At 42.2% G+C, this 121,896-nt stretch overlaps 3 protein-coding genes and 1 long non-coding RNA gene across 35 annotated transcripts; 3 read left to right on the top strand and 1 right to left on the bottom strand.

Moving 5' to 3' along the window:
- The first annotated feature begins 1,807 nt into the window (after positions 1 to 1,807).
- On the top strand, positions 1,808 to 69,748 carry BPTF (bromodomain PHD finger transcription factor). 29 transcript variants are annotated; one of them, XM_083489754.1, is made up of 32 exons: positions 1,809 to 2,698; positions 15,899 to 16,721; positions 22,815 to 23,038; positions 25,077 to 25,286; positions 25,564 to 25,752; positions 27,923 to 28,096; positions 28,343 to 28,545; positions 28,958 to 29,313; positions 30,223 to 30,354; positions 30,672 to 30,801; positions 31,608 to 31,743; positions 32,102 to 32,353; positions 32,678 to 35,054; positions 37,327 to 37,451; positions 39,032 to 39,160; positions 39,269 to 39,419; positions 41,006 to 41,048; positions 43,024 to 43,276; positions 44,175 to 44,336; positions 46,282 to 46,433; positions 47,421 to 47,529; positions 48,435 to 48,655; positions 49,942 to 50,167; positions 50,370 to 51,292; positions 52,227 to 52,309; positions 53,245 to 53,470; positions 54,949 to 55,310; positions 60,455 to 60,628; positions 61,854 to 62,046; positions 62,612 to 62,696; positions 65,625 to 65,811; positions 67,393 to 69,748. In XM_083489754.1, the coding sequence occupies exons 1-32, from the start codon at positions 2,032 to 2,034 to the stop codon at positions 67,427 to 67,429; spliced, it is 9,714 nt and encodes a 3,237-aa protein (XP_083345880.1). In that variant the 5' UTR covers positions 1,809 to 2,031; the 3' UTR covers positions 67,430 to 69,748. The 29 variants fall into 29 exon arrangements, with proteins under 29 accessions (XP_083345865.1, XP_083345869.1, XP_083345858.1 ...); XM_083489757.1 differs by having other exon boundaries at positions 66,737 to 69,748; XM_083489753.1 differs by having other exon boundaries at positions 47,421 to 47,544.
- A 1,202-nt stretch (positions 69,749 to 70,950) lies between these two features.
- On the bottom strand, positions 70,951 to 86,927 carry LOC310700516 (UPF0450 protein C17orf58 homolog). Of its 3 annotated transcripts, none has more exons than XM_083490304.1 (6): positions 86,776 to 86,927; positions 80,362 to 80,970; positions 76,277 to 76,357; positions 75,142 to 75,333; positions 74,115 to 74,301; positions 70,951 to 72,007 (listed from the first exon to the last, which is right to left on the bottom strand). In XM_083490304.1, the coding sequence occupies exons 1-6, from the start codon at positions 86,837 to 86,839 to the stop codon at positions 71,950 to 71,952; spliced, it is 1,191 nt and encodes a 396-aa protein (XP_083346430.1). In that variant the 5' UTR covers positions 86,840 to 86,927; the 3' UTR covers positions 70,951 to 71,949. The 3 variants fall into 3 exon arrangements, with proteins under 3 accessions (XP_083346430.1, XP_083346432.1, XP_083346431.1); XM_083490305.1 differs by lacking the exon at positions 70,951 to 72,007 and adding an exon at positions 72,041 to 73,122 and having other exon boundaries at positions 86,776 to 86,908; XM_083490306.1 differs by lacking the exon at positions 86,776 to 86,927 and having other exon boundaries at positions 80,362 to 81,452.
- LOC310700763 lies at positions 76,444 to 88,377 on the top strand. The gene is made up of 2 exons (XR_014522800.1): positions 76,444 to 77,154; positions 87,378 to 88,377. It is a non-coding gene; the product is annotated as an uncharacterized lncRNA (long non-coding RNA).
- Positions 88,378 to 93,007: 4,630 nt separating this feature from the next.
- KPNA2 (karyopherin subunit alpha 2) lies at positions 93,008 to 105,320 on the top strand. Of its 2 annotated transcripts, none has more exons than XM_083490153.1 (11): positions 93,008 to 93,242; positions 95,642 to 95,734; positions 95,824 to 95,964; positions 96,726 to 96,814; positions 97,770 to 98,038; positions 99,338 to 99,432; positions 99,530 to 99,793; positions 100,991 to 101,224; positions 102,815 to 102,997; positions 103,804 to 103,953; positions 104,718 to 105,320. In XM_083490153.1, exons 2-11 carry the CDS (start codon positions 95,672 to 95,674, stop codon positions 104,805 to 104,807), a joined length of 1,578 nt encoding a protein of 525 aa, XP_083346279.1. In that variant the 5' UTR covers positions 93,008 to 93,242; positions 95,642 to 95,671; the 3' UTR covers positions 104,808 to 105,320. The 2 variants fall into 2 exon arrangements, with proteins under 2 accessions (XP_083346279.1, XP_083346280.1); XM_083490154.1 differs by lacking the exon at positions 93,008 to 93,242 and adding an exon at positions 94,674 to 94,759.
- The last annotated feature ends 16,576 nt before the right edge of the window (positions 105,321 to 121,896 follow it).

The following is a 121,896-nucleotide window of genomic DNA, read 5'->3' as shown; positions in this document are numbered from 1 at the left end:
TCTGATGTCAGTGTGCCAGACCGAGACTTTGATCTCTGGCATCCTCCCAGAGTGGTGTAGTGGATAAGAGCGGTAGATTCGTAATCTGGGGAACCGGGTTTGCGTCTCCGCTCCTCCACATGCAGCTGCTGGGTGACCTTGGGCCAGTCACACTTCTTTGAAGTCTCTCAGCCCCACTCACCTCACAGAGTTGTTTGTTGTGGGGGAGGAAGGGAAAGGAGAATGTTAGCCGCTTTGAGACTCATTCGGGTAGTGATAAAGCGGGATATCAAATCCAAACTCCTCCTCCTCTTCTTCTCCCAGACCAGGGGTGGAATTTAGACACATTTCTGAGTGTATCTAAACCTCTCCTTTCCCTTTCCTTCCCATTGTTTCCAACATCCTTTGCCAACACGGTCAGGGGCAATAGACGCCGAATTCCACAATATCTGGAGGGCCCCACTTTGGCCCACCAACATCTAGAGAGCCACGGGTTCCTCGTTCCTGGACTGTGAGGCTATAGGACGGGAATGAGGAGCCTGTGGCTCTCTAGATGTTGGTGGGCCAAAGTGGTGCCCTCCAGCTCCCATCTGCCCCAATCAGCATGGCCAGGGATGACAGGCGTTGGAATAGAAGAACTTCTGGAGGGCTACAGGTTCCCCATAAGGGCAATAGTTGGAAAGAAAATGGGACACACCATACCATACCTGGACTTAAGAGAGTCACTTCTAAAGCTCAATATAGTTTCTTAGATGAACTAAGAAAGAGATGCCCACTGAGGAGCAGATCAGGCTCAACAAGGGTGGAATCTACACACATGTACAAACCATTCTGAAAATGCTTTTTTGTTTTGTTTTTAAAAATACATGTACAGTACATTAAATTTTCCATAAGGTTTGCCATCGCCATCAAGTGTCACATTGCATATTGCACTTAAAACACGCTTCAAATGTTTTATTTGCAGCCCTATGGCTGAGTCCAAGGATGTAGGAAAGCTCTGCCATGTACAAGATGAATATTATAGGGCAGCCATGCGTCCGGGAATTTTCCCGGACATCAACGGGATTTCAAAGGTGGAATTGATGTCCGGGGGTGGGGATTTCCGAAAGGGTGGCGCTTTGTTCTGGCTCTGAGTCAAGTCAATTGAAAACTTGCAGGATTTTTGGGTGCTCAAAAAAATAAAAACAAAAAGCTGAACAACTTGGGTGGGGCGTTGTCTAAAAAAATTGCTCAAGAATGTTCTTTTCAAAAAAAATAGCTCAATAATTTTGGCATCTTCCTTAAAAAAAAAGTCAAGTCAATCGAAAAATCATGGGATTCTTTTGACTTGGGGGGTTGCCTTTTAAAAAAAGCTTGCGTAGCAAGGTATTGAACTTGGTGTTTTTTTTAAAAAAAGCTCAGCAATTTCCTTTAACAATAACTTTCGGGGTGCCCTGGTGAAACAATCTGGCAACCCCGGTAACCATCTGTCTGTTTCAGACACACGCGGCCTTTTTCGGACACACAAGCGAAGGGGACCGTTTGCAATGCGTGCTGCATTTAAATCGCGTGTACAAATGAGCAACCGCGGCTTAGCTCTTATCTGTGAAAGCGATCGCGCCCCGTGTGTTTTCTGGACGCGGCTTTTCGCGGGTGCAAAGAAGATCTAGCTCAGGCGGCAGCATCCGCAGCATCAGCATCATCCCCGAACGAGCTCCCTTCTCGCGCGCCCCCTTCCGCCTCTCCCGGAGAAGCGCAGGCAAAGCCCGGCCACGTGACCCGCTCCGGCCCTGCCGCCGCTTCCCTCCCTCCCTCCCCCCTGTCGGAGCGGAGCGATCCGAGGCAAGCAGGCGAAGAAACAAGATGGCGGCCGGCGGCGATCCCGAGCGGGACGCCGGCCCTTCGCATTGAAGCCCCTCGGCCCGAGCGGCTCGCCGGAGGCCCTCCTTCCCCGGCGAGGGAGGGGGGGGCGGGGGAGAAAGAGCGCAACCGCCCGCTCGGAAAAGCCACCCGAAGGCCCTCGCGCGCGCACACACCACCTCCCCCCTCAGCGCTCTCGGCCAGCGCCCAGCGATGCGGGGCCGGCGAGGCAGGCCGCCCAAGCACCAGCAGCCTGCGGCGGCCCCGGCTCGGGCGAGCACCCCGGCTCCAGCAGCCCCGCCGCCGGGCCCTATCGGGGGACTCCGCTCCCGCCTGAGGGGCAGCAGCCGGGGCAGGTGGGCGGCCTCGGCCCAGGCTGCCGGGGCTGCAGGGCCCAAGCCGAGGGGCGCCGCTGCCCAGGCCTCCCCCTCAGTCAGGGGAGGCGGCAGGAGGAAGGGCGGCAGCAGCAGCACCCCTGGCGGGGGAGGCAATAGCGGCCGGGGCAGGGGCAGGTCTGCTACTGCTGGAGCGGCGGCGGCGGGAGGAGGAGGAGGAGGCAGCCAAAGCAGGGCGCCCGCCGCCGCCTCAGGTGGTGGTGCTTCTTCCTCCGCTCCCAAGAGGAGCGGCCGCAGCAGCCAAGTGGTTTACGACGACCATGAGAGCGACGAGGACGAGAGCGCCGTGTCCGACGACGAGGAAGGCGAGTCCGGGGAGAAGCCCGACTCCGGGGAAGACGAGGCCGTGGCGGAAGAAGAGGAGGAGGAGAACGACGACGACGACTCGGATTACCCCGAAGAGATGGAGGAGGACGAGGACGACGACGCCAGCTACTGCACGGAGAGCAGCTTCAAGAGCCACAGCACCTACAGCAGCACCCCGGGTACGGCGAGCGGGGGGGGGGTGTCTAGGGCCCGGGGTGGGGGGTCGCCCCCACTTGTTCCACCCCGGAGCCCATCGCCTTAGGGAAGGGGTGGTGGACGGGTTTTTGTTTTAGGGGGGTGGGGGTTAATGGGGTGGTGCTGAACCCCCCCCCCTCCGTCACGGGGATGCGCGCGGCAAGGGGGGCAGATGTGGGGAGAAGGGAAGCGAGGGGCTCCTGCAAGAAGAGGGCAAGGTGAGGGAAGCCACAGTGGCAGAACTTGAGAGAGAGAGAAAATAAATAGCAATCCTGGGCTACTTGTTCGCAGGAAGAGATGGCAAACATGGTCTGAGAACAGGGGTTCCCAGTTAGGGGCCCCATTCGTTGCCTCCCTTGTCTCTAATTTTTTTGGTCATTTTTGTGCATGGTAATATCACACATTTTATGGCCTGCTGTTGTTGTTTGTTGCTGTTTTTAGTGCATACCAAAACTCCTTTGCTTCTTAGGGACTACCCTACATTTTGTGCAGGGAATTGTTTTGCAGAGGCAGCCACCATGGAGTTATCAACATGTTCCAAAGCGGGGAGGGGGGGTGTCCGTGGCTCTTGAAAAATAGACGGTCATTACAATGGGGGTCCACGGGATCCACCGCCCCATCCTTTGCCCTACCCCCCAACTATTTTTTTGTCTTTTTTGCATGGTAATATCACATATTTTACGGCCTGTTGTCCTTTTCTTAGTATACCTAAACTCTTTTGCTTATTAGGGGCTGCCCCACATTTTGTGCACGGAATTGCTTTGCAAAGCATCAACATGTTGCAAAGCGAGGGTGGGCTGGGGTGTCCGTGGCTCTTGAAAAATAGGGGGTCCTCAGTAATCAGCTAATTGGGAACCACTGTCTTGGAAGAATCAATTGGGGCTGAGCGAAATAGCAGGGGAAAGGGAGCATGCATGTGATGCTTGGGGAAGGTGGGGGAGTATCTTGCAGACTCTTGACTTTGTGCAAAACTAGGGGGTGGTGTTTTTGTTTACAAAGGAAAGCAGTGCGTTGGGAATAGAGATCAAATTATTGGCGGAAGCGCAGTATGGTTTAAATCATCGCGTGCAAGCCCATCACATGTATTTGTAGTAATTGAAAACATTCAAATGGATATCTCTTTCTTTCTTTCTTTATTCATTTTCATTTACCAATTTTTGTTATGCAGCAGTGTTTGCTTCCAGCTTGTTTTAAAGAGAGCTTGTGGTTTTTAATTTTACGGTGACCTTGCCAGTTCAACCATTGGAAGAAATTATATTCAACTTTTTAAAACTTGTTATAAGAGTTTGATTGTAGTATGGATCATGCTGAACTTCTGGCATTTTAAGAATGTTTTGGGGGTTTTATTTAAAAAGGTATATTTAATCCAGCAAAATATTATTGCATAAAATCTTACACACTTAACTTTCCTTATTTGGTGGCAACTATTTTTATATACTTGCATGTGTTTTATCAAGTATGTAAACAATCAGGATTGGGACATATATTGGTAGATGTGATTGATATGACAGTTCTGTGCTTTTACAGTTTGACAAGGACAACCCCAGTGTGGAATATTGAAATAGCTTATATTTTACTAAATATGCCTGTATAGTACAGTGGCTGTGTGAAAGTTATGGGGGAAAATTGGACCCATTTTTCATCTGTATCACAACATCAAAAGACGCAGTTCTCTATATTAAAATGGATTTTGAGTTTTCCAAGAGGCAGTTAATTTTGTTTCTTGTTAAGGTGCTTTTATAAAGGCAAGCTTTCCTAATTCACAATATGAGAGTGAACACTGCATGAACAAGTTTAAAGTTTTGTTGTAATGGTTCCTAGCTGTGGTTTTTCCCTTCACTGTTGCTTTTCAATGGCAAGGGATTATTTCATAGTACTAATAATATTTTTCTATATCGATAACATAGGAACTGAATTTTGATCCAAGGAGACCTTAATAATTGTTCACCTGTAGGAAAGCAAATGTTAGTGCTGTTTAGTGTGCTTCTAATGTGTATATTTTAATTTGGATATGATTCAGTTTCTGAATGGATTTGAATAAACTCTTAACACAGTTCTAAAATGTTAAGTGTTAATGTTAATCAGATCAGTTCAGAAACTGAATCATACCCAAATTAAAATATGTACTGTTTTGTATCTAATTTGTGTTGTATGCTAACATTGTGCCATTGATAGATATTTGATGTCTTGCAGTGGAGATGACTTTTTCACACACATACAGTGATTATTCTAACTTTTTTAAAAAGAGTTAAGAGTTGGTGTTAAGGGTCATTCCATATCAGGTGATCCAATCACATTTACCTTACCATTTTATATTGCTTCCACTTTCAGTTTCCTAAAAGTAGTATAAGAGAGGGTCCCAGATTTCAGTTTTAAATTTTTTATCCCATCCTGTTTTTGAGTTATGAGGGTTTGAAATTTCAAAAAATTGGCAGTTTTGGTCTACACAAAAACCTTACAGTCTCAACCTAGAACTGAGATATGTCAAGACTAAAAATACCAATCTCTTCAGAACATCATTGGCTTTAATATGATATGTCACATGATCACCTTACTTTACATTTTAAAGTTAAGTTGCAAAATTTTAAAAAGTGATTAAAAATATGTTTACAAAATCCAAAAAATGTATTGATTATTTAATATTTCTAAGCGCTACCTGCAAAATTTCATCTTGGGATCTCAATGAGATCAATATATATATATAGAGAGAGAGAGTACATACATGTCTGCCTTACTGGGTTCTACTTAGGATAAATGGGTCTTCTTGGAGTAAGATATAAAAGAATAAACTAGGCTTAAAAATATAATATCAGTTATTTTTCAGGCATCTGAAAAGCTAGTCAGGCTTTTCATTTAAAAATGTGTTCTAAAAGCAGAGTGATAGCTTGCTATTGCTTGATAGAATTAATGCTTTGAAAGAATTATTGTTTGTACTTCATTTCATGAGTTATCTCAGTTCTGAGCTGAGTTCTTAGTTTTTTGCCCGGCAAGACCAAAATTTTCAATTTATTATTATTTTTAATTTCCAACCCTCATAACTCAAAAACGGGATGAGATAAAATATTAAAATTTTAGATTTAAAGTTAGTTTTGATCATTCAACAAGTACAAAATATTAAGGAAATTGGATGACATAAGGTTATATATATATATATATATATATATATATACCGTATTTTTGCACCATAACACTCACTTTTTTCCTCCTAAAAAGTAAGGGGAAATGTCTGTGAGTGTTATGGAGGGAATGCCTACGGGTGGCATGCCTACGGATTTTCCTCCTCTAAAAACTACGTGCGTGTTATGGTCGGGTGCGTGTTATAGAGCGAAAATACGGTATATATGTGTGTATATATATATATATATATATATATATATATATATATATGCTTTCTTAGATTTTCATATATAATCACTTCACACGGAATGACCCTTAAAACAAAACAGCCAGATTTACTTTACAGGTATTTCTTGCGGCTGCTGCTTCTTTCTGACAGTTGGTGTCAGGCTTTCCTTGTTTTTACAATGGCCAATGATGGTCCATCAATCGGGTGCAGTAGCTACTTATGTTTTTGTTGTCCTGGTTCATCAGCAGCGAGGTGGTATACACTTGTCAAATCATGCCTGCCCTGCTGCTCCCCTCTTTGCTGAACAAGGAGGAACCAAACCAGAGCACTGGCCTAGAGATAACAAGAAGCAACATAATGCTAATCTACTGCTGTAGTTTGTTTCCTCCTCATGGGGAACAACTGAAGAGTAGGGTAGGTGAACTTGAACAGTGTGCACCTGCAATCTGCTGGCTTCTGGTATGACATGGTTTGTTTGGCCCTACCATAATCTTTTGGTTGTGATGGTGTACTGGATGGCAAGTATTGCATCTACCTGTTGACTACTTGGTTCACACACACCCACATACAGTGGTGCCTCGCAAGACAAAATTAATCCATTCCGCGAGTCTCTTCGTCTTGTGGTTTTTTTCGTCTTGCGAAGCACGGCTATTAGCGGCTTAGCGGCTATTAACGGCTTAGCGGCTTTAAGAAAAAGGAAACAAACTCGCAAGAACTCGCAAGACGTTTCGTCTTGCGAAGCAAGCCCATAGGGAAATTCGTCTTGCGGAACGACTCAAAAAACGGAAAACTCTTTTGTCTATCGAGTTTTTCGTCTTGCGAGTTTTTCGTCTTGCGGGGCACTACTGTACACAAACACACCCTAGAATGTGTGTTGATGCTATAGATATTAGTGTTAGAAACTTAGGTGTATAAGCTAGGCGCCAAATGGCTCCTTAAACCAAGGTTGCAGTTGCTAAAATGGAATTTCTAGTTGCCATTTTGGGGCAAGACAGCTCTAAAGTCTTGTTTTTCAAATGATGGACTGACTGATTGATTCTCAGTTAAACACATGGCTAGTTCAAGAGACAACCTTGAGCTAGGTTAAGAGCTTTGAGACCTTAAAGAAGAAAAGACTGTCAGAGACAGTCCATGTATATTTTGGCCTATTCTGATGTCTTAATGGTGACCGCTCCGGCTCAGGCTGCACAGAAAAGGCAATTTGGTTCCAGAAATGCATTCCAGTTGTTCAGATAAAATATAATGGATAGAGTTCTACAGGATGGGGTATTAGTGTGTGAAAACAGTCCAGATCCAGTAATCCTCAGATGGTGGAGATGGCAGGCACCATCCCAGGCATCTTCACTTGGTCACAAGTGGTCGAAAGCTAATTTCGAACACTACTGAGAATGTGAAGGGACGCGGGTGGCACTGTGGTCTAAACCACAGAGCCTAGGGCTTGCCGATCAGAAGGTTGGCAGTTTGAATCCCTGCGACAGGGTGAGCTCCCGTTGCTCGGTCCCTGCTTCTGCCAACCTAGCAATTCGAAAGCACGTCAAAGTGCAAGTAGATAAATAGGTACTGCTCTGGCGGGAAGGTAAATGGCGTTTCCTTGTGCTGCTCTGGTTCGCCAGAAGCAGCTTAGTCATGCTGGCCACATGACCTGGAAGCTGTACGCCGGCTCCCTCAGGCAGTAAAGCGAGATGAGCACCGCAACCCCAGAGTCGTTCACAACTGGACCTAACAGTCAGTGGTTCCTTTACCTTTACTGAGAATTTGATGTTTCTGGAAAATAATTCTGAGTAAATGTAAAATTTACAACAGGCATAGGCAAACTCCGGCCCTCCAGATGTTTGGGACTACAATTCCCACCATCCCTGACCTGTCTTGTTAGCTAGGGATGATGGGAGTTGTAGTCCCAAACATCTGGAAGGCCGGAGTTTGCCTATGCCTGATTTACATTATGCCAGTGAGCACTGTACAACAGTGGCCCAGTGTTGTGGTAATATGTGCCTTATAGACTTACAAGCTCTTTCCTTCCCCGCTTTGCATACAAGTTCTCCCTCCGTTTGCTTTTCACAGGCAGTGTTAAGACTCCTTCAAACTAGAGTTTGTTAGAAGGCAGCTTTTCAAAGTGCTATTCAAGCTAACCATGGTAAGTGTAAATGTCAATGGAGAAATAGCACATCTTGGTAAGCAGAGCAGGGGATTAATGTGCAAGCTTGTATTTTTGCAACATTACAAAGCTTTAGTAATCCATTCCGTGGCCTCAACAATGCACTCCTTGGAAAATGGTGTAAAGGCTGGGGGTGGAAGAAGAGAGCTGTTTAAAAGTTACACTTTATCAACTGGTGCTCTGTTCACACTGATATGTCGCAGTTGTCATTCAGGATCACAGTGGGCATGGTTATGCCTATTGTTGATTAAACTTCACTCACTTTGACTGAAAAACTCCACAAACGGTTGCACGTCCTATGGTCACATCACACAGAATTAGTAGGGCTTCTGCCAGAAGTGGGCAGGGATGCCTTCCAGTATTTGATTACCTTTTGCACAAGTGGCATGTCAGTTGCAATATATATCACTCTGCGCTGAGCTAAGGTTAGGGGTGCTGCTCTGTTACGTTGTATGCACTCTTCTGAGGTCCATTGAACCTCCCCGAGAATTTTCATTGCGGAAGTGAAAACGCTCTTCACAATCCATGAGAACACCCAACTTAACTGTCACATGACATAAATCGGTAGGCATGTAATTAAAGCTTTCATTCAAAAAAGGCTTGGATTAAATAACAGTTTATTTGAATAGGACGCCAGCCCATTTTGGCCTTGATTGCACTCCCCTTACAAAATCAAATTCATAGTTTCGAAGTACTCCTGTACTTGGCCTTGTTTTAAGATGCCACCAAAAGTGCTTTTACCCAGCTTTGGCTGGTGCATCAGCTTTTCCATTCCTCTTACAGTCACTGTCACACCTGGCCACATCCCTTTCTGCATTAGTTATATGCTTATTCGGGCATTCTCTGTGACAGTACCTTAGATGTGGAACTCCCTCCTCTAAGAGGTTAGCTTATCTTCCTCCCTCTTCGTACTTTGCCAGGAATTGAGGATGTTTCTTTTTAAACAAGCCTTTGTGTCTGCTGTTGCTTTATGTAAGTTGTTTGTTGCAAGCTCCAGCTCTTCCTCCTTTTTGTTCTTCGATGTTGCTTTTAGTAATGGTTTGTGCAATGGTTAGGTTTTTTAAAAGGTGGATTATTATTTTATTTTTGTGCTTTTTAAATACTTTTGTCAGCTGCTTTGAGCAACTTCTTTTGGAAAGGAAAAACAGAGTATAAATTTTAGTATTTTGGTATGAATGAATTAAAATAAACTGCACCTCAGATGGTGGCAGGAGATGAAGCAAGGCCTCATTCGGTAGTTACATTAATGCAGGAGAAGGCAGCCCATAAGGTACCCTTGATCCATGCAAATCTTGCATGGCTTGTGGTTTGTAAATACCTTAAGAGTTTCTTCACAAGAGCACTAGAAAGTTTATTTTTAAATGTAGGTTGGCTATCTAAGAATACTTGTAACGTGGGTAACTTGTGAAAGGCGACTGAAAAGACGGTACGGATCAGAATATCAGCACCTTCTCTGAACGTGTGGGGGGAGGGGTGCATAATCAATGTCTTAAACTAACAGTAGTTAATGTTACTCACAGTTCGTTGTTCTAGACATCTTGACAAACCACATTTTTCCACACTGAAAGCTTCACAATTTCTTAATGACAACCCAGGAGGGGGATGTGCGTTTGTAAACCTTAGGTTCACTGTGGCTTGTTCATGTCATGCTAAACTAGGCATAGGCAAACTCTGGCCCTCCAGATGTTTGGGACTACAATTCCCACCATCCCTAGGTAACAGGACCAGTGGTCAGGCGTGATGCGAATTGTAGTCCTAAACATCTGGAGGGCCAGAGTTTGCCTATGCCTGTGCTAAACCATGGTTTAGCATGTTTTCTTTGCAAAGAATGCATGTATATTTTTAGCATTTGTGAGCTTTCATTCCTTGTGTGTGTTCCGTTAAAGAGATTTTAAGATTACCTTTCTTTGTTGATGACCAGAAATCTTAGTCTGCTAATCATTCTAGGACTGATCCTCAAACTATGAGTGGCTTGGTATTCTGATGTGCACATGAGGCTTTGAAATAACATGTCTTCAGTGTATATTAAGATAACATTTTTTAAAAACCTGCTGCTAATCCTATCCAAAGACTGAAAGTGGATAACTGGTAGTGTACCAAAAGTAAATAAAAGCATGTAAAACAAGCTGAAGTGCACAAAATGAAATCTCATTCATTCATTGCAGACTTAGCCCTAGCTGTCAAAATGCAGAAGTTTTAAACTTCTTGCAGAATTTCTGAAAGATGTCTAAAATGCAGATTTGATGATTCGCCAGGAAAGAGGAGTGCAGAGTTATGGGAAAACCAATAGGCATTCCCCTTTGTATATATATTGCACTTGATGTGCTGTTTGTGATGATAAAGATTACAGAAGGTCACACAAGAGGAGGCAGAACTTAAAAGTGCAAGAAGCAAATACATATTTATATAAGTTCACATCTATATTGCCTAAACTTGGCATTAGATCTGAAGTTTAATTGCTCAAATCCTAAAAGGAAATTTTGCATACAGTACTCATGCAGGTGTGTGCCTGGGTACACATTTCCCTTTGAACATCTTCATCTTGTTAAACTGGCTGGGTATATCTCTGTATATCAGGGAATGTGCATTCTCATTCAGGACTTTCGTGTAACTAAAGCCTCATCAAAATAAGTATCCCGGTTAATTGAAAGATTTTTACAGTCTTTAGCCTCCCATCAAATTTAAGAGATTGGCCATGATTATATTGTTTTTATTAAGCTTTATATGGCAGACAACCCTGTTGCTAATAGTTCTCAAATCTGGAACCCTGATAACCCTGTCATGTCCTGAAGTCTATTACACTAAAGACCCACAACCAAACTAGCCTCATAACGTGAATTAAATAATAACTTGGAGTGCTTTTTTTCAGAGCTTTGTTTTGTGAACCAGTAGGGCAGCTGTTGGCTCTGCCCTAATTTCTATAGTCAGCTGTAGCAGAATTTAAAGTGCAGAGTCATAGCTATGTTGAGTGTACGTTATGCTAAGTATCTGTGCTCCCCCCCCCCACAAGATATATTATCAGGTTTAAATCAGGATGCATCCTGTTTCCAGGTTAACTGTAGAATTCTCTCTGCACAGAATTGCATCTGGCAGCTTCACTGTATAGCTTTTGGCAAATGCTGAAGATGCACCTCTTTATCCTGGTCTAAGATGTGTGTTTTCAGGATCCACCCTATTCTTGTGACTGACGTTTGTTTTAATGGTTAGTTATGAATTTTAAATTGTTGTAACCTGTCCAGGGACCTGCTAGCAAAGGGCATGTGATAGTACTAGCAACAATAATAACAGTGATAAAAATACTTGTTGGTTTTTTTGCTTATAAATTGTTAAATCTGTTCTGTTCTGTTACCATGTATGTGTAGTATAAAGCACATGGTATGTGAACTCTCAAAAGACCTGGTTCACACACTTAGCTGTTGATGATTTTTTAAATTATTGAATATTTCATGGCTGACAGCTGAATGTATGAACTGAGTTGAGTCTATTAAAAATCATTGTGTCTGAGGCAATGAGACACAAAATATAAACTCTGTAGGGTTGTTTTTGCTGGGCCACTCACACTTGTAAACTTGGCAGTTGCTAAGTTCTGAACAGGCACCAGCTCTAAGTTTGACCTCTTGATTTCTAACTGTGCAAACGTTCCAGTACTACAGAACGTGCACATGTGAATAGGACATCACTGACCACTTAAGAGCTATTATAGCTTTCTCACGTGATAGTCCTCACGTGATAAGCCCAGGGAGCTTTATTTTTGTGTGGGATTGATAAAATTGAAACACAAGATTCCCCACTGTAGTCTGTCCCAAATTTTGCAGTAATTTATTGACAAATCAATACCTTGAATAACTCACAGGCACATTACAAGTGCAAAATGAATGTAGTTGCCTCCTCATGAAAAAGTTCATTATCACTTCAAGAAAGTGGTGGTTTTTAAAGAATTATTGTGTTGGAGTTATTTGGAATCGTCTTCCCCCACCGACCAAAAGCTAAGAAGGTCAGAATATTAACTTTGGAAAAGTATATGGCGCCATAGACGTGGGGTGTCCTCCTAAACAAGGGCTGTGATGGATACTAAAGTTTAGGAAAATGGTGAAAGCCACCAGGCTTATTATGTCTCTTCGGCCAGCATTTGATATCTTAACCAGACTTTATTTAAAATGGAAAACTACTAAATATCATTTGAGGCAGTTGAACTGGATGATGATGATTTGCTTTTCTCACAAAAGTGAACTAAAGCAACTTACAAACACATCATAAACACTAAAATCAAATTTAAAAAGCACAACCAATGAAAACCTAAACAACGCATCTCTACAAATAAAGGACTGGTCTTACAGATCCTGCTGCACTAAAATAGGCCACAATTACTTGAAGCCCTTCAAATTAAAGACCAAAAGCCCTGGTAAAAAAAAAAATTTTTTTTTTTACTTGGCTCCAGTGTTTGAAATTCCCCAGGTGCCAGGCACGTTTTGCTACTGGTGCGGGTCCGGTTGAGACTATGGAGATTTTTGGGTGCCAGGTTGGCAACCACTGTTTAAAAAACCTCTGCCTTAGTTCATAGTTAATACTATTTCCGTTTCCCCTGTGTGTTACTTCCTCTTGCATACTGGGGACCAGTGGATTGTTGTAAGAGCAAGCTACAGTGGTGCCCCGCAAGACGAATGCCTCGCAAGACGGAAAACTCGCTAGACGAAAGAGTTTTCCGTTTTGGAGGTGCTTCGCAAAACAAATCTCCTATGGGCTTGCTTCGCAAGACGAAAATGTCTTGCGAGTTCTTGCGGGTTTTCCCCCCTTCCCCCCTTATCTAAGCCGCTAAGCCGCTTATCAGCTGATCCGATAAGCCGCTAATAGCGCTAATCCACTAATCCGTCAATGGGCTTGCTTCGCAAGACGAAAAAACCGCTAGACGAAGAGAATCACAGAACGGATTCTTTTCGTCTTGCGAGGCACCACTGTACAATCAAGCAATGTAGCTGAGATCATAGAATCATATAATTGTAGTGTTGGAAGGGATGCTGAGGGCCATCTAGTCAAACCTTCTGGCGAATAGATACTCCGTTGTGGCAACCGTAACCTCGAGCCCAGGTGCCATTTGGCACCTAACTTATATATCTGAGTTTCTAACACTGCTTGGCTCCTAAGGATCATTAAAAATGGCACCAGGGGAGCCTCCTTGGGGAGAGCATTCCACAGCCAGGAAGCCACCACTGAAACAGCCCATTTTTGTGTTGCCCCCTCATGGGAAGCATGGACTATGCCTGATGCTCCAGAATAAGCTTTGAATAATCTGAAGTAATTGTTGAGTGAACCTTGAACCATCTAAATAAATAATATGGGTAGTTTCATAACAGCACCGCCAATGGCATTTCCCCCTTCCTCTGCACTTTTAATAGACACATACATTATATGGATTTCAAGAGTTCTTTAAGAAATCAGTAGCCTTTTTTACCAGTTAAATTTTGTCCTCGTAGGGACCTTGACATGACAACCATTTGTTATTGACAGGAGTCCAGTGAAAGATTGGAAATAAATCTGGGCCAAGTGATTCACTCAGCAAGTCATTCATTCATTTTATTTGTATGCTGCTTTCCCACATAAAATTCATTCTCAAAGTGGTTTACAACAAAGGAAACAGGAAAACATTTCAAAACCAAACAGTGCAAAAATAATTTCACAATAGCCCAGCAAAACGACACAGTAGCAAATATAACTACATACAAAAAAATAACATTTTGGTACTATAAATATAACAAAATTACATAAACAACGACCAGCATCCAATAGCAAAAATAAAAAGGGAGCCTCTCAGGTTTATTGTGTCACGATGTGCTTGCTTTATATAAAGACATTTTGTAGCGTAAATCTGATGCTTAAGTGCTTCTATCTAGTGATAACAGGTTGCAACTAGAGGAGAGGAAGAGTCTGTGGGAATTGGTCATGAGAGATTTTAAAAGGAAAAAATAACTTCTGTACCTAGAAAACTTGGTTTGTGTCAAATTGTCCAAAACTTTTGAGTTTAAAAACAAAGAAAAATAAATAAATAAATAAATAAATAAATAAATAAGGTTTCTATTCACTTTTAATTTTCTTTAGAAAGGCTTTGGATCCCACAGCATTTGCAACTAGGTAAAAGTAAAGGACCCCCGGACGGTTAAGTCCAGTCAAAGGCGTCTATGAGTTGTGGCACTCATCTTGCTTTCAGACCAAGGGAGCTGTCCGCAGACAGCTTTTCCAGGTCATGTGGCCAGCATGACTAAATGGCTTCTGGCACAACAGAACACCATGGCAAGTACCAGAGCACACGGAAACTCTGTTTACATTACCTTTTTACCTTTACCTATTTACCACTACAGTACCTTGAATATGTTTAAGTGTTTCGCATCTCTAGTTGTTACGCTACTGCTGTGAAGTCTAAAGAATTCAGAACCACTCTGAATTAGACAGCTTATTGCTTTTTTTGTGATCAGAGAAACATTGTATAAAATATGGATGAGTAGCTTCAGCAAAAGAGAGATATAATTTAAATGGAAACCATAATCCAGGGTAAACTGTTTTCTAGATTTGAGTGTATCAGAATGCAAACTGCTGCAATTATTATTTAGGAAAGTGTTCCTAGAGTGCTGTGATTTCTCCCATTTGCAGTTAGTAATATGTTTTTGTTCATCACTGAAGAGAAAACGGAACATTTCCAGCTTTTGCAACTGAATTACAGAGTTAGGAAGAAAGAAGTGTTTTGAATTTGTAGACAAATAAAGGGAAATTCATTTCAGATTTTACTGCAGCTGTTCACATTGCCTCTTCACTTTAAAGAGCAGGTTGATTTGTAGGCAGTGAGGAATGTGCAGTGAAAACCAGAAAGTACAGCTCAAGCTGCCATGCAGTCATGGCATATATGCATGTCATACCTCCTGGACTGAAACCCTACAACATCTGGGAAAGCAATATATTTATGTAATGTTTTCGTAGAACTGTTGAAAGCCCACGGATTCAGCAAACTTAAACGGGCGGCACAATGGCTCTGTAGAGCTCTTTCACTCGTACCAATATCTTAAACAAGAAAAATGAACTTGTCTCTCACGTAATTGAAATTTAGGAGAGGAAACAAGATTTTGGCTTGGATTGTGCTCAGCTAAATTCTGCTTGAGGTAGAGAAAAGGAGGTGGAAAGGCACTTTTGGCTGGTTCCTCTTTTCCCCTGAAAAGTTGAGGATTAGTGGTGTTGGAGACTACATGGGGAAGAGAGAATCAGATAAAATGGTTACCTTGTGGTGGTGATGGTTCTTAATTAAATATCTATATTGCCCTTCATCTGAGGATCACAGGGCAGTTTACAATATAAAATGGTTCCTTTGAGAAATGGAAAGAGCCCTTCCATTTGCGGAGGGGAAAGTTTTGTTCTAACCCTTGTGAATGTCAGGTGTTTTCATCAAAGGAAAGTCATTGGTAAAAGTGCAACACGCATGGTATGTTAGTTTCAATTTAACGTAGAAGAATAACTTCCTATGTTGAAGTGCAAGTTCAAGACTTTAAGGGGAGAATTTTAAAATACAACTGTGTAAGACCATTGGAGTATGCGAGAAACTTCTAACATGGTTCTTTTTCACATCACATTCATTGTATGATAAGTGAACTTATATCTACTTCTGTTTCCTGTTAATCTTTTATTGTTCCTTTCTACTTACAGGTAGGAGGAGACAAAGAGTACATCGTCCACGTTCTCCAATACTGGAAGAAAAAGATGTCCCTTCTCTTGACTTGCCTAAATCCTCAGAGGACTTAATGGTGCCTAATGAGCATATAATGAATGTTATTGCCATCTATGAGGTACTGCGGAACTTTGGCACTGTCTTGCGACTGTCCCCCTTTCGTTTTGAGGACTTCTGTGCTGCTCTGGTAAGCCAGGAGCAGTGTACACTTATGGCAGAGATGCATATAGTGCTTTTAAAGGCTGTTTTACGTGAAGAAGACACTTCAAATACTACCTTTGGACCTGCTGACCTCAAAGATAGCGTTAATTCCACATTGTATTTCATAGACGGGATGACGTGGCCCGAGGTTCTGCGGGTTTATTGTGAGAGTGACAAGGAATATCATCATGTTCTTCCTTTCCAAGAGGCAGATGACTACCCGTATGGACCCGTTGAGAATAAAATTGAAGTCCTGCAGTTTTTAGTGGATCAGTTTCTTACAACAAACATTGCACGCGAGGAATTAATGTCGGAAGGTGTGATACAATACGATGACCATTGTAGAGTTTGTCACAAACTGGGGGATTTGCTTTGCTGTGAAACTTGCTCAGCTGTGTACCACTTGGAGTGTGTGAAACCACCTCTTGAAGAGGTACCTGAGGATGAATGGCAGTGTGAAGTTTGTGTAGCACATAAGGTGCCTGGTGTAACGGACTGTATTGCTGAAATCCAAAAAAATAAACCATACATTCGACATGAACCTATTGGATACGACAGAAACAGGCGGAAATACTGGTTCCTGAACAGGAGGCTTGTTATGTAAGTAAATGTTCTAAGCACAGTAACAATATTGGTGCATGGTGGATTTTCAAGAAGATGGGATTTTCTTTTATATTGGGCCAAAAATGTGTTTTATATCTCCATGCAATATTAAAGAAATTGCACTGCGGGGGGTGAGGGGCCAATGGCGAATTGAAGTGGCCGTCACTGAAAAATACCAGGCTCCTGGTATCAAAACAAAAGTTAGGGTTTAGAAACATAAGATCTGGTCTGGTAACAGAAAACTTGTGTTATTTTGTTAGTGTTTGTATTTAATGTTTTTTGAATGAACAAGCTTAACAGCAGTATTACTTTCTTTTTCTCCAAAGTGACCATTTTTCTAACCCTGAGAGAACTGCTGAATTTTTAGTGTTTTGTGAATCCATTCTTTCCTTCTTATCTTGCTCATAACTTACAAATTCAAGCCTAGGCAGTGACTTCATTTAAATCCATATGCAACATAGCCGCTATGTTGTGATGACCCAAGTACCGGTAGTAGACCTTAGTGTGCAAAGTCATTTTTTGTAGAGGCATGATTGCAGAACCCTGAGATTCAGAAGGCATCAGAAAAGATTACAAATTGCCCAAGGGCCAGATCACTGATTCTTCTAAGAATAAAATTTTAAATACCGTTTATTTTAAGAATCTCAGTTGGAAAAAGAAATTGCAGCTCTGCTGACACCATTATCAGGCAACTAAGCAGCTTTTGGAGCAATGCAATTCTCACACCTCACACCTGATCTCATAAAACAGCAATTTGAAGTACATAGAAGTCAAATAAAAGGAGTAAGAAACCCTGCCTGCCACCTGGGTTTCTTTCTGCAAATGGTGTCAGGCTACCATGGGTGGTGATTCCATCCTGTCTGTAGAGTCATTAATATATTTTTCTGAGGTGATGGTAGGCACTTCAAGGCATTGTAAAAATGCTTTGTTGAGTGCGGGTTTTTTTCCTCATTGCCACATGAACTGACCCATGAACTGGAGGTCCCCATCCCTGTGCTAAATCACAGTTATTGTAATGTGAATGAACCCAGGCTCTGGGGCTCTCTTGCTCCTCTTCCTCTTTCCCTATGAGGAAATGTTTTTGCTTCCTAATATAGCAGTAAGTTTTATGTACTCCATGGCTGCACAAAACTAAATTCTGTGCAGGCCATCCAAATTATTCTCCAAGAAAAGCTAGATTCTGTAAAATGTCTATATTATGCAAATGGACTGAGTTTGTATGATTTCCTTTTAGGTTAAATTAATTTATACTTCATTGGCTTGCTATTTTATAAAATCTATGCTGATTTTGCCAGTTGGGGATGGGTAAGGACTCTGAAATCCCCGTCCCCCCCGCAATCTTTGCAAATCTTACTCTGCCTTTTCTGGCTTCTGCAATTTCAGCACCATTGCTTTTATACTTTCAAGAAAGTCTTATACATGTGGAAACAGCACTTTAAAAAAGAAAGAAAGCAGAAGCTTCCTTCTCAGGAAGGTGAATTTTGTGCCCACTATCAAATTCAGTATTTCTTCAGTGGAATGTAGTCCTGAATTTAACTGACTGGTATTTATAATTTTCCAAAACACAAAAAGTTATTTTAGTTTATTATATAAATTGTATTTAATGCAGTAGTAAATTCTCTTCATTTTAAAATGACACTCTGTACTAGATGGCAGCTTTCTCAATGCATCTTCATGTAGTAAAAACTCATATATGAGATCATCAGGCATGAAATCTCAGGCTGTATGAGGATTTCATACTACAGTGGTACCTTGGTTCTTGAACTTAATCCATTCCAGGAGTCCATTCGACTCCCAAAACGGTTTGAAAACCAAGGCACGGCTTTCGATTGGCTGCAGGAGCTTCCTGCACTCAATTGGAAGCCATGTTGGACATTCAGCTTCTGAAAAGCGTTTGCAAACCGGAACACTCACTTCCCGGTTTGCGGCATCCGGGTGCCAATTTGTTCAGGAGCCAAGCCATTCGACAACCAAGGTACCACTGTACTTCATATTTTGAAGAGTCTTGTATGAATCAACCGTTGGACCTTTTTTCAGTGCAAAGTTGCTGTCTTTCTCTGTAAACCCACATCCATTTGTAGGCATGTGATCTTACCACTAATGAGTACAGTAAATATCTGTAGAAAGAAAAGATGGCACTCTGGATAAAGCCCTTGTATTTTGATCATTTGAGAGGACGTATCTGCTTCTCAAGGAGTTTCCTTTACCGTGAAGATAAAAAACTCCCATTGATTCCTACCAGATTCATTGTTGGCTTGCAAACAACCAGTGTTCTATTCACCTATGATGAGCAAAAATTGCTTCTAGGCAACAGGGCAGAGAATTTTTTATGAAACTGAAAAACTTTTCTTTTTTTTTATTCAAACATCTTACACTGGTACTTGAGAAAAGGCACACCAATAAAAAAATTGTAAGCAGCATAGCAGAATGGGCTGGTCTTCGATATGGCTCATTATTGCTTGTTTATAAGTCTGCTATAGCAGTATTTGGGACGCGGGTGGTGCTGTGGGTAAAACCTCAACTACTAGGACTTGCTGATCGCATGGTCGGCGGTTCGAATCCCCGCGGCGGGGTGCGCTCCCGTTGCTCGGTCCCAGCGCCTGCCAACCTAGCAGTTCGAAAGCACCCCCGGGTGCAAGTAGATAAATAGGGACCGCTTACTAGCGGGAAGGTAAACGGCGTTTCCGTGTGCTGTGCTGGCTCACCAGAGCAGCTTCGTCACCCTGGCCACGTGACCCGGAAGTGTCTTTGGACAGTGCTGGCTCCCGGCCTCTAGAGTGAGATGAGCGCACAACCCTAGAGTCTGTCAAGACTGGCCCGTACTGACAGGGGTACCTTTACCTTTATAGCAGTATAGTGTTGAATGTAGATAATAAAATTTTAGAGAACAACTCTTTACTTTGTTTCCTACAAGCATATGGCTATCATTGATGTCCAAACACAAACTGCATTTAGTCTTCAGAATATGATAGCAAGTAAATTTCAATCCCTGATTTACAAAGCTGGCTTATTTTCAATTACTATAGTTAAAGATGAAGTGCAGTTTAGAGTTCACGTGTAATGCTGAACACTGGCTAATCAAGAATGGAAAAGAAAGCTTCTGATTGCCTCCTCACATCTGTGCCAGTGGAGAATCATACGAATCTGAGGTAGACCCAGGGTGGATCTAAACACGGGGGCTATAAATAAGTCAGAAATTAGATCATTTTAGCAAAAGAAAAAAATCACTATGGAAAACTATGTTTTAAAATTTCCTGCTATCTGACGCCATCTGGCATTGCATGTTTGTAGCGCATTCAATTCGCTGCATCTTTAGTAATGTAGCTGAGTCCCCTTTCTATGTAAAGCCTCAATATCTAAAGATACTGCCTTAAGCCATGTAAGAGGGGCTTGTTGAAAAAATTGTTGTTGTTGTTTACTGAAACATAGTAACAGTTCAGTAACCCAGTGGTAAAACTCAAGTGCCTCATCTTCAAATTTAGGCCAGACTCTTCGGGTGCTCCTGATACTTCTCTTGTTAGAATTCTTTGATATTTTGATTAAGACTGCAGTATAAATCTTTAAAGAGATAATTACACATAATAAATTTGCAGTGCACGCTAGGGAAATGAACTGGGGGGGTCTCCCATATCAAAGTATGAATGGAAAATGCATGTCATCAAACTATTTACTTACTACTGTATATTTTTCTATATGTACTGTATTCCACTTTTCAGACAAGTGCCCCCCCCCCAAGCTGCTCACATCAGTTAAAAGGGATGGCATTGCCATCAGGCTTGCAGGAACACACAAGGAAAGGGAAATGGGAAAGGTAGGAGAGGGAGGTCAGTTGTCTAATACCAGAACACAGTGGTGAGCTATAAGTGGGTGTAAGAGGGGGGAGCGCAGGCTGAGTTTCCTTTGCTGGTATTCTTTATTGAGTACTAATGGGTATTTCTTTTTCCTTTGTCTGATAGATAGGGCCAGAGTGTTCTTTTCCTTTACTTCTGCAGTCCCTGGGCAACTGGCAGTTGTTGCTGTGTTTCTCTGGCAGGTAGTGTGTGGGGAGTAAGCTTCTGAAGCCGCTTCTTTTCTGGCCAATGAATGAGGTCAGCCTGGTCTTTACCATGCCGTGATGTAGATGAAGCAACCTCTCAGGAGCCTTGGTCCCTTGTGCTGGTTTCAGCTCTCCAGTCCCTGGGTTGACTCCATACTTGCTACAGGGATGCAGGTGGCGCTGTGGTCTAAACCACTGGGCCTCTTGGGCTTGCCGATCCGAAGGTCGGCAGTTCGAATCTGCATGACAGGGTGAGCTCCTGTTGATCTGTCCCAGCTCCTGACAACCTTGCAGTTTGAAAGCACACCAGTGCAAGTAGATAAATAGGTACCACTGTGGCGGGAAGGTAAATGGCGTTTCTGTGCACTCTGGCTTCCCATCACGGTGTTCCGTTGTGCCAGAAGCGATGTAGTCATGCTGACCACATGACCCGGGAAGCTGTCTGTAGACAAACACCTGCTCCCTCGACCTGAAAAGCGAGATGAGTGCAGTACCCCATAGTTGACTTAACCGTCCAGGGGTCCTTTGTCTTTACCTTTACCTTTACCATACAACTGATTCAGCAAAAACTACTTCTTTGTGTAGAACATATGCTGCCACCTTGCACCAAATCAGAGCATTAGTCCATCTTGTCCCCAGCATTGTCTGTTTTGAGGGGCAGTGGGTCTCCAGAGTCTCAGGCAGATGGCTTTCCCATCTAAGCCTGCTGCCTGATCATTTTTAACATTCAGTTGAGCCTGAGACCCTCTGCATGTGAAGCATGCACTCTGCCACTGAACCCCTGGGCTCCATACCAATTGCACCAGGCAGTCATGCAGACATCTAGATACATGACAAAGAAGTAGACACTTTAATTCATATGACTTCATTGTTTGCAGTAAGACATATTGTAGACTGAGGTGTGCAAGAACTTAAACACTATTTTGTATGCAACATTAGGATTAAGGCCATTGCATATGGTATTTCACAGCTTGTTCTTCCAAGTTTCAGACAGGGTGGAGCAAAGCAGGAGTGATTGAGCCATGTGCAGTAACATATTGGTCATTCATAGTAAAGTGGGGTTTGTTGCTTATCATGATGTGTGAACATAGCCTATGTGCAGCCACATTGGATGTGGTATATTTTCTCCTGGGCCTTCTCCATCCACTTTCCCACCTTAAGGGCTTTTAAAAATATTCTTTCATCTTTACTCTCATTTCGTTGTACATACATTTGTTACTTGCTTCTTGGATTTATAAAAAGAAGCAAAGGTCATATAATACTTTTAAATTTTAAAAGTGAATTATTTCCGCAATGTATAGTGTGGATTTGTTAAAGTGGCAGAGCATTATTTTTTCAGGCCATATCTTTTAATTCTTGCTTTGGAGCACCCCCAAAGCTCAGCATGATATCGAAAATAATAGAATGGGCGGGGTCAGTCATGACAGCAGATTTCTTCTGGCTACCAAGATTGGCTAAATGTGATGTAAAGTAATCGTACCTGTACCCAGAGTGCTTGCCCTCCACTTAATGATTCTGATTTGTGTAAAATAGACAGTCACCATATTTTTGCTATACAGTTTCAAGTCATCAATAATTGGACCAGATTAACTGGTTGTACAGACCTTCATGGTGAATAAGACCTATGTTGAGATTTTTCTTAGATGAGAAGCCACAGAACATCCTGGAAGAAATAATCATTTCTTCGAATGATTCAGTGTCTAATTTTTGAAATTATCATTGAAAATTCCTTTTGTAATGTCATAATACTTTATAGTATTGTATTGTACGGTATGGTAAAGAAGCATATTATTTGTGTATTGGAAAGGTTTGTGTTTTGTGATAATACAATTTTTAAATGTGACAACTCATATTATGCAGTTGAATTATGGAAGAACTGAATTATGTTATAACATTTTTTAGAGTTTGGTAATAGCTGTTTGTGGTAAATACATGCTCAACAGTGAACTTATGATATGAACTCAGTTATTCTTTTCATTCCTGTTTCTTTCCCAGTATATACATATGTTTCATTGCCATTTGTCTCATAAACAATTATTCTAATACTGTCACAGAGAGGAAGATTCAGAGTGTGAGAAAGATAAGAAAATCTGGTACTATAGCACAAAAGTCCAGCTGGCAGAATTAATTGAATGCCTTGACAAAGATTACTGGGAAGCTGATATCTGCAAAACTCTGGAAGAAATGCGTGAAGAAATACATCGGCATATGGATATAACAGAGGACCTTACCAATAAAGCACGGGGTAGCAACAAATCTTTTCTTGCTGCAGCAAATGGTAAGAATCTACAAAACTAATCCTCAATTGCTAACAGCACACAATGGATTATCGAGCGCATTTTGAATTTCTACCTCAATGACGTGTATTCTAGTGAAGAAAGGTTTATGAGGAAAAGGGCATGTCTGTTAAAATTGGGAAGGCCAAGTTCCATGGACTGCATTTACAGTGGTGCCTCGCAAGACGAAATTAATTCGTTCCGCGAGTCTTTTCGTCTTGCGATGTTTTTTGTCTTGCGAAGCACGGTCCGTCGCAACTGCGCCTCTTCAAGCGGCTTTAAGAAAAAAGCGAACAAACTCGCAAGACGTTTTCGTCTTGCGAAGCAAGCCCATAGGGAAATTCGTCTAGCAAAGCAACGCAAAAAACGAAAAACCCTTTCGTCTAGCGAGTTTTTCGTCTTGCGAGGCATTCGTCTTGTGGGGCACCACTGTATAGTGCCACCGGAATACATATAGCCTTTAGGTACATTTGAGAAGGTTCGATTAAACCTGTTAGGCCTTATAGATTTTTTCAGGGAAATAGGCAAGCATTGGTCCAGGGCTACCCTTGTTGCTGCCCCAGAAAAAAGTGCTAACCAATGCAGACTTTGTTTAATAGTGCAAAAAACCTGAGAAACTGCAGGGGATCTATATACAGGAGGATGTGAGCGGAAGGTGACTTCTCTGCTCTTTTCAGGAGGAAACAAATTGAATGGTGTTGGCTGTGGAACTCTGTGGGGCGGGTGTATTTAAAGATAAAATGGTATATTTTTGCTCTTAAGCCAAAGATAAAATGTGATTCTTCCTCTAACACCTGTAGTCTACAGAACTCTTCCTGATGACTTTAAGCTTGTCTTTTCACTCCTAAATAGTCACCATTATAGTGTTTGTCTGTTATCAGTTTCCTTAGTTGATCATAATACCTAGTGGCATTTACAAAACCTCCATTGGTTTATAGAAGAAATAATACTTCAGTCTTAAGTGGGTCAGTATGGGTAAGACCACCTGCTCCATACTTTTTATTCACAACCATCCCTTCTTGGCAGTGTTCTGTTTTGTAACAGCCGTAGCAAATTTTTGTTTCTTTGCAAACGGTTGGATTACTGGCTACATCTAGGCTGGGTGCCTTAAAACAGGGCAACAACTGGAGACGTAAACTGAGGACCCTGTTTTGCAGTGAGCATCCTTTTGCTTTTGGAGAAACCTGCCTTTTGGAAGAGCGCAGCTTTCTTCTCAAGTCTGCACTTGTTTCAAACCAAATGGATTTCTTGGTGGCACTAGGATCCGAGTCTAGTTCTAGAGCACTGAAAATATTGCAGCGGATAAATAAATGAGGGCAGGAGCAGGTCAGATTGATTATCATCCTTGTTGGAAGAGTCGCTAACTTGAGGTTTCCATAATCCCACAGCTCAGCCTTATTTTTCAGTCTTTGCATGTTTGGAGCCAGATTAATGTCCAGGAGCCACAGATTTGTAGATCTGTTAGGTTACTATATATGCATGTTATCAAAACTTCAATTAATCTGCAGAATCAATAGCAATTAATGCATGTTCTCTGACATCGCTTGTAGAGTTGTAGATTATCCATATTGACTGAGTGATGTATACAAAATTCCATGTTTATGTTGTCAATCTGCAATCCCTGCCATTTTTGAGACTATGTATACAGGTAACTTGCAATTTACGTGCATTTAACTTGTGCGTATTCAACTTTACACACTTGGCAAAAAAAATAAAAGGGGTCTGAGGGTCCAGGGAAGAAAAACTTTGGCAATCCCGTCCGCTATTGCACCCAGTGTGTTTTGACTGTACAAGATTTTGGTGTTCCATATTATCCCTGGAACATAACCCTGATGTAAATTGAGAGTCGCCTGTATCAACTTGTAATCCACCTGTTAAATGACTTTTTAAAAATTACATGTGCAAACAGTACTTCACAAATGTCAATTGCACTGTGGACCATGTATCCAATTGTTAGATGGGTCTGTCAGGGGTTAAAATGGATACTTCTGGAGCCCCTAGTCTTTGAACTAGGTGTCTATTGTCCATTTTTTGCTTTAGAAGAGATTCTGGAAGCAATCAGAGCCAGAAAGGGGGAAATACCAGAAGATAAAAGCTCAATAGCTGATGAAACGGAAAAGGAAAAGGCTAGTGTTGAGAATAAAGACAGTACAGATACTGATAATGGCAAAGAGGAACTTTCGAACCAACTGCTGGATGTAAACAAAGAAACGCCACCAGATGAAAGTTCTGAAAAAGGAAGAAAGGAAGGTAAAGACGATACTTACGAAATTAACATATTTTCTGCAGTAGTGTTTACTCCCGTGTATTTCTTTTTAATAGCATTTATTATTGTATCTTTTGGTCTGTCAACAATTTCAGATTTAGACAGACATTCTTCTCATCACAGAATCAGCTCTCATTCCCCAGTGACATAGTCCAAGCAGTTTTCACAAACTTTCATTTCAGTGTAGGTAAAACTTGGCATCTTTGTATAACCAAGTTTTTAAAACACCTGTTGCACTTTGTTACTCATTTGTTACTGTAGAGCAAACAGATGGTATAGATAAAAGCAACTCCGTGACATCAGCTGTTGGAGGCAACAGTGTAGATCCTCCTGCTGGAGAGTCTAGTACTTCTGAAGGAAAAAGTGCAGTCGGAAATGAGTCAGAAATCCTGGATGATAATGAGGTGAACAAGAAGCTGGTGACATCAGAGGCCCTCAAGAATGTCTCAGGTATAGAAAATACCTCTGTAATTTAGAGGAGCATAACAGTTATGTAAATGGAAATTGCCTAAAACCACTTACAGTATGCTATTTGTGCTGCTTGTTTTCACTGCCATCCCTGACACTCTGTTTGTCTTCGACTGAATTAATAGTATCCCAGATTTAATGCGGATAGACTTGTGTTGCTGCATCCTTCAGATATTTGGGATCACTACTATTTATTTGGGATGCGGGTGACGCTGTGGGTTAAACCACAGAGCCTAGGACTTGCTGATCAGAAGGTCGGCGGTTCAAATCCCCACGATGGGGTGAGCCCCCGTTGCTTGGTCCCTGCTCCTGCCAACCTAGCAGTTCGAAAGCACACCAGTGCAAGTAGATAAATAGGTACTGCTCCGGTGGGAAGGTAAACAGCGTTTCCGTGTGCTGCTCTGGTTCGCCAGAAGCGGCTTAGTCATGCTGGCCACATGACCCGGAAACTGTACGCCGGCTCCCTCGGCCAAAAAATCGAGATGAGCGCCACAACCCCAGAGTCAGCCACGACTGTACCTAATGGTCAGGGGTCCCTTTATCTTTACTATTTATTTATTTTGTCCAGCCAAAGCCGTTACGAAAGTTAAAATACATAAGACAGAATGAAAGCAGAATAAAATGCATGACATGGTTAAAATAATTATTAAAATCAGGCATCCTGCCTGATAAGAGTTTGATTCCCCCAAATAATTTAACTTATCCCCACAAACTTTTCTCCTTAAAATTGACGCTCTAAAGGCAAAACAGGACACTTTTTGTGAGGTGTAAGGGGACTTGTTCCCTAATAAAAAGTTTTATCACATACTCATCTCAATCTCCCAACTGGGAGATTTAAATCTTTGCTCTTGAGTCCTCGTAGATTGGGCATACCAGTAAGTAGTAGAGTAAGTCTTCAGGCACATTACCTCCACATGGGCAAACTCTTTCTTCATAGGGAAATTTGAAATTACGTTTCACATGGATTTGCACTGTGTTTATTTTTAGAACTCCCAGAATGCATTGGCTCATATTGTAGTATGGTATGCAAAGGAGTGAGAGCCTCTTGGGCGACAGAGCATGATCTCATGGATGCCATGTTGCGGACATCCAACAGTAAAAATACTTGGTGTAATGGCCGAGATTGTAGAGTATGCGCACAGAAATGAATGTGGATAGATCAGAATCAGTGTCATCGATCTCATGCATGTGAACCTCTTTTGGAAAGATTTGGAGAATGTGTAAATAGGGGGGAAGTATCATTGTATAGAAATGACGGCAATATATTATTTTTATATGATAGATATAAAGACCAGTTGGGAAACTATGTCTCTAGGGTGCTGTTCCACGACTGCAGAAGTTGTGAATACCACAGCAATATGTACAGGCTTATTTGCATGGATGTTTCTTGCCCAACTAGCAGCCTCAGCAGCTTGTTGTGAACCTGTTAGGAGTTGTTTTGTTGCCCAGGGATCTGAGAATTTACTGCCTTGAATAATGTGGTATCATCTTCAGTGCTGGCCATCTTGATATTTCATCCTTGATTTCAGGTGACTCATGATAAGATTGATAGCAACGATTCAAAAATAATTGCCCCTCTTTTAGTTCTGTTCATAATTAAAATACTTTTGTTTATTCTTCCCTATCCTCTTACTTATGTCTCCTACGTATTCCTTTTGTGCATTGGAGACTGTCTTCAGTAATCCTCTCTGTAAGCTCTCCCACCTAACCAAAATATATAGCTCCCTTTATGTAAAGCATGTATCTGGGAAAAGTTGTGGTCCAACCCTCTTCCCTTTTAATCGTTTCAGTGTTTCTTAGGTTGTGTTTTTTTTATGTGGGTGTGCATACAAATTCAACCTTTCCTCTTCTCCCACTCCCCAATGTGATTTTTCAGAATGTGTAATTTGCTTATTAATCATGTTTGCTAAATGCAGGGATAACAATGTGCTTAACTGTTGAGCTAAAATAAGAAATATAGTGGCTTTTTTATAGAAGAAGGTGCACGTAATTAAAATATATACAACACCTGACTTAAATTCAGAAATAAATTATCATTTATATTCTCATACTATAGATGTTTCAGCACCTTTTGATTTCAAGATGTTCATCTTGCATTTTAAAGTGCCCTTCAGGTAATACTACATACATAAATCGTTCCTATCTTTCACAGATGAAACAGCTAAGATGGTTCCCAGCCTGAACATTGGTTCTTCCACTGAAGCACTTTTGTCTGATCCAGAAAACAGCTGTAGCAATGTACTAAATTCCATGCAGGATGAATCAATGAAGGTTTCTGATGAAGTGGAAAATATTGAAGGAGGATCCCAGAGCTCAGAGGAGCTAGGTAAAAATAAAGCAGTCTGTCTTTAGAGTAGCTCAGGCATAGGCAAACTCGACCCTCCAGATGTTTTGAGACTACAATTCCCATCATCCCTGACCACTGGTCCTGTTAGCTAAGGATGATGGGGTTGTAGTCCCAAAACATCTGGAGGGCCGAGTTTGCCTATGCCTGGAGTAGCTGATTGCTGCTCCTAAAATGACACGTTTCAGCAATATCTGTACTAATTGGCTTTTTTGTCTCCTGTTTAAGTGGGTGGTTTGTTTTGGTTTTTGACAGGGGATAGATCTAACAGTGAACGAAGTGAATCTCCAAACACTGGAAGAGGCACGCCGGGTTCAACACGAATGGTCACCAGGTTACGAAATCCGGATAGCAAACTCAGCCAGCTGAAAAGTCAGCAAGTTGCTGCTGCTGCACATGAAGCAAATAAGCTATTTAAAGAAGGCAAAGAGGTTTGTGTTAATTTTGCAGACTTTTTACTGCAGAAATACTCCTGTTCACAGAAAGCAAAATGAAGGTGGTCACCTGGTGGCTTCTACTGGGTGGCGAAAACTAACAGCACAATCTTATTCATGGCTATTCAAAAGTCAGCTTTATTGATTTTAACAGAACCTACTCCTGGGTATAGCTAGAGTTTGTTTCTTTAGGAAAATCAACTTTGAAGACAAGTTTATCTTTAGCCTAAGTTCTTACAGTCAGAGCCTATTTCATCCTGTGCACGTATTTATAGATTAAGAGCTGCATTTTCTAATCCTCGACATTACATTCCCTAAAGATAACAGGGATTGGGCTAACACTAAAATCTAAGACCAAAGATTGTAATTTTTAAAAATTTGTGTGCATTTTGTTTTTTATTTCAATAAGGTCCTTGTGGTTAATTCCCAAGGAGAAATCTCCCGACTGAACACGAAGAAAGAAATAGTGATGAAAGGAAACATCAGCAATTATTTCAAACTAGGCCAAGAAGGGAAGTACCGTGTGTACCACAATCAATATGCCACCAATTCTTTTGCTTTGAACAAGCATCAACACCGGGAAGATCATGACAAGAGGCGACACCTCTCTCACAAATTTTGTCTGAGTCCTGCTGGAGAGTTCAAATGGAATGGCTCTGTCCACGGGTCAAAGGTTCTCACGATATCCACCCTGAGATTAACAATAATTCAGCTAGAGAACAACATCCCATCCTCATTCCTTCACCCCAACTGGGCTTCACACAGGTGAATATAGATGTGATTTTCATCATTTTTTATGCAGTGGTTTTTAAAATTATATAGGTTGGATCCAGACTTGCTCGTGTATGAACCATTTGTGCAGGAACCTGCAGAAGAGCTTCCCTGCTGGTGGAAGCAGTGGGGGGAGTGGCACAATAGTTTTTACCTATTGCTCGTTTCCCTCAGGAACACTTTCCATGCTGTCTGCAGTATTTTCAGGGTCACAGGTTGCTACATGAGAAGCTGGAATTTGCAAAATAAATAAATGCCCTGCTCCCTTTTTCTGAGCATAAGTTAGTATACAGCTTGTAAGTATAAGTTAAGCACCATCAACTTGCAGGGTAGCTGAAGAAGATGAGTTTACAGTAAAAGTTGACAGGGTGGTAATGGAAAAAAAGAAGGGAAATTTATGTAGTTGTCTCAGTTGCATGCGCATAGGCTTTGTTGCAGGCTGAATTACAGTGGTACCTCGGGTTACATATGCTTCAGGTTACATACGCTTCGGGTTACAGACTCCGCTAACCCAGAAATAGTGCTTCAGGTTAAGAACTTTGCTTCAGGATGAGAACAGAAATTGGGCTCCGGCAGCGCAGCGGCAGCAGGAGGCCCCATTAGCTAAAGTGGTGCTTCAGGTTAAGAACAGTTTCAGGTTAAGTACGGACCTCCAGAACGAATTAAGTACTTAACCCGAGGTACCACTGTAGTGTGTTGTGCCATACGTTCCATAAAAACACTTTGAGGAGGGATTTTAATGAAGAGAGGTAGTGTTTTATAATATATAATTTATACCTCGCCCATCTGGCTGGGTTTCCTCTGCCACTCTGGGCAGTTTTGTTTTAAAGTATGCTATTGACGTAGCCTTTATCCTACTGTATGCAGCGAATGCATTGCTGATAATATTTTTGTTACCTGTAGGTCTAATTGGATCAAGGCTGTGCAGATGTGTAGTAAACCTAGAGAATTTGCATTGGCTTTAGCTATATTGGAATGTGCAATCAAGCCAGTTGTCATGCTGCCAATCTGGAGGGAGTCCTTGGGACACACCAGGTAAGATGTCTGAATGAATGAAAAACATAAGTCTACATTAAAATATGTTCAAGTACTGTACTGGAGAATTTAACACCATTATAAAAAAAACTCGGTCAGGAGCGCTGAAAATTCACGGGCGCAGTTTTTGCAATATGTTCGCCACCTGGAAGTTGCCTCATGTCATTTAATCTCAGCAATGGAAAAACTGCTTTGAAAGTTCAACAACAGTGTACTTTAAATGCTCTTGACTCAACTGCATTCACTGTACAGCAGCATGCAGCTGTTTGTGTATCTGTAGTATAACTGGCCCAAAAGAATGTGTATCTTGCGATTAGGTTGCGCAGAATGACAGCTATTGAAAGAGAAGAAAAGGAAAAAGTGAAAAAGAAGGAAAGAAAACAAGAGGAAGAAGAAACCATGCAGCAAGCAACATGGGTGAAATACACATTTCCTATCAAACATCAGGTACAGTTTCTGCATAGTAATCTTAAGTAAATGTTTTTAGCAGACTTCTGCTCTTCCTTTCTTAAATTTAAAAGGCTGTATGGGGTGGGGGTGTTGTTGTTTTTTAACATGGTGAGTAATAGGATCGATGAAAAGGAAGAACTTGAGACTGATTCGTGTCTTGGCCATTGTTTAATTGGATAATAATCCATGATGGATTGTAATCTTACTCTGGTGATAGAAGGGAGATTTCACCAAACATCTTTGATACTGTATGTGCATAGGATGTGATTCACATATCCCAGTTCCAAGTGTAAGAGAAATTTGAGACAGGTCAAGATCCCATGTACTCCATCTATTCAATGAAGATGATTTCCTTTTCCTTCTAGCCCCATGACAAAAAAGCCTAAAAACAAAATATAGTAGCATTTATCTATTAAGAGTTATCCATAACAATCACTAAGAAGTCTATGTGGAACCCTTTGATAAGCTCTTCTAAAAAAAAAAAAAGGCCTGAGTAGCTGCATAGATGCACCCCTAGTATTCTTTGTGTGGAAATCGGGGTTCTAGGAACCCAACTGCTCATGGCAAATCTGCATCCCTAAAATGTTGTTGCTTTTCTATGTGCATTACTGTTGGGAGCAGAGGCTATTTCTAGTAGTGTGCTCAGTCCTTTTTCATGCATTTATGTTGCAGATCTGTGTTGTAGCCACAGTTGAAGCAGTTTCCTGCAGCATTTGTTGAAAAGCCATCTTTTATTTTTGTAATTGTATATAAGCTTTTAAAGTAAATTTATTATTTTAAAATGTGTCTGTAATGCTTTACAGGTTTGGAAACAAAAAGGAGAAGAATATAGAGTAACAGGGTATGGTGGATGGATCTGGATTAGTAAAACTCATGTTCATAGATTTGTACCAAGATTACCAGGAAATACTAATGTCAATTACAGGAAATTACTACCAGGTGAGTGTAAAATATCTTTGCTTTGAAATAATTTTTACTGTTAGTTACTGCATCATAAACAGGCCTTCTCAGCACTATAGTCAAACCTCAGTTCTCGAACAGCTCCGTTTTTTAATGTTTTGGGATACTCAAATGCATTTATGTATTGCTTCATTCTAAGTTTTGAGTATTTTATTGTAAGAATTTTGCCTTTTTAATTACAGTTATATTTCTGAGTTCAAAATTCTGTGTTTTGGTGCAAGAATCAATACATTTGAATACTTTTGTTATACACCGTAACTTAATGCATGCACCCTGAGAGTTTGAAAAGGTGGCATAGAAATCTTATAAGTAAATATACGTGTCCTTTTTTAATCAGCAAAAAGTGAAACTACTACCATCCCAGAAAAACAGCGTGAACTGGATAAAAGGAAAACTCCAGCAAAAGTGAAGGTGGAGCATGGTTCTTCGAAAGAAAAGATGAAATACTTCCGTGAGCCACACAAGAAGGACCAAAAAGAAACTGAAAATTCCGAGACCACAAAGAGAGCTCAAACCAAGGAAGAAAATGAACCGCATGAAGAAAAATCTGAAATCAAACATTTTGAAAAATCAGTTCATGCAAATGAAGGTATTAAGCATTTAAGGCATATGGGTGGGTGGGTGAGTATTTAGGTTTACACGGATTAATTCTGTTTAGCAGAATGTATGCATGCTTATGTAAATCTGAGAACAATCGGGGGGGAGGCATTAAAAAAAAATTGAAACTGTGAATGTCAGACACTAAAGACCCATTAACACATTCACCTTCACACATATGGAAGCCACTTCCTGTTGCTGTGGTCACACACAGTTGTGATATGTATGAATGGAACCATGTGGGTTAGGTGAAACAGGTCGGAAAGACCCAGTAATTACCAAAATGTCTTAACGGAATTTAAATTGTTCTTCACAGAGAAGAAAGAAATTGGTGAAGGTGATAAAGACATCAAGGAAGAATCTATGGAGGTTGATGAAGTGAAAGTGGATACCTCCACAAAATATGAGGGAGCCCCAGTCAGTGTGGATTTAATCAACGTCAGCGAGAGTTTCCACTTAAGGACATTTTACAAAAGGAAAGTAAAATCATCAAAACTAGATGGACTGCTTGAAAGGAGAGTAAAACAGTTTACACTTGAGGAAAAGCAGCGACTAGAAAGAATAAAGCTCAAATCTGGTTCTAACTCTTCAGGTTGTAAATTGTTGAGGCAACAGGAGAGTGAGGATGACCTACAGTTACCTAAAGCAGGAGATGAGAAGCAAGTAGATTTGACATCCCAAAGCAGAATTGATACTTCAGAGACAAATCAAACGGAAGATCCTGTTAAAGACCACTTGTCACCTAGCAATCGCCACTTTACCAAAACCAGTGAATCAGTCCAATCTTTGCCTTGCTTGAATAGGCTTTTAGAGGGAGAAGCAGATGCAACTTCAGTTCAGTGTCCAGATACTCAAAGTTTGAAAGCAAAAGATAGTAATGAAAGTGTTTCTGAATCCATGGATACGGATAACCCTCAAGTGCAGAGTAAGGAGAAAAGCACTGACTGTTTGAAAACAGAAGACTCTAAACCAGTAGAAAACAAAGAAACAACAACATGTGGTATCTTAGAGGACAATGCAAAATGTTTGGAGCAAGCAAATACTGAGTCTCAGTGCGGAGATGTTATTCGGCCAATGGTAACTGAAAGCAGCTGTGAAGGAGACACTTCATCTTCAACTGAGATAGGAAATGAAACGTTAACATCTGAAAAACACGACTGTGATTCTGCAGAAGCTCGTAGGTTAGAAAATCATCCCAGCATGGCATCTCTGCAAGCAAAAGAGAGTCTTGTGAAAAACATTGCAGATGCGTCTGAACCCAAAATTGCATTAAATCCAAAGCAGACTCTCGGGGGCCTAAAATCGCTGCATACTGAGCTAATTTCAGAAAAGGCATTTGAAGCCCAAATTCCTGACGTGATTGGAGAAAATATTATTGATGAGGTGGTGAAGACTAAAATCACTGAAACAAATGGTGAAAAGCAAGACCAGGAGAAGTGTGTCCCACCGAGTTCCATAAACAAGTGTTTTGATCAGATTAAGAGTATTGCTGACAAAAATAATAATAAAAACGGGGAATTGAATACACAAACGGAAAAGGGGAAGTCAGCAGCATTTCAGATTAATGGAAAAGACACTGATTTTAAAGTATTACCTAATGAAGAGTGCTTAAAGAGAGAGACACTTGCACAAACCGAGAGTGGCGTTGACTCAAAAATCAATAATATTAGCAAAAGCAACCCTCTGATCAAATCATTTTCTTCTAACGAAACTCTAAAACCATTTATGAATGGTGATATTGCAGTGGAAGATGCAAATGATAATTTGGTCAGTAAGTTGGGTGTACAGAGTTCTGTGGGTGGTGATTCTAGAGAGAATGATTTGCCTCAAGATAATATGTCTCAGTCTAATCAAAGTACTGGAAGAAAGCAGTGTTCTCCTGAAAGGTCTAGTCTTGTTGATGACACATCCATCACATCTCTCCATTCCTCCAGTGAAAACAATATATATAATGAAACGGAATGCATGGAGATTGAACCACCTTGTGTTACGAAAACCGCACCATCACCTGTAATTTCCTGTGAGGAATCTAGCTTGAGTAATGACTTTGCTGATCAGAATGGATTACCAATAAGCAACAAAACCGAAAGCATCAACGGAGAAAGTGTAGTAAAAGCCGTTGTTACGGAAGTGACCACCACGTCAACTGTTTCTACAGAATCCAAAACTACTTATAAAGTATCGGGATTGTCAGCCATCAAGGAAGATAGAGAAAGTGGGGTATCATCCATGGAAAACTGTTCTGTATCCACTGTAACCACCACCACGACCACCACGACCACTGTAAGAAAACTTACCGCTCCCACTACAGATAGCAATACTGATGTCATTTCTGTAAAGGAGCACAGCAAAACTGTGGTAACAGCAACAGTGACTGATTCCTTGACTACTGCAGCGGGAACCTTGGTGACTTCTATGACAGTCAGCAAGGAATATTCCACAAGGGACAAAGTGAAGCTCATGAAATTTTCAAGGCCGAAAAAAACTCGTTCTGGAACAGCCTTGCCATCTTACCGGAAGTTTGTTACCAAAAGCAGTAAAAAGAGCATATTTGTTTTGCCCAATGACGACTTGAAGAAGCTAGCAAGAAGAGGAGGGATCAGAGAGGTTCCCTGTTTCAACTATACTGCGAAGCCTGCTTTGGATATTTGGCCATATCCATCGCCAAGACCAACGTTTGGTATCACTTGGAGGTACAGTGCTAACAGCTCTTTAAAATCATTTGGGTGGGAGAACATGTCTTCATACAAATGGTTGGCATGTTATAATCCAGCATGAAAATTTGGCACTTCAGGTGTTATCCCTTTTAAATAATAACCCAACATTTTTTTGGTCCTCCATATTTGAGGATATTTGAGCTGAATTTACCTAACAGGGATGTTCGTTTCCCAGGTGTGCTCAGTTTGAAAGGTTACCCTGCTTCCAGGCTTAAAGTTCTGTGTACTGTCAAAGAATACGATCAGTATTGAAGGAGGGAAACACATACTTCTGCAGCCAGTGTACATATGGCAGCTTGGCATCTACCATCCAGAGGGGTGAAGGGTTAGGGCAGATGATACACAGTTGGCATATACATTCCTAGTCTTATGCACGTTGAATAAACTCTCCTTAAGACAAAAGAACCTATATGGAGGTGTCTTGAAAGCCTGACCTGATCATTGCGATTTGAACTACAGTGGTGCCTCGCAAGACGAAATTAATTTGTTCCGCGAGTTTTTTCGTCTAGCGAATTTTTCGTCTTGCGAAGCACAGTGTCGGAAAAGTTTTGGAAAAGCTTCAAAAATCGCCAAAAACCTCAAAAAAGGCTACCACATCGCGTTCCATGAGTTGCTACTCGAAGTCAAGTCGCAACTATATTAAGGGTGTTAAGAAAAAGGAAACAAACTTGCAAAAAATACAAGACGTTTTCGTCTTGCGAAGCAAGCCCATAGGGAAATTCGTCTTGCGAAGCAGCTCAAAAACCGCAAAACCCTTTCGTCTAGCAAGTTTTTCGTCTTGCGAGGCATTCGTCTTGCGGGGCACCACTGTAATTAAAATGGGTCTAGCAAAAATGATTTGATATTCTGTAAAAACAGATTGTTTAGTTATCTGCTAGACAAAAGATTTTATGTTACAAAGTTGCCTTGATCTAGATTATTAAATAGGGGAGGGACACAGGTGGTGCTGTGGTCTAAACCACTGAGCCTCTTGGGCTTGCTGATAGGAAGCTTGGCAATTCAAATCAGCACGATGGAGTGAGCTCCCATTGCTTTGCCCCAGCTTCTGCCAACCTAGCAGTTTGAAAGCACACCAGTGCAAGCAGGTAAATAGGTACCACTGCAACGGGAAGGTAAACAGCATTTCTGTGTGCTCTGGTTTCCATCATGGTGTCCCATTGCGCCCGAAGTGGTTTAGTCATGCTGGCCTCATGACCCGCAAAGCTGTCTGCAGACAGACACCAGCTCCCTCGGCCTGAAAAGTGAGATGAGCACCGCACCCCATAGTCACCTTTGACTGGACTTCACCATCCAGGGGTCCTTTACCTTTACCTTTATTAAATAGGCTTTTGTTTAACCCTCATTTTGTCAGTATTTAGTGATGGGATTTTCAAAAAGAACAACCATGGTTCATACCATAGCAATATGCCACTGGCCTAGTCTGGAGCTTGACGATACCTTGGTGATTTTCAGAATGGCAGTTTTAAAATAGAAAACACTAACTAACAAAATAAAATAATAAAATAAAATATCAAGGCATCCAAGATTATTCAGCCTGCTTTACTTGAGTAAGGATTTTTTAATTGCAAACCCTTGCTTTCATGTAAAGTTTTTTTCAGTTGGTTAAGAGCACTTGAAACAAGTATCTAGTAGTTTATCATACTTGGTTTGAAATTGTCAGCTAGTGTCCTCTACACATTTTGTATGTTACCTTCCTTTATAATATCGATGTGGGTGTAGGAAAACATTTGGGTAAGATCCAGTGGTATCCATCTGCCAGCAAATATTATTATTATTTAGTTATGTATTTTGCAGCATTTCTATACTGCTTGACTATAATAAAACCTCAAAGCAGTTAAATGCATTTCTGTTTGGTGCAGTAGAACTTTCCCTTCCTTCCCTCGCATGGGGCCCCCAAGTTGGGGTGTTGGGAGGGACGACAGCAAAGTCCAGTGACATGAAGTTGGATGTCACCCAATACCTACATATTTGTAGGGAAAAGTCAGCTATTATGTGGACCTCTGTTCCAGAAATATTTTGGACCTGTTTGGTTCATTCTAAAAACTTGCATGGAGCAAGATTCAATATATGATAGCATGGGCCTGTATAATGAGTACCACAGATTTTTGTAATTTATATGAAAATACACTCCACTTTTAGCTGTAAAATAAGAAGCTTTGCCTTATCTCTGAGAACTATGGCATTTAGACCAGCTGCTTTGTGAAATTAGAAGTGATTTACATGACTTCCTTTATTATTATTTTTCTAGATACCGACTGCAAACCGTAAAATCTTTGGCAGGGGTTAGCCTTATGTTGAGGTTACTCTGGGCATGTCTGAAATGGGATGACATGGCTGCTAAACCCCCACCTGGTGGAGGAACTACACGTACAGGTAGATATTTTAGGAATACTTAATTTTGCTAATTTATAAAAAACATTGCTGGTTAAATATTATTTCAGAACTTGTAATATGCATTACAAACTAGAGTCTTTTGAAGCAAAAGGGGTTTGTTTTTTATTTGCTTTTTTCCTAAGAAAGTTTATCACGGATGGATCCATGATAACCTCTGTCATATTCACTAGACCCTTCTCAGTCTGGTTTCCAGTTTGGCACTGAAATTTCCTTCCTCCTAAGCAATCTTCATCAGGAGATTTGGGGAGGGGGAGGTCTGGCTATGCTGATTATTGTCAGTATCTCAGGTCGCAGTCAGAGGTAACTGGCCCCCCCGGGCAACCGACTGAGATACTTGTTGACCTTCCGATCTGCGTCTCCCGGCAGGATCCAGGCAAGGCCATCAATCGGCGATCCTCCTCAGATGTGAGGAGAACACACCCTCCTCCTTCTCCCTCCCTGCATTCCCCCAGGGAGGGGAAAAGAGTCAGACAGGAGTCCTATTTACATGTCTTTATTCCTGTCATTTCAGCAGTACAGAGAAACGTGTCTGTACCCTTCAGACTCCAGCAGTAGAGTCACAACTCCGCCCCTGTACTTCCAGTACAGGTCAGATGACACTCTGAGCTAACATCCGGTGCTCAGTACAGAGAATAGACTGCCCCCTTTCTCCACTAGTACAGTTCCAGACCACAACATCCTGTTTTGCATTCCAGCCACCTGCAGCTGGCTTTTGCATTGCTGCTTTTTCCTGACAATTATCCCCTTGGAATCATTTGACATGAGAACTGGAGTCATTGTATTTCACTGGTTCCATTCCTTCCTGGCAATATTCCCTTCCAACTCTACAATTCCATGATTCTGTGATTCCACGTGGTGTTGGGTGTCTTTAAGTGGAACAAGGAATGTAAGGCACATTGAGCCCAGATTCAGGTGTAACATTCCCAGTCGACCAAACTATGGGTTGTATCCAGTGAAGTCATCCTGTTAGTGCAAGGACTTCCACCTTTGCAACAGTACTTCTTCTCTCTTTGTCCCCCCCCCCCCCCGTTTGCTCTGAAGGGTTGGAGGAAACCCAAAACTGATTTGGGGGGGCACAGCTGGTGTGCAACGAGAGGTAAAAAATGTTGCATTGTGCAGGTGGCAGTCCTTGCACTGTCAGGACAACATCATTGGATACATTGGACACAAGCTCAAATGCTCCTTCTATCTGTACCTGATTACAGGGGAGACTTCCTGCTTTATTAAACCACAGTTACTTTGAGGTCTAAACCAGGAAACTGTGTTTTAGCATTCTCTACAAACAAATATCAAAATGTGTTTTGCAGTCCTGATTTACAAAGAGTCTTAAACCAGCTACCTGTGTCAGACATCATGGGGACACTGTAGTTTAGCAAACTGGAAAGTTTTCTCTTTCTAATTATAGAATAATAAGTTATAACTGAAAATAAATCTGGACTGTTTTTTAACAAAATGCCAATATTTCCATCATGTTATTTGAGAATAAGTTGTTCCAGAATTTGTGGAGAAACATTTCTTACTAGACTTGCAATTGAAACGTTTGAAATGAATGTTTATAGACACATCGGAAACGGAAATAACAACAACTGAAATAATCAAGCGAAGAGATGTTGGACCATATGGCATTCGATCGGAGTACTGTGTACGGAAAATTATTTGTCCGATTGGTGTTCCAGAGGCCCCCAAAGGTAAGCATGAATATAAAATTCCCAAGTTACTTATAGAGGAGTATGTGAATTTAGGGGGACGCTATCAGATACTTAAACTGAATATTAATTTGCCTTCTGTTCCTGCAGAAACTCCTACGCCTCAGAGGAAAGGGCTTCGGTCAAGTGCATTGCGACCCAAAAGGCCAGAAACTCCAAAACAAACAGGCCCTGTTATAATTGAAACCTGGGTAGCGGAGGAGGAATTAGAACTATGGGAAATAAAAGCATTTTCTGAAAGGTAATCTAATAGCTTAAAATCAAGTTCTTTGACTTGCTTTTTGAACATATTTAGATGTGTAAATATCCTGTTGGGTGTGGATTTAATATCTAAAATAGCAAGTTTAAAGCTGCAAAATTATTTTGAACTATGTGTCCACTCTAGTAAGTAGAAACAAAAGTACACTTGACACCGTCAAATAGATATACCTTCCGTTGGCATGCCCTGCTGTCAGTTAATGGAAAACTGGGAAACCAGAGATATGAAGCCAAATATTTGGTTGGCTAATTGCAATCAGTATGTGAATTTGAAACACTTAAGGGTGGTATCTATTGTTGAGCAAGCGGAAGACCACTCCTCCCCCACGACTTTCTACCCAAAAAGCCTCTCTAGGAGATTGGGAGAACCTGACATTTTGGGTGATGCAGTGCGGGCAGAGGAAAAGGGAGAAATGTGCTGCTCAAACTTGCCTTCTGTTTGTGTGACATCAGATACGACTCCCAACACTTTAAACTGTGCAGTCCTCTTTTTGTTCCCCAGCCCCAAAAGTATTGAAACTGGACAGAGATGTCACGAAGCTGACGAAAGCAGGGGTAAAAGCAAAAGGAGTAGAAGGACCAGGGAGGGAATGAGTAGGAAACAGTATGCAAAACAGCTAGAGAAACTGTTTCCTACTCATTCCCTCCCTGGTCTCTCTATTCCTTTTGCTTTTACCCCTGCTTTCGTCAGCTTCATGACATCTCTGTCCAGTTTCATTATTTTTAGCTTCCCACATAATCAGTACACCTACTTTCTGATTTCTCTTTAAACTCAACTTCTTAAACTTCAACCTTTCTTGTCTCATTATGGCAACAGGGCTGTGTGTGCTTACCTTATATGTTTTTCCTGGTTTCTGTTGCAACTTGGGTTCCAGTTTTCTTCACATCAGGCCTCTTGATTAACATTTATCCCTGCCAGCCACCCGGTGCATGCTCAGTATATTCCATCTGGGCTTCCCCCTCCCCCAGCACACACAAACTCTCTTTTTGGACCATGCCCCCACCCCTTTGCCTTTTTTGCTTATCCACAAGTTCTAACTATGTCTCCTTTCAGATTTAAGCTCAGTCAGTTCTCACTGAAGCTCCTTGGGATGCTCCACAGGAGAAAGAGGAGGGAGGTGATTTTTGCCAATTCAGGAGACCCTCTAGAAAACATTGTGGAAGGTGGTCTGGTGTCTGCAGGGAAAGGGGGAAATAAAATGAAAATCACCCTCTTCTCCCCTTCAGTGCAAGCCTTTGCTGATTCTCAGTCTCTTCTGCAAACAGAAGTACAACTCTGGATCCAACCCATAGAGTTTTTCTTGTAAAAGTGCACAAACTGTGAGAATGCTAATGGGAGCTGCTTGTCATTAAACTGACAGAAGGTGACAGCCAGATTTAAGAAAGTTCACACATAAGCAAGCCTATATGCAACAGGGCGGCACTAGAAAATTTCTGGAAATTAGATGTAGCATTTCAGTAACACTGAGAATTGGTTCCTAGCACATAAAAAGGGCTGTTGGTATAAAATGCATGTTTTGTAGTAATTTGCAATGCCCAGTAGTGATTTTCTGTTCATCTCTTTGACAGAGTGGAGAAGGAAAAGGCACAAGCAGTTGAGCAACAGGCTAAGGTTAGTGAACAGAAGAAGGCTGAGGAATTCAAGGCCCAAATGGAGGCTCAACTAAAACAACAGCGATTGGCTGCCCAGCAGGTGGGGGAGCTCTTGGTAGTCCCGCCTGTTGAAGTTTGCATTGCTTGCATTTGTGCATCCTAAAATAAACATGGAAGTGTCTCTTTCTTACATAGAATTGTTCAGATATTTTCATTTGAGTAAATATTTCCATATTCCTATCGGAAGAACTACATTGCGATACTAAAATTAATCATTTGATGTGCTGTTAATATTACACATACAGTGGGAATTTGATTCTCTCCTTCAGGGTTCTGTTTCAGTCTTACAAAAGTGTCAGGGTAGATGTTGCTAAGATACCTAAATAACCTAGATCTCGTGGAAGTAACGTTTGACATCCTGCCAAGTACAGAATCGGAGACGCTTCCATGTTGGAATGAAAACTAAATTATTAATTTGTATAAATCAGTATTTTAAAAAGTGGATACACCTTCAGTCTCCTAATTCTGACACATGCATGCAGTCATAAAAATCTGTAACTTTTCCTGTTTGCCCAGTAAAGAATGGTGTCATCACTGCAAAGTTCTTTCAATACTTATTCTTCTTTCTAAACATGTCATTCATTATTTATTTTTTGGAAAACTTATGTCTATCTCAACAAAATGTCCACTCAGGGTAGCTAATGATGAATTAACATGCAACCCTGTTTATTTATTTATTTTGCTTGCTTGCTTGATATATTTTAGTACATTTGACTTTCAAAACAAAAGATGTTATAATAAAAACTAAACCCACCTTAATACAAAAATAAGACAAATGAAAAGGGTAGCACCCACGGAGGGAAGGCAACTGAAAAATGTCTACCAAAAGAATACTTTCTTCAGTGACTGCTTAAAATTTCTTAATGACAAAGCCATTCTTTCTGTTTTAGATAGCTGATACAATGCCGCTCCAGTTAAAAAGGAAAAAAACACCCAACCAATTCCCCTTTTATCTAAAATGTGCTATTTTTATAGCAAATCACTGTGTATATGAGGGGCATGTAACAAAATAGAAATACAACCAAGCACTGTAGTGATTACAGCTATTCAGACTGTTAAAAACCACGTAATAATGAGAATGAAGATAATATTTCTTTCAGATTTTTAGTCTTCCTTAAATTGATTTGGTTAATGTTTAGTTATGAACCACCTTTCTATACATTATTAAACATTAAATAATGTAATCAGTAATGGCTATTTACTTGAAGTTAAGTTTTGAAAGCATTGCTTTATATGGGCTGGTTTTCTGTTAATATAACCTGGCCTTCCCCCCTGCCAAAAAAAATTTAAACACAAACCCTGTACAACACATTTTAAAATAAGGTGGAATTCAGCATCATTCTAAGGCAAACTGTGTCTGTGCAAGCATATCAGCTTCACATACGGAACAATCTTCCCCTGCATGCTGTTCTGGGGTGCTCTCCCAACCCCAATTTTGAGGGTGCAGGATTTCTTACGTGAAATCCTAAAGCAGATCAGTATTATTACCACCTACAGGTTACAAATGACAAGAGCGGAACACCCCCTAGCGGTCGCAGCAAGAGGAGAGATTCAAAGCAAAGGCATCCTGCTTTGTAGCTCCGTCTCATAGCTGCTACGGTACACCAGATCCGATCCAGTCAGACTTTCAGCAGATAATAGCTTGGCACTCGTGAACACTTGTACTTTGGAAGCCTTCCTATTGCTAGCTCTGTCTGCACATACGGTGGCATCTCACTTTTGAAAATTCTCGCATTTGAAATGCGAAGCACGTGGTACAGACATACACCTACTTGCAAGTCCGGCTGTGTTTAACGTGACTTGCTTTCCAATGAGCATTCGTAAGATCACAGCAGCCTTAGTGTGCTATTTTAACATAGGGTGAGAGGGCTGATATTGTAGAGCGGACTAGTGGTAGCTTTTCTTCATTTTACCCCTCTGCTTAACTCCTTTAGAAGCGACTGGAGCAACAGAAGCAGTTGCCTGCCGTGTGTGGCGCCGCTACAGCTACGACTACCAGCGGTACGGCAACCACCGTCTCCACTCCTCAGAAAGTTATGGTTGGCCCATTGCCACGCTCTATTCCCAGTGGAACCAAAGTGGTGCTTGCTACTAAAGTGGGATCTCCAGCTACAGTAACATTCCAGCAGAACAAGAACTTTCACCAGACTTTTGCTACCTGGGTTAAACAAGGCCAGTCTTCATCAGGTAAATGAGTGAGTTAGTTTAAAAAAAAAAAAAAGTCGGAGAATCTTCACCCTTTAAAAACAAAACACATATAACCAAAATTTTACTTGTACTATTAGAGGTGGTTCATATACCCAGGCATCTCTTAGCCATGAATCTCCAGTGGGATAGGGGTCTGCCGATAAGCTCACAGCTGGGAAGCAGTCACACAAAGTATTTAAAACCTAATTGATGCTCTCTTCAGCTACATCCTTGAACTGGGAAGAAAGACATTTTTTTTCTGTTAAAAGCTGTAGTTGTGAGTTAACACATTTGTCAATATGGGGTATGGGGTGTGCCTCAACTGCTTTATAAGGGCATAAACTGGTTTAGGCCAAGGCTCATTCATTGAGCCTAGCACTCATGTCTCCTCAAGAGAACAGTCACATTTCCCAGCGAAGCTCAAAGCAATGCATGGTGGTGATGGGGAAAGCTTACCCCTGTATTCTGATACTCAGAAATGTATGTTGCCTCTGTCATAAAGGTTTGAACTAGCTGTCATGGCTAGCAGCAGTTAATAGATTTAATTCATGTAAGGATGTCACCATTCCTTGTGGTAATGAATTGCTTTGCATGAAGCAGCCCTTCTGTTTCACCTGTCCTGAAAATTTTCACTGGATGAACTGAAGTACTGTAAAGATGGGGCTTGTTTTTTTAAAGAAGCATTTCTTTATCCACTGTTGCGACCAGTCAAGATTTTATAATCTTCATAAGAAAGTGCCAGCTCTTTAGACTTTTCCTTGTCGAAGAGACATTATTTAGAGCACACAGCATTTTAAAGGCACCCATGCCATAGGTTTCTACAGTGCTGCGATGATACTTGCTGTTAGTGGCCTGTCTCGAGAAAACAGAAAACTGACCGCCATTCCTGTTTTGTTAGCCACAAGCACAACTGCTACATCAGCAACAACCATTTCCAGCAGTGGTCAGACTTTCCAGATTGCAAGCAGCCCAGTGACTATGGCAGGCAAAGTGATAACAAAGCTGCCTCTACCAGCAAATAGCAAGATAGTTGCTGTTAACGTCCCAGCCACTCAAGGAGGTAGGAGAACGCCGTTGCAGTTTGAACTCTTTCTTTCTTGCTCATTCCATTTATGAATCGCTTTTTCATAAAGCATCACAAAGCGATTTCAACAATGAAAACATCAAAATATGCATGCAAATGCAAACTGGAATTAAAAATAAATAAATACCCGCTTAAAAGACTTCTTAGAAAAAGGAGGTCTTCAGCAGGGGCCAAAAAGACAATAGAGACAGTGCCTGTCTGGTATGTAATGCAAGAGGGTTCCAAAGGCATATTTTCCTAGGAAAATCGAGTGATCACATATTTTTTGAAAAACGATTTCTAGCTTTTTAAAGTTTCTCCAGTGGGAATTTGTTACTGTTTAAAATTATCTGTCTTTGATATCCCTTTGCTGACCTACATAATGTTCCACATTATCAGCTTTTGAAGACTTTAGTGGAAAAAAAATACTCAGGCTTAATAGAAGGGCTGCATATGCCTTTCAGTATGTTAGAGAGTTCCCAGGCTTTTACTTTTATTACCATTGACCATGGAAAGGCTTTGCTGGTTGAGTACACTGTGTTGCAGCAGTTCCACGCCTACTTTCAGGACTATCTTTGACTGCATGCTAGTTAATATCAATGCGAAACTGAACAGAGGTGTTAGCTGGGGATTTGGAGCACAGCGTGCGAAATATGCAGTTGACACCCAGGTAGCCAACAGGCTCAATTGCTTGCTCTTTCTCTCCCCCCTCCCCAAAAAAATTCATCTGAATTGGGAGAAAAAGTGAAAGTGCTGGACCAGTACCTGGAGACATGATTGGCTGAATGCTGGCTGACCAACTGAATCCTGATAAGATGGAGTTGCTATGGGAGGTTGCCTCCCAAGTTCAGGAATTTGGAAGACAAGACAGTTCTGGGTGATATAGCACCCTGAAGGGACGGGTTCTTCTCATTTCTAAGATAACACTCAGAGCACAGGTAGCTTCAGTGGCCAATCCAACCAGATACTGCACTATACCTGTGTGCTAGTGGGCTCAATTGAAGTGGTTCTACTGGTGTACAAAGCCCTAAAAGGCTTTAGGCCCAATTACTTACAGGAATGCCTTTTGCACAGGTAATGCCTTGTGCTTTCATATCTGCAGGGGAGGCCCTGCTAGTGGTCCCATCAGCTGGAATATGTGGGTCGATCACATGATATAGGAGATACAGGCTTTTCTTTGCATTGAGGCTCCCTTTGTAGCATTCTCTCCCCAAGGGAGCTCAGTCCCCCCCCCCCTCTACAGTTTCAGACACCAATTAAAGACTTAGCTATGCATTTGAGTTTTGTCTTTGCTATCTGGAGAGATACAGGTGTAACATGTAGACTTTGTTTATGGTAGTTAAAGCGATTAAGAGAGAACCATGGGATCATGCACTGCCTTTCCCCTCCACCAAGTGAATTTCTTTCTTCTGTCTTAACCATGATAAAGGAATACATTTAGCAAGGAATCTGGTTAGCCAAACTACTGGTTGCCAAAATACCATTTCTCTGTAGGGAAGATCGAAAGATGTCTGTGCCAGATTAGAATTGATATGTGTGATCCTTTGTGCCGTTCCTGATTTCTCAGTTGAAGAAGGAGCTGTCATTATGCTCGCAGGTTTTCTACAAGATGTGTCTGTTAAATCATTTTTAAACCCGAACTAAGACCTGCTCTTCTGCTTTAACTCCCTTGTAAACTTTCAAATTTTAGAACTATTCTCAGCGACTAAGATTGCTTATTTTCTTTAGCGGTGTACAAGTTTGAGGCATAGTGTGGTTCTTATTTAAGTGAACATGTGTCAATTCTCCCTACTGCACACCAGTACAAACCCTCCTGAATGTGGGTTCATTCTTTAGAGACCTGTATAAGTATTCTGCAGAGTGAGTCAATCACCTAAAACAAGAGGGTGTTAATCTTTTACTTAGTAATGTTTTTAAATTGATGAATACTTTCCCCAAATAGGTGTAGTTCAAGTGCAGCAGAAAGTGTTGGGTATCATTCCATCAACTACTGGATCAAACCAACAAACATTTACTTCATTCCAGCCAAGGACAGCAACTGTAACTATTAGGCCAAATAACACAGGGACTGTGTGTACAACGAGTGCTTCACAAGTAAGATTATTTATTTATTTAAGATTAATGATCTTGTAGTTTTGTAATAAGGTTGCTCTTGGACTCCATTTGAGATGGCGTTTAATCTAGAAACTATTTACAGTGCCAAAACTTCGACCTAAAAATCTGAAACCTAAACCTAGGGTTTCATACAATTGTTGATTTTCTTAAGAGACACCCATTGGCCCAGTTTGCGCATAACACTAAGCCAGCATCCTGGACCAAAGCTTGCATCCGCTGCACTTTTCTACTCCTCCGGCACTACCTGGGGCTAAGCCATGGTTGCTGTAGGAACCTGCATGTTTCTGCTAAGTCATGGCCTGCCTGAGCATTATGCACGAACTAGAACATTGTCTACTTTTGTCACTTATCTCTCAATAGATCTTTACCATGGGGACTTGCTTTAAATCAGCTGGCTTCTGGGCTGGTTCAGGTCTCCTTGCTACCCATGTTTGAAGAATGCCCCAAGGGATTTTTTCTTTTATGGGTCCTCTTGCGTGTTTCTCTTGGTCAGTCTGTCATTTCTTCCAGTTTTTTCTTAATACATACGTGATTTAATTTTTCATAGCGCTGGAGTTTTATTATTGTTGCAAATGTTCGGGTTGCATTACATAAATAAAACTTCATGAAAAGAAAAGAAATATGAATGGAGATGTTTGAAGAGCAGTGGATTAACCAGAGAAAAAGTAATGTAGTTTGCACCTTAAAAAGGCTTTTGAAAAGTGTTTTGGATAAATAAAAAGCTTGGGGGGCGTGGCGGAACCCAAAGTAAAAATTTAACAGTATATTGTTGTATATTGTTACATTTTATATTTAACTTTGGGGGATGTTTTGCTTTTTTCAACTTTTAGCTTACATGAAAACTCGTTTTTAAAAAAATGGTTTCTTAAAAGTGTTTCCCCCCCCCCCCCATATACGAGTCACAATATGTATAGAAATAAGTTTAGTTGAAGAAAAAGTTGACTGTTTTCCTTGTAACTTGTGTAGGTAATGGCTGGGACACCTCTCCGGCCTGGGATGACAGTCATAAGGACACCACTTCAGCAATCAGCATTAGGAAAGACCATCATTCGAACACCTGTCGTGGTACAGCAAGGTATTCTTCCAACTAGTAGGTTAATTTTGATTTTTAAACCTCCAGTATGTGAAATCCATGATTTTTTTTTTCTTCATTTAAAAAAAAAAAGAAGTATCAACACAAATTCAGGCATGTCTGTGTTAGGGTTTTTGCTTTAAATTACCGATAAAACTTAAACATTTCGGGCCAGTCAGCTGAATAATACTAAAAAGAAAGCACTATGCCTTTTGCTACTTTTTTTTGTTTCTGAACCATAAATACGATAAATACTCTGGCTGGTATTCAGATTGTTCTTAGGTTCAGACAAGGTGCTTCTACTAGATGATAGGAATCTTTTTGTTTCTGAATCATAAATATGATAAATACTCTGGCTGGTCTTCAGATTGTTCTTAGGTTCAGACAAGGTGCTTCTGCTAGACAATAGGAATCTTTGCCTTCTTTTTTGTGGTTTGAAAAGCTGAGAGCCACTGCAGACTGCACTGAAGGCTTCTTTTTCAGAAACACGAGTCCAAACCCATCTTGGACTTCCATAACTAGTTACGTGTTCCTGTACATCCTGGCTTCTATCAAGAATGGCTAAGCTTCGGCCCTTCAGATACAGTTGGGCTACAACTCCTATTATCCCTGGCCATTGGCTATGCTGTTGGAAATTGAAGCCCAGCAACATCCAGAGGACCAAAGCTTAGCCACGTTGGCATATATTATAACTAAGCTGCAGAATGAGGAAAAGGTAATACTAGGCTGCATTTTTTTCATGGCTTTGAAGAGACATAGAGGCACATGACTGGTCAATGGACCCAGTGATTTTACTGGTCAATGGAACTTGATAGATGGGAGGGAGAAGCAGGCTTGGAATTCTTTTATGCATAGGCTTCTTGTGGTGGGAACAGCTTCTTAATAATACAAATGATATGTCCATGCAGGCCAGACCCAGCAAGTAGTGACCCAGATAATCAGAGGTCAGCCTGTTTCCACAGCAGTGTCTAGTGCTACCACCGTTTCTGCAAATCCAAAGGTAGTGACAACTCCAGGAGCCCCTTTGCAGCACATGCAGCCGCAAGCTGCATCACCACACCCACCTCGTCCTCAACAGGGTCAGGTGAAACTTACAATGGCGCAGCTCACGCAGCTCACACAAGGACAGGTAAGCTTTTGTGATGTTTGTTGTGTGGCGATGATTTGCCTTTCCTTGCACGTGCAATGTCAATTTAAAGCAGGCATCTTCTGAGTTAATAACTCCATCTACTACATTTTTGTAAGAAGTCATCATAAGCTAAAGTTCCACGTGAGGTAAATGGGTTGCTCTCAAATGATATGTTTAGTTTCTGTTGCATTATTGTTGAAAAACTTTTCTTTCTTTCTTTTTGTTTTTTTAATGATTTCCAATTTTACAGTCATTTTAACATTTCAAAACTCAGAAAGAGGAGGAAGTCTAATTTTGAAATGTTAAAATGACTGTAAAACTATTGAAATGTATATGAAAATCTCTCTCTCTCTCTCTCTCTCTCTCTCTCTCTCTCTCTCTCTCACACACACACACACACACACACACACACACACACATAAAAAACATTTCAAAACCTTGCTTCCTTCCACCTCTTTCTGCGGTTCCTTAAATTTATTTTTATCATTTCCTGCATATTCTAAATTAACTTCTTATTCTTTTATTCATCTACTTTAATTATTTACTCTTATGAAACTGCAGGTTATTACAATAATGCTGCCAGTGTCTTTATCTGTTTACAAATTATTTGTACATATTCAATAAACCAGTTCCATCCATTTATAAAAAGTTTGTTATCTTGATTTCTTATTTTTCTAGTAAATTTCACCATCTCTGCTTAATCCATAAGTTTTTGTATCAATTCTTCTTTCGTCGGGCCTTCCTCTTTTCATTTTGGAGCAAATAACATCATTGCCGCTGTAGTCGCATATATGAATAAATTTCTATACTGTTTTGGTAGTTCTGCCCCTATAATTCCCAGGCTTCTGTGTGGGGTTTGTTTGTTTTTAAAACAAATGTTATTTTAAACATCTTTTTCAATTCAATATATATTCATTTCCCAGTAAGCTTTGTTGTTGAAAAATTTGCAACAACTTATAGGTGTGGTAAATGATTTTTCAGAAAAGACTGCTCTTTTTAATAACCAAATGCCAGAACTTGTGGGTGAAATCTTATCCACTAGCGGTGGAAGGGATTCTCTCTCCTCCCTGCAGCTCCTGTGTATTCGATCAAGATTTTCTCTGAAAGGTTGGGGGGCCTCTGGGAGCAAATTGTGGGTGGGTGATTGCAGGGAGGAGAAGGGGACGCACCAACATTGGGTGTCACCAACCATTCCAGCTGGAAAGTTCATTACACGGTGCAAGCCCTTGATATACTCCATTGGGATCTTTTGTGGGTATTGACTTTTACATTTTCCCCAATTTTAGGGTGGCAGTCAAGGTTTGACTGTGGTGATTCAGGGGCAAGGTCAAACTACTGGGCAGTTGCAGTTGATCCCGCAGGGTGTCACTGTAATACCAGGACCAGGACAACAGCTAATGCAAGCAGCTATGCCAAATGGTACCATCCAGCGGTTTCTTTTCACCCCACTTCCACCAGCAGCAGCTACTGCAGCTAGTACTACGACAACTACAGTTTCCACCTCAACACCAGGTAGGGTTGTTTTTTAATATATATATATATTAAATAGAAACAAATGCATTTCAGCTTTGAAAGAAAAGTAGTTTTTCTTAGGGAATGCTTTTCGGGCTTAGAAATGCTGAAGCCTTGTGGTGGCTTCTTAGAGAAGGAAAGCTGCTCCTCAGATTGTTGTTAGTATGGCTCTGAAGGTAAGTCCTGCTTTTTATCTTCCCAGCTGCAGGAGAACAGAAGCAAGCTTCTCAAGCACAGACCCAAACACAGCCAGCTCCAGAGCTTCCTCCTCCTCCTCCTCCTCATCCTGAACCCCAGCCACCTCAGAGTCAGCTCCAAGGCCAGTCTCAGGGGCAACCCCAGAGTATTCAGCCTCAGCCTCCAGCTCAGACGCAGCCTACTCAATCTCTGCCTCGGGCTGAAGCCCAGGCAGCCGCCGAAGCTCAGCCTCCAGCTTCACTTCCATGCCCAGTCATCTCCGAAGCACAGCCTCCAGTATCGCAACCAACCGTAACTCCAGCCACTGCTCAGACTCCACCCCAGAGCCTTCCGCAAGGGCAGCCTTTAGCTCAAGTTCAAAGCCAGGCCCAGGCAGGGGTACACCCACAGACCCCGCCCAAGGTTCAAATGATTCAGCCAGCTCAGGTCCAGACTCCAGCGCCACAGCACGTCCCCATGCAGCCGCATCCTTCGATCCAAATCCAGACTTCGCAGCCCCAGGTTCCAACTTCGGTTCAAACTCTGCCACCCACGCCAAACGTAAATCAAGTTGCCGTGCAATCTCCACGTCCTCAGCTGCAAATCCAGCCACCGCAGACTAAGGTGATCACAGTCCCGCAGCTTCAGCAGCAAGTCCAGGTGTTCTCTCAGCTCCAGTCCCATGTTGTGGCTCAGATACAGTCCCAGCAAGGTGGTCTGCCTCAGCAAATTAAACTTCAGCTGCCTATTCAGATTCAGCAAGCCGGCCCGGTGCAAGCTCATCAGATCCAGAACGTGGTAACTGTTCAAGCGGCCAGCGTTCAAGAGCAACTGCAAAGGGTTCAGCAGCTCAGAGAACAGCAACAGAAGAAAAAGCAGCAGCATATTGAAATTAAACGTGAGCACTCCCTCCAGGCTTCTAATCAGAGTGACATTATCCAGAAACAGGTACACTTATCCAAAGACATTATCACTCCTGTTCTTGGCCATCAAGCTATATGCGTGTGAATCCTTTGGCCTGTGCATTTGGTTTAAATCTTAGGGGTCTTTCCTTATTAAACTACATTGCATATCCCTTTTTTGTAAATGTAACAGATGTTCTGTATCTAATGTTTTGGTGGCATCTGGGTCATGATTTACTACTTCAAAGTTTGCTGCCAGGGCGTCTTCAGTTCAGGGGAGAAGAGACTTGGATCTGATTGCTCAGTCTTCCACACTATTTCCGCACTACATTTTTTCTGTAGAAGAGAAGACTTGACATGATAGCAGCCTAGTGTTGTAAACTACTAGTGATGGATCTGGGGAAGAAAATTCATACACAGTCAATTCTGTTGCCATACTACAGTGTTAGAGTAGGTGACGTCCCTGTCCTCCCACTTGTTAAACTTCAACTCCCATCATCCTTCACCATTGGTCATTCTGCCTGGTGCTGATGGAAGCTGGCGTCCAATAACATCTGGAGGGCAACATGTTGGCTATCCCTGCTATAGTGCCATACATCTAAAATACTTTGAAGGCTTCTGTACAGAATTGAAGGAGAGCTTCAAAAGCATTTTGTAGTCCTCTTTAATTGAAATTCGGAGAATGCTTCACTCTGAGCTCACGTACTTCTCCATCAAATCTTCCTCTGCAGCTAATATCCCACCCCACCCCTCCTGATCTGCTTCTTCCTCAGCTTTAGAAGGAGTCAAGGGCTCCTATTTCCCTTCACCAGAATTGCACAGGCAACTGCTGAGCAAATGAAGGTCGCTTTTACTTTACTGGCCATGGGTTTAATCTCTGTGACACTCAGGTTTAAAATTACCTGCAGCTTTAAAAGTGTGTTTCATTTTGTCGCTTCTTGCCATCAAAGGTTTTTATTCCCCACCCCCTTTTCTTGAAGGTGGTAATGAAGCACAACGCTGTGATCGAGCATCTAAAACAGAAAAAGACGTTGACCCCTGCTGAACGGGAAGAGAATCAGCGGTAAGGCAGAGGGACAGACATTAAGCAAGGCGTATGGTTCCTTTCAGTATTTTCCGGTGTAGAAGAATATGTGCTAATGTAAACGTTTACTACCAACTTACTCATAGAAATGATTGCTCATGTTTGTTTGAGCCATTGTGTCATGAACTGGCTGGGTGCAAAGAAGTGGTGGGAGTCAACAGCCGGGGAACCCCCAAGGGAGAAGATCTGGAGCCAGGGGATTGGTGGTGGGATGACAGTGAGTGGTCAGAGGGAGAAGAGGGAGCAGACTAGGGGGAGAAGGTGTTGGAAGGTGAAGAGGTAACAGGGTTTAGTGAGCAGGAAGAGTCTGGTGGAGAGCAGAATTGGAGGCTGGAGAGGAGGAGGGGGGATAAGAGGCAGAGAAGAAGCCCGGGGGTCTCTTTTCTCCTGCTGCGACCATACTACTCAATATTGCGATCTCTTTTAAGTAACTTCTTCCAACCTCTGATCCTACACAGAAACCACAAAATGCACAATGCTACAAAATTGGATAACAGTATGTTTTTGTAAGCATCCCTTTACTTAAACCGCTCCATGTTTTTTCTGCATGCTTACAATATGACCTGACATTGTCCCATGTCTGCTGGTATTTTTACTATTCTACAAAATTTGAACGGTGGAAAAGAAAGGAAAGCTGTGCATACAGAATATTATTTAGAGGGTTGGGGTGCCTGTTTATACACCTTGTAGCTTCACATAATGTGTACTAACATCTAATATAGAGGCTGTGGTACTATAAAAAGATTTGGTTTCTGATTGATATTTTTTTCTTCTCCCTAAAAATGCTCTTCAGCTTTAGTCATTATCTTAAAACTATTCTTATTTTTATTTGATTACTAAATGCAATCTTTGTGGTTCTCCATCGCCCCCTTATTAGTCTCTTCATAATAGTATTTTTTCTATTTCTTCTCCAGAATGATAGTGTGCAACCAAGTAATGAAGTATATTCTGGATAAGATAGATAAAGAAGAAAAACAGGCTGCTAAGAAACGAAAGCGAGAAGAGAGTGTGGAACAAAAGCGCAGTAAACAGAATGCAACTAAACTCTCGGCTCTGCTCTTCAAACATAAGGAACAACTTAAAGCGGAAATACTAAAGAAAAGGGCACTTCTGGACAAAGACTTACAAATTGAAGTGCAGGTAAAATGAATTTTTCTCCTTAATGAATTGTTGGGCTTATTTATTTGACAATGTAAGAGAAAGTTCAGAGCTAGACTTTTTGTACTCATGGATATTCCCACTCAATATATGCATTTTAACTTAAGTGCATTCTGTCTCAGTGTAGTTTGCCACATTTTAGCACTTTCTCTCCCATTATATTCCCTTGGCCTTCACTCTTGACTGATGATCCAGAACCCCTGTTAGCTGAAATCTTAATTGGTCCGTTCCAGACAGATTTAGCACTGTGGGAATTCCATGCCGTCTTACCACAAAACAGAACAATATTTAGGTAAAATGTTTAGTTTCCACCTACTTGCAGAGTAATTTGTGACTCCTTTGGTCATCTTGGATTAAGTTGCCGCTTCACATACATTTCTAATTTTTGTCTCTCATAGAACTGCTTATTAGTACCCAAGTCAGATCCTTAAAAACACCTCGTATGGGTGTTTTCTTACTTTTTTAGTAGTTATAGTAAAAATAAATTTGTATGTTTACTGAAGATTAGCGATAGCAGTCAGCAAAGGGCTAATCATTCATATTTCTAGGTATAGCTCATCATAGTCTTAAATCTTTCCTTTGGGTTTTGGTGAGATTTGCTTCCTTAGGCCTCCAAAACAAAGGCTAAGTTGATATAAAGTTATACACATGAATATGCCTATGCAGAGCTATTTATTATTAAGGAAATGTTGGTGTATTGATAAATTAGGCACAGATACTACATTAAGATAATTCCATTTAAATGTTTTCCTGTTGGTTTGCATCTCATAAAACTAGATCTGTGTGCCTTGTTCTCTTCTTTGGTAGCAACTGATTTCTGATTTCTTGACAGAGCTTTGGCATCCCCCTAATCATTAATTAATTTACCTCTTAATGCCAGAACAGACTTCTAAGCCGTTTACAAAGTATAAATACCCATTAAACAACATTATGGAAATGCACAAGTCCACAAATGCTGTGGTCCAATAAATTCTATGCAGGGCAGCTCACAGTATCATAGTATATGTGGCGACTATTTTAGGCACATCCAATTGATGCGCAGGTCTTTTTGGACCTGGAAGAAGGCAGAAGGGGGTGGAGTACGCTTATATGTGCTCCACGGACGCTCACAGGGGCCAGGACCAGAACCCCCGTGCGAAATCTTCACCACCCATACAAAAAACCATAGCTGTCAACCTTCCCCTTTTTTGCGGGAAATTCCCTTATTCTAGTGCCATTTCCTGCTGCTATCCCAGATTGTTACATATCCCGTAGACTGTCCCCGGGACAGGTGAGGCTTCTGACCCCTTATTTTCGAGGCTGCTGATCCCTTATTTTCAAATCTGAAAGTTGACAGCTATGCAGAAAACTTGCATACACAGCAGGAGCGACTAGCTCCGTGTGTTTAATGGTGTATATCTAGATTGGCCTTGTAATTAACTGTCCATGTTTGATGTTTCTTTGCTTTTAATTTCACTTAGGAAGAGCTAAAGAAAGACCTGGCAAAAATTAAGAGAGAGAAAGAAAAGGCGCAGGCAGCTGCCGCTGCTGCCGCCGCTGCAGCGGCAGCAGTACCACCACCACCTCCACCACCACCACCACCACCTCCTCCTCCTCCACCTCCACCACCACCTCCTCCTCCACCACCACCTCACAGTACCAATGTTGCATCGACAACCACGGTCACGACACCCGTTTCATCCCATAAGAGAAAACGAGAGGAAGAGAAAGAGTCCTCGTCTTCTAAATCGAAGAAAAAGAAAATGATATCTACTACCTCAAAGGAATCCAAGAAGGACACCAAGCTTTACTGCATCTGCAAGACGCCTTATGATGAATCTAAGTGAGTAGTGGATCTTAAAGGTGTTTGTGTTATACTTAGTTTAGTTTTAGCATTTAGTTAGTAGTTGTGGGAGATTACCAGAAATGGGGTTGTATATATGTATATATCAGTTGTCTATACGGTCACTGGGAAGGTACTGAAGATGTAAGCACTCAGGATTGTATTTCTAAATACCAGTCTGTTAGTTTTTGTGATTCATATTTTATCTATTTGCATGTTTCCATTATATGATGTCTCACATTGCACATCCTTTATTTTGCTTTTATTCTTTCCTTTGTCTTTATGCCTCTGCTTTGGAAGCAAGGGATTATAGGCCAGTCTTCTTCTCTTCAACAGGCTCTGGACATCCCACAAAGAGATTTCTGGATTGTATTTCTGCACAGGGGAGAAGCATTTCTTCTGTAGTTTACATACGAGTCCAAGTTACTGTGCTGCAGTACATTTTTTTAAGTGTTTATTTCTTCTTAGATTATTTAATACCTTTTTTCAGACTTTTAAGATTTGGTATTTTAGAAGCTGAAGGCACTTAACAAAATGGAAGCTGCAGTTCTATATAAAATATGTTCAACTTAATAATAATACTAAACAAGGAAAGGGAGAGTTCTACATAGTCGTACCTTGGTTCTCAAACCCTTGGTACTCGTACATTTTGGCTCCCAAATGCCGAAAACCCGGAAGTAATTGTTCCGGCTTTCCAAAGTTTTTTGAAAGCTGAACATCCGACGCGGCTTCTGTTTGAGTGCAGGAAGTTCCTGCAGCCCATCAGAAGCCACGCCTTGGTTTTCGAATGCTTCAGAAGTCAAACAGACTTCCGGAACGGATTACCTTTGAGAACCAAGGTACGACTGTAATGGAGAAAACATTTGGGTGGGATGGACAGAAATAGCTTTGACTTGTAGCTCATTAGAGTTTGAGAACCAGTAAAAGTCAGTACCGCCTAAAAGGTCCTTTTAGTGAAACTGTGCTCTGTTCACAGAATTCTCTTTTACTAAATAGATCAAAATTGGCAATTCATCTCTGGTTATGGTACCAAAGTGAAGCATTCATTTCTGAGTCTTGTCCTTCTCCAGTCTCTGGCATTCATTGCCAGGCTAACTTTAGACTTTTTACTAAGCTGCTGTAGCTGTGCTAAATTTGTGGGAGTCACAAGTCCCCAGTCTGCCATTTCTTGTTCCCATCTTTAGAGCAAAGCTTTATGAATGATCATCATATTAAGGTAGAGTCTTGTTCCGTTTTATCCAGTTGTGTCCCTCCGCTCACAAGAAAGGCTCTTCAGTCCAGCAGACGGTTCCTTGAACTTGGGGTACAGAGTGTCTTGCTGATTTCTCCTTCCCTCTGCTGCCTGAATGCTGCCTCCCCCGCCCTGTCCCCCAACATACTGCAGAGGAACCCTCCAGAACAATATGGGAAGTGGTACCAGGGGCTGCAAAAGAAAGGGGGGATTTGCAAAAATTAATTTATAAATCACTTCTCCCGCTTTAGTTCATCGAAAGATCTGCTGGAGCAAAGAGCCTTCTCTGAGCAGAGGGACACAATGCAGTGCAGTACGGCATTTTAACATAGGCTGGAATTTCACCCATATGGTTTTTTGTTTGTTTTTTCTTCCTCTGGACTACAGTGAGCAAAAGGAATTAAACGATTGCAGGTGCTTTATAGCAGAATGAGCAAATGAGCCTTTTACTGCGATTTAAGAGTTAACAGCTTCACAAATCAGTTTAGTTAGAACTGCTGGCAGTGGCACAACAACACGATGCAGCCTAATGTTTCTTTATTAGAACTTATTACTGTATTTTTCCATGTATTAGATGAGGTTTTTTGACTCAAAAATTGTGTCAAAAAACTGGAGTTGTCCAATACACGGATAGTGGCATGGGGGAGAGAAGCGGCGTGCGCACAACTTCCCCCAATGCCGCTGCACGCGGGAAACAATCTTGGGGGTGTTTCCCGTGTGCAGCTGTGTGTGGGGAGAAGCTCAACAACTTTGGGCCATCTCCCCTCATTTCTTAAAATTGAGTCCGCCAAAATAGGGGGTTCCTATAGATGGGGGCGTCTTATAGACGGAAAAGTACGGTATTGTAAAATGCAGCATAGTGAAACCATGTGGCTGAGGTGGCATATTTGAAATTAATTCCACCATGTGTGTGAAAAAGCATTTGTTTTGTTAAGACTGAGCATGATCCACCAAACTCGGATCCTTTGTATCTGACACTATTTCTAATGGGGCTTGTCTTAGGAGTAGATCTCAGATTTTAATTTATGGGTTCAGCATTTTTAATGCATTTCTACAAATAAGGTAGTTTCTCCCTTACAGTTCAAAACAATTAGAAGGGTGTTTCATTCTCTACTCAAACTCTGAACTTATTCCGTTTGTGAATAGATCAACTAGGGCTGGATCCAGCACTGCGTGAACAGAGTTCCTCGTGCAACGTGACTTCCCTTTCTCTTCTCTTCCCTCGTGCCCCAAAAACCTGCTCCAGAGGCCACCTCCCAACCTTATGGAACAGGTTTTGGGAGTGTGCAGGGGACACCAGGGGAGAGAGGTGGCGCGTCTTGTTGCTCAAGCAGAATCCTTCTGCACAAATGGAACAGCAGCACTGGTATTTACAAATTGCAGGTTATTAAAATTTTAGTCAAGCCGTTTTGTTACTTTGGATTATTTTTTTAAAAAATTAAGTTTCAGTGATTGCATGGAAGAGAGCTGACGATTCATACCACATTCTGTATGTTTTTATCCTAGAATTATGCTAAGCGTAGGAATGAGGCTTCTTGCAGTTCAAGCCCATAGCCTTAACGTGCTCAGTCTTCTCAGAGGTTGACAGAACGTGAGAGAAGCAAATCTATCAGGAGCCATAGGCTCGCATACAGAGCAGGGTGAGCAGAATTCTGCTCTCGTGATGGGGCGTTCCTTCTACTGCTGCCTCTGCTGCTCCTGATGGGGAGGGGACTTATCCAGAATTGGGGGGGGGGTGCTCAGAGGAGGAGAAGGTAGAGAAGCCCCACTGTGTGAACAGAGTTCCCCTCATGCTGCCTGGATCCAAGCCATAGTGTACTGGTATTAGCAGTCCTTGTGATGTGTATGCCTGGCCATCCTGTAGCAAAACTGTTTCTTTAGGTTCAGTAGATGTTGTGTTGTGGCAGCTGTGGAAGGCAAGCCAGGAGTAAAGGTGGTGAACTGAGATAGCGCTTTAAAAATTACTGGATTATTGTAACTTGCTCTGCGTGGGGCTGCCCTTGAGACTGACCCAGAAACTCCAGCGGGTGCAGAATGCCGCGGCGAGATTCCTTACGAGGTCTTCGCCACGGGATCACATTCATCCAGTGCTATACCAGCTGCACTGGCTCCCGGTGGAGTACAGGATCAGGTTTAAGGTGCTGGTTTTAACCTTTAAAGCCCTATATAGCCTAGGACCCTCGTACCTACAGGACTGGCTCTCCTGGTATGTCCCATGGAGGACCTTACGGTCTTCAAACAAAAACATCTTGGAGGTCCCGGGCCGCAGGGAGGTTAGGTTGGCCTCAACCAGAGCCAGGGTTTTTTCGGCTGTGTCTCTGATTTGGTGGAACGCTTTGTCACAAGAGACTAGGGCCCTGTGGGACTTGACATCTTTCCGCAGGGCCTGCAAGGCAGAGATGTTCCACCAGGCCTTTGGCCAAGGCACAGCCTGACCCCCTCCTTTGGTAATTCTTCACAGAACTCTAGCCCAATGGTTGCCATCAATTTGATTTGAACTGATTTTATAATGAATTGATTTTAGAATGCTGTGTTATTTTACTGTTGTTAGCCGCTCTGAGCCCGGCTTCAACTGGGGAGGGTGGGGTATAAATAAAAAATTATTATTATTATTATTATTATTATTATTATTATTATTATTATTATTGAGAAGTTCCTCAACAATGCTACAAAGAGAGCATTGCAGCCGTAGATAATAAATTCCAAGCTATTTTTTTTGGGGGGGGGTAACCTTTTTATGAGCTGGGGATAGGGAACAGAATATATACTAAGCATTGCTGTGCAGCAATGTTTTGTGTTGGAGCCAATCAGTCTGCAGGAATTCAGCCCATAACGTTACTAAAAATGTTAACATGGTGCACAAGGAGAGGGCGCCCTGAAGGCGTACTCAAATTAGCTTCGAGATAGAAGCTCATTCAAGATGTAACACCAAACCAGCTTTGGTGGCACATGAACGAGCTGAGAATCGCCCTTAAGAATCAACATGCTCCTTCTTCCCGTACTGGCTGCATTTTCCTTCCTTCCCTCCCTTCTTGTTTCGGGGCACACAGTACCTCTCCACCCCTCCAGCCTAGTTTTGGATATATGGTTTGCCCCCAACCAGGACGAATGGGAAAGAATTGGAGCGTCAGACTGTGGTTTGACACGATTTGCCACAGACGTGGCTCTTTTTCCTCCATAACTTTGGTAGTCGCATTTGAGTTTAGATGCAGTCAAATGATATCGACTTGCAAAATTGCCAGTGTGAGAGAGATACTTGCAGAATTGTGTGGTTTTTTTTTTACTTCATGCCTTAACCATACCATACTTGATCTGTCACACAGTGTTGTCTTGAGAATTTACATTATTGAAGGAATAGCCTTTCAGTTTTGAAGAGTCAAGTTCCACCGATTTCAGGCTGTTTCTTAGAAATTTTAAAACTTACATCCACTTGTCCCATTTTCCTTCATGTCATGTTATACCAATATGTATTTTACACATGGCTGGTATGCATGCTCTTTTTAGTGTACCTGTTAACTTCCAGTTGTGTCTGTGCTTTGTTTTTTAAAATGGAGATAAACATTTTCAAATCTTACAAAATTTGCCTCTATTTAAGTGGCTTCTTTAGCTGCACAGTTTTGAAAATGTTTATCTTTTTCTTTGGCCTTGTCTTTGTGCATTCACAGTTGAGACATTCACATATTTCAGAATTCAGTGCATATCAACCAACCTGTTTATCTAAGAAATACAACTGTTTATTGAACCAGGCCCTAAAGAATTATGTCCACCGCATTAGCTTCAGAGGTTAGCTTTGGAAGGGTAGGTTGATGTAGTTAGGAAAATGAAATCAGAACGTTTCAGGGAATCAGGTTAGCAAGTGCCATGCCATTTGAAATGACAATTACATTGTCATTTTCATTGTAAATACTTTTAGGTTCTATATTGGCTGTGATCTTTGTACTAACTGGTATCATGGAGAATGTGTTGGCATCACAGAAAAGGAGGCTAAGAAAATGGATGTGTACATCTGTAATGAGTGTAAACGGGCACAAGAGGGCAGCAGTGAGGAATTATACTGTATCTGCAGAACACCTTATGATGAGTCACAGTGAGTTCTGACAAGAACCTCTTATTTAATATATAGGTAGCAAACTGCTGTGAGTTTGGTAATGTGTTTCTTGAACAAAAAAGAAATATTGTTCCACATATGTTGTATCTAGTGATGTGACTTTTTTTAAAAAAATACAGTGGTGCCTCGCAAGACGAAATTAATCCGTTCCGCGAGTCTCTTCGTCTTGCGGTTTTTTCGTCTTGCGAAGCACGGCTATTAGCGGCTTAGCGGCTATTAACGGCTTAGCGGCTTTAAGAAAAAGGAAACAAACTCGCAAGAACTCGCAAGACATTTCGTCTTGCGAAGCAAGCCCATAGGGAAATTTGTCTTGCGGAACGACTCAAAAAACGGAAAACTCTTTCGTCTTGTGCGTTTTTCGTCTGCGAGGCATTCGTCTTACGAGGTACCACTGTATATGAAATGTTGCTCAAAATGATGAATGTTTGACTTTCAGGAAAAGTGGGTTTGCAGTATTTCTAATAAAACAAGTTAATATTCTAAAGCAGGCAAATTTTACTGATTTGTTACAACACATTTCCTACAAAATACAATAGCTAGTAGGTGTTCCTAACTTACTGCAAATAAAGTTATGCTTTGTTTAAACTGAATATGGTACGGGTATCTGAGTGGTATTAAGTCTGTTATGAGTACCCCTTTAATGTGTTGCAGGACTCTGAATTACCATTTTTAAATGAATATAGATATATTAAAAAAGAGTTGGGCAAACTATTACTTTTGGTAACACCTGTTTGCAAATGCAAAATGTATGATTTCTGGCTTCACTTTTGTTTCTTTCAGCTTTGCAAGTTGTTATGGTCTGTAGATAATTCAATTGCTTGAGATTAAATGTTGTTGATGCTGGTAATTTTTCTTCGAAACTACTTTTCAGAAATTATATACTGCTTCTTTTAATGGTATTATAAGAAGCTGTATCTAATTTTTGAAAAGTAGTTTTGAGTAAATAGCTTTGCAATTGTTACTATACGGCCTATTACATGTTTTTTCAATTGGATTTGCGTAATATAGGCATTCTGGTGGTTTTGGGTAATTTTTCTTCACAATTGAATGCTGTTGCAATTATTTCAGTAAACATGTAGCTTGATTGGCATTTATAGCATGTTTCATTTCAAATTCGAGAGGCAAAAGTTCTTACTCGGTTTAGATTTCTGACAAGTGGAATATTTTCATGAAAAGGTTAACTGGTTTTTTTGGGATCTTGCAGATTTTACATTGGCTGTGACCGGTGTCAGAACTGGTATCACGGGCGTTGCGTTGGTATTTTGCAAAGTGAGGCAGACCTCATTGATGAGTATGTCTGTCCGCAGTGTCAGTCAACCGAAGATGCCATGACAGTACTCAGTCCCTTGACTGATAAAGATTATGAGGGGCTGAAGAGAGTGCTACGGTCATTGCAGGTAAGGACCAGACTTGGTTCATTTTAATTTAGTCCCCCAGCATCTTTAAATTCGGTCCTAATACATCTTTTGGCAAAGGAATTTCATTAAATGCATGGAATTGAAAAGCACTCTTGAGGACATAAAACTCCCTCTGAAGTCAGAGCAGGCCACTTAGTAGGTAGCAATTGCCCAAAATTATAAATCTCTCCTTATACATCCCTTCCCAACACCATGCAGTTCAGACACACAGAGTTGGATCCTGGTTTCTGCTTAGTGATGCTCCACTGTAGGAAGGGGAAGACAATTATTGCAGATTCTTGCATCTCCCTTTGCTCCCAAGAAGCTGCTCAGAAACAGCATGTGAGATGGTGTGGGATAAAGGGAATCAGCAAAGGTAATCTCTCCTCCCCCTTCTTCTTTAGCTGGAGCCTCTGCTGGTTCTGAGTAGCATCTGTGAATGGAAGGAGACTATTTGTTTGTGGAACAGCCAACAGTCAATCCAGCCCACTAGACTTGGGCTGAGATGGGGTTCATACTAATGAATGAAGTGAATTTTGAACTGAATATCTCCTTTTCCTAATAGGCTCACAAGATGGCATGGCCATTCCTAGAACCGGTAGATCCCAATGATGCTCCAGATTATTATGGTGTTATCAAAGAACCGATGGGTAAGTGTATTCCCACGTGATTTTATTACATACGCTGCCTTTCATTGACAGATCTGTTATCTGGGATATGCTCATCACACAGAAGAGTAAATCCAAAAAAAACAATCCTGTTCATGTATACCTGGAAGTATGTGCCATTGCATTCAGTGCCTAGTCACTGCAAAAAATGGCAGCCAAAGAAATTTTCATACGGCTCTGTAGTTTATGACAGAACAAAATGATGTATTTATTTAGATCATGGGTAGGCAAACTAAGGCCCAGGGGCCGGATCCAGCCCAATCACCTTCTAAATCTGGCCCGCAGACGGTCTGGGAATCGGCGTATTTTTACATGAGTAGAATGTGAGCTTTATTTAAAATGCATCTCTGGGTTATTTGTGGGGCATAGGAATTCGTGTCCCCCCCCCTGAAAAATATAGTCTGGCCCCCCACAAGGTCTGAGGGACAGTGGACCGGCCCCCAGCTGAAAAAGTTTGCTGGCGCCTGATTTAGATTCCTTAAAGAGATTTTGTAAAAATAACATCTGGGATATAGCAATTTCTGAGTGTCTCACCAGACACAGGAGAGCAATTAAAGGCACAACAAAGAGAGACACCTTCCAGGAAATGTGGACCCCTTTCTTTAACTACTGTATTTTTCGCTCTATAGGACGCACTTTTCCCCCTCCAAAAATTAAGGGGAAATGTGTGTGCGCCCTATGGAGCGAATGCAGGCTCCTTGGCTTCAGCGATAGCAACGCGAAGCCTCCGAAGTGCAGAGGGATAGCTCCCCTGCACTCCAGAGGTTTCGCGTTGCTTTCGCTGAAGTCCCCTGAGTGCAGCGCGAACTCCCACTGCGCTCCGGGGGCTTCGGGCAGCTATCTGCAAGCCTTTGGAGCGCAGCAGGAGTTCCCGCCGCGCTCCAAAGGCTTGCGGATAGCCACCTGAAGCCTGGAGAGCGAGAGGGGTCGGTGCGCACCGATCCCTCTAGCTCTCCAGGCTTCGTTTCGCTGGAGAGGTGCTGCACAGTTTTCCCTCTCTGCGCAGCGCCCCTTCAGCGAAGCGGGAGGAGAAATGGAAGGGGTTCTATTTCTCCTGCCGCTTCGCTGAGGGGGCGCTAAGCCGAGAGGGGGAGATTTTTTTTTTTCCTGTTCTCCCCCTCCTATGATCCGGTGCGTCCTATAGAGCAAAAAATACGATATGTTAATGAACAAAATCAAGACTTTCTTATACCAGCCGTTCAATATTCTCAGTGGAGCGGTTATATTAAGTGATTATGTCTTAGTGTTGAATGTGTAGGTGCATGTCTAGAGACAATGGATAAAACATGCACCCTTCGATGTACTGCTGGATAAGTGTTTAATGGTTATTGTTTTTGTATTTGTTTAAAAGCCAATTAAAAATTGTTTAAAAAAGAGAGTTGTATCCCACTTTTCTACTACAAGGGTCACCATGGTTGCTCACCATATGGTTTGAAAACAAATACAAATATATATATATATATATATATATATATATATATATATATATATACACACACACACACACACACACACACACGCACACACAAAATAAAATTTCAACGACATTGTAATAAAGCATACATAACTAGGAATTAGAGAACAGTGCAACATGAAAGCCATTTGTAAGTGTAGGGTACAAAGTTAGAATAATCCAAAATCCTGACAAAATGAGGATGTCTGGAGTATTTGTTATAAAACACGGAGCCAACCAAACTTTGAGTGGAAGGGATGTCCTCGTCCCTGATGCCACCACCAAATCAGGCCCTCTTCTGTGTCCCAGTCAGTGGTGCCTGTGAAGGCAGAAGAGCAAAGGTGACAGACAGTGTGAGAGAGCATGGTCTTTCAAATAACCTGTCCCCAGTGCCTTAAAGTCTTTCTAACAGAGATCCTGACGTTAAGAACAAAAGAAGAGTCGTGCTGGGTCTGGCCAAAGGCCAGCAACATGGTCTCACGGTGGCCAACCAGAAGCTTATTGAAAGACCACTAGCAGGACATCTGTGCGACAGCACCGTTAACTTAAAGAGTAAAGCAGTCTTAGTTACATAGATAAATCTACATCTGTGCTTGGCCTAGCTCTAATGTCTGGCAGGTTGTGCCTTAAATAAGTTAAAGTTCATGTGCTAATTCTATATTCTGAATTAGGAATAAATTTGGTCCTACATAAGCATATTTTAATCTGATTTCCTACTCAAACTGCAGGATTCAACTAACGAGTCCCACTAGCAGAAGCCTGTGCAAGGACTTCCACTAGAGCAAGTTTTTAATAATAATAAAAAAGCTTTGCATAGTTTGTGATAGAAAGTGTATGTTGAGGAAATACTGTTCACGTAGAATTTGAGAAATGTTTCTATTTCCTGACTATTATTTATCACTATTTTCTTGTGACAAGAAGGTGTACGCGTACCCTCTTTCTCCTTTTCGCCGCTTTCATTTCGTCCTCGGTTGTTACTATGGCAGTTACAGAACTGGGTCCTTCATCACAGTCTGCTCTTTGTGTGATTCCATGTGCATTTCAGTGACAACTAATTGAAGCAGTCAACCAAGGTTATTAATTGAAATAGGGAGCAGTCAGCAGGAGTAGATGAGCTGCAAATTAAGTATGTTTATGTGCACTAATTGCTTTGAGTGATAAAAAAATGAGGAAAGCCAAAGCTGAAAATTAAGGGTATAAAAACCAAGTGATCTCCATTAGGAATGTCAGCGAGCTTATTAAATTCTCCACAGTGACTTCATGGATTTCTTTAAAATCTGCATATTTGTAGCTAATGATAATACATTCCCATCCCCTTCTCCATCCTGTTCTCTACTTCCTATTACTAACTGTTATAAAGTGTTGCTTTTCTTACTTGTTTTCAGTGTATGAGATGAATTCTATAGGTTACTGACTTTTTGTTTTTTATTAAAAAAACACCTTTGTTTACTTTGAAGACCTTTCCACCATGGAAGAAAGAATACTGAAACGTTACTACAAGAAGGTGACCGAGTTTGTGGCTGACATGACCAAAATTTTTGATAACTGTCGTTACTACAATCCAAGTGATTCCCCTTTTTATCAGTGTGCAGAGGTTCTCGAATCATTCTTTGTACAGAAACTAAAAGGATTCAAAGCAAGCAGGTAAGTAGACATTTCCCCCTTAGCACGCTTTTCTGTTAAGTGTGCATGGCATACATGTTTATTGCTAACAGTTTATATGCTCAACTTTTAAAATGTCTGGTTCTCCCCGCACATTTTGCCGTGAAAGTAAGCCTTCAGCAGTGAACGTAGAACGAGTGCACGACTAGCTTGAGGTTTTGTCATACCAATTGTGCAATCCTAGTGAAATGGCAGAGCAGTTTTGTTTAAATCAGAAATGGTGTACGGTATAATGAGGAGGGTGTAAAATTTGCATAGCGCCTTTGAATATTGGGAGTGGCAGGCAAAAACCCTTTTTGGCTACCTAGGCAGATTGTGCCCCCAAAGGTCTATCAGTCTCGGGGTGTGTGCTCAGGAATCGGTGGGATTTGCTTCCTGTCGAAAGTGCTAAAGATTTTTCATTTTATATTACAAATACAGCAGAACAAAGTACCTGCTGATGAACTCTTCGGTTATAAACCAAGGAGATCTAAGGGCCCAACGTTGACTTAATCGTACGCTTGGTTTCCCTCTAGTGAAGAAATTCGTGGAGAGTGCCTGGTTCCAGGAGAATGAGAGTCACTTTTAGTGGGGAATGAGGGTGATTCTCAGTGATGTTGTCTGTGTCTGCTCCAGCCCTTCCCCTGTTGCTTTAAAGATCAGTAGTGCAAAGGTTGAGAAGGTTGACTTCTGCCGCAGCACCGTTGCTCCCTGATGCTTACTGTATCTGTAGGTGCTCTTGCATTTCATTTGCGGTAGTTTTCCAGCAAGGCCAAAATAAGGCAATAGTACCATGAGCGGAAAGCAGCAGTTGAGTTGACATTCATTCAGATTGTCATTAGTTTCTCTCATCCTTTATTTTATTACCAGCACTTACTGTGACTCTCATTGCTGCTTCATTTACACCACCCATGTTCTTTTTTTGCAGATTGTGATAACTTTAGTCTGACCTTTCTAACTGGAATCAGAACTGGATGTTTGGCTTACTTTTTCATTGTACCCCATGTCATTAAATCACTTTTTAAAAACAAAATCAAATCCATACTTGCTGTTCGCTTTTAAACTGCGCTTTAATGTGGAAGCTGCCGTTGGCTAGCAGCTATGTCAGAAAATAAAATGAGCCGTTCTTTGAATACTGTGTCAAAATGAAGTCCAGTAATAGCAGTGGAAGCTATGTAATAATCAGTTTTAATAATAAAAAAAACTCCCAAAAGAGGTTTTGATGAATTCTAACCAAAATGTGATATTTTAAATTCATGTTCTGCCAATAAATATACTTTTATCTAAACATCTCCCAAAGCAATGTAAATTGGCTACCTATAATTAATATGTACCTCACTCTGAGTATCATGTGTCATTTCTGGATTATTATTTTTATATTACCATTGAACATCATGTGCTTTTATACACAACTGAAAGTGGTTATGTAGATGGTGTATATGGTGTTTGCCTACGAAAGATGAACGGGAACAGCAGCATGGCTGCATTTCCAGCTGAGTGACAGGCCCTTGGCATCCACTTGAAACAACTGAGATCTCTTTAAATGAAGGGTGCTTAATTGTTCCCCTTTTCTGCATTCTGCAGGTCTCATAACAACAAACTGCAGTCTACAACTTCTTAAGGTTCCACGTGTTACCCTAACACAAAGAGCAAGAATCTGGTTGTCTGAATTTTATTTTTATTTTTATTTTTTAATTGGAAAAGCCAGAGGTTTTTAAGTCAGGGCGTCCTGACAAGTCTTGATGTAAACTGCATTTTTATCAGTCGCATCAGATTATATTCTTGGCTTGATTTTGTCCAAAGGACAAAAGAATGAAATTCAGCAGCATCGTTTTCTTGTCAAGATCAAATTGTGACAGAAACAGGAAAACGTTTTTATTAAAGGACGAGAGAGGAAAACAAGCGAGAGAAAACAAGATACAGTAAAATGGGGTCAAGTCCTAACCCCATAGAAATGCCACATCTGTTCTTCAGTGAAGAAGCTGGTTTAAAGTCCACACAGAGAAGTTTTGACTGTATTTATTTATTGTTGCAAAAGGACGCTTTTTTATTGCTGCCCTCATTTGTCAGCTTTTTCTTTCTTTCTTATACGCCCCAGCTCTGGTTAAATGTAACCCATTCTGTATCTTACCATGGTTCCTGTAGCTAAAAGTACAAGATGACCTCTAAATGTCTTTTCTTTCTATGAAAGGAGCTGCTATGTACACATGTGCACAAACAAACTGGGAATCAACAATGAGTTTATCGTTCATGGTAGAAGAAAACAATTAAGCTTGCATAAAAGTTGGGCTAAGTGGTCATGTACTACAGACTTTGTTGCCTTGAATATAACAGTACAATTTGTCATTTACTCTGCACCGGACTGATACGAGTAAAATCTATTCGAAGGTATCTTGTTTGTAAACATTTGTCAGATTTTAATTTTTTCCCCTTCTCCTTTTTGTATTAAAAATTCAAAATATGGATGTATATGAAACAAAATAAATGGAGATCATTGTTCTCTCCACAGATGTAGGTGTCTTTTGAATGTTCGCTAACCTGTTCGTGAGGTTTCGGAGGTTTGTTCTGAACTGTAACAATCCTGAGATAGTATGGAAGGGAAAAGTAGGAAGGTGGACTAACCCCTCAGCGTGGTTTTCCTTATGTTTAATCAAATGTAATAAAATTCTACTGTGGTGCCACAACTTTTGCCTTGATGATGAAGGAGTTGTGTAAGAGTTGTCATTGTCCATTGCTAAGTGAGATAACATGGAGCAAATGATCATGTCAGGATAAATAACGGTCTCAAAACTGTGTTTCATTTTTGTGGCTTCTTTACTAGGAAAGGTGTGTAAAAAGATGAAAGCCAACAGAAAGAGAGGCTTTGCAGATTTTTTAAAAATTGCTTTCCCAACCAATCACACCTGCTGTTGATGACAGTTTAAATATGTATATTATAAACCAGCAGCAGTTGGTTTTGGTAGCTCTACACCTGTGTTAACTAGATTTTGCACTAATTCACAATTTTGCCCTTCTGTGATCTGGAATTTATCTGATTGTGGATAAGCTTTCCTTGGGTTTAACTTCACCCTGCTATGCAAGAACCTTTTCTGTTACTTTCTTAGACATTGCGATCAACCACAATTTTCTTACTAAGTACAGGCTCAGGTGTACAAATACTTTGGGGTTAATTTTCTCTACGAAAGCCTTCGCTTTTGTATATAGATGCTGTCATTTTAACCAATGTGAAATCAAAAGGAAGTTAATTGTTCATTGTGAAAAGAGCATCCATTTATGCTTCTTAGAAGATAGGAGAAAAAGAGTATTTGTGTTTTAGGCTATGTTGTCTTAGGACTTTTTACAAAAAAATATGCTACATATTGTATGCATTATGTTTATAAAAACAGGAGAATTTTCATCCTTAATCCTACAGATATTGTCTCTTCACAATATTTCTGTATTATTCGTACATATGGCTGACACTGAAGAAAAAAACATGTTGAGAAATGAACTTTCTTACCCGTAGGCAATAGAGCACTGTTTTTAACAAATTGTGACAAACTGAAGAATAACTTTTTTGTACATAATAGGGCATTTCATCTTAGACAAATAAAGGAATGTTGTTGGACATCAGATTTGGTGGAATTCCTAATGAAACATCAGTTGTTTAAAATAACATATGTAGCACTTGGCATTGCCATACTGTGCGGTAATTCTTGGGGGAATTTTTCATATAAATAATTATGAAATGAGGAAAATGCTACTTTCATACACTTTTTACCAAGCCTCATCATTTTTCCTACTGCTTTGTAATATATGAAGACAATTCTTAGCTGTAACTACTATGGTAATTTTTAGTTTTTTGGGGTTTTTTTGAAAAAAGTTTTATTTATGAGCCAGTGTAATGTGTGTACATTTTAAATACCACTTCTGTAAAAGGAATAAAGAAAATTATACTTTACTCAGTTTTTTTTAATGAAACAATGTGCAGAATATTTGATTTGTTTCTGAACATCTCAGTGCATTAAAACTCCAGAATGTATGTTCACTTACTGAGACATATCTCTTTAACATGGGTATTATGTAAAATGAGCCAGCTGAGGTCCCTTTTTAATCGCAGCTCCTCAGTCAAATTGAAGGATTTGGTGTTCCATGTCTAAATGGAGTTCAAAAGCTTCTCATTAGGTGAATTGTTTTGTGACGGGTTAGGGCCTATTTATGGAGTCTCAAGTTGGAATGGTTTGGCTTTGAACAGCTGCAGAACATTTCTACCACTATGGCAAAACACAACATTTAGTGGACTTTAATGAATGATCACTGTAAGCAATGACCATATGCAACTGGTCTCTTAAACATTTTTTTAAACAAAAATACATATTTTAAGTTGCATAGTCAACCACTTTATTTTACCAATCTCAAAGGTTGACTGCATTCAGACATAACACTAAATCATGTTTTAGAGCTTTGGGAATAAGCCTAGCCTCCTGGGCTACCACATACCCTTCCACATGGCTGAGAGCAGAAGTTTGGAAGCTTTTGCTTCTGCTTATAGTTAACTCTGGATCGCAGTTAACCTGAGGGTCATGATTTAACACAAACTATGGTGGGCCCTGCTACTGCCAACCTAGCAGTTCAAAAGCACGTCAAAGTGCAAGTAGATAAATAGGTAGCGCTCCGGCGGGAAGGCAAACAGCGTTTCCGTGCACTGACTGCTCTGGTTCGCCAAAAGCGGCTTAGTCATGCTGGCCACATGACCCGGAAGCCAGTAAAGCGAGATGAGCGCCGCAACCCCAGAGCCATGACTGGACCTAATGGTCAGGGGTCCCTTTACCTTTATGGTTAAACAGGCCCACTTTGTAACCCACGGTATGCAGCTCTTAGTTTTGAAGGTAAGCATAATTAGTGTTAAACCATGATCCTTGGTTTGGACAACACATGAAGCCTTGTTTAATTTAAAACCTTATCTGCATGGCAGGAGAGCCCAGGAGGAGGCTAGGCTTGTCCTTTTAGTGCTAAATCACGGTTTAGCATTACATCTCCTGCCAGCCATTGTTCTGTTACATTTAGTGGAGTACGACTTACTTTTGATTTCACATCAACAGCACTTCTAAATTTTATTTTACTTTGAAGTCATTCTCTTCTTAGTAATTGGCATGTAAATCTGCAGGAACATTTTCCAGAGTTTTGTTAATGACATTTGGTGGGGTTTTACTCATAATAAATATAACTACTGTGTCGTGGATAGTATGCTAGCTCCTTTTCTTAGTGCACAGTCCCGAAGCAGGTAGAAGTGGTTACATCTTGGAAGAACATACTGTGTAAACACACCCAAAGTGAACTAGTTACTGTGGGGACAAGAATCCAAACTAGATACCGCTGGGAGGAAAAAGGTAAGTGCAAGTACAACCAGAGTTGTCTTTTTCACAGAAAGAGAACAAACATAAGCTGAAATACAGCCAGTGTTTTCAAGTATTTATTTTGTGACAATACGCTGAAAGCAAGGAAGAGAAGCAACTATATTTCACCATAGTTTTTTATGACGTGTACCGTTAGACATATTAATCTGACTACGTAGGAAATTTGCTAATACTGTTAAAGGGGGGATAGTACTCTCCAAAGAAATTTACATAGGCAGATATGGACAGAGATGTCACTCCTTTCGTTTTCCAACTCATAACAGGAATCGAGAGGCAGAAATGAGGGGAGTTTACCTGTTCTTACCACATCATGCAAAACAGCATTTTCAAAACTGCTGGTGAGAAGTATGTTTGGAGTTTCAGATGCTTTTACAAGTTTACACTGTAAACAAGGAATCTGTTGAGTTGCATTTCCGAAGAAAATAAACACACACAAAAGCCAAACATTTCAGATAAAGCAAGGGGTTGAGTTCACCAGCTATTGATGGAATTTAATGTTACTCTCTTCACCTCCAAGTCTGCTTTCATCAAACTTCAGTATATGTAGCACTAATCCTTATCGGAGTGTTTGAATGTTAGGAAAAGATAGACACATCTTAAACACGTTTACTCAGAAGTCTGTCCTAGAGGATTTACTAAGTGTTTTAGTGTACAGGATTGTACCCAGCGCTTGCATTACAGGAAATTCCCAGTTCAAATCTCACCTCTGTCATGAAGTCACGAGGCTTTAGAAAAGACCTCTCTCTCACACACAAGAATAAAATGCCATGGAAGTAGAACTAAGCTCTCCAAAGCAGCAAGCTCTGCAAAGCAATTAAGAGGGTCTCTGAACATCGTTTTTATAATTAGTTTAATACAGGTACATTAATAGCTACCTCATACTGATATAATCAAAATAGGTATTCGTCTTTTCTAGGAAGCAAGTTTTAAAACTACACTGGTCCTATCCTTTCCGCTGGTAATGGAAGACTGGCATCGTAGGCATTTAGATTTGAGTTAATTATAGAAAATAGTCTAATGGAATAAATGTAGGGAATAGTTGTATGCAGGCTGCCCCCTGTCCTCCCACTGGTCTGGGCTGCTGCCAGGAAGTCTCCTTTTGACAAAATAAAATGCCTTCATTCAAGATGTCTTGGAAAAAATTCAATTCTGACATCTTGATTGTAAGTGTGCCATTTCCCCACACAATCTGAACCAACTCCTTTCCTTCCATTAATAAAATGCATTAACCTGTTATGAAATCATGACAGATCTAACGAGGAGACATTTCTGAATTGTTTTGCTGGTATAAGGTTGCAGCTCTCCTAGGTAATTCCAGTCAGAGCTTTTTTTAAACAAAAACAAAAACCCTACAATGGCAGAGAGTGCTTATGAAGCCTTCCATTCCCTTTCCATCTCTCATCAAGCAAAGTTTTTTTTTCCTTCTGAAACTTGAGCCGAAGAGCTGCATTTTTTTCCATTGCATACATATGCCCTGTTACTAAATTGGACCATTCTGATAACAATATTGCTTTCTCTTAATAGTAACTACATCTTGGAGACATTGCTGTTGTAGAGAACGTAGGCCTAGTTTTCTCCAAACATTCAGTTATCAACTCTCAATGTTTCCTTGAAATGTTTGAATGCATTGTTTTCTATATAAGGCAGTTGCCTTTGTGAGATCAGTCATGAAACTGCCCCAAAAGCAGTTAACTCTTTGCATTTTTGCTTATGATTTATATGTGCCTAATTTCTTTGTACAATTGCCAGGGGGAAAATATTTATTAACAGAAGACACTTACCTTCTGGCCTGAGAGCTACAACATTCACCCAATGTTCTGCTTAGTTCGTGGCTATTAAATTTGAACTTGAGGATGAATATGACTGCATAAGCTTTGTGTACTTTCAGGTCAGCAGAAACTCCCACCATAAATTACTTCTGTTAACAAGCAAAAAGGAAGGTAAATAATGGCATGGCTTGTGCTAAAAACCCACTCTCCAAAGTACTATAGTGGGGATGTGGAATTGGGAAAGCCCAATTCCATAAGCAGGTTTACTTGTAGCTAAAATTCTACACGTTGTTTATTTTTAATCACATGCATTTCTGATCGTGCCAAAGAATGTATCATATTTTAAAAAGTGAACTCCCCAATATTAATGCCAAAAACTCTTGGTTTCTCATGGAAGCATGCATATTGCTGGCAACTTCGGCCATCATTTGATTTTCCGTTCGAGCGGTTTTTGTAGATTGCTTGCATTTCCTATGCTGTTTATTGCAGAGTTTGGATAATAACAAACCGTAGTTTTGATCAAGCAAAGTACATAACAGGCGAGCTACGGTAATTGGAATAGCTAGATGCCTAAACTTGATTTAATTTTAAGAATTGAGAATGAAATTATTCAGGACCACAACCTGGAAGATGCCTGGTAAGAAGCAAGTGTGCCTATATTATCACGTTTCATCATTTTCAGCTTAGAACTGTTCTTGTCATGTTGATTTGCACCTGTAGAAACTTGCCCAGGAGATGAAAATAATCAGTTTTGATGAAATATGTAATCCACTGCAGGACTATGGTTAGAGACAGGTAGAAATACTGCTGTGAAAGTACATTATAAACAGGAAAGGGAGTAAGAAACTCAAAGCATGCGTTGACCATGAACAGTAGTAAATTCCAGAATCGCAGCTCAATCTTGAGATGCAAACAGGTTTGTTGTGGATTTTGTGTTGGCTGGTAGATTACTGAAGCCAATGAAAGCTCATGTCTCAATAACCTGGTTAGTCATTAGGGTGCCACAGCAAAAGAAACAAAAAAACCTCCCACCATTTAGGCAGGACCTGGAGCCTTTTTCCAGAGAAGCTGGAAAAGCCGTAGCTGCTTCTAATAACAGCTGCAAACCTGCTTCAGTCCCAGAGGAGCTGTCCATCCTCACCCACATTTGGTGTGAGCTGCCTGTTGAACTTTCTGATGCCGCCTTCTGTTGAACCTTTTCATGTAGCTGTTGCCCCTCCAAAGCAGCCCGTCTCCTGGCCTCAGGTGCCCTCTGACATGCTCTTGAAGAACTGCCGGCAGCTGTCTTCTCCTGTGGTAGATCTGACCCATCGTTATGTATCTGCTTCCTGCAAAACAGCAAGCATCATGGGTGCCTTCTGGATGTTCGGCAGTGAATGTGGTGCAGGGCACATTTTGAGGTTCTGCATTTTACAGTTAACTTGATTATAAGGCTAATTAATGCCTGAGAGGTTGGCATCGCCAACCAAGTCTTCAGCAGTATTCCAACTTCCTGTTTAAAGCCCGAGCTGAGGGACCCCATATTAATAGCACTTGTGTTTAACTTGCCAAAATGGCATTAGCTGAGGCCAAGGGACCATAACTGCAAGGAACATTTGTCGTTCATTACCTAATCCCATATGCAACAAGCTCAGTTTGATTACCTCAAGAAGCTTTGGGGAAATAGAAACCTTACGCTTTTTTAAAACAACAACAACCTATTGGTGTAATTAAAATCTAAAATACTGTATACACAACTTGAGTGGCTTTTGAATGCTGTAGCGGGAATGTTAAGTAGCTCGGTGCAAGAACATCTGCATTGCATGCAGAAGGTTGCAGGTATCTATTTCCAGGTAGATCAAGGAGAGAAATATGTCTGAAACCCTGGAGAGTTAGTATAAGGCAGCTTCCTGTCTTTCTGGCAAGGTTTCCCAAACTTGGGTCTCCAGCTGTTTTGGGACTACAACTCCCATCATCCCTAGCTAACAGGAATGATGGTCAGGGATGATGGGAATTGTAGTCTGAAAACAGCTAGAGATCCAAGTTCAGAAAACACTGTTGTAAAAGAACTAGGGAAGTTTCTTTAGCAAAAATTAACACATTGTGTCTGCATTTTATTCTTTTCTCTCTCCTTGCCTTGCCCTGCTAACTTGGGCTGAGTTAGAAGAGAAAAGGCTGTGGTACATTACCAAGTTTAAAGTCCGGACAGGGTTTACTGCAGTTCAAGGTATCCACAACCATCATATGAACTCGTAAGAAGAAGCCATCAGGGGTGAAGTACAGGCGATTTATCTTGTACAGTCCATTGCTGCTCACCAAGAGTGTCACCAAACTCATTCCTTTATGAACCATGATGACATCATGGACAATCCCATTCACCACTTTTAAAAAAAGAGAAGAGCACGTAATTGATAGCTAGCCGGTACTAATTTTTCAATTGTTTGAAGCTGCTTGTAACACTCTATAAACTATTTTTCAATATAAGTTCGCTGCACAGTGCTCACCACAATAAAAAGCAGCACAAAAACTAATTAAAATGTCAAAGTTATAACTAATAAAAATAGTAAAAATTTACAATTGGTGAGTTTAATTCAACAGCTGAATACATTATTCATAGTAAAATATGAGGCCGACCTGGGGGGGAAAGTATTTTGAATATGTGGGTATTCAAAAATACAGCCTGATAAATTGCACCCTCTGCAAACCACAAATACAACAGATTTCTGTCTCGATGTGACCTTCCCATCTGCTGAAGAAATGAAGCCATTTTACAGTACCCACGCTGGATCAAGATCCAAGCAGCACTAACGTTGCAAAATTGTGGGGTAGCCCCTAACAAGCAAAGGATTTTAGGTATGCTAAAAACCAGACCATAATATTTGTGATATTTCCATGCAAAAATGACAAAAAAATTAGTTGGGGAAGGCAAAGAGATGGGGCCCCTGACCCCCTGGGGGCATTTCACGGAAACCCCAGGGTTCCCGTGGTATCTTAGGTGGTCAAAAGTAAAGAACATGCACAGAGAAAAAAACCTACTACTGAGTACTTTGAAATGTATTTCCATGTGTTTCTATATTTCTACTCTGCCTTTTGGGGGTTGACAATAATGTTATCAATGGCAATGATAAAACTAGAACGTTAACATTTGCCGTGGCCAAGTAAGTTGGAGGCTTGTGCTAGCCCTGACTATGGAAAGAGGGACAACAACTCTCTTGGGTGGAAAGAAAACGTTTTTGGGAGTACTAGAAAACAGTTGCTGAAATTGCCCCAAGACTTGTATGTAACCAAAGTATGACCGATTTAGTTGGAGCTGGGTGATCTTACCGAATTCGCTGCTGCAGAATGCCTCCACCTCTTCATGTTCCCTCCTGCAGTCTGTCAGGCACACCTCTGTATTGTCAGCATCTAGAGCAAGAACAAGAGTCCCATGGATATACAGAAAGTTAACGCTGAGCAGCTCCGTAGCAGGAAGGAAGGGAAGCCTGTCTTACCCGAGCAACTAAGCAGTGGAACAGACCAGTTTGTTAATGGCTCTAAAGACACTCGTTTTCCTAGGGTGTTCTAGCAGCCACCAAGCTTCCAGTACCTCCTGTTGTGATATCAGAATGCTGACCTGATGCACTAATTGGATTTTTTTCTCTCTCAAAAAAAAAAATTGGAACAAAAAAAAATCTCTCTTGTGTACAGATGCATTCAGAAGACCCAAACGCAACAGATTTCACACAGCAGAGAAACTTGAGTTGAAAAGCGAACTTTAAAGGTTTCTAGCCAGGGTTTCTACCCAGGCTGAAGCCAGCAGAGGAGCATAATTGAGGCTCCCAGCATGTCTGGTCTTTACCCGGAGAGAAAGATGAAAAAGTGAGTGGCAGCTGCGAGCTTCGTCCTTCCCCTTTCCCCATGAAGCCAAAGAGGGCTCATTTACAGGGAGAGGGGAGTTGGAGAATCTGGAGAGGCTGCAGTGGCTTTCCCCAGTGGAGCAAAAGATAAGATCCCCTGTGGGTGTGAGTAAGAAATTCTGTAGGGATGGAGGGAGGGCTGGGAAGCTGAGGAAGAGAATCCGTTGGACTAGATGATATCTGGGGTCCCTTACAGCTCTACAATTCTATGATTCCACAATCCCTTCAGAACTTTGAATGTGTTTAAATAGCTACAGTTGAGTCATTTCACAGACTACAAACAAACTACACACAGAAAATTAAGGGGTATGTGAGCATTTTCAAAGTGATACAATGGTACCTTGGGTTACAAACGCTTTAGGTTACAAACACTTCAGGTTACAGACTCCGCTAACCCAGTACCTGTACTAAGATTTTCAGCTGCTTTTCTGGCTTAAAAAACATATTAAGAAATCACTGCAGTAGTTCAGCTTCAGCTTTTCCAGAGCAGGGGCCGTGGCTATTCAGTGCTTATAATACTGTACCCTTTATCACTGAATGAATTGTATAAATTGGATAAGAAAAATGGTTTTGCTTTTGAAAAATTTAAGTTGGAGATGGAGTTGTTGGATACTAAAGGTAAAAATTTATCTAAAATGTACAAGTTATTGTTGGAGTGGCATACAAAAGATGAACAAGTTAAATCTGTGATGATAGATTGGGCAAGAGATGTAGGATATAATATAATGTTTGAGGATTGGGAAAGATTGTGGAAGAAAGGGGTCAAGTTCACCGCATGTACTTTGTTAAAGGAAAATATAATGAAAATAATGTATAGATGGTATTTGACTCCTGTAAAATTAGCAAAGATATATCATAATTGTGACAATATATGTTGGAAATGTAAAGAAAAGGAAGGAACCTTTTATTATATGTGGTGGACCTGTCCCAAGGTGAAAGACTTCCAGGAAAAGATTTATAATGAATTGAAAAAAATGTTGAAATATACATTTATAAAGAAACCAGAGGCCTTTCTTCTTGGAATAACAGGTTTGGAATTGCCCAAGAAAGATGTTAAATTATTTTTGTATGCCACAACTGCTGCTCGTATTTTGTTAGCTAAAAAGTGGAAAACCCAAGAATTACCAACAATAGAAGAATGGCAGATGAAGATGATGGATTTTTCGGAGCTAGCCGACCTAACAGGAAGAGTCCGTGACCAGGAGGAGGAGTATCAGGAAGAGTGGAATAAATTTAATGATTATTTAGTTAAATTTGCTAAGTTAAACTAACTGAAAACAGCTTGCAGATACTTAATGGGCTTAGGATTTTATTTATGTTAAGTGATGAATTAATATGTTTAATTCCATCTAAGGATGTTAATGTTTAAGTTAAATTTCATAAAAATTGGGATTTGGAAAATGTTAAAAGGACATGCAATGAAATTCAACCAAGGGGAAGCGAGGAAGTCACTTAAGAAAGTTAATAACTGTAATTTTCAATAAGGCTATGATTTATGTTTGTTTGTTTTGTGTTTGTTTGTTTGTTTGTTTATAATACTGTGAAAACTAATAAAAAATTTGGAAAATATATATATATATATAATACTGTACCCTTACAATACTTTCAAATGCCTAACAGAACACTTATCAAAAGGCTGGAACCAAGCATAGACTTTGTTCCTAAACCTTGAGCCCATATTAATTGCCAAATCCATATGTTTAATTTGCATATGAACTAAACAATTGCAGCCTGATTCTGGTTGGTTTCCCTCCCTTCCCCAATGAAGTTTGTTTTCGACTTCTTAATTATCCATTGAATTTCACATAAATGTAAGTTGTTCCTCGATTCGCACAGGAGGGAAGTGATTTCCACCACCTACAGAACTTTGTGGAACATCTTGCTCCAATCTCAATAGTTGCCCGGTCCCTGGGACCAGATATACAAACAGTGCAGGGGGCTGTAGAGGGTAGAAATGTATTATGTACCACGAGCTCTGTTCCATTAACAGAAAAAACATCAGGATTCAAGCCAGAGTTCATTTCTCCTGGTAATATATGTTTTAGAAAACAAGATGAATTTTCAATTGTCTGTTGTAATTGTAAAGCTTGTTGCCTGCCAAGACACCTTTGTCAAGAAGTAAATCCCGTGTCATCATGTATTTAACAACTAGTTGTTGTTTTTTCATTCATTTGCTCCATTGTCAGCCTTGCCAATTTCATTCTTTCTCAGACCTTTCGAAGCCATTAGCTTAGTTGGCTGTGTTCAAGCCTTGCATTGTCTGGCAGAAAGCTAACAGCAAACAAGCACAGCTGCATATATAGATTCTCTGTTTTGTTTTCCTGATGGTTTACCTGTGCAATCGTATAAAAGGTAAAAGGTAAAGGACCCCTGGATGCTTAAGTCCACTCAAAGGCGACTCTGGGGTTGTGGCACTCATCTCGCTCTTCAGGCCGAGGGAGAAGGCATTTGTCCAGACAGCTTTCCAGGTCATGTGGCCAGCATGACTAAACTGCTTCTAGCACAATGGGACACCATGACAGAAACCAGAGTGCACAGAAATTGCCATCTAGTGTCACATTGTATATTGCACTTAAGGCACACTTAAAATGTTTTACTTGCAGCTGGATAGCTGAGTCCTAGACAAATAGACACCTCCTGCTATGCTCCGAAGGCCTGCAAAAATAAATGGGCCTTAAGCTGACAAATGCATAAGTATGTGGGGAACAATCGGATCTGTACTGAGTTCATGCAGCTATTTTGAAATGAAAAGCAGGAAGCGAGCAGCTTGTTTACTTACTACTCTGGCTATTTTAAAGCATTAATTTGATCAGCGTTTACTACAGCATTTGCTACTGGGAGTGGCGGATGCTACCATGATACGTACTACTTGCAGTGGGATATATTGTGCATGGTATTTAAATGCTAGGGAAAACGAAGCCGCTATTATCCAATAGAATAAACTGAAAATGAATGAGCTGTTTTACATGGGAGGTCTGATTAAGGCTCACAACCTTCTGAGCTTAAAAACCTGATCATACATATGCTTATTTGGAAGTAAAAAAGGTAAAGGGATCCCTGACCATTAGGTCCAGTCGTGGCCGACTCTGGGGTTGCGGCGCTCATCTCGCTTTATTGGCCAAGGGAGCCGGCGTACAGCTTCCGGGTCATGTGGCCAGCATGACTAAGCCGCTTCTGGCGAACCAGGGCAGCACACAGAAAAGCCGTTTACCTTCCCGCCAGAGCAGTACCTATTGATCTACTTGCACTTTGATGTGCTTTCTAAGTGCTAGGTTGGCAGGAGCAGGGACCGAGCAACGGAAGCTCACCCCGTCATGGGGATTTGAACTACCGACCTTCTGATCGGCAAGTCCTAGGCTCTGTGGTTTAACCCACAGTGCCACCCACGTCCCTTATTTGGAAGTAGGCGCCAGTAAAATCAGTGGCACTCCCAAGCTAGTGCGGGCGGGTTTAGGATTGCCGCCTAAAGCTGTAAATGGACTTAAGGTGAGCAGCAAAGCCCTGCTTCCTTACCGTTCTTTGAGACACTGTGGTGATACGGCAAGCTTGATGCCTGTCGGTTTGTGAGCCAGGAGGGATCGGTGCCATTTCCGAGCGAACGGCTGGGCTTGTCATAGGGATTGATCTTGCCAGGCCGATGGAGGTGATCCAAACTTCCAGAACGTTGCCCGGGGCTTGACCCTGCGTTCTTGAAAGGGTGAGCTTCTGCCAGCAATCTACCCTGGCGATGGGAATAGGCAGGGGGCCGGAAGTAGGCAGAGATGCTGTTGGCTGCTTTCAGTTGCAGCCTATCCGTGTGCATTCGGTTTGTTTGACTGAAGTTAATGGCGGGGAGAATGCTCTCCTGGCGGCTCTCGGAAGGGAAGCCCTTGGCATCCTGAATGGGCTCCTTCCTTAAACCTGTGTGGTTCTCTACTGAATATTTGACCTTTTTCTTCTTGTCCCGAGACAGCAGGTGCGTCTGTTCGGCTTTCCCTTTCCCCAGGTCTTCTGGAGGCAGTGTCTGGTCCTCAGTGCTGCCGCCTCCTAGTGGAGACTTACTCTGGCTTGGTGTGGAGCCAATGGACCCATACATGTCTTTGCTGAACGGCTGGATAGACTTTCCAGCATATGGCAGGGGCCCTGCATTTGAAAGAGAGAGAGGGAGGGAGGGGTTAAAATGCAACTCAAGCAACGATCCAAGTTCCATGGGTGCAGCAATCACTCTTCCCTTCTATGGCAAGGCCTTAACGTACTATGGGAGAAGAGCACAACTGTGTTTATTTAAGTTTCCTAGTGGAAGTCAAAGTTGGTGACCAATGGGATGTTAAGGGGGATTCATGGATGTTTGTGGGATTACCCTGCTCCTTTGCATTTGCCTTTAAGCATTTTACATGCAGTACGTTTGTACAGTGGTACCTCGGGTTACAGACGCTTCAGGTTACAGACTCCGCTAACCCAGAAATAGTACCTCGGGTTAAGAACTTTGCTTCAGGATGAGAACAGAAATTGCAGTGCGGCAGCAGCGGGAGGCCCCATTAGCTAAAGTGGAGCTTCAGGTTAAGAACAGTTTCAGGTTAAGAACGGACCTCCGGAACGAATTAAGTACGTAACCAGAGGTACCACTGTACACCGCTGAAATGGTCCTGCTACCTCTGAAGGATCTGGTAAACCTCTGGGTATAGGGCGGTATATAAATTCAATAAATAATAACAACAATAATAAATGCAAATCATACAATCAAATCATAAGGAGACCAGCCACTTCTTAGCCGGCCTTTTCCTCCTCCTCTTTCTCCTTGTATGGCGTATTTTGGTCAGGGACCTCATTGGAAGAACAGGACTGAGTGGCAGCTGCTATATCAGGGCAGCTGTCCTCAGGTCTCAGCAGCCACATTTGATTTTGTGCCAGCTTCTAGTTCCTAAAACACTACCCTATCCATGAATGCCACTGAAGAAACTCAATGGCATTTGTCTATTTTCTCCCACCCTAGAGCAATCTTCTCTAATCTGGGGTCTCCAGATCAACAACTCCCATCATCCGCAAGCAGCAGTACCAATGCTCAAGGGCCCTGGAGTTGGACAGCAGTGGAGCACAAGACTGGGGGAGCCTGTTTAGAGCCTCCATATAACTTTAAATTGCTACTGTGGTGAAACTGTTAGGCTAGCCGAGCATCTTTCCAGTTCAGGCCTCAGCGCTGCAGAACAATGTATTGCGTTGTGTGCTTTAAAAAAAGAAAACCCAGCTGTGGACAAGCGGAAGCATGGAAACCTAGAATTATTCCCCCCCCCCTGTTTTCGTTACAAATTAAAAGCACGATTTATAAACAAACTCCTCTCTAAAAAAAGAATGCTGAATGTCCAGGGAGCATCCGGGGAGCAGGGTTCACATTGCATCCTGGTCCGATTGTTTAAAAGTCCCTGACAAACATGGCTATTTGATTTTCCCATCCACAGGAAGCTCTGTTGACAATGTCGTCTGCTCTGCTTAAGCCCTGTCACCAGTTCTGCATATTGATGAATAATTCTTCTGCCTAAGATTTAGATCCCCAAGATGCAAAGGCAGTTGTCTGAGAACCCTAAAAACTGAACTATAATGTCCCATCTGCCGTTTGTTACAAATTACAATCTGATCCTAACTGTGTTTATTCAGAAGCCCCATTCATTGCTTGGATCGATTTCCGAGATGGAACGCTTAACACCTCACCTTCAGTTTTTGGATTCTCAGTCTCCAAAACCAACTTTTATGTATTCTCCTTTCAGCTTGCAAATAACAACACAGTTTAAGCTTTGAAACTGGTTTATCCACAGTCAAGTTAACTCTCTGACAACCTTGAATTCAAAATATTTCATACAAGTAATTTAACTCAACCTTCCCACGTAGAGAAGCAACTGTGTTTTTTTTAAAAAAATGCTCAATTATAATAGCAGGTGGCCTATTTCTTAGCAGCTGAATAGGAGGAAAGTTTATTAGGGAGGTTTGACCTTTTTACTAATGGAAACTAAAAAAAACTAACGACGGTGAGCTCTCAGTTGTATTTTGTTACTGCCACAGGCTGGCGATAGAAAACGGGCAACGTCCCAGACCTGGTTTTATGCCGCTTCCATGAAGAATGAGCTTTCCCACCCCTCACCCCGGCAGGATTGTTTGTGGGTTTGTGGGTGGGTGCATTATTCCAACCCTTCTTTCCCACATTTAGATTGTCAATATAGAGAATATATATATTACACATAAGATACTCAAACAAATATTCGCAACTCCCACTGTTGATTCTGTCTGCTGATTTAACTCCAGTTCTGAAGTCTCTTGCCAGTTGACATGCTCTTTCCCATGACCACAGCTGGTGAGAGTAAAGATTGCCCTGATACCGCCAGCGAAGGCAGAACATTGCCATGAAGGGAGAGGAAAATCCCTTGCAGGCCAAATGGTGGCTTTTCCATCTAACCATGCCCATTTCTCCCCACCCTGCACTCCTTTGATTAAATAGACCCACGATTTCTGTTTTTTAGTCCATCACATGTGATTCCAAGGGGTAGGTTGTCATGTAATGGGTTTCACTTTTATCAGATGGCGCTTAGATTAAAATTTTCCTGTCCGTATATTCTCGGGTTCCCCATTTACCGTAGAGGAGTTATGTGTTCATATGCACAAAGTAAAGTTCAGGGTTGCACAGGACTCAGCTATGCAGCTGCAAATAAAGCGTTTTAAATGGGCTGCAAAGCACAATATACAAATGTGACACGAGATGGCGACGGTGAGCTATGCAAAATTCAATGTATTTTTCAAAACAGCTTTTTTAAAAGCATTTTCATGGCTTTTTTTTAAAAAAAATGTGTTTAGATTTCACCGCAGTCTCATCCCAGGATGTACGATGTATCGTCGTCGTCCTCATTCTAGAACCACACATTTTATTTTATATAAAAGCATTTTTAACTGCAGAATATTAAAATAGTCACTAAGCTATGTATATTAGGAGGAGGGATCTGTGCGTGAGAATAATTTTAATACATTAATTTTAAATAAAATACACATGGGTGACTTGGAGCACAGCCGTCTGCTTTGCATTGTTTGCTCCCTGCATTGCTTATACAGTGGTACCTCGGGTTAAGTACTTAATTCGTTCTGGAGGTCCGTTCTTAATCTGAAACTGTTCTTAACCTGAAGCACCACTTTAGCTAATGGGGCCTCCTGCTGCTGCCACGCCGCTGGAGCACAATTTCTGTTCTCATCCTGAAGCAAAGTTCTTAACCCGAGGTACTATTTCTGGGTTAGTGGAGTCTGTAACCTGAAGCGTATGTAACCTGAAGCGTATGTAACCCGAGGTACCACTGTATAGAGTTCAATGAGGCTCACTCCCCAGTAAGAATCCATAAGACCGCAAGTTTAGCCAAGCACAAGGGAGGCAAAAATTTAACCGGGATGAAGCAGGTTTCAGATTTGTTTGACTCCTCTTTCACTCAAAGCGAAAACCTTAATGGGTTGTTTTTGTCACACTGCTTATCAGTGGAAATGCAGGATGTAGAATTCCAAATGGTGGGAGGCTGAAAAGCTTAAATTAACCAGCCTGGGAAAGGGCCCTCTCTCATTGCCAGAGTGTGCTTTGCACACAGAAGGCGCTAGATTTAAACCCTGGCATCTCCAGGAAGGCTGGGAATGTCCTTCACCCAAAACGCAGGAATCATAGAGTTGGAAGGGACCCTGACAGTCATCTAGTCTAACCCCCTTAAAAAGCAAAAATATGCAGCTGCCCCATACAGGGATAGAACCTGCAACCTTGGCATCATCAGCACCACGTTCTATATTATGTTTTTATGTGTGTTGGAAGCTGCCCAGAGCGACTGGGACAACCCAGTCAGATGGGTGGGGGTACAAATAATAGGATGATAATGATGATGATTATGATGATTTATTATTAACCAACTGAGCTATTCAGTCAGTGCAGATAACACTGGGCTAGATGGACCAGTGGTCTCACTGGGTTGAAGGCTGTGTTGCTAGGGAAGGCGTCAAGCAGCTCCTTTGCAAATTTTCTCTCTCTCTCTCTCTTATCTATCTCTTCTTCTTTTCCCCCTTCCTCTCCTATCTCTGGAGGCTTAAGGATTCGCTGCACTATCTCACCAGCCTGAGGAGCAAATGGTCATAGTCCCTCGAAGGCTTATCCCGTAGGCCACTGTTGCGCTAGGTTGCCATATGTCTGTTTTCCCCCTGAAGATGTCTGGGGTCCCAAGGATTTTCATTTTAAATTGGCAAATTGTCTGGGTTTTCGCAAACAGAACCGAGAAGTATGTGTGTCCAAAAAAAGGTCAACAACTCTTTGTGTCTGGGTTTCTACTTCTTTGAAATATGGCAACCCTACAGTGTTGCCTCACCACCTCACCAATTGCCATAATTGAGATGTCTCTATGCCGCTAGTCCAGAAAAACACACATACACACACACACACAAATACACACACACACACAATTAACATCCCAAACAGGCCAGATGCTGGCGCACAGGTTTTTCTCCCTCAGGCGCAAAGGTTCCTTCCCAAGGCTCGGGGGGGGGTTTGAGGGTTGCCACAAGTCCGGAATCTTCTGGAAGCAGCCGGAATACTGCAGTCGGCAGTAGTGTCTGGCTGGAAATCGGGGGTATGTCCGTGAAAATCTGGACATACAGCAACCTCTGTTGGCATTTTTGCTGATTTTCCATGAACATATCTCAAAAACGTCATTCTCAACAACTTTGGCTAATAATAATAATAATAATAATAATAATAACAACAACAACAATAATAATAATACAGTGGTACCTCTGGTTACGTACTTAATTTGTTCTGGAGATCCGTACTTAACCTGAAACTGTTCTTAACCTGAAGCACCACTTTAGCTAATGGGGCCTCCTGCCGCCGCCATGCCGCCGCCGGAGCAGAATTTCTGTTCTCATCCTGAAGCAAAGTTCTTAACCTGAGGTAATATTTCTGGGTTAGCAGAGTCTGTAACCTGAAGCGTATGTAACTTGAAGTGTATGTAACCCGAGGTACCACTGTAATAATAAAACTCAACAACTTTGGGCAATAATAAGAATAATAAAAGCTCAACAACTTTGGGCTAATAATAATAATAACAGCTCAACAACTTTGCCCAATAAGAATAACAATAATAAATCTCAACAACCTTGGGCAAGAATATTATTATTATTATTATTAGCTCAACAACTATGAGCAATAATAATAAATTTAATAACACAACTTTGGGCAATAATAATCAGTCCTTTTTTCTGAGGGGACGCAGGGGTACGCATACCCCTAAATATTTTGTGAATCTTTGTACTTTTGTCCATTTACTGTATTTATTTCCCCCGATTTGAACTACAAAATGGTATTTTCTTGAGTCAAAATGAGAGTACCCCTAAACATTTTTTTTAATAGAAAAAAGCATTGGTGATAATAATACTGCAATAATAAAGCTCAATAATTTTGGGGGGAAATAAGAATAATAAAAGCTCAACAACTTTGGCCATTAATAATAATAATAATAATAATAATAATAAAGATAAATAACTGTGGATCATAATAATAATAATAGCTCATCAACTTTGGCCAGTAATAATAATAATAAAGCTCAATAACTGTGGATAATAATATTAGTAATAATAATAGCTCATCAACCTTGGCCAATAATAATAATAATAATAATAATAAAGCTAAATAACTGTGGATCATAATAGTAAGAATAGCTCATCAACTTTGGCTAATAATAATAATAATAATAATAATAATAATAATAATAATAATAATCTCCACAACTTTGCTCAGAAAAGCTGCACGACTTTTCTGTGAGGCGAATTCCCTCCGCGTCTGTGGGAAGGGCTGCAGCTGGTGCAGGCGAAAGTTGGGCAGCAGGCAGGGAAGCGCGTGAGTGCGTGTCTGTCCCCGCGGGGCCTCTTCGGCTGCTGGCAACACCTTACCTGCCCCAGAGCTGAAGGGGAAGCCCAACGCGAAGCCCAGGAGCCAAAGACCTGGGGATGTCATTGTGAAGGAAATCTTTTTCCAAACTCCAAGGGAGCCAGAGTGTCTCTCTCTCTCTCTTCCTTTCTCTCTCTTTTGGCCCTTCCCCCTGTTCATGCTAATGAGAGGCATCCTTAGGGGAAACGGGAATCAGTCACTCCCTGGAGCAAGACCCAGCTTTTTTATTATTATCATCATCGTTTGTTTTATTTACTTATATTTTATTGAAGTGATTTCCATTAAAAGAAATACAGAGAAAAAGAAAAGTAAAGGGGAGGGGGAAAGAACAACAAAGACACATATTTTTAAAAAATCGCAAAAATGCACTATGCAACATTCCCACACGTTCTTCTTGGTACAGTTTTGTTATCTTGATACTTATGTGAAGGTTAATGGCCTAGTGTATTTGTATAAAATCCTTCCGGATATTATCATATTTATCTAAGTGTGTGCCCTGTAGCAGTCCATTCAGAGGTTGCGAGTAATGCCAAACAGTCAATCAACGGGTATCGTATCTTTTATTTTTCCAATTAATCAATATCAGTCTCTTGGCCACCTTTAGGGCACAGTTCCTGGGAGCAGCCTGGCTCTGCAATCCTGTCAAGGGGCATCTTCCTCCAACTAACCCTGGTCCTCCGATGGCAGCAAGGGCCTGAAATAATTCAGGGAGGGGTGGACAGGAAAAAAAGGGACTTAAAGAATCAAGAAAACTGCCAAAGCATTCAAAAAATTGAAACAGAAGCCAAACTGGAATGAATATTACAATTAACCATAATAATTAATGATTGGCAAAGAAGAAGGAAGACAATCAGAGCCAATATTCAAACTTGGAAAGAAAATTCGAAATACAGACAGGGGGTGATTAATGGCTGCTGCTGAAGAAATATTGAAAGGAGATAAGAGATCAAATGTGATTCACCGGGAGAGGAAGAAAAATAAGATATTGAAAAAGAACCATTACCACTTTGGACTAGAATCACGGGGCGTATACAAAAAAAAAAAAAAGGAAAGTGTTATCCCACTTCCTCTGAGTGCTATGGGAGATCATTTATGGAGATGAAAGGGTTTATTAACAGACCAGTGACAGTTTAACAGCCTGCCAGAGAAGAATGGAGCTATATAGGAGTAGAAACATGATTTTGGAGGATGGGAAGAATGGCAAGAGGAACATTGGGGCTGTGGGATGTACCTCCAGCTGCCAATAACAGAATAAAGAGGAAGACGAGAGAAAATGGAGATATAAGAGCTATCTTGGCAAACAGAGGGAAAACAAAAAGCAAATTAATTGAACTGAGGTTTAGTCGAAAGAAGGAGGAGAATGAAATACTGGCACCATGCAGAAAGGAGCAAGGGAACGCCACAGGAACTCTCCCCAAACAGACCAGGTGCAGAGACATTGCTGAACTATAACTCCCATCATCCCTGGCCATTGACCATGCTTGCTGGTGCTGAGGAGAGTGGTTGTTCAGCACCATCTGGAGAGTCAAAGATTCCCCACACCCATAGGAGGCAACTCCTAAGGGCCGAGGTCTCTTCAGGACCCCCCAATAAAATCCAGCCCCCAAGTCAATAGGCATTGCCATTCAAATGGGGTTTGTGTGTGTGCTGCATCTTGTTACTGTGTTGAGCGGTCCTAAGATAGGCAGAGGACTACTTACTTATGGGACATGATGAAATTGACTTGAGAAGTGTTGGGGCCATGGAAACCTCTGGCCTTTTGTACAGCCAGAATGGAGCCCACAGTACCAAGATAAAGAGTTGTAGCTCCATTTCCCTGGGCCTCTGACCCTGCCCAACACTGGCCTACGGCCCCTGGAAGGATCCCTCCAAAAAAATGTAGTTTTATGATGTTTCTGCGCTCTCTTTCTCTCTCTATATATATATAAATTGTGTGTGTGACTCTCTGTGTGTCCTGTGTGCATATAACACTTGAAATCACTAGAGGTATACCCACAATTGTGGTAGGTTTGAATGGATTAGACCAGTTCCTTTAAAGCAGTGTCTCCAAAATGTGGGTCCACCTGTTTTTGGACTACAACTCCCATCATCTCGGACCACTGGTCTTGCTTGTTTAGGGATGATGGGAGTTGTAGTCCAAAAACAGCTAGAGACCCAAATTTGGGAAACACTGGTTTAGGATGATGCCTCCCCAGCTGTCGCCATTGGCTGCAGACTGCTCGTGATGTCGCAAAAGCACTTGGTAGCTGAGTGGATACAAGGGCAGGCCAAGGAGAAAACCCTTTTCTACTGCCCAGCAGAACACAGCTGGCAACAGCTGTGATATTCAGCAGTGTCTGGTCCCCCCCCCCTTTTTTCCCCTTTGGAGTAGGTGAACTGGCAAATGGAAGGTGATCATCCAGCAGCAGTATGTGAAGATGTGACAATAAAGCAAGTTTGCTTGCTGAATGGGATGGCAGCTTGAAGGCTGCTGATATCATGGAATCTTAAGAGTTGGAAGGGGCCCGAGGGTCATCTAGTCTAACCCCCTGCAATGCAGGGATCTCAGCTAGAGCATCCATGACAGATAACCATCCAACCTTAGTTTAAAGACCTCCAAGGAAGGAGAGTCCATAATATAAATAGTATTCTAGAATGGGTCGTCCTTACTTTCATTGGAGAAATGTTGGAAGCTATGACCTCCTAGGGGCTGGGGTCCTTTTGTCCCTCCCCCCAATAAAATATTAGAGGGGGCTGCCCCCCCCAAAAAAGTTGATGGACACTGCCATTCAAATAGTGTGCGTGTCATGTGATCACTTAGGTGGGGCGGGGCTTTACCCCCTCCCAAAAAAACAACAACATTTTATTCAAGTTGGCAGCTCTGGTTCTAGGTCTTGTTAAAGGAAGCAGCTCTGCATATCCATGGTCCCAAGAGAAGTCGGCAAACAAAAAACACTAATATTTGATTGCACAATAGCTTTCTAGATTGCCATTCACAATACTATGCACTTTATTTAATGGGGCGTCTGCAGCTGCAGCCTCAAACCCCACATTCTCCGGGCGCAAGATCGCGTTGTGTTTAGGATGCGCGCGATCACCACCCGGCCTGATCAGACTTCTCCCTCGTTTTCGTGCAAATGAGAGCTTTCAAGCCCTTGCTGTACGTTCCGCAGCCTGGGTCCACAGACCTCTGCGCCCGCGTCCAGCAGGGAACGGCGCGACTGCTTGCAAAAGCGTGCAGCTACAGCGGCTCAGAAAGCCATCGCCGAGCTGCTTGGAAGCGCTTGGTGAATTTTGAAAGCCTTGCCGCAAAAACGAGGAACGACCCAGATGGGACTCGAACCCACAATCCCCAGCTCCGGAGGCTGATGCCTTATCCATTAGGCCACTGGGTCACCTGGCAAGAATGGCTGAGCGCCGCATTCTAAGGGCCCCGCCCGGACACGCGTGGCTCCGCCCACTCCGCGTCCATCCTCCCTCTCCTGACTTCGTCTTCCGCCCCTGAGACAATAAGCCACGCCCACCCTGCGTACTGCTCGCTTCGCGCTTCGGACTGGCTTTAACTCCACCCCCGGATCCGCAGGCTCTACTGCGCATGTCAGGCTACCGTGGGGACGGCTTTGATTCACTTGAGGGACCTGTCGACACGTGGAAGGTCTTCCGCTTGACCCCGCGGTCCTCGGGACTAGATATTTTGGGATGATTTTCACAAGCGACGTGTGTAACCTGGCTTTGCACTATCCAAGTCTGCAGACAGATCGCCACACGTCCGGGATTCCCCGGACATACAGCTGCACCGAGCGGTGTCCACGCGAGTGATGCCCTATTGTCCGGTGAAATCCGGGTGTATGGTAGCTCTTGCCGGCAGAGTCGTTGGTTATTGTTTTATTTTTGTTGCTACCCTGCCCATCAGGCTGAGTTTCCCCAGCTACTCTGCGTGCCTTCCAGCAAAATATAAAAAATAATAAAATATCAGACATTAGAAACTTCCCTGAACAGGGCTGCTTTCATATGTTTCCTGAAAGTTGTGTAATTCTTTATCTGCCTGTTGTCTGATGGAAGGGCATTCCATGGGGAGGGCGCCACTGCCAAGAAGGCCCTCTGCCTGGTTCCCTGTAACTTTTTGCCAAAATAGCCAAATTTGTTTTGCGATTTTGCAAAAAAAAAAAAAAAAAAAAAAAACCACAAAAAAACAACCCAACACCTTTGGCCAAAACTACAAAAAAAAGGAACAGGGAGAAAAAAGCTCAACAACTGTGGATTTTCACTTCTACTTTCTGAAATTTGGCAACCTTGCAACAGTCCAAAAGTGATGACACTTTGGTGAAAGGGGATTGTAAGCTTCCCCTATGAGGAAAGGTTAATGGGGTAGCCAGAATAGGGATAGAAGGGGGCAGCTGCCCCCACCTCCATAAATCAAGCATATATAAAAAAACTTTCTTTATCCTCAGTGTAGAGGTTACACTAAGTGATATGTTTGAATGCTGAATGGGTAAGCGTATAATGCCTAGAGACAATGGATAAAAGAAACATCATTCCTTGTACTGCTGTTTAATGGTTATTGCGTTTGTTTAAAATGTGTTTATATATACATATATATATATATATATATATATATATATATATATATATACTTAACTCAAAGTAGAGATTGTAGAAAGATTTTCTGAACGCTTGGGGTCAAAATAAAGTAATTTAAAACGACTGTTGTGGATACATTTCATTCTGAATCTGCTAGACAGAAGATGTTGACAGGTGGGTGTCCTGCCCCCCCCCCCAACATAAATCCTGTCTATACTCACGGAAAGGTCACAGCATTTAGGACTTTTTAGTACAGTACGGTATAGAAAAAAAGCAAGCAAGGCATGATGTAATAAAACAGTGAGAGCCAGTGTGGTGTAGTGGTTAAGAGCGGTAGCCTCGTAATCTGGGGAACCGGGTTCGTGTCTCCGCTCCTCCACATGCAGCTGCTGGGTGACCTTGGGCCAGTCACACTTCTTTGAAGTCTCTCAGCCCCACTCAGCTCACAGAGTGTTTGTTGTGGGGGAGGAAGGGAAAGGAGAATGTTAGCCGCTTTGAGACTCCTTAAAGTGAGTGAAAGGCGGGATCTCAAATCCAAACTCTTCTTCTTCTTCAACATTTATAAAATTAGGCGTGCCATGCGTGGAGAAAGTGGATCGAGAAACGTTTTCTCTCCCTTCTAACATCCAGTAAAGCTAATTTATGTTAAACTTGCTCCCAACAAAGCAAAGTAGGGGCCACCAACTTGGATGGCTTTTCAAAGAGGATTAGACAAATTAATGTAGGATAAGACTTTCAATGACTACTAGCCGCAGCTTCTATGTCTACCTCCACTTTCAGAGACACTATGCATCTGTTTCTGGGAATCACAGGTGGACAGAGTGTTCCTGCTGCACTTTTTTTGCAGGCCTTTTAACTGCTTGGCCACTGCGAGAACTGTTGCAGTGTGTGTGTACAGTATGATTTTTTCTTTTTCTCCATTTCAAATCAAAACGTTTTACAAACTTTAAAGCACCCGAGGACTTCCCGTCTTCTCCTTCCACGGTTCATATGACGCATCATACTTTCCTACATTAGTGATGTATGGAGGGGAGAGCTGGACCATAAAGAAGGCTGATCCCTGAAGAATTGATGCTTTTGAATTATGGTGCTGGAGGAGACTCAGCCCTGAGTGCTCACTGGAAGAGAAGACTCCCTGGAAAAGACCCTGATGTTGGGAAAGATTGAAGGCACAAGGAGAAGGGGACGACAGAGGACCAGATGGTTGGACAGTGTTCTCGAAGCTACCAGCATGACTTTTACCAAACTGCGGGAGGCAGTGGAAGACAGGAGTGCCTGGCGTGCTCTGGTCCATGGGGTCACGAAGAGGCAACTAAACAACAACTTTCCTACGTATTTTACTATCACCATTCACATCAACTTTCCACTTTGACATCCATCAAATATTGTCTGCTCGGCTGAATTTATCTTAATGCTGCCAGCCTCCTTCCTCTATTCTTGTCTTGTCTTCACCAGTTGCCTTGGGAGCGGCTAACGATTCCTCAATCCCGCCCTCCATTCCCGATCCGAATCCGGCTCGGATTCATTCAAATAAAGCACTAAGCAGCCGCGCTGGATGCTGGGGCTTGTAGTCCCGCGAGCCGGTTTTCTTAACAGCTCTCGCGAGGTCTTGGCACCGGCGGGGACGTTCCCTTCCCTTCCCTTCCCTCCCCTCCCCTCCCCTCCCCTCCTCCTCCTCCTCCTCCTCCTTTCAGGAGCGAGCGCGAGCTCGGAGCGCGTCCTTATTTTCAAACGGACCAATGAGCGCTCCGACTTGACTCGAACGCACCAATGAGAGAGCGAAAGCGCAGGGAAGTTCAAATCGCGCACCGCGGTGGGCGGAGTATTAATAGTCGTGGAGCGAGAGGCCGTGTCGGGTGCTGCTTGCTGCTGCTGCTGCGACGGGACGAAGCCGGGGCTCCCTTTTCGGGTAGGGGGATACCCCCGACGGTGCCCTGGAGGGACCCAAATTGGGGAAAATGTGTGCGGGACCGCGCTGTGCCCCCTTTTATAGTACAAGAGAGGGGCATTTGGGGAAGAGGGAGACGCCTCTGGAAGGTTTCTAGGGGGCAGGGGACGGGAGTGGATTCTTTGCTTTTTCTCCTCCCCAGCTTCTTTTCCTGCTCACTAGCTCGCTTATCCGAACTGGGTTTTTGCCCTTTCCTCCTCCCTCCGCGGTCCTCTTTCCTTTTGTGCCGCGTCTCTGGAATCTTGAGGGCGACGTGGCGGGTGGGAGGGAGGGATGCCTTGTGGGTGGTCCCCCATAAGCCGCTCTGGCTCGGCTCAAGAGAAGGTTTTCCTTTCCCTTCTCCTGTTGATGAGGCTGCGTTTTAATGTCGTATTTTAATCTTGTTTTTAAGTTGCATTCATTCAACTTGTTTTATTATTGTTTGTTAGCCGCCCTGAGCCTGGCCTTGGCTGGGGGGGAGGGGTATAAATAATAATAATAATAATAATAATAATAATAATAATAATAATAATTAGAGACGCTCGGCGAGTGAAAGTGACTCGAGCCTGAGCCGTTTAGGCAGCTGAGTCCGTCCTTTCCTGGTGGAGAAAGGGGCAGGATACTTTCTCTTTCTCTCTCACACGTGTTCGCTTAAAGGGGAGCTGGGGCAGGAGAGGTTTAAGAAAGGGTGTAAGGAGTGTTAGAAACTGAGGTGGGATCTACACACGTGGAAAAATAATCTGAAAACGCTTTTTTTAAAGCGCTTTTTAAAAAACGCATTGAATTTTCCATAAGGCTAGCCATCGCCATCTAGCGTCGCGTTGTATGTTGCCCTTGAATCACGCTTAAAACGGTTGCAGCATGGATATGAAAGCTAGGAGCTAAAGAGCACCTTAAACCGAGCGCAACAACATAATGTCTAGGCACACTTTTTTAATAACAAGAATACAAAGCTGAAAATGAATGAACTGCAGCTAAAATATTGTGTTCGTTTTCCATATGGCCTAGTCCTTCCCACCCCCCCTAATATTCTAGACAGCTACTAGTCTTCAGAGAGTAGCTGGAAGTGGGGAGGCAGAAAAAGGGTCCTCATTTTCTTCCTTTCGGCAGTTTTAATCTGAAATCTTAGGTGCAGTACTGTGCCCAGAGCTCAGAAACTCGCTAATTAAATTCCCCGTCGTAAAATGTGCCTAGAACAATGGGAGTTTTGAACAGTGTGCATAAGAAAAGGAGGGGCAAGTAGCACCAGTCCGGGACTTTCCTATTAAAATAAGTAACAACCAATAGGATTGCAGCTCAGGGAAATGTGAAAGTGATCCTGAAAATATGAGGTCCTTAAGGACTTAAGGAAGCTTGGCTTTCAAATCCTGAATTGGAGTGTTGAGGTCCCAACTGTAGCAAAGCTGTCCATTCTATTGTTAAAGCCCCAAGGGATAACTCTTACCTGTTACTTTGTCATTCGTTCCTTTTTCCTCCAAGGAAGGAGAATTTGAAACTGAGTGAGTACCCATTCTTGTTTACTCGGAAGTAAGCACCACTGAGTTTAGTGGAACTTGCTCCCAGTAAACAGTTCCTAAGATTGCAGCCGTAATAACTGACGCAGCGTCACAGGAATGCTGTAGATTTTCTAGTTAGTGGTACCTCGGGTTACATATGCTTCAGGTTACAGACTCCGCTAACTCAGAAATAATACCTCGGGTTAAGAACATTGCTTCAGGATGAGAACAGAAATCGTGCTTGGCGGCGTGGCAGCAGCAGGAGGCCCCATTAGCTAAGAACAGTTAAGAACAGTTTTAGGTTAAGAACAGACCTCTGGAACGAAATAAGTACTTAACCTGAGGTACCACTGTATTTCAAATGTTGAGGGTGCCTGAATGAAAGAGGGGGAGCAAACTTGTACGGGGGAGTTAACTGAAGCTTAACAAAACAGGATATACCTTATTCTAGGGTTGCCATATTTTGAAGAGCAAAAAAAAGGGACAGCTCTCATTTTAAATACCCATGAAAAAAGAGGGCGTGTCCTGGAAAAAGAGGACATATGGCAACCCAACTTTATTCTATTTCTGGCATTAAGTGTTTTGCAGGCTCCCAAGGCTGTAATCTGAAGGACACTGTCTTGGAGTTGAGAGCCACTGAACTCAGTAGGACTAGCTCCTGGACATATTTGATTCTATCCTCTAAGTAGACTAGTCTTATTTGAGTTGGGTGAAGAGTAGTTCATGTTCTTGAACAGGCGGCGATATCTTAACAACTCCACAGGGTCAGCTTTACAATTTTGAAATAACAGATAAATGACATAAACCATAAACTGCCTTGGGTTCCTTGCCGGAAAGGCAATATATCAATGCCATAAACAAATAAACTCAAAAATCTCTTTGCAGATTTGAAATCTTGCCTATATCGAGATCGAGATGTCTACCAATGAGAATGCTGCCCGTCTCAACAGGTTCAAGAATAAGGGAAAGGATTCTAATGTGAGTAAACCTGACTGTCGTTAGTTTTTTGTTTTGTTTGTGTGCCCAAAAATGCAGTTCAGTTTTTTAAAAGGTTGCGTTTTCACCAGGAAATGAGGAGGCGGCGGGTGGAAGTCAACGTGGAGCTGAGGAAAGCCAAAAAAGATGATCAGATGCTTAAAAGAAGAAATGTTAGCACTTTTCCTGATGATGCCACATCCCCTCTACAGGAGAACAACCGGAACAATCAAGTAAGCAATGAGTCGAGGCCCCTCTGGCTCCCTTTCTCACTATACGGATGTCTTGTTTTTCCCAAAAAATATCTTGAGAACATAGGTAGTACCAGTGGAGACAGCCTGCTAATGGAAGGGAATCCCTCAGCTGATTCTTCACTGCATTGTCCACCTTAAATCTGTTCCAGTGGGTTGGGGAGAACCTCTGGGCCAGATCTAGAAGATATTTGGGTAGTTGCAAGGCAAGTGGGGATTGCTGATTATCTTCCTCCCGCCCTAAGCAATTTCATTTCAGCAGCAACCTGCCATCACTGGATATTACCCATCAGGAGCTTCTTTCTACTGAGTCCACCTACCTCTGTATTTTCTGACTTGACCAGCAGCAACTCTTTCAGATTTTCAGGCAGGATTCTTTCCCTGATTCCAAGGATTAAAACTCCGAACTCTACATTTCTTTGCTATTTATGCAGCATAAATAAAATAATTGGTTCTAGTATTTGAATAGAGAGTAACCAGCACTTGTGGCTTACATATTCCTTTTCTTTTAGGGACAAAATTAATTTGAGCATTGTCTATATTGGAAAACCATCTGGAGTGTTGGAAGGAATTCTGACTTTCTTTTTTTGTCAGGAAAGAATAGAAATCAGAAATCCAGAAGGCATACATACAACAGCTTTCACATGTAATTTGTATGTTGCCAATGACTTTGCTCTGGGTTATTGGTAATTGGCAAAGAGACTTAATGCATAGGTGTGTATAACTTGAATTTCCTTTTGCAGGCCACTGTCCACTGGTCTGTTGAAGAAATAGTTAAAGGCATCAACAGCAATAATGTGGAATGCCAGCTGCAGGCAACACAGGCTGCCAGGTAAACATGTTCTTTGCACCTTGACTATGGCAAGCCAATGACTTGCAATAAGAGCTCTGACTTCGATTATAATTTGAGGTTCTGAAAATAATATTTACAGTGAATTGCTGGCATTTTACAGTTCTCAGCACTGAAGAGAGTGGGCAAGCTTTCTATAACATAATGTTCTTGTTTTACCTAAACATCTTATCATCTAGCCACCCAGAGTGGCTGGGAAAACCCAGCCATATGGGTGGGGTATAAATAAATAAAAATTATTATTATTTGCCACATCTTCTCCTAAACATTAAATAGTTGAGTGCCTTGTTGGAGGATGAACCTAACTAAAGCTAAACGGCACAAGTCTGAATGTGAATGCACGTCGGAGGCTGACCTCAGCTCCTTGTCTTGTAGTTCCGAAGGTGGCTAGTGATAAAGATAATTTAACTGCTAAAATGTTATGGTGCAGATCCCCATCTGGGGTGCTTTGGGCAAGCATCTGTCACTGTGATGCCTATTAAGTCTTCTCCGGTCTAGGCTAATACATTCACATAGCTATGAACTAGGATGATGGTACAACGTGATTATGAGAAGGTGTCTACAAAAGCATGAATTGTGAGTCATTGGGAGCTAGGGGATCAGTTCTGGAACTGTGCGTTCAGTCACATCGCCTATTGCTTGAAAATGTCAGTTCTCATGTAAGAATCCCCCCCCCCCCCAAAAAAAAAAACCTGGTGCCAAAACAATCTGCCTATTTTGTCATTGAAGTTGGGGTATTTTAAGCCCATGTGCAGGAGTTGACAGAACATGGCAAGTTATTTCATGAAACTGCACTAGACTAATGGGCACCATTTCTAGGTGGGGTGCTGGTTGTGCATAGCACACATCCGGGGCTGACTATCGGCTTATAATGGATTTGAGGACTGTCTGTAAAATGTTGATGAGCGAAACCAACTTGCTTTCTTCTTCCTTGCAGGAAGCTCCTATCCCGAGAAAAGCAGCCCCCTATAGACCAGATAATCAGAGCTGGCTTGATCTCAAAGCTGGTGACCTTCTTGGGAAGAGTGGATTGCAGCCCTATTCAGTTTGAATCTGCTTGGGCCTTGACCAACATTGCCTCCGGCACATCAGAGCAGACAAAAGCTGTCGTAGATGGTGGAGCAATACCTGCCTTTATTTCCTTGCTGGCTTCCCCCCATATGCACATCAGTGAGCAAGCTGTGTGGGCTTTAGGAAATATTGCAGGTAGGCCAATACTACTGACCTATATATATATTCTGTGGGTTACTTTGTCTATGTGTACTTTAAACGTGTATGCAAAATGTAGAAATGGATGATACACTTGAAATCGTGCACTTGAAACTGGATATGGTACCATTAGGGCACAACGTCATCAAAGCTAGAAATTAGGTCATTTGTTAGTCAGATCTAAAAATCCCCCACATTGCTTACTCGGGCATGCACTCTTAAACAATATTTAAATGTTAAACAATATTTACTATTGTTTTATTGGTTTCTATTTGTTGCTAGTATAGGATATTTTGCTTTTTAACGTTTGATGCTTTGTTGTGTTTTCATATACAGTGGAGCCTTGGTTCTCGAACTTAATCAGTTCCGGGAGTCCGTTTGACTCCCAAAACAGTTTGAAAACCAAGCCGTGGCTTCCAATTCGCTGCAGGAGCTTCCTGCACTCAAATCGGAAGCCGCATCGGACATTTTGCTTCCAAAAAACGTTCACAAACCGGAACACTTACTTCTGGGTTTGCGGCGTTCGGGAGCTGATTGGTTCGATAAGTAAGCCATTCAGGAACCAAGGTACCACTGTACTGTATGTTGTAAGCTGCCCAGAGTGGCTGGGGAAACCCAGCAAGATGGGTGGGATATGAATTTAATTTTATTAATATTATTAGGTGATCATTTTCCTATGACATTGATTAAAGCGCGTCGCTTTATGGTCAAAGCTGATATTTTGACCATAAAAAAATTCTACTCCAACGGCCTTAACTTTGAGATCTGAAAGCTGTTCAGTCAGTAACCAAGGAAACTCTTGCGTAGTTGAATAGGTAATTCTGTTAAAGACTCTCAAGAAATCCAGTGTTTATTGATAGGAATTGAGGTGTAGTGGGGAAGGATGAGTGTGGAAAGCACTTGAAGGGACAGGTGGAGAAAACACGGTCCTTTTGGTCACCCATGATGCTCCATAAACTCAGGCTACGCTTGTTTAGTATGTCTTTGATCTGGGCACTCTTCAGCATGGGGGTGATTAATGCAGGGATTCTGCAGGCTGAATTGCAGCAACCTGAAGATAAACTCTGTGCTGAGAAACTCCTATATGGTGGCATCCAATGTCCAGCATCTGTTGCATTGTGGGTTTAATGCTTTAACTGCGCCCAAGTTGTCCTATGCCAATGCTTCCCTGTGGGTTTCTTCTGTCAATGTTTTATTTACAAAGTGCGGGCTCAAAAGAAAAAATTCATGGCTGTGTACAATTTAAATATCGTGGCGGTGTGTATCTTAACAGTCAATCTCAATATCTACCTTCAGGTGATGGTTCTGCCTACAGAGACCTGGTCATTAAATATGGCGCCCTCGAACCGCTTTTGGCTCTGCTTGCTGTTCCCGATCTCTCCTCTATCGCTGTAAGTGTATGGGCGTTGTGGCAGCAATTTGGGTGCCAGGCACTTCTGTGTTAAAGCAACAGCAGCGCTAACAAATCAACTTCCTGATTGCTTTCAGCTTGGCTACCTGCGCAACGTAACCTGGACTCTGTCAAACCTCTGCCGTAACAAGAACCCCGCGCCGCCCATAGAAGCTATTGAACAGATCCTTCCCACTTTGGTTCGCTTGCTGCACCACCATGACCATGAAGTCTTGGCAGATACGTGCTGGGCTATTTCTTACTTGACGGATGGCTCGAATGACAGGATCGAAGTGGTTGTGAAAACGGGGCTCGTGCCGCAGCTGGTGAAGCTCCTGGGCTGTGGAGAAATTCCCATAATGGTAAGCTGGATACAACAAGAACATATTAATGAAGGTTTGGTAGGGTTAAGAAACCCTGCTTTATTGGGCTGATCTGACTAGATCGTTGCTTTTAATCACAAGCAGCTATCTTCAGCACAAACAACACATTGTTCCCTTGGAATGCGTCCTCCAATATTCTGTGACCTGGAATCTTTTCAGGTAGTACAGCTACAGTCCAAAGCCCACTTAGGTAAAGGTAAAGGGATCCCTGACCATTAGGTCCAGTCGTGGCCAACTGTGGGGTTGCGGTGCTCATCTCGCTTTATTGGCCGAGGGAGCCGGCATACAGCTTCCGGGTCATGTGGCCAGCATGACTAAGCCGCTTTTGGTAAACCAGAGCAGTGGACGGAAACACTGTTTACCTTCCCGCCGGAGCGGTACCTATTTATCTACTTGCACTGGCTTGCTTTCGAACTGCTAGGTTGGCAAGGTCCGAGCAACGGGAGCTCACCCCGTCGCAGGGATTCAAACCACCAACCTTGTGATTGGATGACTAAAATTCCAGGCTGCCCAGCCATCCATACAGGTGAATGTGCTCTGGGTTGATGCCCATTTTTAACAATTTGGGGCCCAGTTCGAAGAGTTCCTGGTCCTCCCTTTGCATGGTGACATTTTCACAGAATGCTGCCTCAAAATGCGTCCATCAGAAGCCTCATCAGAAGCAGTGCATAAATGTAGCAGGAGCAAGGCGCTTTTTAAAAAAAATGTGTTGTCTCGTTTCTTAAGTGCTTTGCATGATACCACATCAGAAATGTACGACTTGTTGTTTGTGTTTTTAGGCACTGAAATAAAGAGCTGTAATACCTATTATTATTATTATTATTATTATTATTATTATTATTATTATTACTATTACTACTATTACTATTACTATTACTATTGTTAATTAATAGGACCCTTAATATAATAGCCAAGGGTCTGCTAAAAGCTAGATCCATGTACTGCACACAACCATTTAGGTTGTCTCCATCGTGTGTTGATCTGATGCTGGTGCCAATTGGATGCTTGTCATGTGAATGGGTCCCTAGCCAGCTGGAGACTGACCTCTATCAGTGAACCCTGGATTAGGCAGCGTCACCCTTTGATTCCTCTCTTTAATAGTATGATATAGCTGGCTTTATATGTGTGGTTTATGAATAAGCTTCTCAAATGACTTTAAATCTTTTTTCCACCCAGACGCCTTCATTAAGAGCCATAGGGAACATTGTCACGGGGACTGATGAACAGACACAGATTGTAATAGATTCGGGAGCACTCGCTGTCTTCCCCAGCCTGCTTACTCACCACAAAAACAACATCCAGAAAGAAGCAGCCTGGACCATGTCTAACATCACTGCCGGCCGGCAGGACCAGATCCAGAAGGTTGTGGACCACGGGCTTGTCCAATATCTCGTTGGCATCTTGACAAAGGTAAAAAAAGGAACCTAAATCTAACCCCCCGCCACATGTGCCATTTCTGCCACAGACAAACACTGCTTTTTAAAACTTGAGGCTTATAGAGTGGAAGGTATATATTCTCTGAGTCAGTGTGGGCTCGCTGAAATTTAACACAAGAGGCGCTGTGACCTTCCAACAGTTTGACATCACCCCAAAAGTCACACTCTTCCATGGCCGACCATCAGCTTCGGTCAAATGCAACCTCTACTACCTTTAACGTTAAAATAGAAAACTGAATGACTTTCATAAGCTTTCCCCCTGTTTTGGAGGACACAAAATCTCCTTAACTTTGGCCGGGGGAAGCCCACAGATCTGAAGCTTTTAAAAATAAGAAACAGTTCCCAGAATTGTCAGAGGCGGTACCTGGAAATATAAGCTGGTATGCCACAGGACGCTTCGCCATGCCAGAAACCAGCAGCTTAAGGGTAGGGTTTGCCAACTTTTTGAAGCCCATTGGTGAATTTTGAAGCATACGACAGGAATGCCACGCCCTCTGCTTATTTCTCTCCTCCACATTACATGCACGCAACCCAAAGACCAATATTATTGTTTCCAGTATGTTTGGATCAGTTAGATCCCAGAGAATTGGGCTGAGGTTTGGGAAGCACACGGAGCTTAAAAGAAGTAACAGGAAAGAGCATCACTCTCTCAACTTCTTCCTTTTAGCCCTATGTATTTTTCAAGAAAGAAAAATGATAAGTTCTGTGGGAGCGGGGGCTCTATCTTCATGGGCACAAGGTGAAGGTTGCAAGAGTACCATTTTATTCATGGGCACCAGGTTGGTTGACGTCCGGCTTAGGCTAAAACAAAAAAAGGAAGGCCCTCTTGGGACACAGTAAAGTATATAAAAAAATACCATTGCTTTAGTACTGCGTTTTTTAAAGAAAGCGTTCCTCAAGCGCATTCATTGGCCACATTTAACACATTCAACTTTAGTAACATTTAACTGTAACACATTCAACTATACAGTGGTGCCCTGCAAGACGAATGCCTCGCAAGACGGAAAACCCGCTAGACGAAAGGGTTTTCCGTTTTTGAGCTGCTTCGCAAGACGAATTTCCCTATGGGCTTGCTTCACAAGACGAAAACGTCTTGCGAGTGTTCCGATTTTTTTTTCGCTCCCCCCCTTTTTCTAAGCCACTAAGCCGCTAATAGCCTTTTAGCCCCTAAGCCTTTAATAGCCGCTAATCTGCTAAACCGCTAATAGCGCTAAGCCGCTAATAGGGTTGCTTGGCAAGACGAAAAAACCGCTAGACGAAGAGACTCGCGGAACGGATTATTTTCGTCTTGCGAGGCACCACTGTAGTAACATTCACGAACTGGAACAAGCCCAAGCAACTCTTCACAACCATCAATGTGGTTTTTTAAAAAATTATTAGAAAGCACTTTGAAGGGCTGAACAGGGCTGCAACAACTGTTTCGTTGACTTTCTTAAGCACCTCCCTAGATATTTTTCCCTTAGTTTTTCAACGTGAAGTATCTTGTGATCAAACCTCCCTTTGACTTCTTCCTGACCATCATTGCTAGCTCTATGTAATAATACTCTTGTGTGTATTAAAACAGGGAGACTTCAAATCTCAAAAAGAAGCGGTGTGGGCTGTGACCAACTTCACAAGTGGTGGAACAATTGGCCAGATTATATACCTTGTTCAGGCTGGTGTGGTGGAACCACTGTTGAACCTGCTGGTGGTTAAGGATAGCAAAACCATCCTAGTGATCCTGGATGCCATTAATAATATATTTGCGGTAAGTTGACCCAAAGAAGCCTGGGGGCCAGTTCCAAATGCTCAGCACTGTTAAAAGTGAAGGAGCATCATTTAAAGAAGATTGGAAAACATTTATTGAATATGGGGAGGGGTGAATTGTGTACACTTCAAAACGTTGGCAGCATTAAGATAAATTCGACAGTGTAAGTTTTAATGGAAGTAATAATGGAATACTGAATGGTTTAGTTTATGTAAAATATGCAGTGATTTATGTTATGCAAAATGAACCATGGAAAGAGAAGAAGGTAAGTCACTGATGTTTTAAGGTTGTTTAAATGAATATTCATATATATATATACACACACACACACAGTGCTTTTTTTTCTTAAAAAATGTTTAGGGATACTCTCATTTTGACACAATAAAAACCACCATTTTATAGTTCAAATTGTGAAAAGTAAATACAGTAAATGGACAAAAATGTTTAGGGGTATGTGTACCCCTGTGTCCCCCCAGAAAAAAGCACTCTGTGTGTGAGTGTGAAGGAACTTTGGCCAACAGAAGCTGCAGGTCTCAAGTTATTTCACCTGCGTGAAATCTAAATAAATTGCCTACTCAAAGGAACTGCCTCAACAGTATCCTGCAATATTGGGCAATTGCTTCTAGCTTACAGCGTGGAAGCCCATGATGGTTAAAGTTGCACCAGCGCCTCTGCTTATGGTCATACAGTCATACACAGTATTTTCCATAACTGCTGTTATCTGTACTATAATGCTTTGAATCGAGGATGGGGTTTGCAGATGGATCGATAACGGTGCTACCAAATGTTACGTATTCTTTCGACAGGCAGCTGAGAAGATAGGTGAGACCGAGAAGCTTTGCCTCATGGTTGAAGAGTATGGTGGCTTGGATAAGATTGAAGCTCTACAGTCCCATGAAAACGAGCAGGTGTACAAGTCTGCGGCAAACCTGATTGAAAAGTATTTCTCAGCAGAGGTGAGCAAGTTCTGAGCTGGCCAAGTGGCAGTTGCGGTGTTGTGAAACAGCGGCAGTTGTACCATATAAGAGATCCCATCGTACTGATCAGGGGTTAAAGCGTGTTTTGATAGCTGTCAGTAAGCGGATGGCGCTGTGGTCTAAACCATTGAGCCTCTTAAGCTTGCTGATTGGAAGGTCGGCCGTTCGAATCCCAGGTGAGCTCCCGTTGCTCTGTCCCTGCTCCTGCACCTAGCAGTTCGAAAGCACACCAGTGCAAGTAGATAAATAGGTATCACTGTGGCAGGAAGGTAAACGGCATTTCCATGCGCTCTGTTTTCCGTCATGATGTTCTGTTGTGCCAGAAGCGGTTTAGTCATGTTGACCACATGACCTGGAAAGCTGTCTGTGGACAAACGCCGGCTCCCTCGGCCTGAAAAGCAAGATGAGCGCTGCAACTCCATAATCGCCTTTGACTAGACTGGGGTCCTTTACCTGTTTTTACTTTTACTACTGTAGGGTTTTAGCTGGTTGTTAAATTGTTGCACTGTAAATAAAAAGCAAAAAAAACCTATTGGGTGGCAAAGAGGAGGAATGGTCGTGCCAGATGTACAAAGTCCATCTTGTACCTTTTTTAAAAAAAGGTTTGTATGTGCCAGCTTGCGCTAAATCAGGTTGAAGCTAATGGACACGCTGACCTTGCTCCTAACTGGCTCCAGCCATCTTATTGGTTGCTGTATCTGCACACTGATTATTATACTTAAAAGTTTCTTCTGCTTGTTTAGGAAGGAGAAGATGAGAGTGTCGTCCCGGAATCCAGCACCGATGCGTACAATTTCCAGATTCAGGACACTTCCAACGCGTTCAACTTCTAGCTGTTCTGTGTGACACAGCATTCAACCTCTCTAATCTGTCTTTGTCTGTCTCCTTCATCTTGTTTTTACTGCCTTTCTTTTTTTTACGTGAAATGTGAAGTAGCACTTCGTTACAACTGAAATGTACTTGAACAGTTCATGGCAGGGTGTTTATGCTTTGTGAACTGGCCAACTGTCTTCCTCTCCTCTACCTGTTTTTTTGTACAATTGTAAATTCTTCAGTTCTGTTTCTTTGAACTAACCTTCAGCAGCAAAGAACTTGCTGGAATTTAGGCTGCTCCATATGTTATTTGGAAAACTTTAAAAACAGCATGTGGGCTCTGGACTTCCTGATAACCTCCCTAGCCTGCTAAACACACATGCACACAGAGCACAAGGGATGTGGTCATATCCTGGCAACATAGCCATCTCAATGGAGTTTGTGCTTCCTTGGCTTTCATTGCAAAGCCTTCCAAATACTTTTTAAAGAGTTCTTGTTCAAACTTAATAAACTGGTATCTGCATATAAGCAAAGTTGTTAATCTCTTCTTTGAAGATGCAAATTAGTGCCTGTAGCTGTTGAACTATAAAATACAATGATTAAAAGACGCTGTAACAATTCAGTTGGGAAAATAAAGCATGCAACAAAAGAGACAATTTGAAAGCATGATGAAACGGTTTTTTAAAAATTGAAATGAAAAAATGGGTGTGTAAAGAGCTAGGGAGCAATGTGGTGGTTGGATTACTCCTTCTTTTCCCACAAGGGGCAGGCTCTTTAGAAGAAGCAAAGTGATTGTTTTTGCTTTTGTCACCATCTGTCTCCAGTACTGAACTTGTTAAAGGAGTTTGATTGTGTGCTATTCTAGATAACGCATTTAGAATTGTGATAGCTAGTGGAAAAGGGTGCTCACCTTTGTCCCTGCCTTGCTGCTGGCTGGATCCTACCTGACTAGCTCCACCTGTTCTCATCTGCCTCTTAACTATAGTAAGAACTAGACCCCAAAGACTGTTCCTTGGTAAGAACAGCATCTGGCATTGTTCTGATAATAAGTATATATTAAGTGCACTTAAGGCTACTTGAGGGACGCGGGTGGCGCTGTGGGTAAAACCTCAGCGCCTAGGACTTGACAATCGCATGGTCGGCGGTTCGAATCCCCGCGGCAGGGTGAGCTCCCGCCTTCGGTCCCAGCTCCTGCCCACCTAGCAGTTCGAAAGCACCCCTAAAGTGCAAGTAGATAAATAGGTACCGCTTTCTAGCGGGAAGGTTAAACGGCGTTTCCGTGCGCTGTGCTGGTGCAGGCTCGCCAGAGCAGCTTCGTCACGCTGGCCACGTGACCCGGAAGTGTCTCCGGACAGCGCTGGCCCCCAGCCTCTTAAGTGAGATGGGCACACAACCCTAGAGTCGGACACGACAGGCCTTCAGGCAGGGGTACCTTTACCTTTAAGGCTACTTGAGCTACAGCTACAGGCAGTGCTAGAAATGGAGATATGAAAGCCAGGAGCTGAATGGCACCTTAAACCAAGGTTATGGGCAGAACAATGTAATGCCTAGGCACACTTTTTTAATAAGAATAGAAAGCTGAAAATGGATGAGCTGCAGCTAAAATATTATGTTCGTTTTTCTCATGGTCTAGTCCTTCCCCTGCCCCACCCTCATAATATTCTTAAGAGAGTTTCTTCTCCAGTCTTCAGAGAGTAGCTGGAAGTGAGGAGGCATAAAAGGCTCCTCCATTCCTTCCACTCTGCAGTTTTTAATCGGAAATCTTAGGCACATGCCCAGAGCTCTGAATTTGCTCACCTTAATGAAGTTCCCTGTTGCAACATGCGCCTAGAACAACAATGGGCATTTCAAACACTGGTTACAGGCAAGTAACTTCGGCAACTTGCCTTTTCCCGAAGCTGAAATGGCCATCTGTTGGCTTCTCTGGAGAAAACCCTTTAAATGTGAAAAGGGTACTGGCTAATCTTCACAGATCAACATGGATGGAAACTGGGGAAAGCACTCTGTCCTGTTGTTCTAGTGGGACTGGCGCATTGGCTTCTGCTAGCGCAACGACTTAGTTGAAGGGCTTATTGATTGAAGGAATTTCCTGGGTGGAAATGGGGTTTTGGGGGATAAACTTGTTGTGCTTGAGTTTTTAATATAATGTCTGTTTATATCCTGTGAGGCTCTGTCCTTTAGTCAACAGTCAACCTCTTGTTAAATCCAGCAGAGCTTCAGAGTTTGTAATATAGCTGTGAGCAGTGGGGATCACCTCAGTGTTAGCCTGGGTCTATAATTCTTCATTAGGCAATCAAGTTCATTATACAGTGGTACCTTGGGTTACATGCGCTTCAGGTTACAGACTCCGCTAACCCAGAAATATTACCTTGGGTTAAGAACTTTGCTTCAGGATGAGAACAGAAATCGTGCTCCAGTGGCAGCAGCAGGAGGCCCCATTAGCTAAAGTGGTGCTTCAGGTTAAGAACAGATCCAGGTTAAGAACAGACCTCCAGAACAAATTAAGTACTTAACCCGAGGTACCACTGTATTTCCTGCCTAGTGCCTGATCTTGACTATTAGAGTGTTGTCAATCCTGTGTAATCCCTGCCACCGCCGCCGAAAGATTAGTTGGATTTCTCGCAACTTACTAAAACTATAGTCTTGCATTTTTCCTTTTGCAGTGACTTGATGGTAGGGAAGTGTTGCAAAACGCTTGAATCGGGCTTCGAACAGGCATCAGCTGTCCAGGAAATACTCTGAATAGCTGCTTGCCCTAGAGAATAAAAAGCCAGAACGTTGGAATGTATTATTGCTCTCATTTTTGTTAAAGGGGTGCGGGGCAGAGAGAAGTACTCTGAGGCTGCTGCCTCTGAGGCAGACAGCAACCTTGTAATGCTCTCCTTTCTAACGGAAGTTCTCCCTTGCTACAAGATTGGCTTGGCAAGTATTGAACGCTACTTAAGTCTCACGTGATAAAATGTGAAGAGACTGAGTAATAGCAAGACTTCACAAAATTATGAGACCTTGAAAAAACATGTTTAGCTCTAAATCACAGAACCTAGGATTTGCCGATCAGAAGGTCGGGGGTTCGAGTCCCCACGACGGGGTAAGCTCCCGTTGCTCAGTCCCTGCTTCTGCCAACCTAGCAGTTCGAAAGCACGTCAAAGTGCAAGTAGATAAATAGGTACCGCTCCGGCAGGAAGGTAAACAGCGTTTCCGTGCGCTGCTCTGGTTTGCCAGAAGCGGCTTAGTCATGCTGGCCACATGACCCGGAAGCTGTCTGCGGACAAACGCCGGCTCCCCGGCCTATAGAGCGAGATGAGCGCGCAACCCCAGAGTTGTCTGCGACTGGACCTAACGGTCAGGGGTACCTTTACCTTTTATTCCATACAACGGTAGTAAGAAAAATATTACTGGCAAATCCAGGCCAAAATGTGAACCTTTAAGAGGAGTTCTATGCCTTTCTTCTGGGTCCTTCAACTCCTGACAAGTGGGTGGGAGGACTCTGTTGCAATAGAGAATGAAAACCAGCCTTGCTTTCACTGGATTTCTGCCTTGGCTCATTTATCTCTGACCGGTAATGAACTTGGGGAGTAGGGCAATCATTCTAGGCACACAGACACCCCTATTTTCTAGTCACAACACCCAATGCATTTGAAGCATTTGTGTGGACTGCAATTGAATTTGTCTTTAAGAAGACACACCCTTGCAGATGACTTCCAGGTTGCCAGAAGCGGTATCTTTCAACCAGCAAATGCCGGGGTCAAATCCAAGACTTTTAAAAATGGTATGCGAGTGCTTTAAATATATGCTGTGGCAACATATGACCCAAGCAGAATAGGGTACATCTGTCTGCATCTTTAGCAGGGAGATAAACAAGTGTGAAAAGGATGGAACGCGCTTATGAGTACAGAGAGCAAGAAACAATATTTCTAGTACAGTCAAACCTCGGTTTTTGAGCGTCTCAGAAGCCAAACATTTCAGAAGCCGAACACCAAAAACCCGGAAGTGAATGCATCCGTTTTTGAAGGCGCCTCGGAAGTCGAACGGCTTCTGAGGCACTTTTCTCAATTTTCCCCATTGAACTTGTTGACAGCCCTTTGATTCTCGATTTTTTAACATTTCATAAGTTCGAAAACCATGTTTCCACTGTACAGCAAGCAAGTTAGATAAAGAAAACGATATTGCAGGCATTGCAGAGGGAGAGATTATGAAAACTACAATGTTTTTAAGGAGGTAGAACAGGATCCTGGTATGATATATTTTGCACCTGTGCAGAGGGTCTGGGGGTCTCTGATTTCTGCCCTCCAGACAGCACCATGGAGGTCTATGACAGTATTTTCACTGTGGAGACCATTTCTGTACCATGATTTCTGACTGTAGTACATAAGAAGGCCATGAGAGGGCAGTATGCCCTGACTTTCAACCCAGCTTTAGTAAGCTTGGACTTTTTCCATCAGTATGCTTTACCCTGTATTGTCAGCAATTACTGTACATCTAGACGAGGAATGACCCTGCACCTCCTAAGCAGCTTGCTTGATGCGTGTCCATCTTCCCAGGATTACAGTCAGGTGGTCACTGATGGATTAAACAAGCCCTTGGGTTCCTTCCAATGCACAGGTAAAGTTGACAGGTTTTATGCGGCAAAGACATTGTGCGGATTTCTTGGTAACCTTCTGGATCATGGGTAGGCAAACTAAGGCCTGGGGGCCAGATCTGGCCCAATCGCCACCTAAATCCGGCCCTTGGAAGATCCAGGAATCAGCGTGTTTTTACATGAGTAGAACGTGTGCTTTTATTTAAAATGCATCTCTGGGATATTTGTGGGGCATAGGAATTCATTCATTTTTATTTCCCCCCCAAAATATAGTCTGGCCCCCCACAAGGTCTTGTTGAATGGTTTCTTTATAAATGTAAAGGTTCATCATTGTTCCACTCAATGTGTATGTCTTTAAGGGGCCAGAGCAAGATAACGAGACCCAGCTTTACAGCTGTGAAACATAGCAGGTGCTGCTGAGTTGTATTGATTAAGCTGTGTTGGCAATTGGGTGTAGTATATAAGGAGTAGCACCTAGCTCTCCCATTACCCTGGGGAATGGGTTGGTGGCTGGGTCTGGTTTGTTGTTGATGTACTCATCCAGAATGCGGCAGCTAGACTGGTGACTGGGGGCTGCCGCCGAGACCATATAACACCAGTCTTGAAAGACCTACATTGGCTCCCAGTACGTTTCTGAGCACAATTCAAAGTGTTGGTGCTGACCTTTAAAGCCCTAAACGGCCTCGGCCCAGTATACCTGAAGGAGCGTCTCCACCCCCATCATTCTGCCCGGACGCTGAGGTCCAGCGCCGAGGACCTTCTGGCGGTTCCCTCACTGCGAGAAGCAAAGCTACAGGGAACCAGGCAGAGGGCCTTCTCGGTAGTGGCGCCCGCCCTGTGGAACGCCCTTCCAGCAGATGTCAAAGCGATAAACAACTACCTGACATTCAGAAGACATCTTAAGGCAGCCCTGTTCAGGGAAGTTTTTAACGTGTGATATTTTACTGTATTTTTGGTTTCTATGGAAGCCGCCCAGAGTGGCTGGAGAGGCCCAGCCAGATGGGCGGGGTATAAATAATAAATTATTATTATTATTATTATTATTATTATTATTATTATTATTATTGTGTAAATGGAGTGTTTGTTTTTCTTATTAAAACCTTGTTTAAGTTATTTTTGAGTCCCTTTTTAATGCACGGTCTCCCCAGCAAGCTCTCTGCATCGCTACCATACTGCAAATAGCCAACATCTTTAAGGGACAGTGGACCGGCCCCCTGCTGGTAAGGTTTGCTGACCCCTGCTCTGGATGCTTCAGCCTATATCTCCATGCTTCACCCCCTTTTTATAGCAAGACATCTCAGCCTCAATATTCAATCGGAGCAAACCAATGTTTAGGAGAGAGTATCATTGAATGAATTAAACAAATCTTTATTCTGCCCTTTTTTCCAAGGCGTTCCGTCACCTCCGCTCATTATTTCTTTAAAACAGCCCAGGAAGGTAGGTCATTCGGCTATGGATAGTGAGTGACCGGCCAAAGTTCCACACCAAAAGCTTCATGCCAAAGTTGGGATTTTGTGGTGTTGTGTTGTGTTGTAGAACTTCAGCTACAGGAGACAGAGGCACTACAGTGGTACCTTCGTTGTTGAACGGCTTGACTCCTGAACAAATCAGCTCCCGAACGCCGCAAACCCAGAAGTAAGTGTTCTGGTTTGCAAACGTTTTTCAGAAGCCAAACATCCGACACAGCTTCCTGTTGAGTGCAGGAAGCTCCTGCAGCTAATCGGAAGCCGCACCTTGGTTTTTGAATGGTTTGACAACCAAGGTACCACTGTATTTGGTTGCAGGGGGGGAAGCTAGACGCATTGTGAAGAACTGTGCAGTGGCTTTCCGAGTTGTAGTTCAGCAATTACATTGAGGAGAGATCACCTAAAGTAATGGATGTAGGCCCAGGGAGCCTCGAGGAACTGGAAAAGAGAAGGTCGAGAAAACTTCCTTAGCTTTGCTTCATCCCACTGAAATTCTCCTGTGCAAATCGAAATCTTTCAAATCGGTTAAATAAGTACAGCTGGTCCAATGCAAATGCGATGCGTAAGTGATAAAATGTGCACATTGTGTGGGGGGGGGGGAGAGAGAATTTAAGTTGATACGGCATCCTATGCTTAAGTTTGCTTTCCTGATAGCTTGCTTATGCTGCTGCATTGAAATACTGTGAGAGAGAGAGAGAGAGAGAGAGAGAGAGAGAGAGAGAGAGAGAGAGAGATGCCAACATTCCTAGGCATTCTGGTAACCCGAGGTGGACCCCAAAATTGCACCCCCTATCCTGCCAGGTAAGAAGGGGTGAGGGAAGAGCTATATCAGGGACAAAGGGGGAAGAAAGATCGACATTGGGGTCTATTGCCTCTGTGGATCCTACGACCCGAGGTACTCGCCTCACCTTGCCTCATGCGTGTGTATTTTGAAAGGTAATCAGTGATCCCTTTAAAAAGGCAATGAAAGGAGTCTTCCCTTCTTTTGTTCTCCACTATCACATCCTGTAGGGGATTGATCATTTAGCAATATCAACAGCCTCAAGTCGTGAACTAGTTCTGAAGCCCAAGGGAGTCCAGGTCGGAGGTGCTGGACTTTTAAAAAAATTATTTCAATAATTTTGCAACCAGTTTAACGTTTCAAAACTCAACTTCCTTCCCCCCCTTTCTGCGGTTCCTTAAATTTATTTATTTTTATTTCCTGCATATTCCAAATGAACTTCATCATTTGTTCCACCTACGTTAAATGTATACTCTTATAAAACTGCCAAGGTTCTTATCTGTTTACAGTTTGTTTGTCAATCAGAAGCTCTAGACCTGCCAGAAAACCATGAAGAAGAATCACCAAAATGCTTATCCATCATCTAGATAATGTCACCTTCACCCACTATTATGAAGCAGATGTAAAAAAAAGGGCTTTTCAACTGTTGGATTGGCTAACACAGCTTTGGGCCACAGACAGCCAAAGCAATCCTTCTCTTAGTGCTGCGTGGATTAATCAGAAGCAGCGATTCCCCATGAAATGTCCCCCCTTCCTTCCTTCCTTCTCTCCCCTCTCAGTCTTGGAGCAGAAACAATACTGGGATTGAACTTGACATTCTTCCTTTCTGAATAGACTCTCTAGGAATGGGGAAGGGCTTTGAATCACCTCCGCATACCATTTAATTTCCTCTAGTGGCTAGAAAAAGAACATTGTTTCAGCCAATATAACTTACCGCAAGGAGAGTATTAGAAAGAGTAACATCTCTTCTCCCCCCCACCCCCCGGGGAAAAAATGCAGCATGGCATGGAATAGATTATAGGTTTTATTTAACGTACACATTTTTAGTTTTACTGCTTTTCTTATTTTCTTGTTGTTGTTTATAGTCGCATTTTGTTATGCTTATTTGTTGGTTCTCCCCCACCCCGGCATCTTATTTGTTGGTTCTGACTTATATTCGTATGTTGTGCAGATTAATTTACACACACACACACACACTTTTTTCCAACTGGGGTGGCAGAAAAGGGCACAGTTTCGGGCAGGAAAATGTCTTGGGTGTAACAGTGTACATAGCTGAAGGTAGATGCTGTCTATTCAAACCGTGCGGCTTTCAGTGGGATGGGTATTTTAATGGGCATCTTTGGCCAAATTCTGGCACAACTAATCACACGGCTAGACTTGGAGGGGGATGCTAAAATATTTCTTCACAACCATCGGGGAGGAAGATAAATTGGTCTTTGGTGGACCTGTCAAAGGATAAAAGAGTACTGGGAAATAATCCATAATGAATTGAAAAAAAATGTTTAAAAGTACTTTTCCATAAAAAAAACAAACAAACCAGAGACCTTTTCGTTGGGGATAATTCAGAGGGCAATTCCCAGGTGTCAGATATGGTTATTTATGTATGCCACTACTGCAGCCTGTGTTTTGTTAGCCCCAAAATGGAAAACGAGCGAGGTCCCAACTAAAAAAGAATGGCAACTTAAGCTGACGGAATATGTGCAGCTTGCAGACTTAACATATAGAATAAGAGAACAAGAAGAACACACATATAGACAAGACTGGAAAATGTTTATTGAATATAAGGGGAACTTGAAAACATCGGCAGCATTAAGATAAATTCAACAGTGAAAATAATTTATGGTGGGTGTGATAATGAAATACTGAAAGGTTTAGTTTTTGTAAAGTATGCAGGGATTTATGATATGCAAAATGAACCATGGAAAGAGGAGGGAAGTCATTATATTTTAAGGATGTTTAAATGAGTATTCTAAATTGTGAAATAGAAAATTTAATAAAAATTAGATAGATGATAAATAGATAAATAGATAGATAGATAGATAGATAGATAGATAGATAGAGATAAATTGGTCTTAAAAGCTAAATAATAATAAATCTCTGTTAATGTGTTCCAGTAACCAAGTAGGCAGCTTCACAGCCCAGTGTTTTATGTGAAGAGGCTTCCCTGCTATGCAGTTCAGGAGATCTTTAACCAGGTCAATATAGCCTTTTCTGCAGTTTCCAGGCTTATGCTGATGTGGTTCAAAGTACCCCAAACTGCATCAATGATCCACCATGCGGAAATCCCTCCAGGGTGCTTTGTGTCTGGCAGCCTCCTGCTCCATATGGCTGCTTGAAGATATGAATCAATACAGATGTTTCGCTAGACAACATCCTGATGTCGCAACTGGGCAGGACTCTGTGTGGCAAAGTTTCTGCATGTGAACAGGTCAGCCTGTGAAAGGTGCTTAGCTGCTTATCCATTTCTGTAAAGGCTTCGATCACACAGGAATCATCATCATCACAAAAATATTTTTGTTAAAAATTGATTTCTTAGCTGGCTTTTAACATAAGGTCCCAGGGTTGGGTTACGACCATGTAAAATACAATATTTGAATAATGGAAATGTTTAAGCACACAGTTTTGGTATCCAGATCTTTGTAGATTCTTGTGCTAGTCCCGGGGGGAAGGTTACTGTTGTCGTAGTCAAAGTCCAGTCCTGAGTCACTAGCCTGGAAACAGTTCACAAGGAGCAAGGCGAGGTCCGAAGCAGGAAGCCGGGCGGGGACAGGAACACTGGAAGGTCAGGTCTGGGTCCGGGTAGGAGCAGGTACTCAACGACGACGTTGCTTCCGCAACCTGGGACCGGGCTGACTGGCCTTTATCTTCTCTGAGGCCAGGGGCGGTCCCGGCCCCCAGGAGACCCGCCTCTCCTGGCCTTAAGGCGAGCACTCCTCCTGGGAGAAATCAGTTCCCTTCGCCTCTCTGCCCTGAGCCTCTGCAGTTCAGGAGAGGCTGAAGGGTTACTGGGCCCAGGGGGAGACTCACCTGTAGGCACTGAGTCCTCAATAACCTCTGGAGCCAGAATAGATTCACCTGGTGCCTGCTCCTGAGGATCCGGCACAGGTGTAGGTGCCTCAGAATCAAGGCCCTGCCCCAGTTCAGCCGGCCCTGGAGGCGGGGACTCCTGTGCAGGCTGGGATTCCTCCGGTTCATCCTCTGAATTGGATTCCCAGGCCATCACAATTCTTTTATTACGTGGTAGATCAGAACAGACAATGCTATAGTGCTCATATCGCTTTCAGGCCGAGGGAACTGGCGTTTGTCCACAGACAGCTTTCAAGGTCATGTGGCCAGCATGACTACAGTGATACCTCTACTTACAAACTTAATTCGTTCCGGAGGTCTGTTCTTAACCTGAAACTGTTCTTAACTAGAGGCGTGCTTTCGCTAATGGGGCCTCTTGCTGCCGCTGCGCCGCCGGCATATGATTTCCGTTCTCATCCTGGGGCAAATTTATCAACTTGAGGTAACTCTTTCAGGTTAGTGGAGTTTGTAACCTGAAGTGTTTGTAACCTGAGGCGTTCGTAGCTTGAGGTACTACAGTGGTACTTCGGGTTACATACGCTTCAGGTTACAGACTCTGCTAACCCAGAAATATTACCTAGGGTTGAGAACTGTGCTTCAGGATGAGAACAGAAATTGTGCTCCAGCGGCGCAGCGGCAGTGGGAGGCCACATTAGCTAAAGTGGTGCTTCAGGTTAAGAGCAGTTTTAGGTTAAGAACGGACCCCTGGAACGAATTAAGTACTTAACCTGAGGTACCACTGTACTGTAAACCACTTCTGGCACAATGGAACACCGTGACAGAAACCAGAGCACACAGAAATGCTGTTTACCTTCCCGTTGCAGTGGTACCTATTTATCTGCTTGCACTGGTGTGCTTTTGTACTGCTAGGTTGGCAGGTGCTGGGACAGAGCAATGGGAGCTCACCCTGTCATGGGGATTCAAACTGCCGACCTTCAGCAATCCCAAGAGGCTCAGTGGTTTAGACCACAGCGCCACCCAGATCAAAACAGATAGTGGTATAGAGCTTGGGCTAAACTCTCGGAACAGTTCCTGGAAAGGGGAAACTTTGTCAAAGGCCACATGCTGAGTTCGTTGGGCATTGCTAGCTCTCCAGGATTTCAGGGGGCTAAGGAGAGTGGAGACAGCCTTGAGCTATAAGGTCCATGGGTCTGACTAAGTCTGAAGCACGCTTTTCAAATAGTGCTCAAAGTTTGGGAAGGGTGAAAAACAGTTGACCTTCAAACACAACAATCAGTTGGGCTGGCCTAGTTTTGAATTAAGTTAGAAGAGGGGGAAATGCCAGAAGACGTGAGGGTTGGAAGACATTATTACCTTGCGCAAACAGGTACGGTACTTCAAGCAAATAAATAATTATGGGACAAAGTTAAGAAAGACCTGAGTGGGACAAGGTATGGGGAATCACCCAGTCCATTCTCCATAGCTTAGGGACATTTGCTTCCAATGCCATATTCCTCCCCCCCCCTTGTACTTTGTCCAGACTAGTTTTGAAATACTTTCGGTCTGGTGTAACCAAGAGCACATGTTGTATTTTAAACAAGCAGACAAGGCTCAATTTTGTCTGCTGCTCGACTGCAGTGCACTCTTACTAGATGAGAGGAACAGAGGGATGGGCACTCAAGTCCCATGCTGCCATTCGTAGATATCTTATATTCTTTGAGATGGTCCTTACTTTTATTTTAAAAAAAAAAGCAACAAGGAAAGGGAGAAACTCGGATTGCAGCATTCTTTGCACACCCAAAAACCTCTCTGAGTAACCGGGGCAAATTTCCGAAAAGCAGCGCTTTGTCCTTGATCTTAGGCAAGTTGATTTAAAAGCTCAACAATTTTCGGGATGTCCTGGTTTTTACTTTTTGAAATAGGGCAATCCTACTACCACTGGTCTACACAGATAGGCAGTAGCTCTCCAAGATTTTGGACCAGGACTTTTGGATCAAGCCCCAGTCATCAGAGACACTAGGGACTGAACCTGATAACTTTTGCATGCAAAATGGAAATCTACCCCTGAGCTAGTTACCAACATGGCATTTTCAATTGCATTTGCTCAGTACCAAAATGCATCTTTGGATTTCTCAACTATTACAAAAGAGGCAACCAAGCCCATTTATATGTTTCCCTTTGCTCTAAATGACCCTGGATAACAACCGAATAACGATGAACATGTCTGCTCAGCATTCCAAAACATCAGATGACTAAGAATTGTTTGCATTATTGTTTCCGAAATAGTTTCCATATTTGGAAAGCTAGTTGACATTTTTAGATGGTAGAACTAAGGTCAGGGATATGAACAGATAATTCAGTTCTGGGGTAAGTTCACAATTCATATGGTATTCATCATCATCATTATGTAAAGAGACTTCTGAGTGGGTTACAGCAACTGGAAGTGAGACTAACATTCTGACTTCTTCTTATATTTGACTTTATTGTACCATTACATCACTGAACCTCTCTCTCTATATATAGGTATATGAGAGAGATATTCAACAAAGTTTGGGAATAATAAAGTTTTAATAAGCATGCATACATTTTGATTCTTGCATCAGCTACACCCATAATTTCAAAACCTCGATATCTATAAAATAATAGATCAGATGGTACAATGGTGCAATAAAACACAGACAATTAAAACAGAGACAGGACTATTTTCCCCCAAACTTTCCTTCTTGCATATTTACCAGCAGATGTTCAAGGGTATGATGTGACATATTAAAACATCCCAGAATCTAGGGATCTTCAAGGCCATCAACCTGACCATGGTTTTATGGATCAAAAGCTTCATCCACATTTCCTCAATGTTTGAAATTGCTTGACAAAACACAACGTTGCAACCTGGTGTGTGCAAAGGTTTATCTTGCCTCTTCCACCATTCCAAAATAACCGTTTCATTTCGGGCCGCTTTGAAAAGGAAAAAGTGATGAGTAGGAAAGTCAATTTATGAGTCAACTTTATCCTCAAGATAATTGGATAATTTGCAAAATGCGTCTAGCCACCTGGTGTCCCTGATCCTATATATTTGGGCAGCTGCAATGATGGCAACTCTAGCAAGTGCTTCTGCAGCTACATCATCATTTTGTGTCTGGTAAACAGGGCAGAGGAGACCTGCCAGTAGTAGCCTCATTACCCTTTCGACAGCGGGACTTAGGACCTTTCCAGACGATGTTCCTCTTGCATAAGGCATATGTAATTGTTATCGGTCTGCCGGAGGGCAACCAGATGATGTTCCTCCCACATAGTGTATCCGTTCCTAGGAAATAATATTTTCCCTGCGGTCAGAATCCAATCCTGAGATGGAGCTAAGCAATGATGGGCTGCTTGTATAAAGGAAAACTGACACACACACACATCCCATTCTAAGCCACTGCAAACTTTCAAACAGAAGATTGGGTTTTACGTACAGAAAATAAACACGGACATTTAAATATAGGACTTGATGGTTACTTTAGTTACACAGAATTTACTTCACAAGGTCTCAAAGTAAATGCATTAGAAGTTCTAATTTTGGCATGCTATTGCAAGAGCGTTTTCCAATTTTTGGACCATTAATCAAAGATGTACTTCCTTTTCCTAATAATCTGTATCACCGCCTAGCAATATATTTTATCAACATAGTCACGCAGAAAGTTCCATCGATACAAGTAAGGAACTGAGTATCTGTGCATCATACACAAATATGCCAAGGATGGACTTGCAGGGTGACTAACTGTTGGAAAATCCTGTTGAATGGCAGCTGCTCTCCCCCCTCTCCCTCTAGCCACAGCTGCAGTCATTTCCCTTTGCAGATGCATAATTTTCCCGAGACACATCCTGTCTCACAGGGCATTGGTGTCTGTGTCTGTTGCTCCATTTTTTTGTCTCATTCATTCAGCAGCTTGCCAATGCGCAAGGTTATCTTCAGATCCTGGTCTTAATTTTACTCACTAGTCTCAGTGACTTTTTACAGAAACACTTCTTTCTGCAACTCAGAAGGTCAAGATTAATCCTTCGGAACCTCTATAAGTGTGTTGGGTCCAGTACGAGGACATCAACAGCTTCAACTTTTAGTGGCACAACTGAGAAATGGGTACTATGACCTTTGAAGTGAATCCTAATAGTATATTTGTGATGAATGCCAGGGGCGTGTGGTCATTGGACTAAGGGGACTAAATAATAATAATAATAATAATAATAATAATAATAAATTATTTATACACTGCCATCTGGCTGGGTTTCCTCAGCCACTCTGGGCAGCTCCCAACAAAAGATTAAAAATACATTAAAATATCAGTCATTAAAAACTTCCCTAAACAGGGCTGCCTTCAGATGTCCTCTAAATGTCAGGTAGTTGTTTCTTGACATCTGATGGCAGGGTGTTCCACAGGGCGGGTGCCGCTACCAAGAAGGCCCTTTGCCTGGTTCCCTGCAACCTCACTTCCTGCAGGGAGGGAACAGCCAGAAGGGCCTCGGCGCTGGACCTCAGTGTCTGGGCTGAACGATGGGGGTGGAGAGTCTCATTCAGGTATACAAGACCAAGGCTTTTAGGGCTTTAAAGGTCAGCACCAACACTTTGAATTGTGCTCAGAAACGTACTGGGAGTCCCCTAAATGTTCCCCTGGCACCTCCTTCCCAAAGCCTGGGAAGCTTCCGCCCGGCTTAGGGAGGGAGGTGCAAGGCTCACATGTGCGATGTCAAGACGCCACAATGTCACACACATGACATTATTATTAATAATAATAATAATAATAATAATAATTTATTTATACCCCGCCCATCTGGCTGGGTTTCCCCAGACACTCTGGGCGGCTTCCAACAAAATATTAAAATACAGTAATGCATCAAACATTAAAAGCTTCCCTAAACACGGCTTGTTTCAGATGTCTTCTAAAAATCTGGTAGTTGTTGTTCTCTTTGACATCTGGTGGGAGGGCGTTCCACAGGGTGGGTGCCACTACCGAGAAGGCCCTCTGCCTGGTTCCCTGTAGCTTGGCTTCTCGCAGTGAGGGAACCGCTAGAAGGCCCTCAGCGTTAGACCTCAGTGTCCGGGCAGAATGATGGGGGTGGAGACGCTCCTTCAGGTATACTGGACCGAGGCCGTTTAGGGCTTTAAAGGTCAGCACCAACCCCCCATGCCCCTTGCACATTCTTTTCCTGCTCTTAAGAACAAATCATAAAACTGTCTGTGAACTTACCGCCTTTAAGGTGTCTTGCGTTGTCATGGTGCATTTATACTTTGTTTATATGTCCCCTAGGATCATCCAGAGCCCCGACAGACCCTAAGGATTTCTCCACTTGCCCTTCCTCTACACATTGGAGACACACATGCTCAATTACTATCCTTTTGGCGGCTGTGGGATGACTAGAAGGAACTCCCTTTTGAGCTTGTCAGTGTTGTGATCATCCAAAAAGTGAGCTGTTGGGTGATGCAAGGCACTCCCTTCCCTTTGGGACTGTGCTCTTTACCTCATCTTGAAAGGATTTTGTTGCTCGGTGATATCAGCCTAGAGTGAAACAGAGACCACTTGACAGAATTTAATGTTAATACTTGAATGCTCACATCACAGAACCCACTCCATAAAACACACACAGTGACTCCTATTTCTTATTTTTTTATTTGCCACTTAGCTTTGAACATTCAAATATGCCTCATACATCTGAGACCCTGAACAGACGGATGCCTCTGTCAAAATGTAGATGATAGCAGGGCGGAGTAGCAGGGGGAATCATTAGAGGTGAAGACAGAAAACACCCTGAGTTACCGCTGGTCACAGAATTTCCATTGCATTATTTCATGGAGAAGGAAGACGACTGCTTTGTAGAAGTGCCAAATGTTTCATTCCATACCCTCCAGCATTTATCCGATGGAAATAGGGACGTCCCATTCCATAATGATAATTTTACTGTTTAAACCCCACATATCTTACTGGGTTGCCCCAGCCACACTGAGCGGCTTCCAACATATATAAAAACATAATAAAACATTAAACTTTAGGCAAACTTCCGTGTACAGGATTGCCTTCAGACGGCTCAGGAGTCGGGTAACTGCATACCCTCCAACATTTCTCCAATGAAAATAGGGACGTGTGGCGCTGTGGGTTAAACCACAGAGCCTAGGACTTGCCGATCAGAAGGTCAGCGGTTCGAATCCCCCCGACGGGGTGAGCTCCCGTTGCTCGGTCCCTGCTCCTGCCAACCTAGCAGTTCGAAAGCACGTCAAAGTGCAAGTAGATAAATAGGTATCGCTCTGGCGGGAAGGTAAACGACATTTCTGTGCGCTGCTCTGGTTCGCCAGAAGCGGCTTAGTCATGCTGGCCACATGACCTGGAAGCTGTCTGCAGACAAACACCAGCTCCCTCGGCCTATAGAGCGAGATGAGCGCTGCAACCCCAGAGCCGGTCACGACTGAACCTAATGGTCAGGGGTCCCTTTACCTTTACCTAAGGAAAAGCAGAACAATCCGGAATCAAACCAGAAACCAGGATGGTTTCTCTAAATCAGGGACATCCCTGGAAAATAGGGACACTTGGAAGGTCTGTCATTCCACTAACAAGACAAGTTGTGGCATACAGATTGTAGATCAGGATGGACTGACATCAGAACTGTGTGATGGTATCATCATCATCATCATCTTTGTTTACAAAGCAAGAGCGTGTGCTTAGGATTTATCCACAGTCAACTAATCTCTGTGCAGTGATTCTGAGTAATGTTATGTACCCTAGCTCAAGAACTGAAGAACATCCCTGCTGAATTGAACCAAGTAAGGCCCAACTGGTCCCTCAACATTTCTCTCACAGTGGACATCTTGCTGTCCTTGGAAAACCCAGGCCCTAGAATGAAATGTATTATATACATGTAAAATATCAGAGGGTATGTAGCAGATTGATGCTCCCATCCTATATACTCATAAATTAAAGAGATTTGTTACAGACTACAAGTTAAAGTCTCATAGCTGACTTTTAGAAGACATCTGAAGGCAGCCCTGTATCGAGAAGTTTTTAAGGATTGATGTTTTAGTATGTTCTGATATGTGCTGTGAGCCGCCCAAAGTGGCTGGGGAAAAATAAAATAATAAAATAATAAAATAATATATTATATTATTATTATTATTATTATTATTATTATTTCTACAAAGGACTCCCCCACCTCAAAATCTGGACTGAGTGGATACAGGTAGTTCAGAGATGCATAGTTACACCTATATTCAAGGTAGACAAGGTAGGATCACTGTGCCACCTTCTGCCACC

Source organism: Podarcis liolepis, assembly GCF_965112155.1.
Source record: "Podarcis liolepis genome assembly, chromosome: 2".
Lineage (NCBI taxonomy): Eukaryota > Metazoa > Chordata > Lepidosauria > Squamata > Lacertidae > Podarcis > Podarcis liolepis.
Note: the sequence above shows the minus strand (reverse complement) of the source record. Positions and strands in the feature narration are given on the sequence as shown.

Bases quoted from the DNA above. Each gene is read 5' to 3' on its own strand.
- KPNA2 (XM_083490153.1), top strand. From the start codon at position 95,672: ATGTCTACCAATGAGAATGCTGCCCGTCTCAACAGGTTCAAGAATAAG. The intron at 95,965-96,725 runs GTAAGCAATGAG...TTCCTTTTGCAG, and splicing joins AGAACAACCGGAACAATCAA to GCCACTGTCCACTGGTCTGT. The intron at 96,815-97,769 runs GTAAACATGTTC...TCTTCCTTGCAG, and splicing joins CAGGCAACACAGGCTGCCAG to GAAGCTCCTATCCCGAGAAA.
- LOC310700516 (XM_083490306.1), bottom strand. From the start codon at position 81,037: ATGGAACTTGGATCGTTGCTTGAGTTGCATTTTAACCCCTCCCTCCCT. The intron at 76,358-80,361 runs GTAAGGAAGCAG...TTCTTGCTCTAG, and splicing joins CCACAGTGTCTCAAAGAACG to ATGCTGACAATACAGAGGTG. The intron at 72,008-74,114 runs GTGAGGATGGAC...ATTGCTTTGCAG, and splicing joins GCAGCTCACACCAAATGTGG to AGCTTGCTGCTTTGGAGAGC.
- BPTF (XM_083489729.1), top strand. From the start codon at position 2,032: ATGCGGGGCCGGCGAGGCAGGCCGCCCAAGCACCAGCAGCCTGCGGCG. The intron at 30,802-31,607 runs GTACAGTTTCTG...AATGCTTTACAG, and splicing joins CATTTCCTATCAAACATCAG to GTTTGGAAACAAAAAGGAGA. The intron at 65,812-67,392 runs GTAAGTAGACAT...TGCATTCTGCAG, and splicing joins AAAGGATTCAAAGCAAGCAG to GTCTCATAACAACAAACTGC.